This window comes from Eucalyptus grandis, chromosome 8 (assembly GCF_016545825.1).
Source record: "Eucalyptus grandis isolate ANBG69807.140 chromosome 8, ASM1654582v1, whole genome shotgun sequence".
Classification (NCBI taxonomy): domain Eukaryota; kingdom Viridiplantae; phylum Streptophyta; class Magnoliopsida; order Myrtales; family Myrtaceae; genus Eucalyptus; species Eucalyptus grandis.
In genome coordinates this window covers 41077883-41222061 of record NC_052619.1, presented here as the reverse complement: position 1 = coordinate 41222061, position 144179 = coordinate 41077883, and the positions used below count along the sequence as shown (strand labels likewise).

At 38.8% G+C, this 144179-nt stretch overlaps 8 protein-coding genes, 1 long non-coding RNA gene and 1 pseudogene across 9 annotated transcripts; 7 read left to right on the top strand and 3 right to left on the bottom strand.

Moving 5' to 3' along the window:
- Window positions 1-19711: 19711 nt before the first annotated feature.
- LOC104417196 lies at window positions 19712-26079 on the top strand. Its single transcript, XM_039299963.1, has 24 exons — window positions 19712-19735; window positions 19830-20047; window positions 20616-20721; window positions 20849-20950; window positions 21157-21216; window positions 21328-21406; window positions 21591-21738; window positions 22013-22136; window positions 22480-22660; window positions 22947-22975; window positions 23055-23203; window positions 23530-23632; window positions 23769-23864; window positions 23963-24018; window positions 24113-24236; window positions 24388-24450; window positions 24588-24647; window positions 24737-24898; window positions 24980-25053; window positions 25144-25237; window positions 25344-25480; window positions 25558-25638; window positions 25724-25829; window positions 25963-26079. Exons 1-24 carry the CDS (start codon window positions 19712-19714, stop codon window positions 26032-26034), a joined length of 2448 nt encoding a protein of 815 aa, XP_039155897.1. The 3' UTR covers window positions 26035-26079.
- An 893-nt stretch (window positions 26080-26972) lies between these two features.
- Window positions 26973-55715, top strand: LOC104417195 (annotated as a pseudogene).
- A 25247-nt stretch (window positions 55716-80962) lies between these two features.
- LOC120286591 lies at window positions 80963-83166 on the top strand. The gene is made up of 2 exons (XR_005545229.1): window positions 80963-81506; window positions 82413-83166. It is a non-coding gene; the product is annotated as an uncharacterized LOC120286591 (long non-coding RNA).
- A 3720-nt stretch (window positions 83167-86886) lies between these two features.
- On the top strand, window positions 86887-103623 carry LOC104414443. The gene is given in 27 exon segments (XM_010025564.3): window positions 86887-87002; window positions 87403-87611; window positions 97187-97404; window positions 97975-98080; window positions 98206-98307; window positions 98511-98570; window positions 98682-98760; window positions 98945-99092; window positions 99369-99492; window positions 99852-100032; window positions 100319-100347; window positions 100455-100551; window positions 100554-100602; window positions 100930-101032; window positions 101169-101264; window positions 101363-101418; window positions 101513-101636; window positions 101788-101829; window positions 101831-101851; window positions 101989-102048; window positions 102138-102299; window positions 102381-102454; window positions 102545-102638; window positions 102744-102880; window positions 102959-103039; window positions 103125-103230; window positions 103365-103623. Coding segments are annotated over 26 exon segments (2595 nt in total). The 5' UTR covers window positions 86887-87002; window positions 87403-87437; the 3' UTR covers window positions 103437-103623.
- Window positions 103624-103846: 223 nt separating this feature from the next.
- LOC104414442 (pentatricopeptide repeat-containing protein At4g11690) lies at window positions 103847-105926 on the top strand. Its single transcript, XM_010025563.3, has one exon. The coding sequence runs from the start codon at window positions 104225-104227 to the stop codon at window positions 105557-105559; it is 1335 nt and encodes a 444-aa protein (XP_010023865.2). The 5' UTR covers window positions 103847-104224; the 3' UTR covers window positions 105560-105926.
- A 6421-nt stretch (window positions 105927-112347) lies between these two features.
- Window positions 112348-114250, top strand: LOC120286603. The gene is made up of 3 exons (XM_039298910.1): window positions 112348-112663; window positions 112754-112845; window positions 112937-114250. The coding sequence occupies exons 1-3, from the start codon at window positions 112586-112588 to the stop codon at window positions 113790-113792; spliced, it is 1026 nt and encodes a 341-aa protein (XP_039154844.1). The 5' UTR covers window positions 112348-112585; the 3' UTR covers window positions 113793-114250.
- A 2009-nt stretch (window positions 114251-116259) lies between these two features.
- On the bottom strand, window positions 116260-120792 carry LOC104414440. Its single transcript, XM_010025560.3, has 2 exons — window positions 119989-120792; window positions 116260-116743 (listed from the first exon to the last, which is right to left on the bottom strand). The coding sequence occupies exons 1-2, from the start codon at window positions 120225-120227 to the stop codon at window positions 116686-116688; spliced, it is 297 nt and encodes a 98-aa protein (XP_010023862.2). The 5' UTR covers window positions 120228-120792; the 3' UTR covers window positions 116260-116685.
- Window positions 120793-123942: 3150 nt separating this feature from the next.
- LOC104417194 lies at window positions 123943-124809 on the bottom strand. The gene has a single exon (XM_010028506.2). The coding sequence runs from the start codon at window positions 124807-124809 to the stop codon at window positions 123943-123945; it is 867 nt and encodes a 288-aa protein (XP_010026808.2).
- Window positions 124810-137114: 12305 nt separating this feature from the next.
- LOC120286889 (protein PROTON GRADIENT REGULATION 5, chloroplastic-like) lies at window positions 137115-138562 on the top strand. Its single transcript, XM_039299482.1, has 2 exons — window positions 137115-137564; window positions 138208-138562. Exons 1-2 carry the CDS (start codon window positions 137280-137282, stop codon window positions 138310-138312), a joined length of 390 nt encoding a protein of 129 aa, XP_039155416.1. The 5' UTR covers window positions 137115-137279; the 3' UTR covers window positions 138313-138562.
- A 1699-nt stretch (window positions 138563-140261) lies between these two features.
- Window positions 140262-143545, bottom strand: LOC120286579 (eukaryotic translation initiation factor-like). Its single transcript, XM_039298864.1, has 5 exons — window positions 143267-143545; window positions 142236-142404; window positions 141941-142066; window positions 140694-140759; window positions 140262-140617 (listed from the first exon to the last, which is right to left on the bottom strand). The coding sequence occupies exons 1-5, from the start codon at window positions 143461-143463 to the stop codon at window positions 140570-140572; spliced, it is 606 nt and encodes a 201-aa protein (XP_039154798.1). The 5' UTR covers window positions 143464-143545; the 3' UTR covers window positions 140262-140569.
- Between the last annotated feature and the right edge of the window lie 634 nt (window positions 143546-144179).

Below are 144179 nucleotides of genomic sequence, written 5' to 3'. Positions count from 1 at the left end.
CCAACTTGAAGTCTGAATCCACAATAGACTTTAACAGATTCCACTCTGTTATTCTTAGATTAGCCATGTCACAAAGCTGAATTTCGACTAAGGGCATCTGGCACCTTATTTGCCATTCCCGGATGGTATCACATCTCACAATCATAATCTTTCAATAACTCCATAAACCTCCTTTGTCTCATGTTCAACTCTTTTTGCGAAAACAAATACTTCAAGCTGTTATGATCTGTATAGATTTCAAACCTCTCTCCAAATAGATAGTGTCTCCATATTTTCAAAGCAAACACTATAGCTGCCAATTCCAAATCATGCGTTGGATAATTCAGTTCATGAGGTTTCAATTGTTTAGATACATAGGCTATGACCTTGCCATGTTGCATCAAAACACATCCCAATTCTTTGTGAGATGCATCACTATATACTGTAAAACCATCAGACCCAGATGGTATAGTCAAGATTGGAGCCGTTGTCAATTTTCTTTTAAGTTCCTGAAAGCTCCTTTCACATTCTCCACTCCATTCAAAATTTACATTCTTTCACGTTAATTTCGTTAAGGGACCTGCCAGTCATGAAAACCCTTCAATAAATCTTCTATAATAACTAGCCAATCCTAAGAAACTTCGTATCTCAGTGGGTGTTGTCGGTCTCGGCCAATTTATTACCATCTCAACTTTCGTTGGGTCCACTGCAATTCCTCCTCCTGACACCATGTGTCCCAAAAATATTATCCGGTCTAGCCAAAATTCACTCTTGCTGAATTTGGCATACAACTTATGATCTCTCAGAGTTTGCAAAACTATGCTCAAGTGTTGCTCGTGCTCTTCAGGTCCTCTAGAATATACCAGGATATCATCAATGAAGACAATCACAAACTGATCCAAATAAGGCTTAAATACCCTATTCATCATATCCATGAATGCGGCTGGTGCATTCGTCAATCCAAAAGTGCATAACTAAGAACTCATAATGTCCATAACGAGTCCTAAATGCAGTCTTAGGAATGTCTTCTTTCTTTATCCTTAACTGATGGTATCCCGATCTCAGGTCAATCTTAGAAAAGACCGAACTTTCTTGTAGTTGGTCAAATAGATCATCAATTCTAGGCAAAGGATATTTATTCTTGATGGTCACTTGATTCAATTGCCTATAGTCCATACATAAACGCATCGATCCATCATTCTTTTTCACAAACAAGACTAGTGCACCCCAAGGAAAAGCACTTGGCCTAATGAATCATTTATCAAGCAACTCTTGTAGTTGCACCTTCAATTCCTTCAGTTCCATTAAGGTCATCCTATATGGGGCTTTTGATATTGGTCTTGTTCTAGGCATTAGTTCAATTTCAAACTCAATTTCTCGTTCCGGTGGTAAACCAAGCAACTCCTCAGGAAATACATATGGAAATTCACTAACTACTCGAATTTCATCAAGCTTAGGTTCTTCCCTAGTAAAATCCTTAGCCATTGCCAGGTACCCTTGACATCCTTCGTCAAGTAATGTACGGGCCTCTATTGCTAAAATAAGTGCTATAGATAAGTTGGTCTGACCTCCGAAAAATTCACAACTAGACTGGTCAAATAAAACAAATTGGATCACTTTCCTATAACAATCCATTTTGGCTCGATACTCACGAAGCCAATCCATTCCTATGATAATATCAAAATAATACATAGCCATTACGACTATGTCTATTTCCATATCCCTTCCTCCTATTGTTATCTTACATTTTGCACACATCATCGTAGATAATACCATATTCTTTAAAGGCGTTGAAACACAAAGAGGCGTCTCAAGAAACGTAACTTCTATTTCACTCAATTGCCTATATCTTTCAGATATAAATGAATGCGTAGCACCCGTATCAAACAATGCATATGCCTTCTTGCCATTTATGAAAATCATACCTGATATACATTTATGGAAGCTTCCGCTTCCTCTTGGGTGACCGCATACATCCTTCCTTGTGCTGGTGGCCTCTGAGGATTCCTTGGTAGGTTTAGTCTAACAGCACTCTGATGTGCCTGGCGCACCGAGCCAACATTCATTTGCGACCTCTCTTATGGGCAGTCTTTCTTAAGGTGACCTACTTGTCCACAACCATAACATCTCAGCCATCCATTGCAAGGTCTTGGGCCATGCCGCCCATCACACCTTCGACAAACATCAAGCTGATAGGGTGCTTTCCCTATATTCAAGCCATCCCTAGCTCTTCCAAAATTTCCAAAATTACTCTTTTTCTTCGTATCCCAAGTCTAACCTTGACCAGGATTGGGTCTCTTACCTCTTCTGATATCACTAAAGCTCAACTGTCTTTTAGACTCTGACCGCTCTCTCACCTGCTCTTACTCAACTAACTGCGCCCTTTCATAAATCTCATGATAATCCCTTATATTCAAAGGCACCAATTGTTTCCTAATATCAGTCCTCAACCCTTTCAGAAATATCTTAACTTTTTCCTCATGATCCTCAATCAATCTAGGAGCATACCTAGACAATTCAGAAAATTTTGCCTCATACTGATCCACTGTCAACTCCCTTTGTTCCAATTGAACAAATTCAGTGATCTTCTTATCCTTAGCATAGTCAGATAAATGCTTCCTATTAAAAGCTCTAACAAACTCATCCCAATTCACATCAGTACCTGGTGGAAAGATCATATCCCTCGAAGCTCTCCACCAAAACATTGCATTTTCCTCCAACTGGTACTCTGCCAAAACTATTTTCTCAACATCACTGCAGTTCAACAACCGGAAAATATGTTCTATCCCATCAATCCAATGTTCCGCCTCCTCAGAACTTCCTATTCCACTGAACTTAGGTGGCTTCAGCTTCAAAAATTGCTCCACCAGTCCTTGAGGGCAATGTTCCACTCCGGGTTGTTGCTACGCTTATCTATCCATCAGATTTCCAATATTGGCTAATGCATGCAGGATATGTTCCATTCGGGGTTCAGCCCTTGTAGCAGAGGCTTCAGCCCTTGATGGATGAGCACTTCCAGCTCGCACCATGACTTTCCTACAGTTTCCAAGCATTTGCCTTAGGAATAATCTGAGACTCACTGTCTCCATTTAAAAGCAACTACTACTACTAGGGATCTACGAGTGAATACCCATCACCCATTATTCAAAGTTAACCAATTTTTTCCATTTAATATCCTATGGTGTGCATTGCCATTATATTCCTAAATTTCCAAATGAGGCTCCTTATCACTCTACCTATAACCATTTGCTCTAATACCAATCTCCTGTGGCACCCCTCGAATGGCCCCGATCCGTTAGGGTCTCCACAGTTACTTATCACTTATCCTACTACATACCACTAATAACTTTTTGATTAAAGTGGAATCATAGTTCAAAGGGGTAGATCAATAAAATTCTTCTCCCACTTTTTTTTTTTGTAAAGGTCCCAGTGCAGCTCATCAACGGAAGCATAAATGAGTCTCACCATCCCTTACTCCAATAACAACAATGCAATTGCACACCAACTATTCACCATATAAAACGATAAAGCCGAATCACTTTTATTTACATTTTCACGATGGACGTCTCAAAAAAGGCCAAAGCTTTTTAACTATGCTCGGCTAACTCAAAGAACATGAATGTAATCCATCAACAAGTGCCGTCTAACAAAAAATTATCGACTTCCAATAGTCATACGTGCCATCACACCCAACTCGGTGCATCGGGTGGCAGTGGCGGCAGCATCCCTAGCATCACTCCACCATGCCGAACATGAACAGAATAAAACTCCTAGATAACCGATCCATCAGCAAGACCCAAATGGTACATCACCAAGACACGGAATCGGACATACACCAGACCAGGTACACTAATATAGGAATGCTCTGTGCACTCCACCTCGACATCAGATGGCAATCCATAATAAGTACCGCACGCAACTAGTAGCAAAGGCATCTTTCTAATATGAAATGTTAATCCCCAAAAGGGGTGAGTACAACCACTCAGCAGTAAAGATCCACCAAACTACACAATGCGTCAAACAGAATAATCAAGGTATCATGAATAAAACACATATCATTCATGCATTCAAGCATACCTCACCTTACAGCCACGCATATATCATCATACAACATGCATAAATCACCATGCACTTGTACTTATATCATATCATCACCGCAAGCAGCCACGTATCATCAACACCATGCATATATCACCACGCAACATGCATATACCACCATGCACTCCATGCTTGCATTCCCATGAGGTTCATCCCATGCCATATGATTCTATTTCTCGATCTTTAACTTTCAATTAGATCACATCATTTTCTTCCTAGGGGCCAATGTTTGAATCCCACAATTTATCGCTCGCATCCAACCTGGCATCGTGAGGAGCCTCCGGCACACACCTCCGGGCATCCGGCACACACACTCCGGGCATCCCGTACCCCAACTGGCATCACGAGGAATCCACCTGGCACACACCTCCAGGGCTTCCGGCACACATACTCCAGGCATCCCAACACTCCGGGCATCCCGCACCCACACTCCGGGCATCCCAACACTCCCGGGGCATTGTCGGCTCACACCTCTGATGGTATCATCGTTATCATAATTTATCTTCACACATGTATCTCAATTTCAACATGGCATTTGATGCAACAGTATCAAAGGTCTCAACCAGCTTTTGATGTCATATAACATGCCATATGTCACCACATATGCAGCATAATCAACCACTCAAGACATTATATCACATGAAGCAATTTCATTTATTTTTTTGAAAATGCAGCAAATTTCCGGATAAAAACAGATTGCACTCCTTTGGTCATAATTCTTAAAAAAATTAGTAAAAAGCCTTAATAAATTCTAAAAATTCAACATGTTATATGCAAGATCTAGAGGAAAATATTCCGTGAAGAGCACCATATCAAAAGAACATCATACAATTCAGTACAGTCCACACATCACAATCCTTATAATTTCGGAATATTGCCATACATAGTTTCATTCACAAATTTGGTAAAAATCCTAAATCAAATATCCAGAAGTAAATATTTCATGCAGAACTTGAAATCAGATTGGTGATAGATTAAAAACTATAATCACTGTAGCTGTCTCTAACCTTCAACTTTCATTCAGAACACGAGATCAAATTTCAACCAGAGAATTTTATAAAATTCACAGAATCACACTAGGTTGGCATTACGATTTCCAGATCTAACTTCTCCAAAGAAAAATAGTTTCACCTATCTATACTTGTTCATTTCTTCTGAAATTTTGATATGTTACTCTCCAAGAAGTCCTTTACAACTTTCATCAAGAAGTCAAAGTCAAATTCCCACTAGAACATCGCATGCAACTCAAGAAATCAACAAAGGTCGGACTGTTTTTCCAGAAACAAAACACTAGGCTAGAACACAACACTTATAGCTTCGAAATTTCACACTTCATCCACATCCAAAATTCACCATTCATCTCACACAAACACAGCAAGAAAAGGTAGATTAACGGACTCTACTTGCCTCTAATCCAAGCACAACACAACAAGCAAAGACGGCGGGGCAAGGCAGGACTCGGCGGCTTGACAGCAGAGACGAACAGCAGCGAACGGGCACCCTCTTCCCCTTCTTCTCTCGCTCGCTTGCTCTCCCTCTCTCGGACGGTCACTCTCTTTCGGACAGTCTCCTTCCCCCTTTCTCTCGTGCGACACCCCCCCCCTTGCTCAATCCGCCCTTTCTTCTTTTCTTTCCCCTTATGATTAGCATGTAATCATCACAAAACATGCAAGGGGACACTTGGATAATCCCCCTTGCCACTTGGTAATTGCTGTGACATCCTGAATTTTCAGAATTTGTTTTCGATTAAATAAATCGGGCCTTTCATCGAAACGCTAATAGTGCTATTCTCTGAGTTGATCACTCACGAGATAAGCTGGACTATCACAGGGGGAAGCAATTAGGGAATCTAAATGCAATTGGACTTGAGAATTCGACCAAGAATCGAATGCTCGCCGTGTTGATCTACAAGGGTCATTACGGCACCGTCGAGATCGATCGATCGAAATCGAGATAGATCGGTCGATTCGGCGAGATATGTGATCAAATTGTGGGTGATTCAACTTGATTAAAAAATTCTCATCAATCGGCACTAAATTGATTTTTCTGTCGTTTTGATACCTGGTGCCCGTAATTGAAACATCGAGATTTTCATGACAACTGAGAGTCGCTAATGTGTTGAAGATGTACTTTGTGACTCGAGATAAATTGATCACGGGTCAATTGCACCAAAAATTCCTAAAAGTTATCCGGTAAACTAGGTCACGCTAAAAGCGCGCCGAATTGAAAATAACCGCGAATTTGAACCCGATTTCGGAAATTGAAAGTTTTGATGTGTCACAAGCTATTTTAGGAACGTCGACTCACTCTCCGAGAAATTTTCAGAGATTTCGAGATTTTTACGGAAAATTGATTCGGACACCGCGGAAAATTAACGGAAATTCGTATGGGCCGAATTTAATGGAGTTTTGACTTCCAAGCCGAGCTATTGGGTGATGGGCACTTGCGGAAATGATATGGCCTTTTATTCTACAACAATGGATATCAAATTTTGGAAATTTGATAAAGAAATTAAAGACCAAAAATGAGTGAAATTCGGAACTAGAAGAGGGCAGTAATTTTGGGCTTCAAAATTTGATTATTGGTGGAATTATTTTATAAGAAAGTAATGAGGGACAATGCATTTAAGTGGATGGATAACCCTTGTGGACTTTCTTTCCCTTGTCTTCTCTTGCAAGCTGGCCGACTCCCCTATCCATTCCCTCTCGCCTTTCTTCGTTGCTTCTCATTCCCTTTTTCATTCGACGAAGCTCAACTTTCATTTTCATTTTCCTTTGCAATTTCGCTTCTTCACCGAGCCAATCGCTGCCCCACATCAGCGGTCAACCTCACCGCTTTAATCCTTTGCAGCAGACCGCACCATCTCCCTCCACGAAGTTGAGGCCATCATCATCCCGTCATTCCCGTTTTCTCTTCATCAACGCCAGCGAAGACCAACTCCCCTGCTCCATCGCCTCTGCCAGCGTCGCCCGAAGCTGCTTCTTCTCTTTGCCGCTTCTCCACCCACACGGCCACGGGGTCTTTTTCTCCAGCAGCTTTCGTCTTCAGCTTCGTGGCACGCGTCTTCACGGTCATCAACCTGCGTTGAAGACCACCAAAGCCGAATTTCCACTACAATCTTCCTCCACGCGACCACGAATTGCAGTTGCCGCGTCCGAGTCTTCGCACAACGTCCCACCGAAGCCACGCGATTTCTCCTTGCAGCTGCCAGCTCGCCCCATCTCCTCGCTCGAAGCTTCGCCAGCGTCACCTTCAGCTTGACGCCAGCAAAGCCAGCAGCCCACTCCCAAGATCGGCCCAGCAAATCCGCGTGTCTTCACGGCCCATCTTCAAGCCGGCAAGTCCCGAAGACCTGCAGCTCCGTTTCTGCTTCGGTTGGCAGCGCCCAGTCCAGTGGATTTCACGGCCCAGCAGTTGGGCCCGTCCAAGAAACCAGAGAAGCCCATTTTGTTCAACCCAGCAAAGCCCAAGTGATTCAAGCTCAGGCCCAATTCCATTGCAAGCTTAAGGCCCACTTGAATTCAAGCCCAACTCAGCCTTTCCAAGCCCGCGTTAGTGAAGCCCGCGAAGCAACTCAAGCCCAGTCCAATTTCAAAAGCAAATCTCAAATGTGGGCTGAGATTTGTTGGAGCTAAGTTTAGGCCCAACTCAAGTTCGTCGACGCCACCAAAATTTCGATTTCGGCCGCCGTCGAGTTGTTGTCGCGATGAGAACCGGTTTATTAACTAGGGTGAGTTTATACTCTAAACTCGCTTAGTAGACTAATGACGTTTAAGGGGTGTTTAGATTTATTTTATTAGGAATTAGGTGGTTAGTTAGATTAAATTAGAAATGTAATTATTTAATTGAGCATGTTAGGTGGTTAGTATGGTTTAGCTAAGGCCTAAATAAATTGTACTATTCATCTAGAAGGGTTCGGGAATTTTTCGAGTCCGTAATGGTATTTAATTTAATAATTTTGGCCAAGGTTAGTATTTTTAGAAATTAAATTGAATTAATCAATTAATTTTCGAAATTAATTATTTATTAATTATTTTTCCGAAATTTAGTAGGGATAGCCGGTGACCAGAATTTTGTGCTGATTGCAATGATGTGGTTAAATTCTGCAATTGAGTGTTAAATTATGCAAATTGAGTGCTTTGATTGGATTTTTGTTATTTAATTCCAAAAATTGTGAAATTCCAATATTTATTCGAAAATCCCGGGTGTTGGGTTTTAACACCGAAAATGGATTTTAAGTACTATATCAAATAGTGGGGTTTGAAAAAGATAGGCATCAGTCTTCTGGTTCAAATTGACTGTGTACCCACACACGACTATTTTCGGGATGTTTTTAATACGAAGAAAATAGGCCAGGATCGCTATTTTAATGGAAGCATTTGAGTGCAATGCACAGTGTCTTGGGCCGAGATTGAGTGGTCGTGTGTTGGTTAAGAGAAACCATTCCGGGCTATTAAGTCGGATGTTACCCATTCATTGGGACTCGGGTCGCAGTAGATTCTGGACCTACGCCCCTTTGGGGAAGCCGTCTAATTGAGAGACATCGCAGTGCTCATGGTGGGAGACGAAGCCTGGCTATGCCAGAAGGCACCGAACTTGTGAGTAGGTTGTATTCGGGTTGCAGTAGATTCTGGACCTACGCCTCTTCGGGGAAGTCGTCTCTGAGAGAGACGTAACCGTGCTCAATGGGATGAGACGATGCCTGGGAATGCCAGAAGACCGCCAATAGAGTTGGTCGTACCCTTGAGGGGTGTAATTAACAATTGGAACGCATGATGGTTAAGTCTGATGTGTCGGATTATGGGACAAAATTGTGTAACATGGTATGGGACGTGTCATAACGATTTGGCCCTATAACTGACCCCGTAATTTATTGAGTTGAGTGATGCGTTTCAATTCTTTGGATGTATCGATTCTATACATAATGTATATGAACCGTGTCGACTGTAGGGTGGAACCGAGGCGAGGTAAGTCCTCTATGCTAATTATATGATTGCGTGGTTAGGACTCTTGGGCGTATTTCCCTCCTAATTGGGGTTTAGAGCTTAGACTCGAGATTTTATCTCACCCCGTTGTGGGACAATATTTTCGGGGTCGTCGAGTGGAGGACCAGGGAGCCAAGATGAAGTGATGAGAAGTGTAGGTCGGCTAGGGCCGTCTCTTTTTGGGAGGCTAGTCTTTTGTAGTCTTTTGGTCATAGACCTTGTGCGACATTATGTGAATATAAAAGTCTGTCTTTTTTGTGAATTCATATCCTACTTTTCTATCCCGAGATGATTATTGTCGGGGATTTATTTTCGCTTCCGCATGTGCTTAAAAATAATCAATGGGTCGGCGACTCGTCCCGAGAAGTCGCAAAATTTTATCGACCGGAGAGGGATGGGCATGCGCTCAGGGTTCGGGGCATGACAATTTCCATGCAAGAGGATGGGCCTCTCATGGGCCACCCCTCCTTCCGTCGACAGCCCAATGGGCTTCATGGGCCGGGCCTTAGCCGGTCAAAGGGGGGGATTGTGGGTGGGTTTTGGGCTGGTTTGGCCTAAGAATTTTGGCCTACTCTCCTTTAAAAGATCTAACCTAAATTTCCCACTTGTAAAAATGCTTAATTGCATTTTAGTTGGCCATAAAATTTTTGTAACACAAATTAATAAAATCCAACTTATAAAACGCACGGCCAAGAATAATTTTTCCCCATCAGATAATTGTCCGATAGATTGCTTGACCTTAATTTATTACAATTCTTCGGTCTAGTGGCCACAACATACTTCAATGACACAACCATTCACTTCTCCATAGGTCGTAATGCCTCTAGGAATTGCTATGAAATTTTGGGATGCCAAAGCGACAGCAGCCGAAATCCGAATTTTCGGCAGTGTCGGCGGACTTGGACCGGGCCTAAGCTTGGCCCAACAAATCTCAGTCCAAGCTGAGATTTGTTCTAGATTTGGGCTAGGCTTGCTTCTTGGGCTTCAGGTGGACTTCAAAACCGTAGGCTTTATGGACTGAACTGGGCTTGCTAAATTCTTGGGCTGAACTCGCTAAGCTTCAAAGGCTGGCTTGTGGGCTTCGCTAGGCTTGATGTTTCACTGGTCTTCACGGGCTGAACAAGAAAGCCCAAAGGAGCTGCTGGGCTTAACTGAAACTTATATGGGCTGAGCTGATTCCAACCAACTATGGGTTGGGCTTGAGGTAAGAAAATTCAAGTGGACCGGTCTTGCAGGCGAAGGAGAGAGGCAACGCGGCTGCCTTGGTTTGCTATTGGGAACAAAAACCAATGGAATCGTGGACTGCTGCAGGTGTGTGAGGCAGCGGAGAAGCGGATGAGGAAGCAGCTGGATGAAGACTTCGCTCGGTGGGGATTTCTTCGGTCAATCTTCGGTGGTCTTCAGTTGGGGAAATCTTGACCGAAGGAATGAAGATGCGTGGGAAGAAGACATGGACGGCAGCTTCCTTGAGGCTTCGTTGATTTCAGTTAAATAAAACAAGCGAGGGCGATCAACAAACGAAACTTCGGTGAGGTGAGAGTTGACCAAAGAAGACAAGATTTAGTGGAGATGGCAGAAGGGATTTGGGCAAATGAAAGAAAGGTGAAAGAGAACAACCTATAAGCAGAGAGAGAGAGATTCGGTTGAGGGGGGCTTTGACGGATGAAATCCTCAATGATAGACAAGACACAATCAACACCATTAGAATTATTCTCAGTGACAGCTGCAACATCATCTGTATACTCAATTTTAATTCCTTCACCCTTTTTATTTTTCAGCTTAAAACAGTCTCTTCTACGATGCCACTCCTATTACAATTCCAATAGACAACTCCACTAATCCTAGACTGACTACATCTATCCATGTTCTTGCTAACACAAGTACTAGTTCTTTCTTTACAATCACCTACTAAAGTAGCAAGTACAGTCACACTCCTTGTTCTGAGAAATATTTACCATCCGAAAAGAGGAAAAAACAGAGTCTTTGTCTAAAGAAATGCGTTGAGAAATGACAGATGTATAGAACCTTTCAACGAGATAGTACTTTTTCAACTCTCTCATAATGGAATCTATTCCAAACATATATGCCATGGTTCCTTGCCTCAATAGGGTACAAATATCTAAATTGGATATTTTTAGATACTTTTTTCAAACTTATTGCCGATACTAAGTAGCATTCAAAAATTTGTATCCATTTTTCATGATATTATGCATGGATTGGATATATTATGGCAAATTCTTCAGAAAAAATTATGTCTTCCACAATTGAATTTGATAAGTGAGATTTCGAGTAAGTGTTGACATAATCTTCTTCTATCTGAAGAAATGATTCATCGAAATAACGAGTCACCATTGATATCGACCCATTTGAGATCTCCAAATGTTCGGGAGTTCCTCTATTCAATCCTTTTCCTTCTTCTTGTTGCTACATATATCATTCGTACACATCTTCTCTTTGTTCCTGAGCCTATAGTGAGTTATAGACAAAGTTCGAAAAGGTCAAATCTTGGATGATTCCATCATACATGATGGAGTTGTGAAAACTTTTGGATAGGTTCACCAGATTCTTTCCTATGAATATCTTCACTCATAATCAAATTGTGAACCTCATCAAATGTCAAGCTTCTCGACCTAGAGGAATTACTAACGATAGTAGTATTTCAACTATTAGGTAAAGATGATAATAGAATTAATGCACGTACCTCATCTTCAAAGTTAATCTCAATCGAACTCAATTGATTAATGACCTCATTGAATTTGTTGATATGCTCAGCAATCAACGTACCTTTTCCAATTTTTAAGTAAAATAGATGTTGCATCAAATAGACCCTATTGATTGCATAGTGTTTTTCGTACATTTCATCAATCCCGCAATGGCTTTCTCCTTCATGATGTTAAATGCGATGTTACGAGCCAACGTCAACCAAATAACACTTATCGCTTGTTTATCTAGCAATTCCCACTCAGCATCTTTCATGGAGTCTAGTTTCTTTCCAGATAAAGGTAAGTGCAAAATTCTCAGGTACATACAATCCTCATTTTGCATTTTCTAGAAAGCAAAATCTTTTCCATCAAATCGGTCAATTCTCACATTTCCTTCTTCCATCATTATCGATTTGCTTTAAGTCAGTTGAACCTGGTTCTGATACCACTTATTGTGAATATATACAAGTGAATCAGATAAAATTAGTCGGAAGGAATGAAAGGGAATCGGACACTAGATTTATGTGGTTCAGTCCGAATATTGGTACTTATGTCCACGGGGAGAGTATCACATAATTCCACTATAGAAACTAAGCAATATACCGGATATTACAATCACTCGAGTACCCAAACACTCATTCAGTATTTCCCAGCCCCAATTATATCCAATGACTCACACAGTGTTTACCCCCTTTACACAAATTCTACGCACAAAAATTTATATGGCTAAATTACTTAGGTGTAATTGCAACGAGAAAATCTCCCACAAGAAGAACTCTCTCTTCTCTCGGCCACTGAATGGAACTTGGTGCACTTCTTGTCTTCAAATGTCCTCTCCTTTTATAGAATAAACAAGACAAAAAAATGGACTCGATAAATGGCAAGAGCGGCGCTCGCATGACAAATCTCTACAGCAGCAACGGCGCCCTCCATTTTTCATGGAATGCCTGCATCTAATGAGGGGAGCAAAACTATATCCGTCCTTGCACAGGGCCCTTCCTTCCTCTCCCTTCAATTATTTATTTCCCTTTGGTCTACCATCGTCACTTTTCGAAGATGAAAACAAAATTCTTTGCCCAGAATTTTGGACTTCACTGGGTAAAGTAAGATCAAGAATCGCTCTTGCTCTTTCTCTCTCTAAAATTGGCTACAATTGACAGGTGTGGCCAACCAGTAGTAAGAGCAAGGGCCCCTCTTCATTTATTGAGAAGCTAGTGAAAGTCTTTCTTTTGAAACTGAAGAGTTTGCGCATGTTTACTTCAATAATTGTACTGTCTCTTTTCCTCCTTTTTCTTTGGCTTCATGAGAGTCAAAGACGCTACATATTGCAAGTGGGGATAAGGATTTATTTTTTATTTTTTGTTCCAAGAGCCGTTCCAAGAGCAATTTAAAAATTGGAATAATATATTACTTTTACTTCAAGGGTTTCCATACCATTTATTTCCATTTTAAAAGGAAACATATGATTGAAGCAATTATTTAAAAGTTCAATAAAACAAACTCTAATCGTAGATTTAGTACGAGAATAGATCTTCCGTGGGATTGTAATATGGAACTATTTTTTGGCTTTATAAGAAGAAACATAGGAATGAAAGAAAAGAGCTTCCGCAGGAGAGCTGGGGGTGGTCCGCCCCTGCAACGTCAGCCAAAAAAAGAACAAAATTAGAGGCTCTGAAAATGATTGGTCTCATTTTAGTTCTTGGATTTTTTTTTTCAATTATTTAATTTTGAAAAGAATTGCAAATCATGACGATGTCTAAAACAAGAAACTTTTTGTTTCAAGTAACTTGTGCACGTACGTATTGTCCTAAGCATCGGTAGTTATTTTGTTGATTAGATTAGCCAATCTATTTACGCGAGAATCTTGCTTATTGAAATATCAAATTATATTAAGTTTTCTTATTTATGTACGCTTGTGTTATGAGGATAATCTCAGTAAGTTGAATTTGTGCATTTGCATGATTATTATCAATTCAAGAAAGATTGGCACGTTTAACTAGGGACAATAAGGTGATCTAAGAGTTTTAGATAGTTCGTTATCAATATACATATGTTCAAATCATTATTTGAACATGTCCTGCTTGTTTGAATATATATGTATATAGTGTTTTTATTGAACCCGACTTTCTAACTACTTTAGAAATTTAATTGTCAAATGTAATTCGATGATTAAAAAACTAAGACATAAATTCATTTTTCATGGCATATATATTCCCCATCTTTTTTCTCCAATCTTAAAAATGAGATGGGCTAATTTCATGAGTATACTCTCCATTTGCAGTGTATTGGAAAAGTTTTTCCAAAAATCGAAGCACCATAAAATAGACATTAATGATTTTTGTGAGAGGTATGCTGCTGTCCATCACTCCCCATATCATTTATTTCCATTTTAATGCTGGCATAGTGGTAAGAAGAAACATATGATTGATGATCTTCCTTCTTTTGTTCAGTTATCTCTAGAACAACGCAAATTTCAATATCCGCAAACATACGATTCCAAAAGATCTTAATAGATGATGAATTTGTTGACTGAAAGAACTTTCTCTTGTCCTTTCTGATTGGGTCTCATTTTAGTTCTTGGAGTTTTTTTAATTCAAATATTTAATATTGAAAGAATTGCAAATGATGATGATGTTTAAAAAGAAAGGATTTTTCTGTTTCAAGTAACTTGTGTACGTACGTGTCGTTCTAAGCATCAGTAATTATTTTGTTGACTACACTAGCCAATCTATTTACCCGAGGATCTCGCTTATTGAATATCAAATTATATTAAGTTTTACTATTTAGGTATATTTATGTTATGAGGATAATCTCGATCAGTGTATTTGTGCGTTTGCATGATTATTATCAATTCAAGAGAGATAGGCATGTTTAACGAGGGACAATGAAGTGATTTAAGAGTTTCAGATACTTCGTTGTCAATATGAAAATGTTTAAATGATTATTTGAACAAGTCTTGCTTGTTTGAATAGGTTTAAGAGCAACACTATATATTATAGATAATGTTGTTCTTAAACCCGACTTTCTAACTACTTTAGAAAATTAATCATCAAATGTAATTCAATGATTAAAAAACTAAGACGTACATAGATTATTTGTGGCATATATATTCCGCATCCTTTTTCTAAATCTTAAATACAAGACGGTTTGATTTTGTAAGTATACTTTCCATTTGCTGTGCATTGGACATTTTTTTTCTAAAGACTAGAGCACCATAAGATAGATATTAATGGTTTTCATGAGAGGTATACTGCTGTCTGTTAGTCTCCATACCATTTATTTCCATTTTAATACTAGCATAGTGGTGAGAAGAAATAATGAGAAGAAACATATTATTGATGGTCTTCCTTCTTTTGTTCAGTTATCTCTAGAACCATGCAAATTTCAATATCCACAAACATGTAATTCAGAAAGGCATCCAGAATCTTAATAGGTGTTGAATTTGTTCACTGAGAGAACTCCCTCTTGTCCTCTCTAGTTGAACGGTCAAGTTCACATGGAGAAAGACGAGAAACACCAGTGGAAGGAATCTTCTATGGTTGCAAATTGATTTAAGTGGAGGTTAACGTCCTTTCCATATGTAAATTATACTACCACTTCCAAGCTACACATTTGAATATTGATACAAGTCACAGCAATTTAAAAGTTGGAAAAATATATTACTTTTACTTGAAGGGAGAAAAGCTATTGGCTTTAGAAGTTCGATCAAACAAGCTCTAATCGTAGATTTAGTATGAGAAAATGTGGAATTGATTGTGATATGGAACTATTTTTTGGTTTTATAAGAAGAACATAGGATTGAAAAGACCAATCTAACACAAATGGGAGCTCTAGTCTCAACTAGTTTCACCCACCAGAGGTCATTCAATAAACTTAGGTTGGATTCACGAGAAACCTGCATGAAAACCCACTAATTTATTTGGGTAGATATCGGTAATAATTTCTCACTACTTGCACTTTGGACCTAGGGCGTAGGAGTAGACCTCGATCGCGGCCTTGGTAGTTCCCTAGGTTTGCCAGTCCGGCAAGGTTTAGAACATAATATTTCGGTTTCTTGTCTAGTTGGATTTGCTTTATTCTTTAGTGAGATTTCTTTATGTTTATAGTTAAACTATAAAGAAAGGAGTTACATGACTAAAGCAACGGTGCATGGCCATACTTAATCGGCCAGTCAGTTCCAACTTGGAATAAAAATAAATAGATCTGGCCTTAGTCGGGCTTCATAATAATGGCCCGTCCAGTTCTTTTCCAATCCATGAGTTTAGGGCTGAGCCAGAAAATGTGTTGGCGCAGAGAGTCCGATTTTTATCGTTGAGGAAACAAGCAATCTAAGAGTGTTGCACAAGTAGAACCTTAGGGAGTTGAAAATTTGTTTCTTTCTACTTACAGTGATTGGTACTATTGTATGCATAGATTGAATTTGTTTAGGACCCGTTTGGTAATACTTTGATTATGCTCTTTTGCTCTTAGGAACAAAAAAAGAACATAAATCTATTTAATAATTTTTTTGTTCCCTAGAATAAAAATCCAATTTTTTTGTTTTCGAAAATAGATTTGGAACAGAATTAAGAAACGGAAAAAGTTGCTTCTTGCTCCTGGAAATAATTTTTAGAATCAAGTCTATTTTTTTTCTTCTTTCCTCTTCTTCTCTTTCCTTTTCTTCTTCTTCCTTTTGGCCAGTTGTTGACCTCAACCATGGTTGGCAACTGCCTAGACTAGGGTTGGCGGCCTTGCCAAAGTGTCGTCAAGCTTAGCTATCGGCGAGGCTTGGCCTCGTTAGGCCACCGCAAGGCTTGGCCTTGCCTAGATCTAGTGAGACCAAGCCTCATTGTGGCCAGGTGAGCCTCCACGTGAGCTCGTCGGACCTCAACCTGGCTTGGCGAGGCTTCGGTGAGCTTGCCTAGCCGGTCATCGGCCACCATTGTGGCTAGCGACTGGCCACAAAGAAGGAGGAAGGAGAAGGGAAAAGGAAAAAGAGAAAATTAAGAAAAATATAATAAAAGTATTAAAAATTAAAAGAAACAAAAAATTTAAGAATCCTACCAAATGAATTTCTATCTCGGGAATAAAAATTTTGGATAGTAATCAAATACTTTCAAAAATTGAAAATCATTCCCGAGAACATAATTTAAAAAAAAAAAATCATTTCTAAGCAAAAATTATTCCCAAGAACAAAATGGTTATTAAACATGCCTTTATTATCATGTAAAATAATATCAATGATGAATACATTGTTCATCGGTTTTTACCCCCATGAGATTGCACATCATCCAAAAATTTGTTGGCCATTGAAATGTCTTTGAGTAGTTATAACCATTGAATCTTGTTTGGAAGTATAAATTGAATAAAAATACCACTAATGCAGCTTCATACGTCATCGATAACAAGAGTTGAAGCCATTGATATGTTATTTTGTCACTTTGAGATCATGGTTCTAAGCATTAAAAACTAGGGTTAATATTATGAAAAATCTCAAACTGGTATACTTGTAATAAATTTACCCCAAATTAATTTTTTGACTACCAAAAATCTCAAATTAGTACATTTATGACAAATTTATCCAAAATGATCACAAAAACCCTTAAATTGATACACTTGTGATAAATTTACCCCAAATTAATTTTTTGACCATAAAAAATCCCAAATTGGTATATTTGTGACAAATATACGTTCCTTTAAATTAGATTAATACCATAAAAAAAATCACAAACTAGTATAATTGTGACAAACGGAAACTAAAATCTCAAATAAATATACCAGTCAACTGTCACATATCAACCAATTCAGCAATTTGACAATAAAATTTAATGGAAACTAATAGAGAGTAATTTGTCAAAGTCGTAGTAGTTTATGGTAAATTTGTCAAATGTATACCAATTTGGGATTTTTGGTGGTCAAAAAATTAGTTTGTAATAAATTTGTCACAAGTATGCCAGTTTTGAGTTTTATGTGGTATTAACCCTGGAAGTTATTTGTTAATTAGACTAACCAACCTATTTACATGAGGATTTTGCTTAATAAAAAAAATCAAATTATATTAAGTTTACCTATTTAGGTATGCTTATATTGCGAGTATAGTCTCGAAGAGTGAATCTTTGCATCTATGTGATTATTTTCAATTGAAGGGAGATTGGCACGTTTAATTAGGAACAATGAGGTGATTCACGAGTTTTGATACTTCATTGTCAACATGAAAATGTTTAAAGGATTCATTCAAACATGATACTCATTCTTGCAAGCGCACGCATTTTATATATTGGCGCTCTTTCCATCCCCATTTTAGCCAAGGCACTCTCTCTCTCTCTCTCTCTCTCTCTCTCTCTCATTTATTGTTTTTTTTTTTTTATCAAGTTAATCCACAAAATTGATTTTATACTTATCATCTCTCTCATTAGTTTGACAATATATGTGGTCCAGTACAACCAATAAAATATCATTTTACCGTGCATCTTTTTATCACCTTGCTTAGAGAATGTTGTCAATTTTAATTTATGGTCTCATATTTTCAATCATAAGATATATTCATTTGTGATCGTTTATGAACAAATAATTACTTGCCTTCTTTTTCTCATATATTATGAGGGAAATTATATTTCGAAGTCAAAAATTAAATCATTCAATTATCTAGCCAATATTGATAAAAAAAAATGGAAATGAGAAGTTGACCAAAGTATGAAATTTTTTTAATTTTTCATAAGCATGATCAAATGTCAAACATATTTATATTTAGATCATATCTAAATATTAGCAAAAAATAAGCACACAAAGGAGGAAAAAAGAAGAAGAATAAGAAAGAGACTTCTTGCTATTCTACTCCTACTATGAAGAAAGTAATTAATATTGATTGTAGATTTAATCTTATATCAAGTGGATCAAAACTTTAAAATATGTTTAAAACTTTCCTTTGAAAAAATCTGATTAGAGTCTAAAGGTGCAAATAACTCCCACAATGTCAAAATCCGTTAGATAATTAGATTGAATTTTAATTTTCAACTTTGAAATTAAGTTCCCTTCAAACTATTTGATAAAAAAATAGGCAATTAATTATATTTTCATAAGCTGTTATATCTAGAAATTTCTAACCTTCTGTGTAACTTTTTTGATTAAAAATATGAGATCATATATTAAATTTAACAACCTCCTCCTCTAACCAAAGTGATAAGAGGATGCATGATATTGTTTGGTTTAATTTGACATTTACATTGTAAAAATAATAATATAAGAGAGATGATAGAAATAAATGCAGTTTTGTGAGTTAACCTGATAAAAGAGGAAATAACAAATTGAAGAGAGAGAGGAGGTATTTTGGTAAGTTAATTGGAAAAAGAGAGTATCTTAGCCAAAATAGGAGTAGAATTATCACCACCCTTTCTTTCTCTGTCGATAGTTATACTATAGAGAAAGGTGTTACATGATTAAAGCAACGTGCATCACCATACTCAAACTGAATATCGACATAAAGATAGAAAGGTTCAATCAACTTGTAATTGAGAATAAAATAAATAGATCTGATCTTGGTCGGGCTGCATAATGATGGCCTACCTAGTTCTTTTCCCACCTGGAGTTTGGCACTGGCCCGAAAAATGTGTTGGCCTAGACAATTCGATTTCAATCGCTGAGGAAACAAGCAACCTAAGTGTGTTGCATGAGGGAGTTGAAAATTTCTTTCTTTCTACTTACAGTGATCGGTACTATTTTATGCACGGATAGAATTTGTTTATTATCATGTATAATATCAATGATGAATATGCTATTGATCGACTTTTTACCCTCAAGACGTGGCACATTGCCGGAAAAGTTGCCAGTCATTGAAATGTCTATGAGTAGTTTTAACCATCGAATCTTGTATAAGAGTATAAATTGATTTAATACACCACAAATGTGCGGCGAACGTCATCAGTAACAAGAGTTGAAGCTATTAATCTTTTATTCAGTCACTTTGAGATCATGGTTCTTTGGCATCTCATAAAAGTGATTATCTTCAAAAAGAATGTAATTTTCTTTATAAAGAATTGCTAGTCTTGAGCAACTTCTAGTGCTAACGCAAATTAAGGGTCTCCTGCAGGTTACATACCCTAATATGATGGAGTTGTTTGAGAGTCTTGGAGTGGAAATGGAGATATCGGATATGTCATTCTCGGTCAGCTTAGACGAAGGCCGAGGCTGTGAATGGGGAAGCATAAATGGTCTTTTGAGTTTGTTTGCCCAAAAGACAAATGTGTTGAATCCTTACTTCTGGCAAATGCTTAGAGAAATCATCAAATTTAAGGAGGATGTCCTTAGGTAAATCAAGTCTTTTTAGTGCTCAATACTGGAAGGTCATTGTATTTCTATCTCTAGTTCTCTGTATAGATTGTAGCTCAGAACAATGATAGTGATCATAATCATTTTTGCCAAAGATTTCCGGCTAATCTTTTTTGCAATCTCGCCAATGAGCTTCCCACTATAGGTAGGAATTATCATTAATGAAGTCTTATTTCGAGCTGACTTCATCACGGTTGATATCATTAAAGAGAGTAATTTCTTGAAGCCTAAGTTTTCGGCAATATGCTACACTTTTGACATGAGATTTTAAACTGTTTGAACAATGATAACGTCATTTTTTGAAAAAGAAACTCCAGGACATTTTATGCATTTTATAGCAGGTAAGATGATCAAATATCATATTTTGTCTCAAAATGTTGATATTCATTTTGAAGGTAGCATTATCCTACATGACATTGCAAGGTGACAGGTTGGGCCTAGTGCATTATAAAGTATAAGCCAATCTTCAAGCTCTCGCATTATTTTTGTATAAACGACCGAACAATCATAGGCATTCACTCTGTTTGATGCCTGTTTATTTTTGCAGTTACCTAGAAGGACTTGAGAGCAATCCGGACATCAATCGCAGTGAAACTTTGGGACAGTTTATCAAGTCACGGGGTTACTCTGAATTATTTCAAAAGGCTTACCTTGTGAGATTGTTGAATCACTGTACTCTGTGATAGCCTTGATCTTTTGTTCATATAACAAAATCTGTCCTTCGCTTGTTTGGAGGATGTAGATCTATGGCAATTACCAATTAATTTTATATTCCTATAGATCCCAATTTGCGGTTCAATCTGGTCTTGCCCTTCGGAAGGAGTCATGAGCTTTTCAGCCTTCTCAATTTTGTCCTTTTGCCGCAATCATCATCTGCTTCAGGTAGTTCATGTGGCTCTAGAAAGTTACTGATTGATTGGAAATGATAAAATTGTGTTTCGCCATTTCAGTTGTCCTACCAATGAATTCTCTGCTGCTTAATTTGGTGACATTTCATATCAACGAGTCAATCGCCAAATCTTTCCTTCCACCTCTATCAGTCAGTCCTCATAATACTCTTTGTTTAACTTTACTTGCTTTCTTTGCAGGTTGTTGGCCGCCCTCAGTGGCTTACAGTCCGAAGACGCTCTCATTCTTATGTCAATAAGGTGATGATGATTAGGACATTCAATAGTTCGAAATGGAAAACTCGACATGCTTGGTCGTAATTTTCTCTCTGGAAACCCTACAAATTGAACTGTAAATATTTGTGAATTCAGGTCAGAGATGTGCTCGAGAGTAAAGGGTGTGAAATAAGACCAAGTTGTGAAGTGCGATCCATCTCCACTAGTGATGAGGGTAAGTACTTGCGGTTTAGGTCTCGTCTTTTTCGGCATTGTTTTGTCACATGACATGGAACTAGAGCAAACAATATGGACATGATAAACAAACTGTCACAGTAGGTATACTCACGAATCATCAGGAAAATCTACCTTTTTCTATCCTTAAAGTCCGCAATAGGTAACAGAAAGAGATTGAACAGGATGCATTGTCTTAACTGGAGATGGTTCTGAAGAAGTATATGACAAGTGTATCGTGGCCGTCCATGCACCGGATGCTCTGAGAATGTTGGGGGACCAAGCAACTTATGATGAGACAAGAGTACTTGGTGCATTCAAATATGCCTACAGGTATAATTGGTTAGCCTGTAGCTCGCACATTCTTGGATAATGTCACGACTAGTGTCTGCAAACTTACTACTGGACAACCAATTGTCTACAAAGGCTCAGTTGGTCGATGTAGTATGGAACAATATGTTCACGGTGATGTCGTTGTCCATTACATTTGCTTTAAGCCTTCTGCTTGGGGGAAGTAAATTTAAAATTTCAAGAATGGCAATCTTTTTTTTTGCTTTCTATATCTACTGTGGAATGCAAAACCATTGATATATTTTTCTATTGGCAGTGAGATTTATCTTCATCATGACAAAACTTTCATGCCCAAAAACTCAGCAGCGTGGAGCGCGTGGAATTTTCTGGGAAGTGCTGAAAATAAAGTATGCTTGACATACTGGCTTAATGTGCTTCAGGTGTGGCGAATGCGTTTTGCTCATTTTATGTCTAATTCAGCTGTGCCCTTCATGATGCGTTATGCTGCAATGCATGCTACATGCTACAACGCATGCTACATATTGCCTTTAATAAAAGAAGTGAAACTGGCAGTTGTCATGGAGTACATAACCAAATTTATCAGGTAGGTCGATATGCATATAAGTTGTTACCGACTACTAAAATTTTAGCAGCATGGTGAGGTGCATTCCACAAAATGTTGACCATTTCCAGTGTTTGAGCCTCTAGAACTCCCTTTCTGTTCTGACCAGTTTCAGCGTGACCAATGCTCTTTTAATTAATTGGGTCCATATATATTTGCAGAACCTGGATCAGAAGGATTTTCCGTATCTTGTGACTCTCAATCCATCACATGAACCGGAACACACATTGCTTAAGTGGTGCACTGGCCACCCAATTCCATCTGTTGCTGCATCGAAAGCTTTGCTTCAGCTACATGAGATCCAGGGAAAAAGAGGAATTTGGTTCTGCGGAGCATACCAGGGTGAGCCTGTTAAAGTTTCTATGCACCAGCGATTGTTATACCTCAGCTTTTTAGCAATGCTGAGAGTATTATATTCCTACGCATGTAATAAAGAATATTCTTACAAGGTTCTTGCGTCTTTCTTGAGGTTAAATTTGAAGAGGAGGGTCCTCACTTAAGCCAAATTGATGAGATGGTCTTTGCTAATAAGGTTGCTGTAATTTGAATCTATCGGTATGGACTCAGGTCGCCAAGGGACCGTAGTTGTATGTTTCATGACTAACTTGAGTACTTATTCTTTTTTCAGGATATGGATTCCATGAGGATGGATTGAAGGTATAGACTCTCTCTCTCTCTCTCTCTCTCTCTGAGCAAGTTGCATATGCTAATTTTAACTTGAGGGAGTTCTTTGCAGGCAGGCATGTCTGCTGCACATGGAGTGATGGGACAAAGTCATTTTCTTCTTGATAACCCTCGACATATGGTTCCTTCACTCAAGGAAATTGGGGCACGCTTTTTTGTTACTGGATTTCTCAGACGTTATATTTCTACAGGCTTGGTAACGTGAGTATATTAGTACTTATCATGATAACTATTGGCTTGTAGAGTACATAGTTCCTTGTGTTTTCTCTGTAGATCTTCAGAAGTGTTTAAGTGTCCTTGCTTTGATAGAGCGTCATAGTCAACATCTTCTCATCTGTAGATCCTCAGAAGTGTTAAGTGTCATTGTGGTCCACTCCCGCATTTTCATTAATATCTTAGAACAGAATTTGCGAATCTACTTGTAAATAAAAATGATATTCAGAAATGCAGAATGTTCTTAGTGACTTACCGCTTAGAGGAACATTTTGAGAATCAGGTAGCAATAATTATGCTTTCGGGATTGGCAGTTTATTAGAGGAAGGAGGCACGATGTTTACCTTTGAGGGAACCACAAAAAGATGTCCTCTAACAGTTACTTTGAGGATCCATAGTCCAGAGTTTTACTGGAAGGTATTGTCTCAACTTACATGCGACTTCAGCCCACTCTGGATTAGACTATTTAGGACTCTTGTACAAACAAGGTCTAGTTTATGTTTTTTCGCGCTGAGACCTTTTGTGTCCTAATAAGGAATTTTTGGTTTTTCAGGTCATGACTCAAGCCGATCTAGGCCTGGCAGATGCATACATAAATGGTGATTTTTCTTGTGTAGACAAAAATAAAGGTCTTCTAAATCTTTTTCAGGTTATTTTCTTCATCAAACAGACTTCGTTTTATAAATGCTGTATCCTTCTATACATACCAAATGCTTAATCGCTTGTCAACATTATGGCAAGTGACAGATTCTCATAGCGAACAGAGATTCCGATGTTGCCATCTCGAAATTGAGTAAGAGAAGGTACTCAATACTTGACTAGTTGGAACTAAATGTTTTTGACTTTTTATGTTATTATTAAATATACTAAACTAGTGTATGCAACTTTTTGATTAAGGGGTTGGTGGGCACCGATGTTATTAACAGCTGGTATTGCTTCGGCTAAGTACTTCTTCAAGCATGTTTCGAGGCAAAACACTTTAACTCAAGCTCGCAGGAACATCTCCCAACATTATGATCTGGTAAAAACTTTATTCCAAATCTTTTTCTCAAGAGAACAGAATGAACCAGAACACATTGTCAGTGTCTCAACATTGATGGGTATCAAAAGCAAAAATGTGCTTGTACATGCGGTATTCTGTAATGCTGTTTTCCATTTCGTCGTGTTTGCAGAGTAATGAACTTTTTTCACTGTTCTTGGATGAGACTATGACATACTCCTGCGCCGTATTCGAGGTCAGTAGCCACAACCCTGTTTTGAAATTTTGCTGCTAAATACGTGATATAGAAGCAAGAGTAAATACAAATCCACCTATGAAAGTCCAGCGGCTCAAAATAATGACGCATTGTTGTGCTGTCGAAAAATTCGATAGATGGCTGGTGAAGACCTAAAGGCAGCACAGATGAGAAAAATCTCTCTTTTGATTAAAAAGGTTTGTTTTACTTACTGTTAGTTTGGGGCTGCTAGACGGGTTAACCTTCGACTGTTCAGTGACTAATGCTTTGCCTAGAAAAATTGTAGGCAAAAATTGAAAAGACGCATGAAGTTCTTGAAATCGGCTGCGGTTGGGGAAACTTGGCCATTGAAGTTGTTAGGCAAACCGGATGCAAATACACAGGCATCACTCTGTCGAAAGAGCAATTGAAGTACGCCAAATCAAGAGTGAAAGAAGCAGGGCTTCAGGTACCCAGTCTACCAGCATTTTGTACTTGACAACTTAATTCATAAGTCCGAGAAATAATGTATGTAATTTTTTCATTGCAGGACAGCATCAAATTAATTCTTTGTGATTATCGCCAATTGCCAAGTGCCTACAAATATGACAGGATCATTTCCTGGTGAGTTTCTCGCCATTTTGTCTATATTTGTAATCTGGCTAAACAGACCAAAACGATGCTTAAAAGACTCTTAATGGAATGAATTCACAGTGAGATGATAGAAGCAGTCGGCCACGAATACATGGAGGAGTTCTTCGGCTGTTGTGAATCGGTGCTAGCCAAAGACGGACTTTTCGTTCTACAGGCATGTGACATACAATGGTTTTACGGCTTGAATTATTGTTTCAAAAGTAAAAGACGTGCTTATTTTTTCACACTATTCTGTTAAATGGTGCATGGAATTTCACTAGTTCATTTCCATACCCGATGAGCGGTACGAGAAATACAGGCGAAGTTCAGACTTCATAAAAGAATATATCTTTCCTGGGGGCTGCCTGCCTTCCTTAAGCAGGGTAACATCAGCTATGGCCTCTGCGTCCCGACTTAGGTACAACTGCATAACATCAAGTGCACAAATTCTGTCTTCTTCACTTCATCCATTCACTGAAAGATCTTCCACCACAGTGTGGAGCATGTGGACAACATAGGAATCCATTATTACCAAACACTTCGATGTTGGAGGAAGAACTTCATGGAGAAACAAAGGTGACAAGCGATATGATGCTGCGATGACTTTGGTATAATTTCTCGTGGTTTTGTGGTCATTCGTGACCCCTTTCTCCTTTTGTAGGAAAATATTAGCTCTGGGATTCAATGAAAAGTTCATAACGACATGGGAGTACTACTTCGACTATTGTGCAGCTGGTTTTAAGTCTCACACGCTCGGAAATTATCAGGTAATTCCTTCTTTTAGGTAGTACTACTTTCACTCTCATTAAGTTGAAAATAACGCAAGTGCAAATTACAATGCACTTTTTCTTTTGGTGCTTCTTCTAAAAAGTATAATTTTTTATGAACTCCAAAATGCAGATTGTATTCTTACGTCCAGGCAATGATGCTGCTTTCACCGATCTATATGCGAGTTCCCCGACGTTGAATTGATCTTTAAGTTGCTATTTGATTAAGCAGGACCCATTTAAGCCAGCTCACAACTGATTCCCCTAGGGCCATTCAGCCCTTGGTTCCTGAAATTTTTCTTGCTTCTCTCAATGTGCAAACTTCTTTGGTTGTGAACACCATGTTCAAACATGCAAAATCAATCGGGTTAGAGAACAATTTTCTTTTCGCAGTCCAGAATAATGTTCAAATTGGTGCAGTTATTGATTCGGACAAGGAATTAGCCAAAATCCTTCTCTTGCGAATAAGTTATAAACCAACTGCATTTGAAGGTGTAAATAAACTATTCTCCAGCTGCTTTCGAATCAGGTTGCACAAGCATGAGATCATGGGAGTTGAGAGACATAGACTAATTCAGACAGTTTTGATTGTAAACATGATGTTTGCATCGGATGAACAAGACGAAATTACCTGCCGGCCGAGATATATTTTCCTCGATCTGATAGATGACGTTCTTAACATGGGTTGGTAACTTCATTTCAATAGCACGAGTTCAACTTTTCATGGATCAAGCAGTTGTCACCGCGCTAATGAAAGATCCCCAAACTCTTAGTCAGAGGCAACTTGAATGACAATTGGCAAATGAGCCTGCCGACAGGGAGAGCAGAGACCCGCCCAGCTCTCCCTGTCGCCCAACAGTGGTGGAAACCCCGCCACTCCACGCCTTCTCATTGATCACATCTCCCAACCCAACGAGAACTTAGTTCAATTCAATCCCTCTTGCCCTTTTGCAATCTCCATCAACGGAGCGAGCCCATGATTTTTTTACCCAAATAGCGAAAAATGGCCTCGTTTCCTACCCGAGCGCCTTCAGCACTCTGCTGAGTTCTCTCGTTCGATCGGGCTCGTTCGACGAGGCATGGCGTCTGTTCATTGATTCCAGGGCCAAAGTCGGAATCGTCGACGAGCGGAGCCTCGGGATCATGGTGAAGGGCTCTTGCGAAGCCGGTCGCTTGGACCGGGGTTTCAAGATTTGCGCTCAGTTGAAGGAGATGAACTGGTCTCCAGTGGCTTACGTGTACACGGCCTTGATCGACGGCTATTGTAAACACGGCGACGTCGAAAGGGCGGGAGAATTGTTCTCCGAGATGAGCGAGTTGGGTTTAGTCTCGAATTGTACCGAAAGATGAAGCTCAGCGGGGTTGTTCCGAGCGTACATACTTGCAATCTCATGATCAACGTGCTTTGCAAGGGAGGTGATGTGAACAGAGCCTTCGAACTGTTCGATGAAATGCGCGAGCGAGGGATCTCGTATAGTATTGTTACATTCAGCACTCTCATTCGGGGGCTGTGTCGTGACTCGAGGGTTTGGGAAGCCAAGAGTTTAGTGGACTCGATGAAAAGGAGCGGTATAAATCCAGACGTGATTACATATAACACTCATACACGGATTTTGTAGTTGTGGGAAGTTGGATAAAGCTTTCGGCTTATTTGTTCAACTGAAGTCAAATGGTCACTCCCCATCCTTGGTGACATACGACACTTTAATTGCAGGATCTGCTAGAGCCAAGAACATGCCTGCAGTGACAGATTTGGTGAAGGAGATGGAGGAGACTCAGGAGAGAGGCATCGCTCCTTCGAAAGTGACCTATACTATTCTAATAGATGCCTTTGTGCGATCAGACGACATGGAGAAAGCATCCGACATCTATGCATCCATCCAGAAGGCTGGATTTATTCCTGATGCGCACACATATGGTGTCTTAGTACACAGGTTGTGCATGAATGGTAATATGAAGGAAGCGTCGAAGTTTGCTCAAGTCTATGCGTGATGGATGCATAGAGCCCAATGATGTGATATACAACACAAAGATCCACAGATACTGCAGGTAGGGCAGCTCGTATAGGGCCCAGATTTTGCTCACAGAAATGGGCAAGAAAGGAATGGTTCCTCCTTGTTTGGTTCAACATTCTAAAGGGACTTTGAATTTTCAAAGCTTGTTGAGAAAAATATTAGATATTTGGTTCAATATTTTGAGATCTCATTGGCCAAATGCTAGCATTTGGAAGGCTGAAAGCTCAAAAGAGGTAAGAATCTGTTTTGAGCTTTCATGAAATGTTAAGTAGGGGTTTAATAATTTTTTTTTCTTTCTAATATTACCCTTGTTGATAATCGCGTTTTCCTCTTTTACCCTAGAAAATACTGTTCATCGTCTTCTCCCTTCAACTTGTTACTCCACCGGTGAAGCTTAGCTAGCGGAGCTCAGCCGCGGGCTCCACCAGCCAGATCTGGCCCCAGCCTCCGGGAAGCCTCACCTGAGGTTGCACGACCTCAAGCATTGCCGGGTCGCGTGACCAAGGCGACCTTTGTCTCGGTCAAGGCATTGCCCGAGGTCGTGCGTGACCTCGGGCGAGATGCCTCCCCACAACATCTAGCACCACCACCACCAGCTGCCTCCCCATTGCCACCAGCACCACCACCAGCAACAGAGCAAGCCGCCTCCCCATGATTTTGTCCTCCTCGATGCATCTGCATCTACAACCCAGGGCATCACCTGAGATCGTGCAACCTCAAGCAAGCCGCCTCCCCACCACCACCGCTGCCGCCACCAGCCGCCTCCCCACCACCAGCAACACCACCAACAGCAGCTGCTCAAGCTGCCTCCCCCACACTTTCACCCTTTCCGATACTCTGCATCTCCTCTTCTTTCTTTCTTTCTTTCTTTTTTTATTTTTTATTTTTTATTTTTTATTTTTTTAATTTTATCTCAAAGTTGCTTTACAAAATATACACAAAAATGAGTATCCAAACACTCTTGCATTCATTGAATGCCCGCTCGTTCAAAGATATTTGGGGAAATGTAAAAGTGTTTTCTCAAAGTTGAACCAAACGGACCGAAGTAAGGTTTGAAACCGTCCCTTTCTCTATATGACGTGATTTCGAAGGCAAAGAGTGGCAGAGCGGCAAACCTGAGCAATGTACGTTATGGAGTTCTTTTGCAGAAAGCCAATTTCTAATCAAATGGCATTGTCCAAAGAGTTGCTTAGCTGTAATTCACCAGTGCCAACCGGCAGGTATCGACCTCTGCATCTGTAAGATTTTACCTTGCATCTTGATGAGTTTTCACCTAATCTTGTGTCTACCAGCACATGGGTTGGGTATCAAGTTGTGCATAATTTTGGTAATGCTCAGGTTTTGCAGCTTTGGATATTGTGGATTTTTAGATTTGAATATGACATTTTTGTCATGATTTTACTTCCTATAACTAAAGATTGCTGTTACAGAACCAACATGAAAAATCATCCTTTGTTGTTGAGAAGCAAAGCAAGTATTATTCATTATGTGACAAGAAAACGACATCGAACAATGGCCCAAAGGTCAGAGAGAACAAACAAAGACGAAGCCATAACTATTTTTTTTTTTTTTTCAGAGAGAGAGAGAGGGAGAGGGAGGGCGAGGGCGAGGGCGAGGGCGAGGGAGAGAGGGGGAGGGGGAGAGGGAGAGAGATGACAATGGACTTAAGATTCGAATAGTGGAAGACCAATTTCCAAGTAAAAAATGAAAGAGTAAGGGCTCATTTAGTTCAATGCGGAATTGGATTCTTCAGAGAATGTTATTCTCAATACTTTCATGCTTGGAGAGAAATCACAATGTGGAATTGGATTCCACGAGACAGGATTCCTCAAAAATGCGGAATTGAATTACCTAGTATTGATATTCCAATTCCACATGTCTAATTGTGAAATCTATCAAAAAGCCCAATTCTATCAGTCGCCATTCCCATTCACCGATTGCTGCCACGGACCACCACTCGCCAATCATTGCCACCGCAGGTCACCTTTCCCCAATGGCTACTGTCGATCACAGATGAGAAGCGTTGTTTACTTGAAATGGGCATCCGACTATAATTTTATGAACATGAATAACAAGGAATCTCATTAATGAACTCATAAGCAAACGGTAGAATTTGCTCAGATTACATCTTTGGAATGTAGTCGAACCATGTTTACATAATCACAGACGGTAATAATTGTTTATAATTGGATAAAGTGATAGTTCAAAACTACTGAATGTAATTTAGTGACTGATGGAATCGGATGGCCATTGCACCACTTAAGCATTGTGTGTTCCGGTTCATGTTGACCATTTCCAGTGTTTGAGCCTCGAGAACTCCCTCTCCGTTCTGACCAGTTTCAGCATGACTGATGCTCTTTTTATTAATCGGGTCCATATTTATTTGCAGAACCAGGATCAGAAGGATTTTCCGTTTCTCGGTACTATTGTATGCATGGACAGAATTTGTTTATTATCATGTATAATATCAATAATGAAATATGCTATTGATCATTTTTTTACCCTCAAGACATGGCACATCACCGAAAAAGTTGCAGGCCATTGAAACATCTATGAATAGGTTTAACCATCAAATCTTGTATGGGAGTATAAATTGATTTAATATACCACAAATGTGCGGCATACAGCATGGGTGATGAGAGTTATAGCCATTGATCTGTTATTCTGTTGCTTTGAGATCATGGTTCTTTGGCATCCCAGAAAAGTGATTTTAATCATAAAGAAAGTAATTTTCTTCAAAAAGAATCGCTAGTCTTGAGCAACTTCTAATGCTGACGCGAATCACTGGTTGCCTGCAGGTTATGTACCCTAATATGATGGAGTTGTTTGAGAGTCTTGGAGTGGAAATTGAGATATCTGACTTGTCATTTTTGTCAGCTTAGATGAAGTCTGAGGCTGTGAATGGGGAAGCAGAAATGGTATTTAGAGGTTGTTTGCCCAGAAGACAAATGTGTTGAATCCTTGCTTCCAGTAAATGCTCAGAGGAATCATCAAATTTGAGGAGGATGTCCTCAGGTAAATCAAGTCTTCTGCTCGCAGCTCACAATAATGATATTGATCATAATCATTTATGCCAAAGATTTCCTGCTAATCTGTTTTGCAATCTTGCTAATGAGAAGTAGAAAATATCATTAATGTAAGTGTTGTTGCCAGCTAAATGGATCATGGATGATATCAATGTAGAGAGTGATTTCTTGAAGCCTAATGCACTTCAGATTCCAAACTCCTTGAACAATGGTCAAAATTCACTTTTCAAAAGGGAACTCAGGACATTCTATGCATTTAATAGCAGGATAAGATGATTAGATATCAAATGTTGTCTCGAAAAATGGTCAAAATTCATTCTGACAGTAGCATATCCTACATGACTTTGAGGTGTTCAAGCTGGGCCTACTGCATTGAAATGTATAAGCCAATCTTCAAGTTCTTGCATCCTTTTCATATGCACGACCGGACAATCAATGGCATTCACTCTGTTTGATGACTGTTTATCTTTGCAGTTACCTAGAAGGACTCAAGAGCAATCCCAACATCAACTGCAGCGAAACTTTGGGACAGATTATCAAGTCACGGGGTTACTCTGAATTATTTCAAAAGGCTTATATTGTGAGATTGTTGAATCACTGTACTCTGTCATATCCTCGATCTTTTACTCATATAACAAAATCTGTCCTTAGCTTGTTTGTAGAATGTAGATCTATGGCAATTACCAATTAATTATATTTTCATGTAGATCCCAATTTGTGGTTCAATCTGGCCCTTCGGAAGGAGTCATGAGCTTTTTATCCTTCTCGGTTCAGTCCTTTTGCTGCAATTATCATCTGCTTCAGGTAGATTATGTGGCTCTAGAAGAGTTAGTGATTAATTGTAAACGACACAAACTGTGATTTGCAATTTCAGATGTCCTACCAACCAATTCTCTGCTGTTTAATTTGGTAGCATTTTTTATCAATAAGTCAATCAACTAATCTTTTCTTCCATCTCTATCAGTCTCTCGTCATAATACTCTGTCCATTTTCACATGGTTTCTTTGCTGGTTTTTGGCCGCCCTCAGTGGCTTACTGTCCAGAGATGCTCACGTTCCTATGTCAATAAGGTGATGATAGTTTGGATTCAGTGGTTCGAGATGGAAAACTGGATGTTCATGCTCATAATTTTTTCTCTGGAAGTCCTACAAAAGATTTGATGAGTTGAACTGTAAATATTTGTGGATTCGAGATGAGCTTGAGAGTGGAGTGTGAGATAAGAACAAGCTGTGAAGTGCAATCCGTCTCAACTAGTGATGAGGGTAAGTACTTGCTTTTAAGTCTTGCCCTTTTCTGCATTGTTTCGGTCATGTGACATGGAACTAGAGCAAACGATATGGGTGTAAGTAGGTATATTTAAGAATCATCATGGCAATCTATAGTTTTGGTCTTTTTAGTCCACAATTTATCAGTAATGGGAGATTGAACAGGATGCGTTGTCCTAACTGGAGATGATTTTGAAGAAGTATATGATAAGTGTAATGTAGCTGTCCATGCACCAGATGCTCTGATATTATTGGGAGACCAAGCAACTTAGACGGAAATGAGAGTACTTGGTGCGTTCCAATACGCCTACAGCTATAATTGTTTAATTTGTAGTTTCATGTAAGTTTTCATGACTAGTATTTTTGTGAACATACTAATGGAGAAATATCCAATTGTCTCCAAGGGCACAGTTAGTTGATGTAGAATGGAACAATGGTGTCCACAGTGATATTGTTGTCAATTGCATCTGCTTTAAGCCTTCTGCTTGGGAAATTTTCCAGTGAAATTTCGAGAATAGCAGGCTTCTTTTTGCTTTCTATATTTACTACAGAATGCAAACCATTGGTACATTTTTCTATTGGCAGCGAGATTTATCTTCATAATGACAGAACTTTCATGCCCAAGAACCCAGCAGCATGGAGTGCGTGCAATTTTACGGGGAGTAATGAAAATAAAGTGTGCTTGACGTACTGGCCCGATGTGCTTCAGGCATGGCAACTGTGTTTTGCTGATTTTATTTCTGATTCAACTGTTCCCTTCAGGATCTGTTGCATTACCAACCCGTGCTACATATCACCTTAAAATAAAAGAAGTGAAGCTTGCAGTTGTCATGGAGTGCATAAACATCAGTAATAGTATTAGGTCAGTATGCATATAAGTTGTGAATGCCTACTAAAATTTTAGCAACGTTGCATCTTCGTGAGGTGCATTCCGCTGACAATTTCCATGGGTTGACTGCTTCTAGAACTACCTTTCTGTTGGCACTGGTTTCAGCAGGACCAATGCTCTTTTCCTTAATTGGGCCGGTAAAAGTTTGCAGAACCTTGATCAGAAGGATTTGCCGTTTCTCGTGACTCTCAATCCTTCTTGAGAACCGCAACACACATTGCTTAAGTGGTGTACAGGCCATCCAATTCCATCTGTTGCTGCATCGAAAGCTTCACAAGAGCTAAGATCAGATCCAAGGAAAAAGAGGAATTTGGTTCTGCGGAGCTTACCAGGGTGAGACTTTGTAATTTCTATATTATCGCTAGTGACTGTTTTTATAGCAACGCTGAGAGTATTATTAAATTCTGTGCATGTAAAAAAGAATACTCCTACAAGGTTCTTGTGATATTCTTGAGGTTAAATTTTGAATGAGGAGGGTCCTAAGTTATGCCTAATTGATGCGTTGATTTTGTAAGGTCATTGCTCATAAAATTGCTGTGATTTGAATCTTTTGGTAGACAGAATTTTTTTAAATTCTTGGACTCAGGTCAACAAGGGAACATAGTTTTATATTTCATTACCAACTTGAGCTCTCATTCTTCTTTCAGGATATGGCTTCCATGAGGATGGATTGAAGGTATAGTCTCTCTCTCTCTCTCTCTCTCTCTCTCTCTCTCTCTCTAGGCAAGTTGTATAAGTGAAGGGACTTCTTTGCAGGCTGGCATGGCTGCTCACATGGAGTGATCGGACAGAATCATTTTGTTCTTGAGAATCTGGTTCCTTCACTCAAGGAAATGGGGGCACGCCTTTTTGTTACTAGATTTCTTGGATGTCATATTTCCACACGATCATTAACGTGAGTATACTACTACTTATCATTTTAGCTATTGGCTGGTAGTGTACATATCTTCTTTTTGTCTTATGTAGATCCTCAGAACTGTTAATCATCATTGCTCTGAATCAACCTCTGAGTCAACATCTTCTCATCTTTAATGTCATATCCATTGCTACTTTGTTGTGGTCCACTTTGCATTTTAGTTAGTGTCTCAGAAACAGAATTTGTGAATTTACTTGTCAATAAGAGTGATACTCAAAAATGCAAGATGTTCTTATTGACTCACGGTTTAGGGGAATATATAGAGAATTATGTAGCAATAATTGTGCTTTCCTGAGCGACAGATTATTAGAGGCAGGAGGCACAATGTTTACCTTCGAGGGAACCACGAAAAGATGTCTTCTAGCAGTTACTTTGAGGATCCACATTCCACAGTTTTATTGGAAGGTATCGTTCTATCTATACACGCAACTTCAGCCCACACCAGATCAGACTATTCAGGACCCTCTTACGGATGAAGTGCAGTTTTTGCTCATTCCTGCTGAGACGTCTTCAAAGAGAAATTTTGGTTTTACAGGTCATGACTCGGTGATCTAGGCCTATCAGATGATTTCATAGGTGATTTTTCTTTTGTAGATAAAGATAGTGGCCTTCTAATCTTTTTCAGGTTGTTTTCTTCATCAAATGGACTTCATTTTTGCTGTATCCTTTTGAGCTTATCAAATGCTTAATCACTTGTCAACAATATGGAAAATTGCAGATTCTCATAGCCAACAGAGATTCTGATACTACCGTATTGAAATTAAGAAAAGGTATTCAATACATTACTAATTGGAATGCATGCAGCACCCAGGAAAGATATATTCTTTTATGAAGTTTGAACTCTGCCTGTATTCGTTGTACCGCTCATTGGGTATGGAAGTGAGCTAGTGAAATTTACTTCACCATTTAATAGAACAGTGAGAAAAAATTAACACATTTTTACTTTTGAAACAAAAATTCAAGCCACAAAACATTGTATGTCACATGCCTGTAGAACAAGAAGTCCGTCTTTGGCTAGTACCAATTCACAACAGCCGAAGAACTCCTCCATGTATTCGTGGCCAACTGCTTCTATCACCTTGCTGTGAATTCATTCCATTAAGAGGGTCTCTTAAGCATCATTTTGGTCTGTTTAGCCAGGTTAAGAATAGACAAGAAGGCCAGAAACTCACCAGGAAATGATCCTGTCATATTTGTAGGTACTCAGCAATTGGTGATATTCGCACCGAAGGAATTTGATGCTGTCCTGCAATGAAAGATTTACATTCATTGTCTCTCGGACTTATGAATTAAGCTGTCAAGTTCAAAATGCTGGTTGATTGGGTCCCTGAAGCCCTGTTTCTTTCACTCTTGACTTGGCATACTTCAGTTGCTCTTTCGACAGAGTAATGCCTGTGTATTTGCATCCGGTTTGCTTGACAACTTCAATGGCCAAGCTTCCCCCACCGCAGCCGATTTCAAGAACTTCATGCGTCTTTTCAATTCTCGCCTACGTTTTTTTAAGGCAAAGCATTTGTCACAGAACACTCAAAGGTTAACCCGTCAAGCAGGCCGAAACTAACAGCAAGTAAAACAAACCTTTTTAATCAAAAGAGAGATTTAATAATATCATACAAAGTCAAAAACATTTTGTTCCAACTAGTAAAGTATTGAGTACCTTTTCTTACTTAACTTTTTACGATGGCTATATCGTAATCTCTGTTCGCTATGAGAATCTTTGACTTGTCATAATGTTGGCAAGCGATTAAGCATTTGGTATGTTTAGAAAGATACAGCATTTATAAAATGAAATCTGTTTGATGAAGAAAATAACCTAAAAAGGATTTACAAGACCTTTATTTTTGTCTACAGAAGAAAAAAATCACCATTTATTTATGCATCTGCCAGGCCTTGATCGGCCTGAGTCATGACCTACACGAAAAAGCAAAAACTGGGCCTTATTTGTGCAAGAGTCCTGAATAGTTTGATCCAGAGTGGGCTGAAGTTGCGTAAGTTAAAACAATACCTTCCAGTTAAACTATGGATTATTGATCTTCAAAGTAACTGTTAGAGGACATCTTTTCATGGTTCCCTCAAAGGTAAACATCGTGCCTCCTTCCTCTCATAAATTGCCTATCCTGAAAGCATAATTATTGCTACCCGATTCTCAAAATGTTCCTCTAAGCGGTAAGTCATTAAGGACATTATGCATTTTCGAATATCATTCTTATTGACAAGTAAATTCCTAAATTCTGTTCTGAGATATTAATGAAACTGCGGGAGTGGACCACAATGACACTTGACACTCTTGAGGATCTCCAGATGAGAAGATGCTGACTATGACACTATATCACAGCTATGCTATTTAAACACTCCTAAGGATCTATAGAGAAAGACCCAGGAACTATGTACTCTACAAGCCAATAGTCATCATGGTAAGTAGTAATATACTCACGTTTTTCAAGAATAAAACAACTTTGTCCAATCACTCCATGTGACATGATTGCACTTTCTATTCCATCCTTTGGTCATTTTTGTGCTAACATGGCTCCTAAAGACTCTTCGTGAATGGTGAGATACGAGATCAAAGGCACGCCTTGGATAGGCGGTACCAATACAGAAAATTGAAAAAGATATTGCTTAAGCTCTTCGAAGGATTTCTGACATTCATCATTCCAATTGACCTTGGTGTTCTTCTTCAACAACTTAAAAAACAGCTTAGTGGTTTCTAACAATTAGGAGATGAATCTCGCAACATAATTTAATTTTCCCAATAGACTTCGGACTTCCTTAGCAGTAGAATGAGGTTTTAGCTCGCATATACCCTTTACCTTAAGGGGATCTATCTTAATACCCTTGTTACTAACCATAAATCCAAGAAGCTCCCCAAACTTTGCCATAAATATGCAGTTTGTGGGGTTATGCCTCAGCTTGAATTTTCTCAAGATTTCAACATGATCTTCACTTTGTCTTGACTTTGCAATCATATCATCGACATAGACTTCAATCTCCTTATGCATCATGTCATTGAATAGTGCCACCATGGCTCTTTGATATGTTGCCCTTGCGTTATTCAAGCCAAATGACATAACTTTGTAGCAAAATGTTCCCCATGGAGTGATGAAAGACGTTTTAGTCTTGTCTTTCTCTTTCATCCGAATTTGGTTATAACTGGAAAATCCATCCATGAAGCAAAATAGTTTCAAGCCACCGATACTGCCAACTAAGACATTGATGTGTGGCAAAGGAAAATCATTCTTGAAGCTTAATTGCTTGACTTTTTTTATGCTTGGAAGGATAAAATCCTTTAAATCAATAAGTTCTTGTATGAATTTCTCAAAATCGATTTGGAATTTAGACTTTTCTTAAGGAAATAAGTGAGAAATAATCGTCCGTTCACAAGTTATGAAAGGTCAATTTTGGTCTACTAATTAGGCCTCAAAACGGCAATTCAGATTTTGACCTGGCAATTCACGAAATTGAATGCACAAGCAAATTTAAAATAGTCCCTAAACAAAGTGTCAAAGAAGGAACTACGCCTAATTATGACAAAAATAAAAATAATTTTATTTTTTGTCGATTCAAAACCTAAAACCGAAAAATTCGAAAAATAAGGTTCTTAATCGAATTTTGTGAAATTTTCGACATAAGAGTCAAATTGATATTAAAAGAAATGCTTTTGTGCATTTTTTAAATTTTTTTAGTCAAAGGTTTGACAACAAATAAACCATTTAGTTGACTTTTCTTATAGGGTTGATTTTTTTAATCATATCTTTGAATTTTTGGGAAATTAATTTGACAAATGTGAAATTAAGGCTAAATGGCATCTTTTTGGGTAAAAAACCAAATTTTGACGCGAGATTGAATTTTGGTCAAAAGGTTAACTAAAAATCAATCCAAAAGTCAACCGTTCAACTTTTCAGGTTTTCTTGAAAATAAACTAGAAATTGCTTAAAATGATAATGCAAAAGATAGAAATGAAATGAGGCACTTTTTTAGCCAAAAACAAGCTCTGTCGCAATCAGAAACCCAAATATTGATTTTCCTAACCTTTTTCGACTCGTCAACTAAAAATCAGGTATCGATGGCGTACATGTCTTCTTTTTGTCTTATGTAGATCCTCAGAACTCTTAACCATCATTGCTCTGAATCAACCTCTGAGTCAACATTTTCTCATCTTTAACGTCATATCCATTGCTACTTTGTTTGTTTGTTTTTTTTTTTTTTTTTTTTTTTTTTTTGGTAAGGTAAGAGAGCCATTGCTACTTTGTTGTGGTCCACTTACTACATTTTAGTTAGTATCTCATAAACAGAATTTGTGAGTTTACTTGTCAATAAGAGTGATACTCGAAAATGCAAAATGTTCTTATTGACTCACGGTTTAGGGGCACATATTGAGAATTAGGTAGTGATAATTGTGCTTTCTTGAGCGATAGTTTATTAGAGCAAGGAGGCATGATGTTTACATTTGAGGGAACCACAAAAAGATGTCCTCTAACAGTAACTATGAGGATCCACAGTCCACAGTTTTACTGGAAGTTATTGTTCTATCTGTACATGCAACTTCGGCCCACACCGGACCAGACTATTCTGGACCCTCTTACAAAAGAAGTGCAGTTTTTGCTTTTTCCTGCTGAGACCCTTTTGTGCCTTAATAGAGAATTTTTGGTTTTTCAGGTCATGACTCAGGCTGATCTAGGCCTGGCAGATGCTTACATAAACGCTGATTTTTCTTTTATAGATAAAGATAGAGGTCTTCTAAATCTTTTTTATGTTGTTTGCTTCATCAAATGGACTTCATTTTTCAATGATGTATCCTTTTTTTTTTTTTTTTTTTTGGTAAAAATTCAATGCTGTATCCTTTTGAGCTTACCAATTGGTTAATTACTTGCCAACAATATGAAAAGTTACAGATTCTCAGAGCCAGCAAAGATTCTAATTCTACCGTCTCGAAATTAAGGAAAGGTACTCAATACATTACTAATTTGAACAAAATGTTTTTGACTTTACACGATCTTATTAAAGATACTAAACCGATGGATGCCCTTTTTTGATTAGGGGTTGTGGACACCAATGTTATTAACAGCTGGTATTGCTTCGGCTAAGTACTTCTTCAAGCATGTATCAAGGAAGCTCGCAGCAACATCTCCTGGCATTATGATCAGGTAGATACTTTATTCCTAATATTTTCTCCTAGCATTTCATCAAGAGAACAAAACGAACCAGAATACATTGTTAGTTTCTCCACATTGATGTCTATCAAAAGCAGGATTGTGCTTATGCATGTGATATTGTTAGATTTCAAGACGGTAGAAGACAACTTACCTGATTCCGATGCGCAAGCAATAATTAACCCCGGAACGAATGTTGAATTGCGGATGAATCATGAACAACACTGCCTCACGTTGGTCTAAGTGCAATCACAAGGAAAGCACCCGATTTCCACGGTGTAAATGCCGATTGTTCTTGTAAAGTAGAAATGGAACGCCTTGATGGAAAGGGGAGAGAAAAGAAGAGAACTTTCTGAACGTACGTTGTTCCAACCAATCCAATAGTTGTCTTCAGGGGTCTTTTATATGACCCCATCACACCCCTTCATCGTAGCATATCAAGGCGAAATGGTGCGTGCCAATTGCACCCCATCATGGACGTATTAGCTAAAGTACAACATCTCCCACTCGGACATGATGGGCTTGATAGCACTCTTTTAAGAATATAGGGCGTTCAACATTCATCAACTTTACAAAACAATTCATATTGGCAAGTAAGCCGTGCAACCAGTGAGTACACCTACACTTGGGAGCTCAAATTATGCACCTGTTAGGGATGACATAATAGCTACAATCCTAAAAAGAAATAACCAATCGATGTCTCACAGTGCCCCAGACATATTTTGTTACATCAGTCCAAGTATACCTATCCCTTAAAGGCTATACTTAATTATTCTCAAAACACCATATATTTACAATTATATCCGCAACCATATAAGGCGATATAATTGGTCGACCAGTAAATACATGTGATAGATGTAAAACAACAATAGTCTTCCTTCGCACTCATGTCTCTCTCCATTTCAGAACAACTGCTTTCCTAGACACGTCCCATAAAGCCATATATATTCATGACTGCCGATAACATGCTAAAGTAGCAACATTGATCTTTCACTTCGAGAACATAGTCAGAAGTAACATAGGGCACAAAATGAGGTAAATTATAAATTACCTCAAGGGCTCACACGATGAGTAAATATGGATTATTTCACTCACCTTCCCTTATTGGTCGTATAATGCACATGTAGTATGAATTACATGCTATAGTTGATTTCTCCTTCTTTAAGAGCGTATGTCATTTATTAAATATATCCACTATATGGATCTTAGCCTAAACATAGTCACGTGCTCCTTACATACTCATGTTTAGCCCGAGTGCTATATCAGCTCGTTTTCTATAGCGCTCAATTAAGTACTCGCATCCGGCATCTTACAGGCATACGTGATTGTGGGACTATCATGTTCAGTCTTACTATAAACAAATCACAGACCTCATCTTGACTCCAATCAAGGCGACATATTTTATGTACTAGACTTGCTCTTCAGCATTTATTCGTACATAACGTCTCATCTTAATGTGCTAACTACAGCATTTGAGGCGATTGCTCGTGTGAGTGAGCCAATCATTACCTACTGACATACTTTCCAATAATATATGTGTGTATGTGCTAATCTCATAATAGATTTGTACTTATTGATAAAACATCAAGTCACTAATGAACAAACAAGTACAATACATATGTCCACATATACATAAACCAATGATCCTCTACAATAACACATATCACATTCTACGTAATCCTAGTGACATCCTGTGGGTCAAGAATATGTCTCTAGGAATAGTCTTCGTAAATGGATCAGCAACCATTCTATTGGTTGAAATGTATTGTAGGATAACCTCTTTTTGCACTATTATATCTCTTATGAAGTTGTTCTTTATATCAATGTGCTTTGTCCTTCCATGATACTTGAGATCCTTCACATAGGCAATGGCTGCTTGACTATCGCAATAAACTATCACCAGTCTTGAAACCTCAGTAATAGTGGCTAAATTTTCCAAGAAACGTTTTAGCCATACTGCTTCTTGCATTGCGACAGAACATGCAATAAATTCTGCCTCCATCGTAGATAAGGTCGTGCATGTTTGTTTCTTGCTAGTCCAAGAAATTGCACCTCCATTGAGCAAGAACGCATATCCAGAAGTCGATTTAAGCTCATCCAGGTCTCCACCTCAATCGGCATCTGAATAACCCAACAGGCGTAAATCATTCCCTTGGTAACAAAGTCGATAGTCCATGGTGCCCTTCAAGTACCTCAGGATCCTCTTCACTGCTTTCCAGTGTTCTTGACCAGAATTTGATTGATATTGGCTCACCAATCCCACGGCATAACATATGTCGGGTCTAATACACATCATAGCATACATCAAACTTCCAACCGCATTAGCGTAAGAAACAGTTTCCATCACTTTAATTTCTTCTGGAGTCTTAGGATACATCTTAGTACTTAGGCCTTCACCTTGCATGACAGGGGTATTAATGGGATTATAATGCTGCATATTGAAACATTCAAGAATCTTCATTATATAAGACTCTTGTGATAAAGTAAGGAGTTTCCTTGATCGATCTCTTTTGATCTTAACTCCTACTATATAAACAGCTTCTCCCATGTCCTTCATTTCAAAATTGAGGACAACCATTCTTTTATGGTGATAACCAAAATCTTATCTTTTCCAGCCAATAGAATATCGTCCACATAAAGTGATAAAATCACAAATTTACCTTCGGACCGCTTGACATATACACAGTGATCTTCTTCAATCATCGTGAAACCAAAAGTGGTTATGGCTCGATGAAAACGAAGATATCACTGTCTAGATGATTGCTTAAGACCATATATTGAGTGATGAAGATTGTAAACTTTATGCTCTTGACCTTTAGCTATGAAACTTATTGGTTGTTTCATATAGATTTCCTCATCTAATTCTCTATTGACAAATACCGTCTTTACATCCATTTGATGTAATTCAAGGTCCAAATGTGCAACGATGGCTAGAATAAGGCATATTGAGGCAAATCTTACAACTGGTGAAAAGGTTTCCTCATAGTCTATACCCTCTTGTTGAGTATAACTTTTCGCAACAAGGCGAGCCTTATACTTTTCAATGGATCCATCCGCCCTTCGCTTAATCTTGAAGACCCATTTATTTCCAATGGCATTACAATTAGGTGGTAGATCAACTAAGTCCCAGACATGATTTGCCCTCATTGACTCTATTTCATCTTCCAAAGTTTTTCTCAATTCTTCCTTATCAGAGGATGAGAGAGCCTCTTGAACAGTCTTAGGCTCGGCATCATCTTTTTGAGCAATCATAAATGCTTTCCCTTCAATCTCAAAACAACGACGGGGAATACTTTTATGATTACTTTTATGTAATTGAATTTCTCTTGAATTCAATTCATCAGGCGATGCAACACTTCCACTAGGTCTTGCATGTTGAGGTAAATTTTCATTTCCCTCTACAACATCAGTGGGTGTGTTATTAGGATCTTCCATCTCATATAATTGGAAGTCCTTATCAATCTCACCTCTACTAGGAAAATCGTTCTCCAAGAACGTGACATCTCGTGACTCCATTTCGGTCACACTTCCATCAGCTTGTTCACCTATGAATACGTACCCTTCGGAGTGTTCAGAATATCTTATAAAGATACATTTTTTCCCTCTAGGATCTAATTTGCCATATTTATGGGAAGAATCATGAATATAAGCTGCACATCCTCATGGACGTAGATTACTCAAGTCCGGTTTCCTACCAGTCCATAATTCATAAGGGGTGGAAGTGACCGATTTTGAGGGCACTCGGTTAAATATATAGACAGCAGTCAATAACGCATCTCCCCAACATGAGATAGGTAAATTTGCTTGCGCCATCATAGACCTAACCATTTCCAATAGGGTTCTATTCCTTCTCTCAGCCACCCCATTTTGTTGTGGAATACCAGAAATAGTCAATTGTCGTACAATTCCCTTTTCATCACAAAGAGCTTTGAATTGCTTAGATAGATACTCACATCTGCGATCGGTTCTCAATGCCTTTATTGTTTTGTTCAATTAATTTTCTACCATCGCTATATATCATCTAAAGCAGTCTAATGCTTCTGACTTATGGGAGATCAGAAAGACATAACCGAAACACGTGAAGTCACTATGAAAGTCATGAAATATGAGGCTCTATGCCTCGCCCTCACATTCAAAGGACCACAAATATCAGAATGTATGAGTTGCAATAGAAATTCGGCTCTCTTAGGTGCCTGATCAGTCTTCTTCCATTTATTGTTGAATTGAGAATTCATTTTGCGCTTGAAGCCCGAAGCTTTGTGTGAATTCGATTCAGCAACATAAGCATGAGTAGAGGATCTCGCAGCCTCTAGGCGCTCATCCTCTAATTCCAAATGACGCGCTATATCATCAAAAGTGATAATATTCTCATTATGCGTCATATTGATTTTCATATGCTCCCAATTGTCAGGAAGAGACCTTATAACAGCCTGAACTTGTTGTTCATCAGTAAAGGGAGTGACCTCCTGACTTCAACTCACGAATCATGTTTGACATCTCTCGAAGATGCTACCTCATCGTTACATTTGGGCACTTTCGGAATGTGTTAAACTTGATGGTGAGTCTCCTCAGCTTAGTGGTAGATGTACCCCCAAACTTATCTTTCAAGGCAACCCACATAGCTTGAGTTTTATCATAACTTTCAAACTCACACATGAGATCATCTTGCATACAGCTTAGCAACGTGATGCGAGCAATGCTATTTGTCTTTTTCCGAGCTTGATAAGCTTCTAGATCTCTCCTATGTTGAGCTGAAGTTCCATGCTCAGGTTCATCCATGGTATGGTTGAGGGTTTCCAAAACCTCTTGCTCCTCAAGGATGTACTGAACCTTTCGGTGCCAAATATCATAATTGTCACCGTTCAGCTTCTCACCCTTATTGAGGTCAGCCACAATAGTCTTGGATGCCGAAGCCATAATCAATTGTTAATAACACATTGACATAATAAACGCAGAATCAATACTAGCACACTTTACAGAGTAACACACATATTTAATTTGCAGCAAAGACAAACTAAATTAATGATAATTCAACAAAAGACACAGAAGCAAAAGTTCATTATGTTCCCAATCAACTTCTATGTACAATTATTCTATTATTATTAATTAGTTTAATTTTCGCAAATTTTAAGTTCTAGGCGAGAACTCCTTCGAATTCTACCAACCTACGAACTCCCACTAGGAAAAATAATTACATGACCTCATGTAATTTCTATATTTTTCCATTAACACAAAAAACATAACATGATGTGAACCAACATACAATAAACAATCATGCCACATCATGCTAAAACTATAATCAGAATGCAATTCAACATGTAATGGAAAAACAAGGATTTCTTATCATTGTTTGAATTTTCAAGGAACTAGAAAATTGCAAGTATATTAAACTATATACATGGTATCATCGAACCAAGCTCTACACAGTATATATGACATCATTTTCATACAAGCTATATACTGTATTTCATAAAACATAATAAAATACCAGCCACAAATGAATAAACTATGCATTAAACCCCCAAAAATACGTGTACTTAGGGTTTCCTACACATTTTCATAGATTTATAAAATTCAAAAGTATAAAATAATTATACCACAGTGTAGAGCACATTCATACGAATCAAACGCCACCAACCACGCTCCAATCCGACCTCACACGCGCTCACGCGCCGCACACGCGCCAGCGAGCCAAATAGCTCCTGGCCGGTCCGACCGATTCGACCCCTTGACCGGTCAACGGTCAGGTCAGATCCAGGTCGGGTCACGAGTCAGGTCGGGTCACCGGCCAGTGACTAGCTAGCCAATTGCCGCCGGCGGTGACGTCATCGATGACGTCATCCCAACGGTTACCAATCGTTAGGTTACGTCATCACGTGCTGGTTCACCGACCGACGCGTGATGCGCACCTGCCGGTTCGCTAATCGGCGCGTGTTGTGCACGTGCTGGCATTCCCAGTGCTTCAGGCGCATGGCGCCCACACGCAGAGGCTTCTGGCCGAGTGTGTGGGTGCGTCCAGCATCCTCTGGCAGCGTTCAACCCATCGTCAAACTCGTCTCGACGAGTACCTTCACCATGTATATTTAAAAAAATTATTTTGGCCGAAAAATTATTCCGAAAAATGGCCAAAACTGTACGGACGTACGCGACCCCGAACCCGCTCTTCGCTTTGGTTCTATTTCGAGGATTCAGATTGCAATTCCGAGCGATAAACATCCAAAACAAAATGGAATTCAATCTCTTGATCTCAATATCATGTGGTAAATGAGAAAATTTGATGAAAACAAGGCAGAAATCACGACCGGGCTCTGATACCAATGTTAGATTTCAAGACGGCGGAAGACGACTTACCTGATTCCGATGCGCAAACAATAATTAACCCCGGAACGAACGTTGAATTGCGGATGAATCACGAACAACACTGCCTCACGTTGGCCTGAGTGCAATCATGAGGAAAGCACCCGATTTCCACGGCGTAAATTCCGATTGTTCTTGTAAAGTAGAAATGGAACACCTTGATGGAAAGGGGAGAGAAAAGAAGAGAACTTTCTGAACATACGTTGTTCCAACCAGTCCAACAGTTGTCTTCAGGGGTCTTTTATATGAACCCATCACACCCCTTCATCGTAGCATATGAAGGCGAAATGGTGCGTGCCAATTGCACCCCATCATGGACATACTAGCTAAAGTACAACATATATGATGTAATTCTAGGATTTCTATTTCGTCATGTTGGCAGAGTAATGAACCTTCTTCGCTGTTCTTGGATGAGACTATGACGTACTCATGTGCGGTATTCAAGGTCAGCAACCACAAATGTGTTTTCATATTTCTGCTGCCGAAAATTGGCTTTAAAAGCCAGAGTGAATAAAAAATCCGTATCTGAATGAAGTCTAGTCGCTCAAAACAATGATGCGTACTTGTCCTGTTGAAATATTTAATAGATGGCAGGTGAAGACCTAAAGGCAGCGCAGATGAGAAAGATCTGTCTTTTGATCAAAAAAGTACGTTTGATTTGCTATTAGTTGCGGGCAATTTGACGGTTAACCTTTGACTGTTTTGTGGCAAATGCTCTTGCCTTATCAAAATGTAGGCGAGAATTGACAAGATGCATGAAAGTTCTTTAAATCGACTGTGATTGGCGAAGCTTTGCCATTGAAGTTGTCAGGCAAACTAGATGCAAATACACGGGCATTACTTTGTCAAAAGAACAACTGAAGTATGTTGAATCAAGAGTGAAGAATGAAAGAAGCAGGCCTTCAGGTATCCAATCTGCTTGCATTTGGTGCTTGAAAAATTACTTTATTCAGTCCAAGAGATAATGTATTTCCTTTTGATGTAGGACCGCATCAACTTTCTTCTTTGTGATTATTACCAATTACCAAGTACCTACAAATATGACAAGATCATTTCCTGGTGAGATTGTCTTTTCATAATATAGTTAAACAGACGAAAAAAATGCTTAAAAGACTCACTGTTGATGGAATGGATTCCCATCGAGATGATAGAAGCAGTCGGCCACGAATAAATGGAAGAGTTCTTCAGCTGTATCAAATTGGTGCTAGCTATCGCGACCCAATCTTGCCGCCGCCAATCCTCCATCACGAGGAGAAAACGGGAGAAAATGTCGGATTTATGAGTACTTGATCACGAGAGTTTCCTCACGACTTGTATTACAAAAAACGTCATCACCTCGCCTTTCTGGTCAAACCTCTCATGAACTCCCTCCACGAGATTACGAGTTCTTCCAAACTTGTACCTCGCATGACAGCAGAGTGTCACAACCCGTACCCACACGGGCAACACACCTCGGGCAGGGAGGTCATGTGTGAATATTGGATTTAATGATATCTTTATCATGGTAGCTCTCTCGATAATATACTTTGCCTATAAAAATGGCATCACTTCATCATTTGGGCTACTGCCACATCGAGTATGCTAAATTATGGTGAGTTTCATTGAAACTCGTACTCCACTCAACAGGTTCATTTATACAGTCTAGTTGTTTAGGACAATCTAAAAATAAGACATGAGTTGCCACTAACCTTGTTTCGAGGGTCGGTTAGAATAACCCATTCGAAGGTCGGAAGTGTTCCCTCGATTCTTACGCAACTAAGGGTCCGTTCATTTCGCGGAAAATGGGCCATCTTCAGAAAATATTTTCCCAAAAGTCATTTTTCTGGAAAATGACAATATTTTCTAGTGTTCGGCTAAAACCTAAAAATGTTTCGGAAAATATTTTCTTTATTTTCTGGTGTTCGGTAAGGAAAATATTTTCTAAGACTTCACCACTTAGGCATGCATCACTTACTAATGTATAAATCCATCAAATATGAATTTGCCTTTAAATTCAAGCAAACTTACTTTATATATTTGTTCCCTCATTGTCGCCAAACGCTAATCTACTCTAAAAAATGTTCGTATGGATTTTAAAAAGAAGCAAAAGAGAAAAGAAGCAAAGCATGTACAGCCCTCATGAGAATCTTCCAGTCGAGTGGCTTGTTCTCCCCTACGTCTTTTGTGTTCTAATAAACAAAAAAAAAAAAAAAAACAAAGCATTTAGAGCTCTTTACTTGAGCAATGTACAACTGCAGGGTAGAATAAATAAAGAAAAGGATAAGCAAGAATGCAGAGCATGAGCTTGAGATCGACGAGCTCGAGGTAGGCTTGGCAACGGCCAACAACTAGCCAAGAAAGAAGAAGATGGGAAACAAAGAAAAGAAAAAGAAAAAAAAAGAAAAAGAAAAAAAGAAAAGATATAGAAAAGAAAAAGGAAATTAAAAATAATTCTAATTAAAAAAGAATAAGAAAATTGAAAAATAATTCGAACAAAAAAAAGGAAAGAAGAAAAAGAAAGGAGAGGAGGAAGTGAGAATTTGTACAGTTGTGAGATAAAAGAGATCAAGTGAAGAAAATGTTTTCCACTTTTCAAAAGTAAAAAACATTTTTCCTTATTTAGAAGACTTTTTCCTTTCATGGAAAACATTTTCCCCAAGGAATTCATTTTCTGTAAAACAAACGCCAGAAAATCCAGAAAATATTTTCCCATAAATTATTTTCCATGAAACGAACAGGGCCTAAATATCTAGATTCGGATACTTGGATTACGCTAATATTTTTATTAGCATCATTTAGGTACCTAAACAGTATGTTGTGTTTTCCTAATGTATCCACACGTTTCTTCTTACATTTTTGAAATCGTTAGTCCTAAACTAAGTGATCATGCTAATCTATTTTTAAAGAAAACAAAAATGAAACACCCAATTGCATTGAAACTTACGAAATAGTAAGCAAACAATCAAGGAAAACTGTAAATTTATCATGCAATTTTATAAAATATAAAAGAGAAACACAATTATTTAAAAAAAAAAAAAAAGAGGAAGAGAGAACCCGCAACTCATCAAGCTTTATATAACAAAAAGAACCTGAGACATATGCCGGGAAAATGAATATTACATTATAACAGTCGGAATGAATATCGATGTCCACTGTTTTCATGCTTTCTCTATCTTCGAGGTCCTAATCTAAACCTAATCTAGAAATCTATAACTAGGTACATACAATGGAAAGAAACAAGCATACACATCAAAACAATAAAAAAATACAACATCATGTCAAGATCAATCATTTAAAGAAAGTTCAATGCAAAAATCGGATTTTAGGGCCTCAGAGTCGGCCTGTATCTTTTATGCGTGGATCCCACTAAGACATCTATCCAATCCATTTTTGTGCCTTATAACCATTATCAACCATTTATGTTCTCGCATGGCTAATAACATTTATAAGTCTCTTAACCAGGCGATCTATGTGAGGCTAAGGTTTTCCCTCGATTTCATGCATTGACATCACCATTCATTTAAAAGTCACACGCATTGCAGAAATTAAACATGTATGCAGGTCTTTTGGACCTTATTTCCCAACTAATCAAGCAAAAAAGTAAATCATCGGCGTGTCACTTATTACCAAGGGCATGCGCCAATCACAAACACATGCACTTCTAAATGTATGATGTGATTGTATGCATAGAGGGTACATGTAATGTTTCAAAGACATCTTTTGAAATAATATACAAAAAGTTTTGAGACAAAGTGATGTCTCGGCTATGAAAGACATTCAATTGCTAAGGCTAACTCAAGGCTTGCATAAATGCACTTACACGCGTTGCAAGCATTTTGAATACAAGTCAAACCATAACTTTCATGATATTAAATCAGGATTTAAAAAGTTTAAAAATATTTAAGATTAACGAATATCTAGGCCATGGAACACATTCAATTGCCAAGGCTAACCCGGAGCTCGCATAAATGCATTTACAAGCATCATAGATATTTTGAATATGATCAAAACCACGATTTTTCCTTAAGCCAAGTAGAGTTTTGGAAAAGAACTTTTTAACAAATTATTTTTGGGAAACATCATATGTATTAAATCATTTTTAAATTTGATTTCAAAAGATGATTCGTCGAAAATCATTTGACAATGAATATCGAGGTATTTAGAGAAACTTTTTGAAGATGGAATGACATAGGTTCATGTACAAACTAACCTAGGAAGTTTATCTAAACAATCACAATCATTTCATATCAGGAAATTTCAGAACGAGAATGTAAAGACAACAAAGTTGGGCAATACCTAATGACAATTTGGTGATGACCAAATTCTCTAACATGCACAACATGATAACAAACAACTTTCATGAAGAAAGTTCTCCTAATGGAGCTACACATGATTTTACAGAAATCAAACAACAAGCAATAGTATGCCAGAAAATTGTCAAAGCAATAGGATACTCAGCCAATATCACAATGATTTGTCCTATCAAAACAAGTCTAAAAATCACCAAATTTATACACAACATAGCCAACATGACGACAAATAAGTTTCATTAAGAGATCAAGTACATAATCCTAATAGAAAAAATTGAACAAAAATATCAAAGGTCTGTTCAAACGGGGTTAAAACAAAGATTCGAATTTGATCTCATGTCTAGATTCTGATCTAGTTTTGAAAAAATGGAAAGTAGTCCAAATAATGAGTGATTTATATGAAATCAGTGAAATTGGAAACCTCTAAGTGTGCCTTTTAACTTCCTAAAAGAGCTCAAGTTCATTCTAGGTCAAATTGGTACCTTAAGATCAAGATCTCTAAAGATGCACATGTCGGTAACTAAAAACCAAAATACAAACCCACATTAATAAATCTCAAAACCATTCAAGTAATGCACAAATGGCATGCAACAAACAATTGGGGTGATCATCAAATCCTAAGTCGGCATGAGAGGATGTCATACAATTCGATGACAATACAAGATGACTAAAGATTCATGATAAAATGCTTTAGACTATGTACTGTTGTAGTACATTTTAACTTTAACCCATGCAATTGACTCACTTGCCAATGTCAAGACTTCGCAAAGCATGTATCAATTGAACATATGTATTTCAACTTTCATGAAATATTTGAGACTAAACAAGCCCATTTGTGGACTCAATTTTACCAAAGCTGAATTTGCATCAATACATGGCAGACTGTCTTATGTTTAAATCTAAATGATTTTGACCTAGTTAAACAAATCTAAAAATTCCAAAAAAAATAAAAATAAAGAACATGGTTCACACTAATACGAGAAACTTTCATGAAGGAAAGTTCTCCTAGAAATCAACACAAAGATCAGTACAAAAATGACAAAATCGGAGATCAGTATGAAAAAGACTAACCTAGGCTTGGATCTGAGTAGATTTAACCTAGTTAAACACATCCAAAAATCACGAAAAAATTATAGAAAATGCACAAGATTATTTGGAACAAAACTTGTGTAGGAAAAAATGTCTAGAAATCATCACAAAAGGCTACACGAAAATAACAAAATCTCATTTCGGAATAAGAACATAATCAAAAATCCACTTAAACTACTGCAGAATCACTCATCTTTGTAGGTGTTTTTTGAGGGCCAAACAACACTCGATTGGGGTGTGCAATCTATTGTTTCGAAGCTTGAGACGGGTATTATCTAAGCCAAAGAAGACTTGAGTTGAAACAAGGTCATTTCGGACCTCATTTTGGCTAAAACAGTAAATCAATCATATGGCTACGAAATTGCAGATTCAGCCTAAATCAACCATAATCATTCAAGTTCATCATCCAAAAACACTTAATTGCAGCAAATTATCATCTAAATCCATCATCTAGCATCTAATCATCATGTATTTACTTGAAATTGAACCCTAGCCCCGACCGGTTAATTTGGCCTTGCTTCACGGGGTTCGAGACTGAGATCATTACATGTTTTTGTCGAAACTTCAATCAAATCTCCACAAACCGCCAAGAACTAGATCTGGACAGCAAGGAAGAGCTTCAAAAGGTGGCTGAACTGCCTGCAGCAAGGGAAAACAGAACCGGTCTAGAACTGGATCGGTTTGAACGCCGGCAAAAGAGATCAAGTTGCCAAAGAAGATCCGATGATCGATCTACCTAGTTCTTGTCACGATCATGCCTAGGACAACTTGTGGATTCGATCCGAAGTGATTAGCACCTCTTGGAAGCTTCGACCGCTGTTGATATACGTAAAAAATCAAAACTAGTCCAAGAGATGGATCTATCTTCACGTCGGCAAAGAAGATCAAGTTTGAAAAGGCATATTGAGGAATTGCTAGAGGTAAAATCAACTCCTAGCATCTTAAGTAGGATGAGTAGATCGTTGGTGAGGATGAATCGTCACCGATGGAGGCTAAATTGGTAGTGATCCGATCGCTGGAAAGAGGTCCAGTCGGACTAAGCTAGAGAGAGGAAGAGAGATCTAGTTTTGGTGCCAAAATAGAGAGAGGAGAGAAAGAGAGAGAGAGAGAGACTGAGGAGAAAGGAATATTCGTGCAAAATGAAGCCCCCAAAATGGAGGGCCAATTTGACTTATATACTCCCAAGTTAAGCAATTTCGATCGTCGGTTTGATCCAACGGTCGAAATTTCAATCTAACGGTCAAAAATCGATTTTGAAAGCTCTATTATGATCTCGAGGTATTAGGTAATTGATCTAGTAGGTTTGATTTGTAAAAACCCGAGCCAAAATCGAGAATTGCGTCTAAATGTCCGATTATAAGTTAATTTACAATTGATAAATTCGAGAATCAATCGGTAAATTTTTTAACAATTGAAGGTACAGAAGTGAAATTACATTGAGAGGATTCTAGAATCGATTATGGAGGTCAAGAATCGATTGGCAAGGAGTTGAACCAACCAGCCCTGCCGGCAGCCAGTTAGACCAATTTGGTCCGGTTCAGACAGTTTTTTACAGGTTCTTGATCAGTTTGGTCCGATTTTGGCCATTTTGCCCACTTGGGACCCCTGTGGGTCCAAAATTTATGCAGGACTAAATTGAAAAGGAATTTAATTCTTTTTAAGAAGAAATCGGCCAATTAAGATACAATTAAATTAATCAAACCTTATGAATGTGATCCACGAGTCTTTTATTAATCTAATTGAATGATTATCATGAAATGTAACGAGTCAAAACCATGAGTACTTTGAATTGGCCTTAAAGGGCGAAAATGGTTAAATTTGCAATTCAATAGGCAAAATTGCAAATTAATTAAAATTGAATTCAATTAGTGTCACAATTGCCCTATCTAATGAACTACCCATGTATAAGATCACTTATCGCATTCAAATTGACCTTGAACTGAAGTGCTCAAGCTTATGTCAAAAATAGATCTAGGCCTAATATTCAAATTGAACTTACATTTATGAAATTAAACTATAGCCATGAATGGATTAATTCGAATTTTGATGATTGAAGCTTAATTGCTTGATTTTCTTATGCTTGGGAGGATAAAACTTTTCAAATTGATAAGTTCTAGTGTGAATTTATCAAAATCAATTTCGAATTTGGACTTATCTTAAGAAAATTAGTGAGAAACAATCGTCCGTTTGCAAATTATGAATGATTGATTTTGGTCTCCTAATTACGACTCAAAACGGCAATTCACATTTTGACTCAGTAAATTGCAAAATTGAGGGCACAAACTGATTTCAAATAGTCCCTAAACCAAATGTCAAAGAAGTAACTACGTCTAATTATGACTATGATAAAAATAATTTTATTTTTGGTTGATTTAGAACCTAAAATTGAAAAATTCAGAAATCAAGGTTCTTAATCAAATTTTATGAAATTTTCAACGCGAAAGTCAAATTGACATTAAAAATAAAAAATGTTTTTGTGCATTTTTTTTTTTTTTTCATTTTTTGGTCAATGGTTTAATAAAAAAATCAACCATTTAGTTGACATTTCCTAAAAGATTGATTTTTTGATCAATTCTTTGAATTTTTGAAAAATTATTTTGACAAAAGTGCAATTAAGGCTAAATGGCGTCTTTTAAGGTCAAAAAATCAATTTTTAACCCGATGTTGACTTTTAGTCAAAGGATTAACCAAAAAGTCAACCCCTAGGTCAATCGTTTGACTTTTTGGATTTTTTCTTGAAAATGAACCATATATTGCTTAAAAACAACAATGCAAAAGAATGAAATGAAAAACGACACTTTTTGGCCAAGAAATTGGAGTTCCATCGCGATCATAAACCTAAATCTCGATTTTTACCTTTTAATGACGCGTCGACTAAAAATCAAGTATCAACACTAGCAAAATGACTTCTTGTTCTATAGGCATGTGACATACACCAGTTTTGGGGCTCTAACTATTGTTTCAAAAGTAAAAGATGTGCCTTTATTTTTTTCATTAGTGTGTTAAATGGTGTGTTAAATTCCACTAGTTCATATCAATACTCGATGAGCAGTACGACGAATACAAGTGAAGTTCAAACTTCATAAAAGAATATATCTTCCTGGCCGCTGCCTGCCCTCGTTAAGCAGGATAACATCAGCTATGGCGTCTGTGTCCCGATTTTGGTGCAATTGTGTAACTTTAAGCACATAAGTTTCTTTGTTCTTCTTCACTTCATTTATTCACCAAAAGACCTTCCACCACAGCGTGGAACATATGGACCACATATCCATTACTACCGAACGCTTCGGTGTTGGAGGAATAACTTCATGTAGAAAAAGAGGTGACTCGTGACACAATGCTGCAACACTTTGTTACAATATCTCCCAGTTTATTAGTCATTCATGACAGTTTTCTCCTTTTGCAGGAAAATACTGGCTCTGGGATTCAATGAAAAGTTCATAAGGACATGGGAATACTGCTTCGACTATTGCACAGCTGGTTTTAAGTCGCACATGCTTGGAAATTATCAGGTAATGCCTCATTATTTTAAGTAGTACTACTTTCTTTCCCCTTGATAGGAGAAGTTTTCTTTCGCTCTGGTCAAGTTGAATGTAAAATAATACACTAGTGCAGATTACAAATGCATTTTTTTTTTATTCTGGTGCTTCCTTTTCAAAGTGTAATTTTCGATGAACTTTGGATGCAGATTGTGTTCTCGCGTCCTGGCAATTATGTGAGTTTCCCACCGTCGAATTGATCTTTTCATTGCAAAGTGACTAAGCACGGCCCACTTAAGCTAGCTCACAATTGATTCCCTCAGGGCTATTCAGCCCTTGGTTCCTGGGAAATTTTTCTTGCTTCTTCCAGTGATTCAACATTCTTTGGTTTGTAATCACCACATTCACATGTGCACGTTTATTCGTTGAGAGAACAGTTCTCTTTTGGTAGTCCAGAATGATATTCAAATTGGCGGGGTCATTGATCAAAGAAGGAATTGGCCAAACTTCTTCTGCAACTAGTAGCAAATTACCTGCACTTGAAGGTGCAAAAGTATGCTATTCTTTAACCGCCTTTGAAGTTGGTTGCGCAAGCATGAGATGCGAGTTGAGAGCGAGAGATTACTTTAGACAGTTTTGTCTGCATCAAAAGAACGAGACAAGATTGTATCCTGTGACAGTAATTTCGTCGATCTGATCATAACATTCTTAACGTTGGCTGGTAACTGAGTTTTGATAGCATAAACTAACTTTTGATAGATCATGGAGTTGTCTCGAACTAATTAAAAGATGGCCAAAGTCTTATTCAGAGGCAACTTATGGGATCTTGCAATCCGTAGAACTTGAAATTGAACGACAATTGACAATTGAACTTGCCAACATGATAAATAAAGGGGAAAGACAGTGAGAGAAGGAACCTGCCAAGCTCTCACTGTCGCTTAAGAAATGATAGAAATCCGTCACTTGATGCCTTATCTTTGATCACATCTCCCAACCCTACAAGAACTTAGATCAATTCAATCCCAATCCAGGTGAATCAATCCTTCTTGCCCTTTTACAATCTCCATAGGAGTGAATCCATGAGTTTTTTACCTAAATGGCGAAAAATGGACTCATCTCCAGTTGGAGCACCTTCAACAATCTGCAGAGTTCTCTCTTTCGGTCATGCTCGTTCAACGAGGCATGGCATTTGTTCAGTGATCCCAGAGCCAAAGTCGGAATTGTCAACAAGTGGAGTCCCGGGATCATGGTGAAATGCTGCTGCGAAGCCTGTCACTTGGACCGGGGTCTCAAGATATTCACTTGGTTGAAGGAGATGAACTGGTCCCCGGTGGCTTTATACATGGTCCTGAATGATGGCTGTTGCAGACATGGCAATATTGAAAGGGCTGAAATTGTTCTCGAAAACTGAGGTGTGTAAATTATGGAGCCCTTTTGGGAAAACCAATTTCTATAGACTAATCAAATGGCAAAGTCCAAAGTGGTGCTTCCGGCAGGAATTGACCAATGCCAACGGGTATCGACCTCTGCATCTGCTAGATTTTAACTTGCATCGTGGTGAGTTTTTCACCTAATAATGTGTTTTCCAGCGCATGGGCTGTCCTGTTATTGACCCAGACAGAAAATTCATCCTTTGTTGTTGAGAAGTGAGGCACCTATATCTATGCCTTAAGTGACAAATTGGCAACCGTGCAAAGAACCATGAGAAAATGAAAATGGATAAAGAGACTTGTGGGATTAACGTGAGGAGTAGGGATGGCTATTCTTTTGGAAATGCAGATGAACATAAAGTGCATGGATACTGGTTATAAAGTGATCTTTACCTAGTGACCCAACTCTCAAGCCGCTGCAACTTTCTCGGTTTTTTAATGTTTCGAACATCATGATGAATCATTTGTCTTCGAATCAAGCAATGTTCACGGATTTGAGTGATAAAATAGTTTCATGTGCAAACTTACACAACTTGGAGGAGCGCCTTTAAAAGCTAATCAAAATGGTGGAGTCAATTAGCCAAAAAGTCCTAAATTTATCGTACAATGACCCATTTAGTCTTAAACTTTTCAATTGTGTTAATTTAATCCTAAGTATTTTAACAACTTGCTGATTTAGTTCTAAAGAAAATATACAAAGACGAAGCCATAACTAAAGGCTTGTATTGCAGCATATTTTTTTTTTAGAGAGAGAGAGAGAGAGAGAGAGAGAGAGAGAGATTAAGGCAAAAAAAAAAAAAAAGTTAGGGTTCATTTGGTTCAATGCGGAATTGGTTTCCTCCAGGAAAGAGATTGTAACTCCTATATTTTTTATACGTGGAGAGAAATCAAAACGTATAAATGAATTCCACATGACTCAGGATTTTTTTGAGAAGTGAAAAATTGGATTACCAGTAATAGCTAGTATTGATATCTCAATTCCACATTTCTAACACCACAAAACCATCAATAGCACAACTCTATCACAATGGTCGCCAATGTAGCTGATTGCCTTTCCTTGGTGGCCCTTGCTTATCGCCAATGAGAAGTGTTTGATTACTTAGTCTCTTTGAAAATCTTTATCATGACCAATGAGGAACCTCATAATGTTCATATGCAAATTGTTGAATTTGCTCGTATTCCAACCTTTGCATCTAGTCAAACCACGTGAGAAATCTAGTCTTACCATGGTCACGTTGTTGGATGTATGCTCTAAAGTTACCAAGTAAGAGCTACATGTTAGGGATTTCAATTGTATTGTCAATCTTATTATTTAATTAATGACAAAGAAATATTCATTTATTTATCCAATTATATATATATATATATATATGTATGAATAATTTCATAAGATCAGTTGTGACCGGACCTATTCTTGGACGGTAAAAATATGTGTGACGGGCTCACAATTAGATTGAATATCTAAACCATTCCCGATTGATGGATCATTGAGTGGATATAAATGATCCTATTAAGACCAATGTGTTCTTAGCTTCATCATTAAGTATTGTATGAGTAAGACAATAACGAGTTACAAGTCATTGGATATTATGATGCACGAGTTAGAATACAGATACTTGTAGCAGATAAGTTCAATGAATGTGACACATATAGAATGATAAGTTCAATGAATGTGACACATATAGAATGATTAGTGATATGGAAGCTTTTAGCATGGTCAATGTCTAATCATTCATACTCTAGTCTTGTGTAAAATAATCTTTAGGCCTCAAGCATGGTGTTGACTTGTATGTTGAACAGCTATGGTTCGCGAGTATGCGTAGCGCTAGCTCATTGATCCATCTTTCTACTTGATAGTCATAGTTCGTTCGTATATAAATTTACACATGTGCACAATACGAAATATGTCTCCTTGTTACGATTTCCTATGCAATCTATTGGCGATATTGGCGAGATTTGCTCTCCTATTCAAGGAAAGGACATATTGTGGGCAAATCTCTGCATTGATAGTTTTCCTATTTTTGAGTTTGCTATTTTTGAAATTTCCCTTTTTTGTTGCGGTGAACCCTATATACAAATTGCAAAAGAATGTTATGACAAAAATAATAATAATAAGAGAGTCGAGAGTTTTGTCCGAGGGCGTAGGTACATTGCTGAACCTCGTAATCCTTGTGTTCTTTTCTGATTGCCTTACTAAAATTCAACATGGTACCAGAGCAAGTTTGATTCAACCTGTGATTTTTTTTTTTTCGGTTTGTTTTATGCACATCTGATTGTCTCGATCTGCTTATGTTCGAGACTGTTCCTGTTCTACAACAATCTGCATTCTTCGGTTAGTGCTTGTTCCTCTCGTTGTTGCTGTCATATCATTGTTATTACTAGCAAAGCGTCATGGATGGGTCAAAGAAGTCAGGAGATGCATCCAACACAACAAAGGTGCATGAGACAAACAATCAGCGGTTGACTTCATTGTTGCTAAACGAAAGAAATTACCTTCCCTGGTCACGGGCTGTAACTGTTGCTCTTGGGGGTAGATCGAAGCTTGGTCACATCAATGGGAAGATTAGAGCCCCTCTCGTGATGGATCCCAAATTTGATTAATGGCAAGCGAATGACCACAGTGTGATGTCTTGGATATTCAATTCCATGGAACCAGAGATCTACGAGATATTTGCATATTCAGAGTCAGCCAAGGCGTTGTGGGATTCGATAAACGAGATGTATGGTCAAGCCAGGAATGCATCTCGGATCTTTGAACTGCAACAAGGACTTGCTTCTTCTAAGCAAGGCGCAACACAATCTTTCACTGAACACTTGGGAAAAATGAAGAAGCAATGGGATGAGCTTCGTCAGTATAGACCTGTGACCCAGAATGTGATGGATTATGTCAATCAAGAAGAGCAAGATAAAATCTTTCAATTGTTAGCAAGTATCAAGCCTGAATTTGAGGACACCAAACGTCAAATTCTTATGAGTCGTATATTGCCCACTTTCAATGAAGTTTATGCCATAATCCAAAGTGAGGAAACAAGGAGACGCGTCATGCCTTCAGCCCAATTACATCGGGAGAGCTTGGTGAACAATCGGCCCACGTGCTATCAACACGAAGCAAGGAGACTCCACTGCTCGGTTTGCCAAAGGAAAATTTAAGAAACCAGCACAGTTCCATTGTGACCATTGCAATCACAATGGCCATTCCAAAGAGAGGTGTTGGGTTCTTCATCCGCATTTGCGTCTTTCCAAAGACAGGGTTCGGAAGCTAAGGTGGCAATCCAAGAAAATCCAAACGATTTTCAATCCAAGTTGGAGGCTTTGTCTCAACAAGTTCAGCAATTACTTCATATACATGGCAATGAAACGAACGCTTCTAGCACCGAAACCGGAAATTTGGCTATAACGTCTAGTAATGTCCATGCTTAGTCAGCTTTATCCAAAACTCAGTTTATTGTTGACTCTAGTGCTACAGACCACATGTGTAGTTCTCCAAACTTGCTATCCAATAATACTTCAGGTGTGTCATATCCACCTATTACTATTGCTAATGGTGGGCAGGTTCCAACTAGTGGTGTTGGACAAATTAATTTCTTTTCAAATAATTCTGAAGCATTGTTGGTACCTGAATTATCCTCAAATTTAATGTCAGTTAGCAAATATACTAATAAGGGGAATTGCAATGTTATTTTTACTCCTCAAAAGGTGTTTTTTCAAGATCGAATCACCAGGAGGATGATTGGTGAAGGGCGGTTGCAGAATGGGCTGTATATGGTGGACCTCAACAACGAAGCGTTGATGGCACAAAGGAAGACTGTTGACACTTCCCGGTTGTGGCATTGGCGTCTGGGTCATCCCTCTGATTGGGTGTTACATGCTATTGATATGACTTTAAGTTATGATTCCAATTGTTGTGATCCTTGTCATTATGCTAAGCAGCATAGGTTACCTTTTTCACATAGTACACATAAATTAGAACAGTTTTTTGATTTAGTTCACTCGGATGTTTGGGAAACTTCTCCTATTGACTCTAAGGAGGGGTTCAAGTATTTTGTTACATTTATTGATGATAAATCTCGAGCTACATGGCTTTATCTGCTTAAATCCAAGAGTGAAGTTATGACTGTGTTTCAAGATTTTTGCAATATGGTGAAAAATCAATTTAACACTATGGTGAAGATTATTCGTACAGACAATGGAACTAAATATACCAATCGGGCTTTTCAAGTGTTCCTGCGTAGCTTGGGAGTCATTCATCAGACCTCCTGCATTGGAACTTCGCAGCAGAATGGAGTTGCTGAAAGAAAAAATAGGCATCTGCTTGAGGTTACCCGAGCATTGTTATTCTCAGGAAATTTACCCAAGGCATATTGGGCTGACGCAGTCCTTACTAGCTGCTACTTAATCAATTGTTTGCCTAGTAAAGTGTTGGGGTATAAAGTTCCAATTGAAAGTCTATATGGCCGAAAATTTGGTATCTCGCACCTAAGGATTTTTGGATGTGTGTGTTATGTGCATTCTCAATCTAGTGACAAGCTGGATCCACGGGCTCGAAAGTGTGTGTTTGTGGGATACTCAAATGTCAAGAAGGGATACAAATGCTATGAACCAAGTATTAGACGTGTTTATATTTCTCGTGATGTTGTCTTCGATGAGGCTTACATGTTTTTTGCTAGGAATCAAATTCAGGGGGAGCAAAATGACTATTCTGAATTTTTGCTTCCTATCCTACCTATCAGGGATTCAATGTTGGATCAAGAGGAAATTCCAACAACGGCTGTTCAAGGGAGTCAGCTTGTCCCTAATGTCGATGCCGTTCCTAATATAGCTGCCATTACAACAGATGGGGCTAATTTGGAAGTAGAGGTTGAAAATGCAACAGAGGTAGATCCAGCAGATATGGTACCTAATATCTCAGCCTCAACCCGCAGGTCATCACGCATTCCAAGGCCTTCAACACGGCTCCGTGATTTTGTAACATATCATACGACTCAACATCCTATTCAAGATTTTATTGGGTATGATAGAATTTCCCATAATTATTTAAGTTTCTTATCTACAATTGAAAATCAACAGGAACCCAATACCTTCTTGGAAGCATGTAAAAGTAGTGTGTGGGTGAATGCCATGAAAGATGAACTTCAAGCATTGGACCGTAACCATACTTGGGAATTTGTTAAATTGCCAAACGGGAAAAAGACAGTTGGATGTCGGTGGATTTACAAGATCAAATACAATAGTGATGGTTCGGTTGAGAGGTACAAAGCTCAACTCGTTGCAAAAGGGTATACTCAAACATATGGGATAGACTACAAGGACACATTTGCTCCTGTAGTGAAAATGAACATTGTTCATGTCATTCTATCTGTGGCAGTTAACTATAGCTGGCCATTGTTTCAGATGGATGTGAAGAATGCTTTCCTCCAAGGAGACTTAGAAGAAGAGGTTTATATGGATCTTCCTCCAGGACATCCCTTAGAGAATAATAAGGGAAAAGGTTCAAGATAAGACAATAGAGACACCATATATTCGTAGTGGGGATCAACTTGCTGATGTCTTCACCAAAGCTTTACCCAAGGGAGTATTTCAGGATATGGTGAACAAGTTGACCTCTGACGATGTCTTCGCTCCAACTTGAGGGGGAGTATTGGCGATATTGGCGAGATTTGCTCTCCTATTCAAGGAAAGGACATATTGTGGGCAAATCTCCGCATTGATAGTTTTCCTATTTTTGAGTTTCCTTTTTTTGAAATTTCCCTTTTTTGTTGCGGTGAACCCTATGTACAAATTGCAAAAGAATGTTATGACAAAAAAAAATAAGAGAGTTGAGAGTTTTGTCCGAGGACGTAGGCACATTGCTGAACCTCGTAATCCTTGTGTTCTTTTTTGATTGCCTTACTAAAATTCAACACAATGTAATTATGAAACTGCATTAAAATCCTTAGCCAAGGTTGTAACCAAGAATGAACAATTCATGTCTCGTATAAAATGCTTGTTAATTAGGTTTGTGCATAAGATCTAATTGGTGACTTGACAAATATTCCTTGGTCATTGTTCAATCAAGACATAGTAAGACAGAGGGATTTAATTACGTTGTAGCCAAAACTAACAAGTTCATTATGCTATGTTCTTATAGTATTCATACTATCTGGCTAGTTATGACATATTGCTAGATGTCAATCACGGCTTGTAGGACCTAGAGATTGATCGGGACAATCAATTCTCTTGAAGTACTAATGTGTTAATGCAAGTCTTACTACTAGTTCAGTGATAAACCTAAAGATGTCACACATCATAGCCAATTCAAGACAACGTTGAGCGAGAGATGATATTGCAATATGTTTGCAATCACAGCACTCGAATTGAATCAAGCTAAAGTTAAATTAAATGAGATTTAATTTAATTTTTATTTTAGTCATGAGCGCGCGCATATGATGCACACGCACGCCCAAAGTGAACACGTATTAATGTGCCCAAAATGCACACATGAAGATCATGCCCTTTTTATATTTTAATTGTATAATTTACATTAAAAAAAAGGAGTTAATTAATTAATTAATTAAAAGTGCACTTGGTTAGCAAATTGCCGTTCGTGTGCATTTTAATTCTAATTGAAACTTAAAAATAGATTAATTGCATGGTCAACAACAGTTACTGACCATGCAAACAGTCAACAAACGTTGCTGACCACTCTGTGCCTTGTGCACAACTGCACATCATGTGCTGCGATCAGCAATGCTGATCGCACAGAAAATAGGGGCGATTAGCAACAGTTGCTGATGAACAATAATAGAAGAAAAAGAAGACAATGTCTGCATGAGAGAAAAGGTTTTCTCTCTCGTTGGTGCCGTGATTAAAAAATCAAGAGTGCAGCGAATAATTTCCACAAGGTTTCTAGCACAATTTTAGTGGTGATTATCCCAAGATTTTTATTCCATTCAACATGCAATTGGCAATGTGTCTGAACTAGAGGTCTGATGTTTATGAGGCTCGAACTAAACAACATCTTAATGAAGTCGTTTAAAGCACGCTATGAGAGATAGTTGTTTAACCCCCTTGGTTCTTATGATTTTTATTAAAATGCACGAACAATGCCTTTGGAGATACTTGTATAGTAAAATTTTATCTATACTTCCATTATGTTAATATTGAGATTCTCCATGAAGCTATATTTCTAGACGTTATCAATATAAAGTTCTTTGATATCTTAAGAGAATTGCATTTTGATCATGGCAACAAAATTTAGATAGATTTTCATAAGATAAAGGCATGTATAGTGAGAATGATCATCCACAAAAATCACAAAATAACGAGATTTTCTCATAATGGAAGTAGAGATGGGCCTTAATTGTTAGAATGAATTAAATCACATAAAGCAATCAAAATGTTTAACATGGCAAGCATAATGTTTTCCCACTTACATGGCAAGCAATCAAAATGTTTGTTTTCAATAGAATATAAATTACCAGTAAAAATCAAAGGACTTAATCTAACCAAAAAAAAAAAAAAAGAGCATGACCCAAACAAAAATGCCAGTATTAGCACAATTAACAAGAGCGTTCAAAAGCTTTAAAGAGATAAGCTCAAATAAGTGTCTCACTTCATAGCATGTTCCAATTATTGGCTTATTCGTGGATTTTGCACATCACAACCATTAGAAGAGATGTGAATGTCAAGACCAAGTTCACAAAATTATCCCACAAATATCTAGTTTAAGGAGAGTATGAACAATGAAAGTGTTATATAATAACAATGTGGACATGGAAATTTTCTACTATGACTAATTATCATCTATGAGTTATAAGTTGTATAAATATTAGATGCTTATGAAGGTAATGACTTTTAATTAAACAAAGTGGAGTTTGAAGTCATGTGATTGCAACAAGAAGACTCAAAGAACCATGAATCAAAAGTACATCGAGTCATAGACTAAGCAGAAGTGCTAGGACATAGAGATGGAACTGCCAAATTCTTAAAAAATAGAACATCGATCCTCTGAAAATAGAGTAATAGATGAGCTATTAGGGGAATCCTCAATTGTGGCAACTAAGGATGAGCATCAGTCTAGAGTCAACCTTGGACCAACCCTAGACTAGCCTAACCTTAATGGTCCTAGTCCAATTCCTAGAGAGATCGGATCAGTTCTTGGTCCTAGGATCCTATCCTCGATACTGAGAGTTTAGGATTAGTTCAACCCGAACCAATCCTGATTATATATATATTATATATTTTAGATATATTATATATTATATATTATATATTATATCTATTATAAAGAGCAAACTCTAACTTAAATGGTGTTGAACGGCATTAAAGGGCATCAAATGGTGTACTCCTTCTTTAGTACTCTTGTTCTCCTTTCTTTTTTGTCCTCTTGTTTCTTCTTTATGCTCTTCGACCTCACCCTGCTCGTTGCATGATGTCACCATGCTTAGTACTCTCCATTCAATGCTCGCGCCGCTCGTCACTCCCTGTTGCCCTACTAGCCATTTGATGCTTGACACTTGCCCTGATCGTCGCTCACCTCTCTTCACTAGCTTCATTCATCGCCGAGTGAATCATAAGGAAACAAATCCCTAATTAGAAACCCTTTTCACTTGTGAGCACTGCTTGCCATTCACTGCTCGCCTTATGGCTTGCCTCTGTTCGCTCGCCTCACGGCTCACCCTTCTCTCCTGGCTCATCCCTGTTGATGGATATGTAATTTGAAATAATAAATTTGTTTATCGATTGCTCTTAGGTTGACCCTAGAACTAGACTAAACCCATAGGGTTGGTGTGACATCCTAAATTTCCAATTCTATTTTCAATTGAATGAATCGGCTTTTCATCGACGCACCTATAGTTCTATTCTCTAAGATGATCACTCACGAGATAACTAATCTATCTGGTGAAGCCGTTAAGGGATTTTAACGCAATAGATTTGAGAATTCGACCAGAAATCGACTGCTCGACCGTGCTAGTCTGCAAGGGTCATTACGGCACAATTAAAAATCGATTAGAGACTGGAGATAGGTCAACTCGACTGAGCCATGTGATTTAGTGTGGTTGATTCCACCTAATTGCAAAATTCTCATCGATCGGCACTAGACTGATTTTTCTGTCATTTTGGTACCTTGTGTCCGTAATTGAAACCTCGAGATTTTCACGACAACCGAGAGTTGCCAATGTATCGAAGATGTACGTTGTGGCTTGAAAATGATCAACCACGGGTCATATGCACTAAAAATTCCTAAAAGCTACCCGGTAGATTAGGTCACGCAAAAATCGCACTAGATTGAAATTAACCGCGAATTTGAACCCGATTTGAGAAATTAAAAGCTCTGTCATGTCATGATTCATTTTAGAACCATCGTCTCATCCTCTGAAGATTTTTCTACAAACCGAGATTTTCGGCAAATTTTCAAAGTAAGGGTATTTTGGACTGGAAAAATCAGAGGACCGTTTTTTGTCACGTTTTTGGGATTCGAGGCGAACAAATTGGCAAGGAAAAATGTTGAGTGGGATGATGGCACCTTGGTTGAATTTATAGACGCCAAATTGAATCCAATTGGAAGAAAATTGAAGAGGAATTGAAGTGGATTTGAGGGAATTGGTCCAAAATTCGTAGGTCAAGGAGTGTGCACATTTGAACCATCAAATGAAGCTTCTAGGGGAAGATTGAGGGATGCAAATTGGTTGAGGATAGGGCTAAACAAGTGGGGGCCAAGCAATGATCAAACTAAGAGATATTTAGGCCATTGGGTCCCTCCAAGTCTTCAGCTGTCTTCTTCTTCTTCAGTAGACTTGCTTTCTCCATTTTCAGACCTTTTGAAGCTCTAAAGAACCAGAGAATCTGAGCAGCACCTCCCCCTAGCCCGTCGCACATCGCCGGAGCTCCCTACCGCCACCGCACGCCACTCGCGAACCCAGCTCAGCACTCTGCGCGCCCATGCGCCGTCGTCCTTGTCCTAGCCGTCCCCCGAGCCATTCCTAGTTGCCATCGAGTACCCCAGACCACCATCTAGGTTGCCAAAGCAACCACCGTCGCCCGCAGTAGTCTCCGCCAGCCCGTCTCGCCGTTTCCAGCCCAAGCCGAGCCCATGCCAGCTCTCTCGGCCCAGCAACCAATACCGAAAGCCAGCAAGGGCTTTGAGGCTTCAAGGCTCGTTTTAGGCATCTTCCGATCCTTGTTTGGCGTCGCCACTAGGAGGTTTGTCGCCCGTCTCCGCATCGCTGTTGTCGTGGACTCACCGAATCGCTAAACCATTGAGTTTACTTGCTAAACTCTACTTGGGGAGTAAATGACATTTAAGGGGTAATTAGTTTAGGCTAAGTATAGTTTAGGTGGTTAGTTAGAATGGATTAGTGATTTAATTATTCGTTTGCACATGTTAGGTGGTTAGAACGGATAGATTAGAGACTAGATAAGTTGTGCTATTTATCTAGATAGATTCAGAAATTTTCCTAACCCGTTCGGGTGGTTAATTAAGCATTTCCGGCCAAAGTTTGTATTATTAGTAATTAATTGTATTTATTTAATTATTTATTATTTTCCGGAAATTATACCGAGATAGACGATGATCGGAATTTTATGCCAATTGCAATGGTGTGTTTAGTTTCTTCAATTGAATGCTATTTTGTGTAAATTGAGTGGTGATTGTAATTGTTGGTATTTATCCCTTAGAAAATACCGAGGCGTCGGTTTTTAACGCCAAAAATGTTTTTAGACACTATATTAAATAGTGGGATTTTTGAACGGAAAGATATGGCATTTTGGTTCAAATCGACCGTGTACCCACACACGATTATTTTTATTGGGTATTTTTAACATGATGATATTAGGCCAAGTTCATTATTTTAATTGAGGAATTGGTATGCAAAGCACAAGGTCCTTGGCCGGGATTGATTTATCATGTATCAGCTTGTGTGAGCATAATCGTCAACTTGTGTGAGCAATAATCGTTTATCAGTTTGTGAGAGCAATGATCTAAATATCAGCTTGTGTGAGCAATGATTGTTTATCAACTTATGAGAGCAACAATCTATATATTAGCTTGTGCGAGCTATTATCTATATATCAGCTTGTAAGAGCTATAACCATCTATTTCAGCTTGTGTGAGTAGTGATTGTATCGATTGATTGATAGATGGTATCGATGGTATTGAATCAATTGGACTGATTTGATTGGTTGAGATTATGAATTGTACTGACATACAGGAGGGAACTGAGGCAAGGTAAGTCTTCTAACTTGTATGTATAGTTGCCTCTAGACATATTTTCTTCCTAGTCGAAGTTTAGGGGGTGAACTTACTGAGACATTATCTCACCCCGTCATGGGCTCAACCTTTTCAAGTCCTTAGATGGTGGTTCCTCCGAAACGTTTTGGTAGGCCGATGAGGGTCACCGATCGGAGTTTTGATTATCATACCCTAGGGGGTCAATGGGTCTATGAACTTGTGGTGACCACTGTCTGGGTCGATGAGGGCCTACCTCAAAGGGTATCTCATTGGTTTAGAGCGTGGTTTCGCTACGGTTTCAATGGATTCCATGTGGGTCTCCTCCAGGGTTTTGAAATTCCCGTTGTGGTAGTTGATGCCACTCTAGGCGAGAGTGCAGCCAACTTTCCTAATGGTGCTGTGGAGGACCCGGCACCCCCAGAGCCTATGGAGACTGAAGGATCAGTAAATGGGTCAGGCTAGCTGGTCATAGGATAGCTTTGTTTTGAGGACCGATCTTTTGTAGACTCCTGTTTATAGACTAGTATGTATATAAACCAAGGTGTTTATAAAAGCGTTTTGGTTGTGAATGTGTTTCCTGCTTTTCTATCCTGTGTTGGTTGTTGTCAGGGGTAATTGTTTCGCTTCCGCATGTGCATTAAAAGTAAATGGGTCGGCAACGCGTCCTGGGACATCGCAAAATTTATCGACCACCGAGGGATGGGCACACACTCGAGGATTGGGGCGTGATAGTTGGTCCGATCCTTGATCCCAGACTTAATCGAGTCAATCCTTGGTTCCAAAAATTAAGGATCAACACAGTAAGAGTTGGTCCCTGGATTATGTGTTGCACCAGCCCAACCTGGACTATGATCACCCCCAGTGGTAACATTTGTGGATGGGCATGCTGGTGGACCTTTATATTAGGGTTGGTTGTTTGTCCCTATAGGTGACCATTTAGGTGACAGTATGTACAATATGGTCTATGAGGAAGACAAAGGGGGTGGCAAGCACCATGTCTATAGGAGTGGACAGTATGGTGCAATACGCCTTCAAAGTAGCAAGCCAAGTCTCTTTATTTAACAACTCCAAGGCAACTATTTCAAGAGGAGGTAACAAATTTCGATGTAGAAGTAAATCTCACACAAGTTCAAACTCATCATTAAGTGCCATTAGAAATTGCATAATATGCATACAATCACGATATTTAGCAAACTTGTGAGCATCAGTGGCCACTTGCCATTGTAACTCATATAAGGCGCGTTAATTATAGAGGATAAAAAATTGTTAATAGTGTTGGGATCAACGGATCCCCGAAAAGCGGATTCGACACTAAATCGAACCCCTAAAACGAATGTGGAAGACAAGCCCGGGAAAATCACGTATCACCGATCCTAAAGCACACCACGGATTCGAGCGTATCTTGTTAGCCACAGATTAGACACCGACGCCGATAAGAGGAAGAGAATTTGGTTCTGTTCGATCCGATGACGATAATTCGCTTGGAAGGGGAGAAGTTGCCTTGTGCTTACTGTTTCTTCTATTTGAGAGAGAGAGAGAGAGCGTTGGAAAGAGAGGGAGACGTACGTACGTTAATGCCAAAAGGTACGTTCTCCCTCTCTCTCCTCCCTTATATATGTCCCTCCAAAAAACAATTAATCGTGCCCCTTCATCCATGGGCCCTACTCTTGTGGGCCGGGCTTTTAAGCCCAACATGGGTGGACGGGCCTTAAGCCCATCACTAATAAAAACCATCATCTCCCACTCACACATGGTGGGCTGAACAGAATTCTCTTTACCTCTCTTCAACATTCATACCAGTGAATAATCTGTGCGACCAGCATACTTTGAGAGCTCGTTGCTATACATCTATTAGGAATATATAGCAGCTCATAATGAACGTCACAATCTGAGTAGATTTAGTATGCAGTACCCTAGATCGATCGATCACATTTATATCTATCTTGATCTCTTTTAAACAATGATATATATATATATATATATATATATATATTGTATTCACAATTATAATTATCCCAAAGACAGTCATAATTGGTCGACCAGTGAATACAAATCTACAATGTGATTCTCCAAAATCGATCTTCCTCTTTCCTTCAAACTCTCAATTTCAGTTCAGCTTGCTTTTCTAGAAATGTCCCATTAGATCGAATCAACTCATGACCATTGGCAACATCCTAAGATAGCAAACACTAAATAGAAATCTTGAGAATAAGTAAAAGTCATGAGGGCACTAAAAATGAGGAACTCTTTTCCTCAAGAGTCTCACACGTCATAAAAGTTGAGATCAAACTTTTTGCCACTCTTATTGGTCAGCTCATGCATACGTAGTATGAAATACGTATTACGGTATTAACTCCTTTCCCATGGAGCGTATGTCTACACCTTTTCAATACCGTACATATGATAGTTCAGACATACCGAATGTCTAACTTGAGTTCACGTATCTACTCAATCACAAAATTCATCAGAACTCACATCTGGCATCTTAGACAGATAAAGTAAAATATGTGGGGTATTTTACTTTCGAACATAGTAAGTATTATGTTCTCATCTTAACACTCAGTTAAGGCGACATACGTATTTTAAGCTTGAGCTCGATTATCACCTAGATAATAAGCTTAAAAATAGTCTCATTTCTATTTATCACACAATAAATAGAGGCGATTACCCGTGTGAGTGGGCTAATCTTTTATCTGTCTGACATACTTTCTCAACTTAAAGTAATGCACTGAGCATTAAGATGCATAAAGATCAAACAAAGATTCATAGGCATTAACAATGAAAAAATAAAATTCATAAATGTGAACAACTCAGGGAAATTACAATTCAGTACATCAGACTCTACGCAATCCTAGAGATTTTACATGACCACAAAACACATCTCTAGGTATTGGTTTTGTCATAGGATCTGCTACCATTCTATGCGTAGATATGTACTGTAAGTTCACATCATTTTGTGCAACCATATCTTTGACAAAGTTATACTTGGTATCTATATGTTTGGTCTTGCCATGATATTTTGGATCTTTGGTGTACGCTATAGCTGCTTGGCTATCACAGGTTAACCAATAATGGATTTGCAGCTTTCTCAATAACACCTAAATGATCCAAAAATCTCTTAAGCCAAACTCCTTCTTGTGTACGCTGCTGATAATGCCACGAACTCAGCTTCCATCGTGGATAAGGCTATACACGTTTGCTTCTTACTACTCCATGATATGGCGCCATTGTTCAGTAAGAAAGCAAATCCTGAGGTAGATTTTCTTTCATCTAAATCTCCTCCTCAATCAGCATCTGAATAGCCTTCAAGTCACAGATCCTTTCCTTGGTAATTCAACTTGTAATCAGCAGTTCCCTTCAGATACCTCAGTATTCTCTTAACGGCTTTCCAATGTGCTAGACCTGGATTGGATTGGTATTTACTCACCATTTCAACTGCAAAACATATGTCGGCTCTTGTACACATCATAGCGTACATCAAGCTCCTAACAGCACTAGCATAAGGAACATGTTTCATTTGTTCCTTCTCTTGTGGAGTCCTTGGACACAATCTATGACTCAATCCTTCACCTTTTGCAATAGGAGTGTCTATGGGTTTACAATCTTGCATACGAAATCGTTCAAGAACCTTGTTTATATATGTTTCTTGCGAAAGATATAACGATCTCTTCGAACGATCTCTTGAAATCTTAACTCCAAGAATGTATGCAGCCTCACCCATATCTTTCATCTCAAAGTTGGAAGACAACCTTCTCTTGACAGTATGAACAAACTCCATATTACTTCCGGCAATTAGTATATCATCAACATATAATGATATGATCACAAATTGATCCTTGGATCTTTTGATATATACACAATGATCCTCATCAATCATTGTAAAATCATATGCCATTATGGCATTATGAAAACGTATATACCATTGTCTCGATGACTGCTTAAGGCCATATATCGATCTCATAAGTCGACATACCTTTTCTTCTTGACCTTTTACTATGAAACCAGCAGCTTGTTCCATATATATTTCTTCCTCTAATTCTCCATTGAGGAAAGCAGTCTTTACATCCATCTCGATGTAACTCAAGATCCATACTAGCCACTATTGCCGAATAATGCGAATCGAGGTAAATCTCACTACAGAGAAAACGTATCTTCATAGTCAATTCCTTCATGTTGATTATACCCCTTCGCCACAAGGCGAGCCTTATGCCTTTCTATCGAGCCATCAGCCTTTCGCTTTATTTTGAGAACCCACTTGTTCCCAATAGCTCTGCGTCTTTTTGGAAGATCAACCAGTTCCCAGACTTGGTTTGATTTCATTGACTCCATTTCCTCTTCCATTGCATGAATCCATTTTTCCTTACTATGGAAATTTAGAGCCTCATTAATATTTCTTGGCTCATCCTCATCTTGTGGAGCAACCATAAAAGTTTCCCTTCAATGTCAAAACGTCGACGGGGAATACTTTGGCGACTTGCTCGCCGTATGGGAGATTGTACACTTTGCACATCATTCCCCATTATGCTCCCACTTGGATTAGATAATGATGATGTCGTCTCCTTATGTGGTTGTAATTGAGAATGAGTTGAATTCAATTCATCATTTCTCATATTACTCCCACTTGGACGAACTCCACTAATATCATTATCTTGATCCAAGGTTTCAAATAGGGAGTGATCTTCCCCTATTTCACCCTTCTTAGGAAATTCATCCTCTAAGAATGTCACATCCCGTGATTCAAATTCAGTTATACTCCCACTTTCCTGCTCACCTATGAACACATACCCTTTCGAGTGTTCCGAGTATCTTATGAAAATACTCTTCTTTCCTCACGGGACCCTAATTTCCCAAACTTGCGAGAGGACTCATGTGTATAGGCAGCACAACCCCATGGCTTAAGAAAACTTAAGTCCGGTTTTCTACCTGTCCATAACTCATATGGAGTGGAAGTAACTGATTTAGAAGGCACACGGTTAAGTATATAGGCAGTGATTAACAACGCATCACTCCAAAAGGTAATAGGTAAGTTAGCATGTGCCATCATGGACCTAACCATTTCCAGTAGGGTTCTGTTTCTTCTCTCTGCAACATCATTTTGTTGAGGAGTATATGGAATAGATAACTGTCTTTCTATTCCTTTTTCATCACATAATTTTCTGAACTCATCAGATAAATATTCTCGACATCGATCAGATCTCAATGCTTTTATTTTCTTGTCTAATTGATTCTCTACCAGGTTCATAAACCTTTTGAAACAACTTATTGCTTCAGATTTATGAGAAATCAAATAGACATATCCGAATTGAGTATAATCATCTATAAAAGTGATGAAATAAACAACCCCATGCCTTCCTCTCACATTCATTGGACCATAGACATCAGAATGGATTAAATGCAGAGGAAATTAAGCTCTTTTACCTTTTCCAAATGGTTTCCTTGTCGTTTTCCCTTCTAAGCAATGCATACATATGGGCAAATCGACTTTTTCAATGTTGCCCAACAAGCCCTCTTTGGCTAGTCTATTCATACGCTGTTGGCCAATGTGACCAAGTCTAGCATGCCATACATTCACATCATTATCATATGTATTAGGAGACGTGAGAAGGGAATAACAAACATTTGCATTAACATAATCAATATCTAATACAATGAAACCATTCAGAAAATAACCACAACCATAGTAATTTGTATTCAAAAACAAATCCACACCTCTATTATAGAAGTTCATATTAAAATCTAATTTAACCAACACTAAAACAGACACTAAATTCCGACGAATCTCCAAAGCATACAACACATCATGTAGGAACAAAGTGCGTCCACCACGCATATTCAGTTGGCATGTGCCAATTCCTTTCACTTTAGCTCTGGAGTTGTTTCCCACATAGATCCACTTAGTTCTAGTTGGTACTCGTCGAAATTCCATGAAGGATCCTCTATCCTTCGCTACATGGTCTGTTGCTCCTGAATCCACGGTCCACAAAGGATTAGACTCAGTTAAGAACACAGAACTCGACACAAAAGCAAAGTTCTGAAAAGTATAAGGGGTGCATACCTTCTTTGGCTCACGACAGTCGCGAGCATAGTGACCCTTCTTGTCACAGTTGTAGCATTTCACCCTTGCAAGCTTTTTCATGCGATGACGCTTTCCTCTTTCATGTTGGTTAAACTTGGGTTTCTTCCCTGAAGGACCTGCTTCCTTGCCTTTCCCTTTATCAAGCCAGTTATGACGTTTGCGCTTGGAGCTCGAAGCTCCATGTGAGCTAGAACTAACATGATAGAGTTCGGCATCCGGCTTAGCCGCCAAAAAGTGGTCCTCTTACAGCTCAAGATGGCGCACTGCATCCTCAAAAGTTTTGATATTTTCATTATGGGTAGGTGCACCTTCATATGCTCCCAACTCTGAGGCAATGAACGAATCACTGCTTGCACTTGCTGCTCATTCGTGAGGACATGGCCAGCATCTTTCAGCTCATTTATCATGTTTGACATCTTTCTAAGATGTTGCTTCATGGTCTCGACCATGAGGCTTCTTGTAAGAGTCAAACCTAATAGTGAGTTTGTCTCAGTCTCGGGGTCACCGAAGTATGACCAAATCTAGCTGCAAATGCCTCCCACATTTCTTTGGCATTGTCAAAACGCCTAAACTCTCGCATGACGTCATTTTCCATGCTGCTCAGCAACGTGATGCGAGCAAGAGAGTTCTTTCTTTTCCATGCAACAAAAGCTTCCTTATCTCTCTTGTGCTGTGCAGTGTTTCCTTCTTCAGGTTCTACCATGGTCAAGTTAAGAGCTTCAAGTGCCTCTTGCTCTTCCAAAGACATATTGGATTTTCATGTGCCATATCTCATAGTTGTCACCATTGAGCTTTTTACCTTTGTTCAGCTCGGCAACTATGCTTTTTGTGGCTGAAGCCATTGATCTGAACACATCAGACATATATGCACGAATTAGTTAATGTCTATCATTTATGCATCCCTTTTGCACAGACCCATCATATTAATAAACAATTTCAAGTAAGGTTTCAGAATCAAAAGGTCACTAAGTTTCCAATCATCCTCCAAAATCCTAACTTAAAACTATCATTAATATAATTGTCTTATGCAAAATAAATTCTATGAAGTTACAAAAACTTCTATAACTACCCACAGCTAACTACCCATAGCAACTAGCAATAACAGAAAGCAACAGATAATTGACATCTAATAAAACAATTATGCTTTCACATAATACAACTAACATATAGGTTGCTACTTCAATAACAATCAGGTAGTTAAACATTACATAAGATGTCCACAAAGCACACTTAACAAAAAACAGCCAATACATCTAACACCAAGCCAGCACACGAACTGGGAAAGATCCTCTTTTGTTCAATTTCTTGATCTTTTCCCTTGTAACAATGCAGTAATATTCATTTACAAAATCCATCACAATTTTCTTATATGAAGTAGCTCCGTTGACATCCCATATGCGATTCAACACTTCTTGCCATTCAGGTGGAAGAGTGCTCATGAAAAATCGCACCATCTCTGACTGTGGCATAGGACGACCATTCCATATGACCTTTTGAATTTTTTTATTGACCTCAAGGACATGATCAATTAAGTCACCACTCTTCCATCGATGATCAGTCAGCTCAGCTATCAACTTAGAAAGCCTTTCCTTTTGTTCATCGATAATTGCGCGAATAGGTGTGCGCAACCTGAGGGGAGGCATTTTTCCTACAACAAATGCAGAACCGTCCCTGCAACAAGTGCAGAACAAATAAGGGATCACAAATAATCCACATAGACTTAATTGAAAAAGAAACACATTCTTTTCCTCTCTTTTTTTTTTTTGTCAACGTTCAATGGTCAACGGTCGTCGGTCAACGGTCAACCGTCGTCGGTCAACGGTCAGGTCGTCGGTCGTCGGACCGGTCGGACCGGTCGGACCGGTCGGACCGGTCGGGCCGGTCGGACCGGTCGGGCCGGTCGGGCGGGTCGGACGAACCAACCGCATGTGCCGCACGCGTGCGCTGGCTGATGTCACGCAGACGCCGTCGGCCGGCCGTGCCGCTCGTGCCGGGCGCCCGTGGGTCGGGTCGGGTCGGGTCGCCGGCCGGTGACCGCCCGGCCAACCGTCGTCGGCGCTGACGTCATCCCAGCGATTACCGACCATTGGGTGACGTCATGCTGACGTCAGCACGCGTCGATCCGCCGACCGGCGCGTGCCGGTTCGCCGCCGGAGTCGCACACGTGCCAGTTCGCCGACCGGCGCGTGGCGCCCACGCGCAGCTGCTTCGGCCGCGCGTGTGGGCGCATGTGGCATCTCCCGCGGCGCACGACATGTCGCCAGACTCGTCTCAACGAGCCCTTTCACTCTAAACTTTCAGAAATCGATTTCGACTTACAGAAACTCGAAAAAACAGACGAACAGTGCTCGGGTGTCGGGATTTCTCGCCCCGATCCGTGTTGGCCGTATTTCTTTGCGAAAAATCAATCAAAAAACATGAAAAAGGGTTAGGAAAACATGAACTAGGACTCGATACCAATGTTGGGATCAACGGATCCCGAAAAGCGGATTCGACACTAAATCGAACCCCTAAAACGAATGCGGAAGACAAGCCCGGAAAATCACGTATCACCGATCCTAAAGCACATCACGGATTCGAGCGTGCCTTGTTGGCCACAGATTAGACACCGACGCCGATAAGAGGAAGAGAATTTGGTCATGTTCGATCCGATGACGATGCCGCTTGGAAGGGAAGAAAAAGTTGCCTTATGCTTACTTGTTTCTTCTATTTGAGAGAGAGAGCGTTGGAAAGAGAGGAGACATACGTACATTAATGCCAAAAGGTGCGTTCTCCCTCTCTCTCCTCCCTTATATATGTCCCTCCAAAAAACAATTAATCGTGCCCCTTCATCCATGGGCCCTACTCTTGTGGGCCGGGCTTTTAGGCCCAACATGGGCAGATGGGCCTTAAGCCCATCACTAATAAAAACCATCAAATAGACTGACCAGTCCCCTGATGCATGTGATGCATATTCATTAACAACCAATCTTAATGGGCAAAATTAGAGGTAGATTATCAGCCGGCAAGCAAATCCTATGCTTTCTTTGCTGTATTGAGGCAACCAAATTGAAATCTAATAAATTGAATCGAAGTGTTTTGAAACCATGTTAAGACATGATGATTCTTGCTATCCTACTCCTCCAAACGTGTCATAAATTTTTCTCTAGTTTCTTTAACAATCTTACTAGGTGCACGAATTATAGCAATGGCTTAACACCAAAGTCTGTGTCCTCTCAGAAAATGTGGCACATCTTGAACCCATAAAATATAATTTCATCCATTTCAAAACTATTTAACTGGGTATTGGGACGTCCGTTTTATCTATTCAAAGCACTTAGGAACCAATCAATTAACTTATAGCAAACGGTCAACATTCAACATTCAACTATGATGTGGCCGAGTGACGTGACAACTCATGCGGCTTTGATGACGTCAACAGTGACGTAAGCATTGACATTAACAATCAAGGCTACAGCTTTGGTTATGTCGTCGATGTGTGAGTGCGCGTGTAGGGTCAGTTGTTGGCGGGGCTCGGCTAGGTGAACTTGGCGAGAGACTGTAAACCTGGTGGTGGAGTTTATTTCAAAATAACGAGCTAAAAGCATCGAAATGCTCTATTCGGCTGGTGTGGTGGATTTCGGAGTGGCGGAGAAATAGGAACAGCGCAGCCTATGCGGCCGGTGTGATGACGACTAGAGAAACACGACCTGTATGTCTATGTGACATACATTGTTATAAAACAAATTCGATGAGCACTTCATCATATAATATTGGCATTGATATCAAGACAAGAATAAAGTAAAAAAAGAGAATTTTGGAATATTCTCTATCTATCTTCAGGAGTACATTAGTCTATCTATAAGTTTTGCAAGAAAATTATCTAAGCAACATAATATTACAATATTAATTGCAATCGATCAAGGCACTATCCTGAATATCCTAAATATTTCTAACAATAACTCATCCCGACTATATCTAGATATCACTCAAGACACCACCTCAACTTCTTCCTTGAGGTTAGTCAAGTTTCTCTTAGGAAAATTACTTAAATTACCGATTCATTATGATAACGACTTAATGATTTTTTTTTAGATAGCAAAAACCAATCTAGCACGAAGGCCCGAAAGAAAGTCCGGTTCAACTTGATGTCTGGATAAATGCTCATTCCTCGGAGAGTGATGATGATGCAAGAGCAAACGCTTATAAATGCTCATGAAATTCATATTACTTTTTTGAAGTATTGGCATGCTAACCAAATATAGAAATATCACCACCGCCTGCGGTGGCCCAGTTGGATAAGGCTCTCCAATGAAACTAACGAAAGTCGAGGGGGTCGAATTCCGCTGGCCGCACGGGATCTTAAGCGCGATGTCGGGGTGGTGGGTTCTCCGCTAGCGTTGCTCCAGGGTTTACCCGCTGGCTACCAGTTGTACGGGGTTCCCTGGGTATCAAAAAAAAAAAACCAAATATAGAAATATCACAACATGTGTAAAATTATTTTACGAGCTACGAAGGTACATCTAAATAAATACACAAGGGTCATGAAAAAAGAGATATGACAATTAGGGCCAGCAAATGGGTGTGTCGAGTCGAAAATAGTTCAAGTTAAATTGACCTATTTATATGCAGTATAACTTTAGTTACCAGACTTGACCCGACATGTACCCAATCCATATATACTAAAATACTTCCATATTTAATTTAACATATGAAAATCCATATCCATCTAGTCAACTCACTTTAAGTTCTTCATGTGTGTACGTTACTTGGATAAAATCACTATTTCTACCATAATATTTAAAAGGGCTTTCAACATTATGTAAAATTTTCAATTTTTGTATTGATTCATAATGAAGAATAAAAGAAAGTTAGTACTTGGTAGTTAATATATCAAATCACAACAACATATAACATGGAGGAATTGACATTTTAATTAAATGGAACTAAGATATAGAAAAAAATGAATTATGCTGACCACGGAATGCAATGACATGAACTAAGATTAGAATATCACGTAAAAATAACAATTCCAACTGCAACCAAGGAAAAATATACTCCAATAACTATCTAATAATTAACACAAGAAACTTATAACATTAATAAAAATAAAAATAAAAATAAGGGGGAAATAGAAGCCGTATTGATGTTTTTATTAAGGGTAAAATTAGGCACATCTTGCGGGCCCATCAAGATTTTTTTAAACTTGGAACAGTCTAAAAAATCCATTATTTTCTCATTGAAGGTAAAGAGAGTCATAAAAGTGGGATGGGTTTGGGTAAACTTTGAATCTATATAAGATTCACATTGGATTTTACCATTCTAAACCCACGTATATAACAAATCGGTTCATCATATAAGTGTTAAGAAATTGATTTATGACTTATTTTAACAGGTCTAATCACAGTACATTATTATTCCTTAAAATTTCCATATTTAGAGGTTCTAAAAATGTTCTCATAACTTCTTCAGAGATTTTGAAAGTGAAAAATTGGAAGAATATTTTGCTTTTCATTTTCTCCTTCCTTTTTGTCATGTCATAAAGTTCATGTCTAACGACACCACTTAACACATACAATAGCACAAAGAAAGAAGGGAAAAATTGGAAGAACATTTTGCTTTTCATTCATCAGTGAAGCCCTCCTTGACTGATCTTCATTCTAATCATTTTTTTTTATTGAAAGGGGAGAAGAAGATTGGTGGGCCATCTGTGAGAAGAAGTATATCCCAAGTGCCAAAACTTGACACGTATGAATACATAAGTGCCGAAACTTCCAACAAGTACACTTAAGTGTCAAAATTGGAGAAGAGAAGAACACTTAAGTGTCAACGGCGAGAATTTCCGACCAAATAGTTAACATGGTTTTTTCCGATGAGAATAAAGGAAATTTATCCACATGGTGCTAGCATGGCTAGATAAGCCCAAAATGATGTCGTTTTGGTCAAAATTTGATTTTTAATATAAAAATTAATAATTAAATCAAAAAACTAAATTACAAAAAAGGAGCAAATCAGCGAGAGCCTCCACAGCCCTCTCCACCACCGTCACATCATCAAAATGGGCCAACAATTTCAGCGATGGGGTGAGGGTCATGGCCCTCCCTACATTAGGTAGGGGTCACTGGCCCTCACCCAAATAGGGCCAAAGGTTGCCGCTGGCTCGGGCACGTTGCTAGTCACTTGTTAAGGCCCGACAACCCAAGCTAACCCTCACCCAACCATCATCAGCCCTTTTCAGTGATGATAAGGCGACAGCCACAAGGACTGTGGAAGCCTCGCTGATTTGCTCCTTTTAATTAAAAAAAAAACTATTTTTTAAAATTTAATTTAATTAATATTTATATTGAAAATTATATTTGAGGACAAACCAACATCGTTTTGGGATAAGGATTGCTGAGTGGATATTCCAGCAAGCCATATAGACTTGTTTATTAATAAAATCACACCAAGTTTAATTTCGGTAAGTCTTGCCGAAGTTGACACTTAAGTGTCTAATTTTCAAAAAAAAAAAAAAAAAAAGTAGCTTTAAAGTGTATATTTTGGAAGTTTTAACATTTATATGTCCACCCATGCCACATTTTGGCAATTTGGGGTGTTTGGACCTCGCCATTTGTGACTATAGTTCAAAATCAAATGATGCAACATCGAATCTACAAAATTGGATTTGGATTGGCTAATTGAAAACAACAATCCATCATATGTCATGGATAGAGCATAATTATTTTTGAATATTTTGGGGAACTAGTCAAAAAATATATTTTTTGGGATAAATTTGGAGAATTTTTAGGAATTAATCTTTCGATTTTTTACTTTTGTTTGGCGCCGCTCGGAGGGGGGTGTTGGGGGAGGGCGCTTACAATAGAAGTTAGGCTGATGGGGAATGCATTGTGTGGTATCTATGTGACAGTCTGATTTTCCATTCTGTTTTCAATGGAATAAATCAGACTGTTCATCGATGTGTCTATAGTGCTTATCTCTACAGTTCGATCACTCATGATATAACTAGACTAGTTGGGGAAGTCAATAAGGGATTTTAATGCAACAGGCTTGAGAATTCGATCAGGAATCGACTACTCGACCATGTTAGTCTGCAAAGGTCATTGCGACACAGTCAAAAATCTATAGAAGACCGGAAATAGGTCGATTCGATTGAGATATATAATTAGGTATGGGTGATTCCACCAAATTACAAAATTCTCGTCGATCGGTACTAAATCGATTTTTCTGTCGTTTTGGTACTCTGTATCCGTAATTGAAATCTCGAGATTTTTCACGACAACCGAAAGTCGCCAATGAGTCGAAGATGTACATAGTGGCTCGAAAATAATCGACCACGAGTCCATTGCACCGAAAATTCCTAAAAAGAACTTTCATGTGTCACAATTAATCCTTGGATATTGTTGCATCTTTTCAAAATTTATTGATGATGGGAATTGTTTGTGAAAAATGTAAGAGCGGCAAATTAAAAGAATAACGGAAAAGCTATATTTTAAATAGGTTTTTGGGCCTTTAAGGTGGAACATTTAGAGAATGAATTATAAGGACTTAAATGGGGAATTGTCCTTATTAACCAAGATGGTGAAAATGATAAAATGGAAATGGAAAAGTTATGGGAATTAGCTGCAAATTCGGATGCCTGCACATTACGAGAGATTCCACCACCATTTGCATCTCATTTGGGCAAGATAAGGATGCGTAAAGTGTGTGGGCCACTTGAAAGTGATGTGGTTTAAAATTTCCATGGAAAAAGTACCTCAAGACTTGGAAATTTGAGAGAGAGAGGGGCCCTCCATGAACTGTTTTTCTTTTCCTCTCACCCCCCATCCGTGCATCTTCTTTCCCTAGACACCGTGCGACACTCCTTTCTTTTTCTTTCCTTTCTTTTCTTTCCTTTCCCTTTTCACAGCCACAAAAAGCCTTGTCTTCTTCTTCTTTACACTAGGATATTCGGCCTCCCTATTTCCCCTTAGACGACAAACCAACAACAAGAAAACAGAGGAAGGCGTGGTCTTGACGTTACAAATTTTCTAGACCCATAGAAGCTTCGACCCAACTACCTCCATGCTTCGTTTTTCTTGGTTGTGGCCTTTATTTGAGGACGAACCATTGTCACCAACAAGCTCTGAGTCCTCCAAAATTGCATAACTCCTGCTTTTGTACCAAAACTGAACAGCTCCTTCCACAATTGTCCCCGCCAACCAACAACCCATCCTTCTACGGTTTCAGCTCACCATCCTCACCGGAGGCAGCCCCCAATTCGCTGTTGCTGCTGTCTCGCTGTTAGGACTCCTCCCTCGCCGGTGCAACCCCCCGTTCGAGCAAAACACTCGCCGCCTCGCCTCCAAGAAACCCCGCTGTTCCTGCTCGGTCCGACTCAGCTGAGGAATCGGCTTCTCAGCAGTAGGCCGAGAGCCTCGCCGACCTGAGAAGAGCCATCTTGAGGTATCCCAGCACCTCTTGGAGTGGAGACCTCATCACCGGCACAAGAAATGCGTGGTTTTAGCGTTGGTGAGTTGTTTTCCTAAAACTAGAATAGGGGCTATGTACCTCTATTGAGGAGTTGAAATTAGCTAAGAAAGGTTTAGATGAGATTAAATATAGTTTAGTGTTAGTTTAGAAAGGTTATATTAGCCATAGAATGGCTTAGTTTTCGTTTACATAACAAGATCAACACTGTAGAAGACAATTTGGCTAAGAACAGAAACTGTGCTCCATAATTGATTGCTAGACGTGTGCAGTTTGTTATTTTTGTAGACAGAGATGTGTTGCGATTTTGAAGTGAATTTATTCTAAGGAAATGTTTTAGACACCTTTAATTATAACATATAATTTTCTCAGGATTTTTAGGAATTAAAAAGAATACGATTTTAGCTCCGTTAGCTATAAATAGAAAGTCGGACTGCACTGTAAATCCTGACCTGTAAGGATTTTACGGGTCTTTGCGGATCCTTAGGGTTCGAATTTTCATATGGTTTCTTCACAAAAGTTATTCATTATATCTTCTAATTTAACATACTCAAATTTCAAATTAAACGGACCTATTTCGGACCCCGATTTAAGCTGATTTCGGAAAACAGACTCGCTGGAAAAGGAACCGGTTTTGGTGCTGGGTTGAGGGAATTACTAGGCCGAATCCAGAGGGATCTGGGCCTCAGTGTCTTTATGAAAATTATTTTTTTACATGTTCTTTGTCACATGTCCAAGTTTGAGAATTTTTCGAATTCATCTAAGTTGATTTCTGGTGCTAAATTCTGAAGTGCGCAAATAGGTAGTTTTACCGGTTAAAATAGCTAGTAACGTGTGATTGGTTTTGATGACATATTTGTTGGAAATTTGCTTATTTGGTGATATGGCTGATATACACAACTAATTGTTGGATGATGAAATGGAACAAAATTACATATGCTACTTGAGAATCCGTCACAAGCCTTTGGGGCCGGACGATGCTCCTTCGGGAATGCCCCAAGTCAACGGATGCCGGTCGTAGTGGATGCCGGACCGATACTCCTAATCGGAATGCCGTCTGAGTATAGACATTGCCATGCTCGACGATGCAAGACGATGCCCGGTTATGCCAGAAGACTGTTATTTATTGCATTAACTATGGCCCGTATGCTTACATTGATATTTATGTCTTTGCATATACTCATGTTAAGGTATTCATATGATGTGTGAACTCGATACTGTTATGTATGATTTGATTGACACTAACATACAGGAAAATGTTGATATTTTAAAAGTTGAGAAACGTGACTAGGTTGCATGTAGAGTGTACCCTTCTCCTACTCGGGATTTAGGGGATTAACTCGCTGAGATGTAATCTCACCCCGTTGTGGGCTAAAATATTTCAAGTCCTTAGATGGAGGATTTTCAAGAGGAGTACGGGGAGTCGAAGGAAGTGAAAGTTAGGTCTTAGTTTAGTTTCTGTCAGGAGTCGATGGGTCTTCCATCTAGTTTGGACACTGGGTGACAACTTACGCTTTTGTTATCGATAAGTCTGACGGGATCGCCTAGGACCCTGTTCCCATGGACGAGGAGTTCGGAGCATAGATAGCCTAGAAGCTCTCCTTTTTGAAACAGATCCTTGTCATGCTAGACTTTTATGTGTGTAAACACTCTTGTAAAAATATGTATGTTTAGTGTAAATATAATCCTATATTTGCTATCCTATCTCTGTGTTGTTTGGAGGTTATTATTACGTTTCCGTTTATGAAATAAAATGATTGGGTCAGCAACCATTCCTGGGAGGTTGCAAACTTTCATCGACCATGGCGGGATGTGCATGCGCTCGAGGTTCGGGTCGTTACAATCTAGCAAGATTTTGATCACATGAAAAAGGGGAAACGTTGAAATCTCCCAAAATGAGTATACGAAGGTTGAGATTTCCATTATATGCAAAGGTACTTGGGTTCAAGATTTGCTCTAACACCTATTATGTCTAACAAAGAGATATACAAGGAATTTAGATAGGAGGGACTGACCATAGACTACTACAATTAATTTGGACCAACGGTATTAGCAAGCATAATTTTATCAGCTGGCTCGTTTGTGGAGTTATGCTACTGATAAAAATAGCCATATCACGGTGGTTGTCTTCAATAGATATTAAGTATAACTTTTGTATGACCGATATAAAAGACAGAAAATCACTTATTCTTTTATTGCACTTGGACAAGTAGTGCATGGTGTAATGTTTTGGCACAAAATGGAATTTGGCGTTTTGCAAGAATTTGGAACTTAGAACTTCAAATGGATGATTGAGGCCACCAAGGGCATCACTAAGGATAAAAACTTGGAGGCAAGACTCCTCAAGTTGTTTTTCTTAGCTACTATCTATTGCTGGATGGAACAATCGAAAACGGTTTCAAAACAAGTTAATTGAGCCTCGTTCTCTGTTGGCTAGGATGCGAAAGGTTGTAAGAGGTAGGGTGTCATCCTACCAATAATGTAGGGCTTCCTGAGCAAATGTTTGATTAGCTACTATATGAAAGTTTCCTTCCTCTATATTCTCCCATAATTAGTCTCTTTGAAAGTTAGGGGATTCCTCTAAGCTTTTATACCTAATATGATTAATGATATTCATATATTTACAACCAAAAAAAAAAAAGGTTGAGATTTCCAACAACAAAAATGTTTTTAATTAGTACAGAAAACTAAAAGATGCAAAGGGCAAATGAATGCTCACAAGTGCTTATGAGATATGCATTACTTTTCAGAGTTTCTTTTTGCTTTTCCTATGATTGAGGGGCACTGCTACGGCAGGTCGAATGTACGGTACAATTGCAAACAGGTAGCGCAAAGAGAGAAATAACAATCTGAATTTCAATCAAGTTATTAAAACATTTCTTGAGTTTGTGCCAGTAATAGAAGCCTCCAAATAAATTTCCAGTTTAAGTTTTTTTTCATAGTTTTAGTATATTCCCTAAAAAATAATTGTCTATTTTGCATACAAATATGATGCATATAAGAGATGGATTATACACTAGAGAGAAAAGATGAGAGTTAGGGTTCTTCTCCATGAGTTTACTGGGCGAGTTCTTCTTTTCTGGTAGATAGCATTTGTTTTGGGCATAATCTAGGCTGAGAAACATTGGATCAATTTGAACGAGTGTAAACTCTATATAGCGAATTTATTGGTGAGACACTCATCTGATGGAATAGGTACCAACATTCAGATGAAATCACGGTGTCCTTTTCTTCGTCCATTTCACTAGTAATTTTTCTGTTCTATAATTATACTTGAATTGCAACTCTATTTGCTTTCGGCATTATCTAGACAATACAATCACATCTATTTATTTGTTTTGAATAATTTGGCAACTCGTTCTATCATAGTTATCATTGATAGATTATAAATGGACACGCATATCTCTTTACATCAACGTCTACTACCTTCTCCGATTCAAATTATAGCTTGTAGCAAGTTCCAAATTGTGGAATCAGGAATGCACTTGGCTAACAAAAGCCAAACAAATGTTGTACATTTGTCTTGATTTTTTTATTAACTCTTACGGTTCCCATCCTTTCTATACTTTTGCAACTCCACGCTATGAATTGAAATTGTTAATTTTATGATGATATTACTAAAGATTAATGCATATGAATTCAGTAAATGAGCCTTTTGAAAGAGTCGTATAACATATATCACGTAAAAGAAATTTCTTAAATGTTTATCAATGCATGTTTAAAGGATTGTAATCTATGACTATTCATTCTGTTGTTAGTCGTCAAAATATGATAGAAAAAGGTCATTTATCAAAAGTCGCATTTATATGGATAGTGTATGCTCTATTTTTTTTCTAAAATTGAAATATGGTCACATTTTGCATATGTTGTAAATATAGACAAGCGAATCGGATAAAATTAGTCAGGAAGAAGGAAAGGGAATTGGACATCGGATTTAGTGGTTCGATAAAAACCAAGCAATACACTAGAGATTACAATCACTCAAGCACCCAAACACTCACTCAGTATTTCCCAGCCCTCTATTACACCCAATAACTCAAACAGTGTTTAGCCTTTCACAATTCCTAGTGAATTCTCACTCGAGGAATTATACTAACTCTACTCGCAAGAATTTATCTGGCTAAATCACTTATGTATAATTACAATGAGAAAAACTCTCATGAGAAGAACTCCCTCTTCTCTTGAACACCGAATGGAACTTGGCGCACTTCTTGTCTTCAAATGCGCTCTTCTTTTATAGAAGAAACAAGACAGAAAAATGGACTCAATAAATGGCAACAATGGCGCTTGCAAAACAAATCTCAGTAGCAACGACGGCGCCCTCCATTTTTCATGGCATGCATGGATGTGCATGCATTAATGAGGGGAGGAAGACTATAGCCGTTCTTACATAGGGCCCTTCCTCTCTTCAATTATTTATTGAATTAATATTCTGAAAAACCCCAAACTGGTATACCTGTAACAAATTTATTTAAAACTAATTTTTTAACCATGAAACCCTAAACTATTACACCCATGACAAAATTACCCCAACTGATTATAAAAACTTTAAACCGGTACACTTGTGATAAATTTACCACAAATTAATTTATTTGACCGCCAAAAATCCCAAACTAATATATTTGTGATAAATTTGTCAAATGTGTACTAGTTTAAAGTTTTTTGTGGTCAAAAAATTAGTTTTTGGTAAATTTATTAGAGGTATATTAATTTGGGATTTTTAGAATATTAACCCTTATTTATTTTCCTTTGGTCCACCATCGCAACTTTTCCAAGATGAAAAAAAAATTCTTTGCCAAGAATTTTGCACTTCACTTTCGGCTACAAGGTGTGGCCAACAAGAAAGGGCCCCTCTTCATTTATTGAGAAGCTAGTGAAAGTCTTTCTTTTGAAACTGAAGAGCGTGCGCATATTTACTTCAATAATTTTAGCTTCATGAGGGTCAAACACGCAAATTCTTTCTGCTGCTTTCCTTGTCTCCATTCTTCCTTCTCCCTTTTGCCTGCAGAGCATTTAATGTAGAGAGTCCGGCCAGCGTACAAAAAGGCGGATGATCACAACAGTCCAACTTGGACTTTTTATTGAGACAAACTCGCACGCTTTAATTTTTTATATTTATTCAATAATCTCATACTCAAAATATATTTTAACAGTTTATGTAGAGTTGTGCATGAGAACAAAATATTATGAGGGCACACCTCTTCATCTAAGAGATCTACTAAGTCAAATAGTTCAAAAAATTTCTGGTGCACTGATAATTTCTATGTTATAGCACACTTGTTCGCATATTTTACATCGGTGTCAGGTTGAATTGGGTAAGGTAAGATCAAGAATCTCTCTCTCTCTCTCTCTCTCTCTCTCTCTCTCTATAAAATTGTTCATCTTCCTATCTTTGCAATTGACAGATTGTGTATAAGAGAGAGAGAGAGAGAGAGAGTATAAGAATGAGAGCTGCCATTGGGGAGTGATAGAACCAGTAGTAGGAGATATTTGAGGGAATGCAAGCACCAGCCTATTCTCTTGCAACACCCTTTTAAGGTAACGTTTTCGTCTTCTTCTAATCTCTCTCTCTCTCTCTCTCTCTCTCTCTTACTCTTTCTCTCTCTCTGGGGACAATGTTTTCTGGGAACGTGCCTAGAATGTAGAGAATTCTGGCGCATTCTTCTTCTCTACTGGAAGTTCTTGAATTCATGTCCCCAGAAAGAAAGAAAATCTACTGGAAGTTCTTGCATAATTCTCCTCTTCGCGCCCTCCCTATGCATTGCGTATTCCTTTCCAAAAAATCATCCATCTTCTTGTTTTGCCTCACGTTCCACTTCCATGCGTTTTCACGAGTGCCCCTAATCACTGCAGAAAATTTTTCAACTTAACCCCAGACGAGAGGTTGCATTGGCATTCATTAAATTGTCTCTTTTCCTCCTTTTTCTTTGGAATCAAGATTAGGGTATCTATTGAGAAAAGATTCGGAAGAAGATGAAAGTTGGAGTGATTGGGGGTGGCATGAGCGGGCTCGTGGCAGCCTACGAGGCAGCGAGGGGAGGAGCGAAGGTGGTAGTGTATGAGAAGGAGGATTACTTGGGCGGCCATGCCAAGACCGTCTCAGTCAACGGTGTCGACCTGGACCTTGGCTTCATGGTCTTCAATCGTGTGAGTCTGCAACTCTCCGTTTCCGTTGATCTCTTTTACATTTTGTCCACCATTATCTCCACTGCATTTTCCTCCTTTTTTTTTTTTTTTTTTTTTGAGTCCTCTCTGCTCAGAGCAAAACATAGATCTAGTTGTACATGTCAGGAGCCAAACATCTGGTGACAGATAGAGTGACTTCTTCGTTATTATTCAAATCGCCCTTGCTCGTCCTCTTTTCCCTATAGTGAGAGATAGAGCAACTTTCTAAGTTGGGGTTTCAGGAGATGCGCAGGCAAGTAAAAAAGGTAACTTTCTAAACGTGCCATGGGCGGGTTTAGAAAGTCACAGTGCCTTTCTGGATGTGCATACGTTTAATTTCAATCTTCTTCTTTTTTTTTCGTGGCATATATATTCCGCATCATTTTTCTCTAATCTTAAATACAAGTTGGGCTGATTTTGCAAGTATACTCTCTGTTTGCCATATATCGGAAAACTTTTCTAAAGACCGGAGCGCCATAAGACAAACATTGACGGTTTTCATGAGACATATGCTGCTGTCCGACAGTTTCCTTACCATTTATTTCCATTTTAATGCTAGCGTAGTGGTAAGAAGAAACATATGATTGGTGGTCTTCCTTTTTTTTTTTTTGGCTCAATTATCTTTAGAACAATGCAAATTCCAATATCCACAAACATACGATTCCAAAAGGCATCTGGAATCTTAATAGATGATGAATTTGTTCACTGAAAGAACCCTCTCTTGTCGTCTCTAGTCGAAAGGTCGAGTTCACGTCGAGAAAGATAACAAATGGCATGGTGGAAGGAATCTTCTATGGTTGCAAATTGATTTAAGAAGAGATTAACATCCTTTCTATATGTAAATTATACTGTCACTTCCCAACTACCACATTTGAATATTGATAGAAGTCACAAGACATTACATATGCCAACTGAGGATAAGGGTTTTCTTTTGGTCCAAGAGCCGTTCCGAAAGCAATTTAAAAATTGGAATAGAGGGGATTGTAATATGGAACTATTTTTTTGGTTTTATAAGAAGAAACATAGTGAAAGAAAAGGGCTTCCGCAGGAGAGCTGGGGGTGGTCCACCCCTGCAACGTCAGCCAAAAAAAAAAAATAGAGGCTCTGAAAATGATTGGGTCGCATTTTAGTTCTTGGATTTTTTTATTCAAGTATTTAATTTTGAAAAGAATTGCAAATGATGATGATGTCTAAAACAAGAACATTTTTGTTTCAAGTGACTTGTGCACGTACGTGTTGTCCTAAGTATCAGTAGTTATTTTGTTGATTAGACTAGCCAATCTATTATGCGAAAATCTCGCTTATTGAAATATCAAATTATATTAAGTTTTCCTATTTATGTATGCTTGTGTTATGAGAATAATCTCAGTAAGTGAATTTGTGCATTTGCATGATTATTATCAATTCAAGGGAGATTGGCACGTTTAACTAGGGACAATGAGGTGATCTAAGAGTTTCAAATACTTCGTTGTCAGTATGCAAATGTTCAAATGATTATTTGAACATGCTGTGCTCGTTTGAATATATATAGTGTGTTGTTCATGAACCCGACTTTCTAGCTACTTCAGAAATTTAATTGTAAAATGTAATTCAATATATAAAAAACTAAGACGTATATTCATTATTCGTGGCATATATATTCCCCATCTTTTTTCTCCAATCTTAAATACCAGATGAGCTAATTTTGTGAGTATACTCTCCATTTGCCGTGTATTGGAAAAAAATTTCCAAGGACCGAGGCACCATAAGATAGATATTAATGGTTTTCGTGAGAGTTATGCTGCTATCCATTAGTCTCCATACCATGTATTTCCATTTTAATGCTAGCATAGTGGTAAGAAGAAACATATGATTGATGGTCTTCCTTCTCTTGTTCAGTTATCTCTAGAACAGCACAAATTTAAATATTCGCAAACATACAATTCCAAAAGGCATCTGGAATTTTAATAGGTGATGAATTTGTTCACTGAAAGAACTTTCTCTTGTCCTCTCTGGTCGAATGGTCGAGTTCGCGTCAAGAAAGTTGACAAACGGCATGATCGAAGGAATCTTCCGTGGTTGCAAACTGATTTAAGAAGAAGTCAACGTCCATTTTATATGTAAATCATACTATCATTTTCACACTACCACATTTGAATATTCATACAAGTGACAAGACGTTACATATGTCAACTAAGGAAAAGGGTTTTTTTTTTTTTTGGTCCGAGAGCCGTTTCAAGAGCAATTTAAAAATTGGAATAATACATTACTTCTACTTGAAGGGGGGGCGGGGGGGGGGGGCGCGGGGGTTGGTTTGGCACCCCTGCAACGTCAGCCAAAAAAAAAAAAAAAAAAACTAGAGGCTCTGAAAAATGATTGGGTCTCATTTTAGTTCTTCGAGTTTTTTAATTCAAATATTTAATTTTGAAAACACTTGCAAATGATGATGATATTTATAAAAAAAAAAAAGGAACTTTTTGTTTCAAGTAACATGTGTACGTACGTGCCATTCTAAGCATCAGTAATTATTTTGTTGATTACACTAGCCAATCTATTTACACGAGGATCTCGTTTGTGGAAACATCAAATTATATTAAGTTTTCCTATTTAGGTATACTTATGCTATGAGGATAATCTCGATCAGTGTATTTGTGCATTTTGTGCATTTGCATGATTATTATCAATTCAAGGGAGATAGGCACGTTTAACTAGGGATGATGAGGTGATTTAAGAGTTCCAGATACTTCGTTGTTAGTATGAAAATGTTCAAATGATTATTTGAACATGTGTTGCTCATATATAGTGTTGTTCTTGAACCCGACTTTCTAACTACCTTAGAAAATTAATCGTCAAATGTTATCCAATGATTAAAAAACTAAGACGTAAATAGATTATTTGTGGCATATATATATTCCTCATCTTTTTTCTTAAATCTTAAATACAAGATGGGTTGATTTCGTACGTATACTCTCCATTTGCTGTGTATTGGAAAACTTTTTCTAAAGACCGGAGCACCATAAGGTAGATATTAATGATTTTCGTGAGAGACATAATGCTGTCTGTAGTCTCCATACCATTTATTTCCATTTTAATACTAGTGTAGTGGTGAGAAGAAACATATGATTGATGGTCTTCCTTCTTTTGTTCAGTTATCTCTAGAACCATGCAAATTTCTATATCAGCAAAAATGTAATTCCGAAAGGCATCCGGAATCTTAATAAGTGATGAATTTGTTCATTGAAAGAACTCCCTCTTGTCCTCTCTCGTCGAACGGTCAAGTTCACATGGAGAAAGATGAGCAAGACCACATTGGAAGGAATCTTCTATGGTTGTGAATTGATTTTAGAAGAGGTTAATGTCCTTTCTATATGTAAATCATACTATCACTTCCAAGCTACAAATTTGAATATTGATACAAGTCACAAGACGTTACTTATGCCAACTAAGGATGTGGGTTTTCTTTTGGTTCAAGAGCCATTCCAAGAGCAATTTAAAAATTGAAACAATATATTACTTTTACTTTAAAAAAAAAAAAAAAAAACCTATTGGCTTTAGAAGTTCAATCAAACAAACTCTAATCGTAGATTTAGTACGAGAATAGAGTGGAATTGATTGTGATATGGAACTATTTTTTGGTCATATAAGAAGAAACATAGGATTGAAAGACCAATCTAACACGAATGAGAACTCTAGGCTCAACTAGTTCCACCCACCAGCGATCATTCAATAAACTTAGGTTGGAGTCACGAGAAACCTGCATGAAAACCCACTATTTTTTTTTTTAGGTAGATATCGGTAATAATTTCTCACCACTTGCACTTTGGACCTAGAGCGTAGGAGTGGACCTCGATCGCGGCCTTGGTAGTTCCCTAGGCTTGCCAATCCGGCACGGTTTAGAACAGGAAGAAAGCAGTTTCTTGTCTAGTTAGATTTGTTTTATTCTTTAGTGAGATTTCTTTATGTTTATAGTTATACTATAAAGAAAGGAGTTACATGACTAAAGCAACGTGCATGACCATACTTAATCGGCCCATCATTTTCCAACTTAGAATAAAAATAAATAGATCTGGCCTTAGTTGGTTGGGCTTCATAACAATTGCCCGTCCAGTTCTTTTCCAACCCATGAGTTTGGGGCTGAGCTGGAAAATGTCTTGGCGCAAAGAGTCCGAATTTTCTCATTGAGGAAACAAGCAATCTAAACGTGTTGCGCAAGTAGAAACTTAAGGAGTTGAAAATTTCTTTCTTTCTACTTACAATGATCAATACTATTGTATCCATAGATTGAATTTGTTTATGACTTTGTTGGTAACACTCTAATTCTATTTTTTTGTTCCTAGGAACAAAAAGAGAACAGAACCCCCATTAATAAATTTTTTGTTCCCGAGAACAAAAATCCATTTTTTTACTCTTGAGAATAGATTTGAAACAAAATCAAAAAATGGAAAAAGGTTGCTTCTTGCTTCCGAAAACAATTCCTAAAATCAAATATAATTTTTTTTTCTCTTTCCTTTTTTTTCTCTTTCCTTTGCTTCTTCTCCCTTTTGGTTGGTCGCCAACCTTGACCATGGTTGGCAACCAACCAAACAAGGCCCGGCAACGTTGAGCCATGGCGAGGCTCGTCAAGGTTGCCGACCTGATGACATTGAGCCATGGCAAGGCTCATCGGCCCAAGCTCAGCCACTGACGAGGCTCAGCCTCGTTAGGCCATTGTGAGGCTTAGCCTTGCCTAGGGCGAGGCCAAGCCTCATTGTGACTAGGCAAGCCTCCACGCAAGCTCGTCACACCTTGTCTTGGCCTAGCAAGGCTCTAGTGAGTTCGCTAGACCTTGCCCAACTAGTGACCGGCCATTATCTTGCCTAGCGACCGACCACAAAGAAGGAGGAGGAAAAAAAGAAAAGGAAAATTAAAAATAAGAAAAATATAATAAAAGTATTAAAAATTAAAAGAAACAAAAAAAATTAAGAATCCCACCAAATACATTTATATCCCGAGAATATAAATTTTGAACAATTATCAAACGCTTTCAAAATTTAAAAATTGTTCTTGAGAACAGAATAAAAAAGAAAAATCATTTTTAGAAAAAAATTATTTATAGGAACATAATGATTATTAAACGCGCCCTTATTGTCATGTCTAATAATATCAATGATGAATATGTTGTTCATCAGTTTTTAACCCCAGGACATTGCACATCACCCAAAAATTCATTGGCCACTTAAATGTCTTTGAGTAGCTATAACCTAAGTAGCATCACACGCGACATGTGACACGACACGCCGACACGCCGACACATCATTTCTCAAAAAACAGAGAATTCAGACACATTGTATATTAAATATATATATTTATATATACATAATAAATTATCATTTTTATAATTATTTCAATCAAATTAATTTTATTCAAATTCACAAATAAATAAATAATAAAAATGCCTTGAATGAATTTACACTAAAAGCATTAATTTACCATTTATTAATATCATTCATTGTTTCAATTTGACAAATTCAACTATATTCCAATAATTCATAAAATTTGGTAAAAAAACAAGCAATCGACGTTCCGGACTCACATATTAGATATGTTGGAAGAGAGGAAAAAAAAACTTGAGTGAATTGTGTATCATGAAAAGTGGGATTCAAAAGAAAAGAGAATACTAGGTCTTTCTTCTTTCTCGATTTATTATTTTTATTATTGTGTTTTATTTTTTCAAATATATACATTTTGACATCTCATTTATTAAAAATTTTTAAAATTGACATCGATATCATAATCACGTATCAAAACTCGTATATTGGAATTTCGACTCAAGTGTCGGAGAGTGTCGGAAAAGTTGACCAGGTGTCGAATTTTCCAACACCCATTGACCAAGTGTCGAAGAATGTCCAAGAGTGTCGAAGAGTGTCAGACACAACACGAAAGCTCTTAGAGAGTGTCGGTACTTCATAGGCTATAACCATTGAATCTTGTCTGGAAGTATAAATTGAATAAAAATACCACTAATAAGCTTCGCACATCATTGGTAACGAGAGTTGAAGCCATTGATATGTTATTTTGTCACTTTGAGATCATGGTTCTAACCTATGTAGCACGGACATGGCGACATGGACACGCGATATGACACGACACGACACGCGACACGTCATTTTTCAAAAAGTAGAGAATTTCGACACGTTCCGACACGTTAAATATTAAATAATTTATTTCTTTTTAATTAATTTAATTTAAATTCACAAATAAATAAATAAATAAGTAAAGAGTTTACAATGAATTTATACTAATAATATTAATAAATCTTACACTTTTTTTTTATTTCATTATCCCAAATTTATATTTATTTTTCGAAATCCCCCTCCCCCAAATTTACTTTTATTTTTTAATCTCATTTATTTATTTTTCTGATTAAAAAAATTCCCCACTCTCTTCTTTTCCTTATCCATTTCCCCCACTTCCAAATTTATTTTCCTTTCCCTCCCCAGTCCCCACCACCGTCCATTCCCCCACCCAAATTTATTTATTTTTCCTTTCCCTCCCACGATCGTCCATTTCCCCCATTTGTCCATCACTTTCCCTCCCCCAAAATAGATATCCATAGACTCCCATTTTTTTTAATTACTTTTGAGTTTCTCAGAAACCCTAGCTCCTTTACTCCTCCTCCTCGCCGCTCGCGACCCTTCCTCTTCTCCTCCTCCCTCCTTGCCGCCGCCGCACGACCTCCTTCCTCGCTGGTCGCCGCTCCGCCGCACGCATGACCCCCTTCCTCGCCGCTCGCCGCTTGCCGCTCCTCGCCGCTCGCCACTCGCCGCTCCTCGCCGCACGCACAACCCCCTTCCTCGCCGCTTGCCGCTCGCCGCTCCTCTCCGCACGCACGACCCCTTCCTCGTCGCTCGCCGCCGTACGAACGCCTTCCTCTCCTCTTCCTCTCACCTTTGGTCCTTTCTCCCTCACAGGGCCGGCCTCGCCTCGCCCTAAGCTCGGCCGTCTCTCGCCGTCGCTCGTGGTCTGCTCCCTCCTGGACACGCGTGTCGAAACGTGTCGGGAAAAGGTTGACCACGTGTCGAAAAATCGGACACGCGTTGACCGCATGTCCAAGCGTGTCGAGGTGTCCGACACGCTCCGACACGTGTCGGACACGATACGCGAGCACGGACAGCGTGTCCGTGCTTCATAGGTTCTAACTAGTAGAAGTCAGGAATAATACTACGAAAAACCCCAAAATGATATACCTATGACAAATTTATCCCAATTTAATTTTTTGACCACCAAAAACCCTAAACCAGTACGCCTATAACAAATTTACCCCAAATGATCACAAGAAAACCCTTAACTGGTACACTTGTGATAAATTTACCCCAAACTAATTTTTTTACCACCAAAAACTCCCAAAATTGGTAAATTTGTAATAAATATACCCTCTATTAAATTAGATTAATATCATAAAAAAATTATATTGTGATAAACAAAGAGTAAAATCTCAAATTATTATACCAGTTAATTATCACGTGTCAGTCAACTTAGTAATTTGATAGCAAAATTGAACAAGAACTAATAGAGAGTAAATTTGTCAAAAGTATACCAGTTTAGAGTAATTTGTCAAAGGTGTCTTGGTTTGGGATTTTTGTGGTCAAAAAATAAGTTTGGAGTAAATTTGTCATAAGTATACCAGTTTTGGTTTTTTGTGGTATTAATCCTAGAAGTTATTTGTTAATTAGACTAGCAAACCTATTTACATGAGGATCTTGCTTAATAAAAAGTCAAATTATATTACCACTCACCTGGGTGGCGTTGCTGGCGGCGAGCTTCTCCCCCTAACGCAAGGGGAGGAGTTCGATTCCCGAGCGTCGCAGGGTGACTTACCCGGTGGCACGTGTGTGGTGGCTAGCACGTGTTGCCCCCAGGGTTTACCCCCCGTTACCCCAGGCCTTTCAGGCTGTCCGTGTTGGTACGGTGCACAGGTTCCCTGAGTCACCCAAAAAAAAAAAAAGTCAAATTATATTAAGTTTACCTATTTAGGTATCCTTATATTACGAGGATAGTCACAAATAGAGCCAATATTGATTAAAAAAATGGAAATGAAAAAATTCACCAAAATATGAAAAAGAGTTAATTTTTCACAAGCATGATCAAATGTCGAACATATTTATATTTAGATCATATCTAAATATTAGCAAAACATAAGCACATAAAGAAGGAAAAAAAAAAAAAGAAGAAGAAAGAAACTTCTTGCTATTCTACTCCTACTATGAAGAAAGTAATTAATATCAATTGTAGATTTAATCTTATATCAAGTGGATCAAAACTTTAAAATATGTTTAAAACTTTCCTTTGAAAAAATTTGATCGAGTCTAAAGGTGCAAATAAATTTTCTACCTCATATTTAAAATATGCATAATATAATGATGTTTAACTTTAAAAACCTATGAACTTATTCCCGAAAAACACCCACAGTGTCAAAATCCATTAGATAATAAGATTGAATTTTAAATTTCAACTTTAAAATTAAGTTCCCTTCAAACTATTTGATAAAAAAAAAATGGGCAATTAATTATATTTTCATAAGCCATTATATCTAGAAACTTCTAACCTTCTATGTAACTTTTCTGATTAGAAATATGAGATCATATATCAAATTTAACAACCTCCTCCTCTAGGCAAGGTGATAATAGGATGCATGAAATTGTTTGGTTTAATTTGACATTTATATTGTAAAAATAATAATATAAGAGAGATGATAAAAATAAAAGCAGTTTTGTGGGTTAACCTGATAAAGAAGGAAATAACAAATTGAAGAGAGAGAGGAGGTATTTTGGTCAATTAATTGGGAAAAAAAGAGTATCTTAGCCAAAATAGGAGTAGAAATAGCACCACCTTTCTTACTCTGTTGATAGTTATACTATAGAGAAAGGTGTTACATGATTAAAGCAACATGCATCACCGTACTCAAACTGAATATAGACATAAAGATAGAAAGGTTCGATCAATTTGTAATTAAGAATAAAAATACATAGATCTGATCTTGGTCGGGCTGCATTACGATGGCCTGTCTAGTTCTTTTCCCGCCCAGAGTTTGGCACTTGGCCGAAAAATGTGTTGGCCTGGACAATCCGATTTCGATCGCTGAGGAAACAAGCAACCTCAGTGTGTTGCGTATGTAGACACTTAGGGAGTTGAAAACTTCTTTCTTTCTACTTACAGTGATAAGTACTATTTTATGCATGGATAGAATTTGTTTATTATCATGTATACTATCAATGATGAATATGCTATTGATCGGCTTTTTACCCTCAAGACATGGCACATCGCCGAAAAAGTTGCCAGCCATAGAAATGTCTGTGAGTACGTTTAACCATCGAATCTTGTATAAGCGTATAAATTGATTTAATATGCCACAAATGCGCAGCGAATGTCATCAGTAACAAGAGTTGAAGCTATTGATATTTTATTCTATCACTTTGAGATCATGGTTCTTTGGCATCTCATAAAAGTGATTTTCTTCAAAAAGAATATAATTTTCTTTATAAAGAATCATTAGTCTTGAGCAACTTCTAATGCTAATGCGAATTAAGGGTCTTCTGCAGGTTACATACCCTAATATGATGGAGTTGTTTGAGAGTCTTGGAGTGGAAATGGAGATATCGGATATGTCAATCTCAGTCAGCTTAGACGAAGGCCAAGGCTATGAATGGGGAAGTAGAAATGGTCTTTTGAGTTTGTTTGCCCAAAAGACAAATTTGTTGAATCCTTACTTCTGGCAAATGCTCAGGGAAGTCATCAAATTTAAGGAGGATGTCCTTAGGTAAATCAAGTCTTTTTAGTGCTCAATATTGGAAGGTTATTGTATTTCTGTCTCTAGTTCCTTGAACTAATTGCAGCTCAGAACAATGATAGTGATCAGAATCATTTATGCCAAAGATTTCCCGCTAATCTTTTTTTGCAATCTTGCCAATGAACTTTCCAGTATTAGTAGGAATTATCATTAATGAAGTGTCATTTCCAGCTGACTTTGATCACGGTTGATATCAGTGAAGAGAGTGATTTCTTGAAGCCTAAGTTTTCGGCAATATGCTACACTGTTGACATGAGATTTTAAACTGTCTGAGCAATGATAATGTCATTTTTCGAAAGGAAACTCTGGGACATTTTTTGCATTTTATAGCAGGTAATATGATCAAATATCAAATTTTGTCTCGAAATGTTGAATATTCATTTTGAAGGTAGCATTGTCCTACGTGACATTGCAAGGTGACAAGTTGGGCCTAGTGCATTATAAAGTATAAGCCAATCTTCAAGTTCTCGCATCCTTTTTGTATGCACGACCTGACAATCATCGTCATTCACTCTGTTTGATGCCTGTTTATTTTTGCAGTTACCTAGAAGGACTTGAGAGCAATCCGGATATCGATCGCAGTGAAACTTTGGGACAGTTTATCAAGTCACGGGGTTACTCTGAATTATTTCAAAAGGCTTACCTTGTGAGATTGTTGAATCACTGCACTCTGTCATAGCCTTGATCTTTTGTTCATAACAAAATCTGTCCTTTGCTTGTTTGGAGAATGTAGATCTATGGCACTTACCAATTAATTTTATATTCCTATAGATCCCAATTTGTGGTTCAATCTGGTCTTGCCCTTCGGAAGGAGTCATGAGCTTTTCAGCCTTCTCAGTTCTGTCCTTTTGCCGCAATCATCATCTGCTTCAGGTAGTTCATGTGGCTCTAGGTTACTGATTGATTGGAAATGATAAAACTGTGTTTCGCCATTTCAGCTGTCCTACCAATAAATTCTCTGCTGCTTAAGTTGGTGGCATTTCATATCAATGAGTCAATCGCCAAATCTTTCCTTCCACCTCTATCGATCAGTCCTCATAACACTCTTTGTTTAACTTTACTTGCTTTCTTTGCAGGTTTTTGGCCGCCCTCAGTGGCTTACTCTCCGAAGACGCTCACATTCTTATGTCAATAAGGTAATGATGATTAGGACATTCAATAGTTCAAAATGGAAAACTCGATATGCTTGGTCGTAATTTTCTCTCTGGAAACCCTACAAATTGAACTGTAAATATTTTTGAATTCAGGTCAGAGATGTGCTCGAGAGTAAAGGGTGCGAAATAAGATCAAGTTGTGAAGTGCGATTTATCTCCACTAGTGATGAGGGTAAGTACTTGCGATTTAAGTCTCATCTTTTTTGGCATTGTTTTGTCACATGACATGAAACTAGAGCGAACAATATGGACATGACAAACAAATTGTCACAGTAGGTATATTCACGAATCATCAGGTAAATCTACTTTTTTTTATCCATATAGTCCGCAATTGGTAACAGAAATTGATTGAACAGGATGCATTGTCTTAACTGGAGATGGTTCTGAAGAAGTATATGACAAGTGTATCGTAGCCGTCCATGCACCGGATGCTCTGAGAATGTTGGGGGACCAAGCAACTTATGATGAGACAAGAGTACTTGGTGCATTCAAATATGCCTACAGGTATAATTGGTTGGCCTGTAGCTTGCACTTTCTCGGATAATGTTTTGACAACTAGTGTCTGCAAACCTACTGCTGGACAACCAATTGTCTACAAAGGCAAAGTTGGTCGATGCAGTATGGAACAAAATGTTCACGGTGATGTCGTTGTCCATTACATTTGCTTTAAGCCTTCTGCTCGGGGGAAGTAAAATTAAAATTTCAAGAATGGCAATCTTCTTTTTGCTTTCTATATCTGCTGCGGAAAGCAAAACCATTGATATATCTTTCTATTGGCAGTGATATTTATCTTCATCATGACAAAACTTTCATGCCCAAAAACTCAGCAGCGTGGAGTGCGTGGAATGTTTTGGGATGTGCTGAAAATAAAGTCTGCTTGACATACTGGCTCAATGTGCTTCAGGTGTGGCAAATGCGTTTCGCTCATTTTATGTCTAGTTCAGCTGTGCCCTTCAGGATGCGTTATTCTGCAATGCATGCTACATGAATGCATGCTACATGCTATAACTCATGCTGCATATTGCCTTAAATGAAAAAAAGTGAAACTGACAGTTGTCATGGAGTACATAAACCAATTTATCGGGTAGGTCGATATGCATATAAGTTGTTAACGACTGCTAAAATTTTAGCAGCATGGCGAGGTGCATTCCACAACATGTTGACCATTTCCAGTGTTTGAGCCTCTAGAACTCCCTTTCTGTTCTGACCAGTTTCAGCGTGACCGATACTCTTTTAATTAATTTGGTCCGTATATATTTGCAGAACCTGGATCAGAAGGATTTTCCGTTTCTCGTGACTCTCAATCCTTCACATGAACCGGAACACACATTGCTTAAGTGGTGCACTGGCAGTCCAATTCCATCTGTTGCTGCATCGAAAGCTTTGCTTCAGCTACATGAGATCCAAGGAAAAAGAGGAATTTGGTTCTGCGGAGCATACCAGGGTGAGCCTGTTAAAGTTTCTATGCACCAGTGATTGTTATACCTCAGCTTTTTAGCAATGCTGAGAGTAGTATATTCCTACGCATGTAATAAAGAATATTCTTACGAGGTTCTTGCTATCTTTCTTGAAACTTAATTTGAAGAGGAAGGTCCTCACTTGGGCCAAATTGATGAGATGGTCTTTGCTAATAAGGTTGCTGTCATTCAAATCTATTGGTATGGACTCAGGTCTCCAGGGACCATAGTTGTATGTTTTATGACTAACTTGAGCACTTATTCTTCTTTCAGGATATGGATTCCATGAGGATGGATTGAAGGTATAGACTCTCTCTCTCTCTCTCTCTCTCTCTCTCTCTCTCTCTCTCTCTCTCTCTCTGTGAGTAAGTTGCATATGCTAATTTTAACTTAGGGGACTTCTTTGCAGGGAGGCATGGCTGCTGCACATGGAGTGATAGGACAAAGTCATTTTCTTCTTGATAACCCTCAACATATGGTTCCTTCACTCAAGGAAATTGGGGCACGCTTTTTGTTACTGGATTTCTCAGACGTTATATTTCTACAGGCTTGATAACGTGAGTATATTAGTACTTATCATGATAACTATTGGCTTGTAGAGTACATAGTTCCTTGTCTTTTCTCTGCAGATCTTCAGAAGTGTTTTAAGTGTCGTTGCTTTGATACAGCGTCATAGTCAACATCTTCTCATCTGTAGATCCTCAGAAGTGTTAAGTGTCATTGTGGTCCACTCCCGCATTTTCATTAATATCTTAGAACAGAATTTGCGAATTTACTTGTCAACAAAATGATATTCGGAAATGCAGAATGTTCTTAATGACTTACTGCTTAGAGGAACATTTTTGAGAATCAGGTAGCAATAATTATGCTTTCGGGATTGGCAGTTTATTAGAGGAAGGAGGCACGATGTTTACCTTTGAGGGAACCACAAAAAGATGTCCTCTAACAGTTACTTTGAGGATCCATAGTCCAGAGTTTTACTGGAAGGTATTGTCTCAACTTACACGCGACTTCGGCCCACTTTGGATTAGACTATTTAGGACTCTTGTACAAACAAGGCCTAGTTTATGCTTTTTCGTGCTGAGACCTTTTGTGTCCTAATAAAGAATTTTTGGCTTTTCAGGTCATGACTCAAGCCGATCTAGGCCTGGCAGATGCATACATAAATGGTGATTTTTCTTGTGTAGACAAAAATAAAGGTCTTCTAAATCTTTTTCAGGTTATTTTCTTCATCAAACAGACTTCGTTTTATAAATGCCGTATCCTTCTATACATACCAAATGCTTAATCACTTGTCAACATTATGGCAAGTCACAGATTCTCATAGCGAACAGAGATTCCGATATTACCATGTCGAAATTGAGTAAGAGAAGGTACTCAATACTTTACTAGTTGGAACTAGATGTTTTTGACTTTTTATGTTATTATTAAATATACTAAACTAGTGTATGCAACTATTTGATTAAGGGGTTGGTGGACACCGATGTTATCAACAGCTGGTATTGCTTCGGCTAAGTACTTCTTCAAGCATATTTTGAGGCAAAACACTTTAACTCAAGCTCGCAGGAACATCTCCCAACATTATGATCTGGTAAAAACTTTATTCCAAATCTTTTTCTCAAGAGAATAGAATGAACCAGAATACATTGTCAGTCTCTCAACATTGATGTGTATCAAAAGCAAAAATGTGCTTGAACGTACGGTATTCTGTAACTCTGATTTCCATTTTGTCGTGTTTGCAGAGTAATGAACTTTTTTCACTGTTCTTGGATGAGACCATGACATAACTCCTGCGCGGTATTCGAGGTCAGTAGCCACAACCCCGTTATGAAATTTTGCTGCTGAATACGTGATATAGAAGCAAGAGTAAATACAAATCCACATATGAAAGTCCAGTGCCTCAAAATAATGATGCATTGTTGTGCTGTCAAAAAATTCGATAGATGGCTGGTGAAGACCTAAAGGCAGCACAGATGAGAAAAATCTCTCTTTTGATTAAAAAGGTATGTTTTACTTGCTGTTAGTTTGGGGATGCTTGACAGGTTAACCTTCGACTGTTCAGTGACTAACGCTTTCCCTAGAAAAATTGTAGGCGAGAATTGAAAAGACACATGAAGTTCTTGAAATCGGCTGCGGTTGGGGAAGCTTGGCCATTGAAGTTGTTAGGCAAACCGGATGCAAATACACTGGCATCACTTTGTCGAAAGAGCAATTGAAGTATGCCAAATCAAGAGTGAAAGAAGCAGGGCTTCAGGTACCCAATCTACCAGCATTTTGTACTTGACAACTTAATTCAAAAGTCCGAGAGATAATGTATGTAATTTTTTCATTGCAGGACAGCATCAAATTCATTCTTTGTGATTATCGCCAATTGCCAAGTGCCTACAAATATGACAGGATCATTTCCTGGTGAGTTTCTCGCCATTTTGTCTATTTGTAATCTGGTTAAACAGACCAAAAAGATGCTTAAAAGACTCTCTTAATGGAATGAATTCACAGCGAGATGATAGAAGCAGTCGGCCACGAATACATGGAGGAGTTCTTCAGCTGTTGCGAATCGGTGCTAGCCAAAGACGGACTTCTTGTTCTACAGGCATGTGACATACAATGGATTTACGGCTTGAATTATTGTTTCAAAAGTAAAAGACGTGCTTATTTTTCACACTTTTCTGTTAAATGGCACGTCAAATTTCACTAGTTCACTTCCATACCCGATGAACGGTACGAGGAATACAGGCAAAGTTCAGACTTCATAAAAGAATATATCTTTCCCGGGTGCTGCGTGCCTTCCTTAAGCAGGATAACATCAGCTATGGCCTCTGCGTCTCGACTCAGGTACAATTGCATAACATCAAGTCCACAAATTTCTGTCTTCTTCACTTCATCTATTCACTGAAAGATCTTCCACCACAGTGTGGAGCATGTGGACAACATAGGAATCCATTTTTACCAAACACTTCGATGTTGGAGGAAGAACTTCATGGAGAAACAAAGGTGACAAGCTATATGATGCTGCAATGACTTTGGTATAATTTCTCCTGGTTTTGTGGTCATTCGTGACCCCTTTCTCCTTTTGTAGGAAAATATTAGCTCTGGGATTCAATGAAAAGTTCATAAGGACATGGGAGTACTACTTTGACTATTGTGCAGCTGGTTTTAAGTCTCACACGCTCGGAAATTATCAGGTAATTCCTTCGTTTACATAGCACTACTTCCACTCTCGTCAAGTTGAAAATAACGCAGGTGCAGATTACAATACACTTTTTCTTTTGGTGCCTCTTCTACAAAGTGTAATTTTTTTATGAACTCCGAAATGCAGATTGTGTTTTCACGTCCAGGCAATGAAGCTGCTTTCACCGATCTGTATGCGAGTTCCCCGACGTCAAATTGACATTTAAGTTGCGATGTGACTAAGCACGACCCATTTAAGCCAGTTCACATCTAATTCCCTCAGGGCCACTCAGCCCTTGGTTTCTGAAATTTTTCTTGCTTCTCTCAGTATGCAAACTTCTTTGGTTGTGAACACCATGTTCAAACATGCAAAATAAATCGGGTTAGAGAACAATTATTTTTTTACAGTCCAGAATGATGTTCAAATTGGTGCAGTTATTGATTCAGACAAAGAATTAGCCAAAATCCTTCTCCTGCGAGTAAGTTATAAATCGACTGCTTTCCAATTAGTTTGCACAAACATGAGACCATGCGAGTTGAGAGAGAGAGAGAGAGAGAGAGAGACTAATTCAGACAGTTTTGATTGCAAACGTGATGTCTGCATCGGATGAACGAGATGAGATTGCCTGCCGGCCGGGACAGTATTTTCCTCGATCTGATTGATGACATTCTTAACATGGGTTGGTAACTTCATTTCAATAGCACGAGTTCAACTGTTCATGGATCAAGTAGTTGTCACCGCGCTAATGAAAGATGCCCAAACTCTTAGTCAGAGGCAACTTGAATGACAATTGGCAAATGAGCCTGCCAACATGTATAAAGGGGAAAGACAGGGAGAGAAGAGACCCGCCCAGCTCTCCCTGTTGCCCAACAATGGTGGAAACCCCGCCACTCCACGCCTTCTCATTGATCACATCTCCCAACCCAACGAGAACTTAGTTTAATTCAATCCTTCTTGCCCTTTTGCAATCTCCATCAACGGAGCGAGCCCATGATTTTTTGACCCAAATGGCGAAAAATGGCCTCGTTCCCTACCCGAGCGCCTTCAACACTCTGCTGAGTTCTCTCGTTCGGTCGGGCTCGTTCGACGAGGCATGGCGTCTGTTCAGTGATTCCAGGGCCAAAGTCGGTGTCGTCGACGAGCGGAGCCTCGGGATCATTGTGAAGGGCTGCTGCGAAGCCGGTCGCTTGGACCGGGGTTTCAAGATTTTCGCTCAGTTGAAGGAGATGAACTGGTCTCCAGTGGCTTACGTGTACACGGCCTTGATCGACGGCTATTGCAAACACGGCGACGTCGAAAGGGGGGGAGAATTGTTCTCCGAGATGAGCGAGTTGGGTTTAGTCGCCAAACGCAACACCTACAGAGTTTTGATTGATGGGTATTTGAGAAAAGGCATGAAGGAAGATGGTCTGGAGCTGTACCGAAAGATGAAGCTGAGCGGGGTTGTTCCGAGTGTACATACTTGCAATCTCATGATCAATGTGCTTTGCAAGGGAGGTGATGTGAACGGAGCCTTCGAACTGTTTGATGAAATGGGCGAGCGAGGGATCGCGTATAGTGTTGTCACATTCAACACTCTCATTCAGGGGCTGTGTCGTGACTCGAGGGTTTGGGAAGCCGAGAGGTTGGTGGACTTGATGAAAAGGAGTGGTATTAATCCAGACGTGATCACCTATAACACGCTCATACACGGATTTTGTAATTGTGGGAAGTCGGATAAAGCTTTCACCTTATTTGATCAACTGAAGTCAAATGGTCATTCCCCATCCTTGGTGACATACAACACTTTAATTGCAGGATCTGCTAGAGCCAAGAATTTGCCTGCAGTGACTGATTTGGTGAAGGAGATGGAGGAGAGAGGCATTGCTCCTTCGAAAGTGACCTATACTATTCTAATAGATGCCTTTGCACGATCAGACGACATGGAGAAAGCATCTGACATCTATGCATCCATGCAGAAGGCTGGATTCATTCCTGATTTGCACACCTATGGTGTCTTAGTACACGGGTTGTGCATTACTGGTAATATGAAGGAAGCATCAAAGTTGTTCAAGTTGATTCGTAATGGATGCGTAGAGCCCAATGATGTGATATACAACACAATGATCCATGGATACTGCATGGAGGGCAGCTCGTATAGGGCCCTGAGTCTGCTTACAGAAATGGGCAAGAAAGGAATGGTTCCTAACTTCGGCAGCTACAGTCGTACTATTGAGGTTCTTTGCAAGGATCAGAAGTGGGAAGAGGCAGAGGATTTACTGAATGCCATGGTGAAGCTAGGTTTGAAACCGTCTGTTTCTCTTCATAATGTGATTGCAAAGGCAAAGAGTGGCACAAGTTAGGGTGGCAAAACTCATCTATGTACATTATGGAGCTCTTTTGTGGAAGAAAGCCAATTTCTATACATCAACCAAACGGCATTAGTTCATAGAGTCACTTGGCGGTAATTGACCAGTGCCAATGGGCAAGTATCGACCCTTGCATCTGTAAGATGTAACTTGCATCTTGGCGTGTTTTCACCTAATCATATGTCTACCATCACATTGGTTGGGTATCAAGTTGTGCATAATTTTGTTAATGCTTAGGCTTTGCAGTTTTAAGATTTGAATATCGACTGTTTTGTCGTGATTTTACTTCCTATAACTACTGTGTTGATCTTTGATTGCTGTTATTGACCCAACACAAAAGGTCATCCTTTGTTGTTGAGAAGTGAGGCACATATATCTCTTCATTATGTGACGAGAAAACAGCATCGAACAATGACCCAACACTCAAGCTGCAGCATCATTCTTGATATTTGAATGTGTTTTTTACTGGGATGATGAATCGTTTGTTTCAAAGTCCGTTCATAGATTTGTGGGATGAAAATATTCCATGTGCAGAACTTCTAATTCCTGGAGGAGCTACCTTTTGAAAACCGATCAAAATGGCGACCCCAATGGTGTCTGTCACATTCAGTGACGTCGCAGGTGCCCAACGCTACGAGAGCAAAGAGGACTGGAAGCGAATCGTTCATAATTTGAAAATAGGAGAGAACAAAGGACAAGGAGGACAGACAAAGAACAGAGCCATCACTGAAGGAATTGCAGCATCTTTTGAGAGAGAGAGAGAGAGATGGCAATGGACTTAAAGATTTGTAAAATGGAAGGCCCATTTCCAAGTTTAAAATGAAAGAGGAAGGGAAGTAGGAACTGATTCTTCAGAGAATGGAATTCTAATTCCTATATTTTTAATGTTTGGAGAGAAATCAAAATGTGGAATTGGATTCCACATGAAATTAAGATTCCTAAAAATGTGGAATTGGATTACCTAACAATAGTTAGTATTGATATGCCAATTCCACATGTCTAACACCATGAAGTTATCAGAAAACTCGACTCTATCACAATCACCATCCCCATTCCCTAATCGTTGCCACCGACCACCACTTACCAATCAACACAGCCATCGATTGCCTTTCCCTGGTTGCTACTGTCGATTGCAAATGAAGAGTGTTGTTTATTTGAAATGGGAATCTCTTTGAAGATTCTTTATGATGAACAACGAGGAATCTCATTAATGTTCATGAGCAAACAATAGAATTTGCTCGGATTCCATCCTTGGAATCTAGTCAAACCATGTTCACATAATCACAAATGGTAATGATAATAGTTAAAAATTACTAATTGTAATTTAGCATAATAAAACGATTAATATCAATCAAACACATATTTAATGTTAATTTTATTATTTGTTAACTAAAAATTTACATTTTGAAGAAAAAATATATTGTAATATAGGTTTAAAATAGATAATTACTCATATTTAACTAAATTTGACAATAATTAATATTCTTTAAACCCCAAACAGGTACACTCACAACAAATTTACATATAACAAGTTTTTGACTACCAAATACCCAAAACTAGTATATCCATGACAATATTTATCTTCTATTAAATTTTATTATCAAATTTGTGAATTGGATTATACATCGGTTTAGGATTTTAGCTTTCATTTATCACATGATTTTTCATGTTATTAATCAAATTTAACGAAAACTAATAGAATTTATTACAAATGTACTAATTTGGGGGTTTTTGTGGTAAAAAAATAGTTTGGATTAAATTTGTTACATGTTTACCAATTTGGGTATTTTGTAGTCAAAAATTAGTTTTTGATAAATTTTTCGCAGATGTACCAATTTAGGTTTATAGTATAAAATTAAAATAAACAGTTGACTATATTTTCTTACTTCAATTATACTAATTAATAAGCATATAATCTTATTGAATAGTTTTTTTTGGTCTAAAAATAGGAAAGGAATTGTAATTCCCCCATTTACGTGAAGCGATGGAATGCCCCATTCAATTCTGAGAGTGCAACATGGAATGCTCGTTACATCGAACCAAACACAATAGTAGTGCGATTATCAATATATAGTAATTGTTGCTACAATGAAAAATTAATACCACAAAAAAAAAAAATATCTACAAATTTACCTTTAAAAATTGCCCAAAATTGATACATTTGTGATAAATTAACCTAAACTAATTTTTTGAACCACCTAAGACACCAAAATAGTATGCTTGTGACAAACTTGCCCTCCGTCAATTTCCTTTAATTAAATTAATACTACGAAAAACCACAATCAGTACACGTGTGACAAGCGGAAGATAAAACACGAAACTAGTACATCAGTCAATAAGCATATATTATCCAACTTAATAATTTGAAAGTAAAATTTAACAAAAACTAATCGATGGTAAATTTTTTATAGATATACCGGTTTGGGGTTTTAAATTAGTTTGGAACAGATTTATTACAATTGTACCAAGTTGTTGGCCCTTCGGTCTTATTGGCGGTTCGGGACTTCTTTGCAACTGGTCATCTTCTTAAGGAGATTAATGCAACCATCCTGACCTTAGTCCCGAAGATCCCCAATGCTTCGTCTGTCAACGACTTCCGACCCATTGCTTGCTGCTACAATCTACAAATGCATTACCAAGATTATGGCTAACAGGTTAGCCGCTGTGCTGCCTTCGATCATCAGTTTACCTCAGAATGCTTTTGTTAAAGGTAGACGCATTAGTGATAACATTATGCTAGCCCAAGAATTGTTCGTAGATTTTCATCACAAACCTTGCCGGCCAAAATGCATCATTAAGGTTGACTTCTGCAAAGCTTTTGATTCGGTAGACTGGAATTTTATTGAGTTAACCTTATTGGCCTTTGGGTTTCCTCCTCTCTTTGTCCACCGAATGATGACTTGCATTCGGTCCCCCAAATATTCTATCTCCCTTAATGGTGAGCTCCATGGCTTCTTTCCAAGCGGGCGAGGAATTCGACAAGGTGACCCCATGTCCCCCTATTTATTCACCCTTGTTATGGAAGTTTTTACTGGAATTCTCAACACCCAAACTGCCAAGCTGGGTTTTGATTTCTTCTGGAGATGTAAAGCAACCAGGCTCTCTCACCTCTTCTTTGCAGATGATGTTCTATTATTCTCGGAAGCTAATATGACATCTTTGCGGCTTCTTTTGGATGGAATTCATTCCTTTGCTAGCTGGTCTGGGCTCAATCCTAACCTCAACAAAAGTGAAATCTTTCTTTCGGGTGGCCCTGATTCCCTAAGGAATGCTCTGGTGCGTACCTCTGGATTTCAGCTGGGCTCTCTCCCTTTTAGGTACCTCGGTGTACCTATTATTTCTTCAAGATTGGGCAAAGAGGCTTGTGTTTCCCTAGTGAATACTATTACTTCTCGACTTCAATCTTGGACAAATCGGTTTCTTTCTTTAGCGGGCAGATTGCGGCTAATCAAATCTGTCCTTCATTCTATTCGGGTTTATTGGTCTAGTGTATTTATCCTTCCCGCCTCGCTCACCAACCGAATTGAACAAATTTTCCGGCAATTTCTTTGGAAAGGCCCGAGCTTAGGGTCTGGGGGCGCCAAGGTGGCATGGGTGGATGTCTGTTTACCTAAGGAGGAAGGCGGTTTGGGTATTAGATCCCTTCGGGTGAGCAATATTGCTGTCATGCTCAAGCACCTATGGCTCCTTTTCACCGATAAGGAGTCGCTTTTGGTCTAAATGGATTCATTCCATCTTCTTAAATCGCAAAAATTTCTGGATTGTCCCAAGACCTACCTATTGCTCTTGGGCTTGGAAGAAGTTGCTTGGCCTTCGTGACTTGATCCAACATCATTTTAAATGGCGTGTTGGTAATGGGCTATCTGTCTCTTTTTGGTTTGATCACTGGCACCCTCGTGGTCCGCTCTACAAGCTGTTCTCTGACCGTGAAATCTACTCCTCTGGTATATCAAGACTTGCTACGGTAGCTACTGTTTTAACTGCCTTTCCCCTGTCTTCTGTTGTTGCCAGCTCTATAACTAATTGGGACGATCCCCTTCCAAACCTCAATGAGGCCAGTGACCGTCTTCTATGGCTTGGTCATTCCTCAGGAGTGTTTTCTACTGCCTCAGCTTGGTGCCTTCTAAGGCTGAAGGGTGTTGCAATCCCATGGTCGAGGTTTATATGGAGCCCCTCCTTACCTCCTCGATATCAAACCCATCTTTGGTTAATCTCCCGCAATCGACTGCCAACCCAGGTATTGTTATTAGCTCACGAGAGAATCCCTAATGTTACTTATGCCTTCTGCTCTTCTATACTAGACTCGATAGATCACCTTTTCTTTGGATGTTCTATCACTAATCTCCTTGCATCCTTTTGGGCGGCTAAGTGTAACTTACCTTGGAGGAATCTTGCTTGGAATGACAATCTTTTATGGGTTATTGAACACCTTTCCGATGCATCCTTCCACCAATCCTTGGCTCGCTTTGCCTTTGGTGCCTTATGTTATCTCATTTGGAAAGTAAGAAATAACATTATCTTCCGCAATGAAAGATTATACATCCCGGCTCTCAAGGACCTCCTTCGTAAAAGCTGTCAATGACAGGCTCTTTCTTTTCCCAAGGTCCCGGGACAACCCCGCAATAGAAGACTACAACTTAGTTGGGGCATCCCTCCCTCCATCTTTGATTGATTTGGCTCTCGCTCTTGCTGGTTGATACTTCGATAGATCTCTCCCGATCCTGTTGCGGGTTGGGTTCCCATCTTGCTGTCTCTCCTGTTCTTCTTCTCCTCTTTGCATCTTTTCCTTGTGCGGGCCACAGTGTTGTGTGCTCTTTGCCCTTGGCCGCTGTTTTGGCCTTCTTTTGCTGCTGCTTTTATCTGCAATGTATCTCTCTTGCAGCTCTTTCCCCCTTGGCCCTAGCCCCCTTCCACTCGTTTGGATATTCTGTCCTTCTGAGTGTGAGCTAGTGCCGGGCCCCCTCCCTTTGCTGTACTTCTGTATAGCTTTTTGTGCTATTGTCTATATACCTATTACCTTTTACCAAAAAAAAAATATCAATCAAACACATATTTAATGTTAATTATATTATTTTTTAACTAAATAATTTACGTTTTAACGAAAAAAATATATTGTAATATAGGTTTAAAATAGATAATTGCTCATATTTAACTAAATTTGACAATAATTAATATTCTTTAAACCTCAAACTAATACGCTCACGACAAATTTACATATAACAAGTTTTTTGACTGCCAAATACCCAAAACTAGTATGTCCATGACAATATTATCTTCCACTAATTTCCGTTAATATTATCAAATTGTTAAATTAGATGACACATCGGTTTGGGATTTTAGCCTTAATTTATCACACACGCGCGCGCGCGCACACACACACACACACACACACACACACACACACATATATATATATATATATGTATATATCAATTTGTAATTTTTCATACTATTAATCAAATTTAATGAAAACTAATAGAAAGTAAATTTATCATAAATATACTAATTTGGGGAATTTAGTGGTCAAAAAAATAGTTTGGATTAAATTTGTCACATGTTTACCAATTTGGATATTTTGTAGTCAAAAAATTAATTTTAGATAAATTTTTCACAAATGTACCAATTTAGGTTTATAGTATTGACTGTATTTTCTTACTTCAATTATACTAATAATAAGTATCAATAATTGATATTTTCCATATAATCTTATCGAATAGTTTTTTTTTTGTCTAAAAAAGGAAAGGAATTGTAATTCCCTCATTTACGTGAAGCGATGGAATGCCCCATTCAATTTTGAGAGTGCAACATGGAATGCTTGTTACGTCGAACCAAACACAATAGTGGTGTGCTTATCAATATATAGTAATTGTTGCTACAATGAAAAGTTAATACCACAAAAAAATCTCTACAAATTTACCTTTAAAAATTACCAAAAATTGATACATTTGTGATAAATTAACCTAAACTAATTTGTTTAACCACCTAAGACGCCAAAATAGTATGTTCGTCAATTTCCTTGAATTAAATTAATATTATGAAAAACCACAATCATTACACGTGTGACAAGTGGAGGATAAAACACCAAACTAGTACATTGGTTAATAATCATATGTTATTCAACTCAACAATTTAAAGGTAAAATTTAATGTAAACTAATAGATAGTAAATTTATCACATATATAGTAATTTTGGATTTTAAATTGGTTTGGAACAAATTTATCATAGTTATATAAGTTTTTGATTTTTCGTAATATCAACCATATAATAAAAATATATGCAATCTTGACCAAAGGAAGTACCTGCGAAATACAGTTACTGCCAAATGCAACATAACAATTGACCGTTTGTGTTGTTATTTGACAAATCAAATGTCGGTCACATTCATTTTTCATTAAACGGGCTAAATAATCAAAATTACTAAGGGAACGAGTTATCCCTGATGCTGTAAAGAATGTCACATATGTTATGTCATATCAAATTTGAATCACTTTTTCAGATATCCCATGTTGTCTAGTTGTGCATAAAGTCTAAATATAATGCATCCGGAAGTAAGGATTTTTTTTTTTTTTGTCCTAGGAAAATATATATTCATTTTGGAAGGAAGAAAAAGTTCCATGGGCGAAAAGAGAGGATGTAACCAGTAGCAAAAAGCAAGCCGCCAAGCTGTCAGACAGACAAAAGCTGGATTTGTCTCGTCTCCTTCATTAAATAAAAAAAGCCTCGAGCGCCCACCACACCACCTCTCTCTCTCTTCTCCTTCATTATGAGACTCCAACGTTCCCTTTTTCAAACGCCTTGGAGCCACCCCCCAAGATTTCAAACCCTCTCTCTCTCTCTCTCTCATCATCAAATGCCCGTCACGCACCGCAGAACGCCACGCAGTCTCTCTCGGTCTCTCTGTCTGCCTCTGTTCCTTGATGGGCTCTCTTCATTTGAGGCGAACTTCTCCTCTTCCATGAAGATCTTCAAGCCTTGAGGAAGACACTCCCTCCCTTTGTGAGACTGAGCTTCTGCCGTTTGATGGGGTGCTTTCTTGCGTGTTTCGGGCTCTCCAAGAAGCGGAGGCGCAGAAGAAAGCCGATCCATCCTGGAGACCAAGTACATAAGACCCTTTTTTCTTTAAGTCCAGAGCTTCCCATTTTGACCTTCCTCTGTTTCGTGATCGATGTGTTTTTGGGTTGTTCGCAGGTTGGCCATGGGAAGTATGAGCCTCTCGATAACTCGTCCCAACTAGATCTGGAAATCGGCCAGGACTCCAGCACCTCGACTTCTTCCTTGAGGTTAGTCGAATCTCTCTAGCAAAGGTTGCTTGAATTACTGATTCGTTAGGACGGTGCTTATGGTTTTGCATATGCTTTTGGTTTTACATAGCAAGAAACAATCTAGTGCGAAGACACGAAAGAAAGTCCGGTTCAACTTGAATGTCCAGACCTATGAGCCTATCCCGAATGCGGATCCTTATTTCTCGGATAGCGATAAAGAGGGAGATAAGAGAAGACCCGATGATGAAACATCCCGGCTAGATCCGTCCCCGACGCTACTCGACGAGGGTTCAATCGCTTCGGCAGGTGCTCGCAATTCAGAGAACTATAGGTATCAGAACTGCAGGGACTGCTCTGATGAGGAAGATGAATTGCTCGACGACGACAGCGATTTCGAACTCGAAGATGAGGATGATGATATAGGCAGTGACGAGGATATTGACTTCTACGGCAATATGCAGGATTCTGGAATGAGCCAGAAGCAAATTCCCCTGCAATTCAATTCCCCAGTGTCTTCGAGTATGAAAGAGCAAGTATCTCTGTGGCGGTCAGATTTGGACAAAACTGAAACCCCAATATCATCCCATCATTCCATGAGTGTCCTAGAAACGAAAACTCTGAACACAAGTGAAAATGCTCGATGTAGGACTCAGTACGTTGATTCTGTACTAAACCCAGTCGAAAATCTTGTGCAGTGGAAAAGAATCAAGGCGAATGCGATGCAGGTTAAGCACCAGCTCAAGGAGAATGTAGCATTGGAGAAACAATCTAGCACGCCATTTTCACCGAATGCTAGCTTTAGTCCCTCAGCTTCCTCTTTGGGATCCAATCCAGTTGCTTCTAAATCTAAACCTCTTGGCACGGTGAACACGAGCCTTTCAAACTGGTTGGTCTCGTCCAATGCTGTCCCGTCCAAGAATGCACCTGTTAGTAAGAGCAGCGCCATCTTATTCAAGACCGTTTGATCGAAGCAAAAGCATGTTTCATCAAGCTGACTTCATTCATCAACAGATGGGATCGAGATGAACTTCATGGGAATCTAAGGAATAACAAGGAAACAGCTGATGAAACACCGGTCTTCTGTAATAAAGCAATTGCACATGGCAATACAATTTGACAACATTGTGTTTAGGATTTTCATCCATCATCCTGGATAAAGACAGTAACCTTCAGTCACATACATGCCATCATCCGATATTTTGTGTGTTTTGAGTCATATTCTTTGCCTCTTAAAAGGCAACGATTGTTTATCTGCTCTCTGCTTCTTGTTTGTGAGAGAGAATTGGTCTTTTTTTCGCCTTAGGGTATTTGGGGGGGTGCTTGACTACTTCTGGTTGTTGTTATTTTGTTGGTGATGATCATATCTTGTTTGATTGTCTTGAACTGCCAAGAGGGTTGACTATGAATTTCAACATGAAACCAATATTCTCAGCATCATAGTTCATCTGTTTACATCTGAACTGAAGATTCGAAATGAATATAGAACCCAGTTCGGACAACAAAATTTCTGCAAAATCACACACATTTGAGATCCATGTTTTATTCTCCTAATATCTCTGTTAATAGAATGAAAGGACGACTGTCGTACTTCAGAATCATCGCCATTGTTCCACGTCAAGCATCTCAAACAAAGTATTGAGTTCTGATCATTCCTCACTCAAGGCCTATTCTAATTACCAAACTCAAAAACATTCTCTCGAGATGAACCCAAAAGCGAGGATTTTATGCTTCACTCATTCCTGAGGTGCTCCGGAAAAAAGGACTTCGGCAGATACAAATTTGAGATTAGTCCATGACACTCGAATGTAAGCCAGAAACCCAAAAGAACAATGACCACGGTTGGTAGCTCTTTGGATTATACAGTGCTTGATATTTGTTCAAATGAAGGTATCCGTTTCAAGAGGCTCTATATGCTTTCAACTAGCATAGGACTCTTGCACGGATGTGTACTTGGGGCCATCAGGACCGTTCATTTTAGAAGAAAAGAAGGAGAACCGTACGATTAGACAAACACAATATAACTGGGAACACGGTGTCCCTACCTTGAAAATAAATTTCAACAGAAGTAATTTTCAAGAAAACTTAGTAGCAACTAATTTCAGAATATTCGCTTTTCGTCTTAAGAAGTTGCTCAACATTTACTAACTCTACTCGAGCATTGGGTTTAAACTTTTATAATGGACTATAAAAAAAAAAAAAAAAAAATTACTCTCCAACTCCGAAATCGACATTTCACCTTGAAAAGTTGCTAATGATTGACCGAATTAGTACTACTTGCTTTTGTTATAGAAGAAGCTATTAAACAATTTGAAAACCTACTATTCTATTTTATACCACCAAGGTGGTTGCCCTAATAATTAAAGGTTACTTGTCTTCTACAATATCATAAATTCGATTCACATCATGAGCGAATATCTAAATGACTCATGCTACATTGCTTAGCAGTGGCATGCCTTGTATGGTGAGACTTCCTAGTTGCTAATTACTTCATGAGGTTATGGAAACATGCTCACCAACTTTAAACTCTCGGATCGCAAGTGGTTTATTACTGTTGCAAAGGTTCAAATCAAATTTGCAAAATAGATATAAGACCCTTACATTGACGTCCATAATGGGCCCGTAGCACCGATTGCCCCCTCTTCGCCCTTTTACTTATAAAAAGAAGTTGACAACTTAATTTTCTGTGTGGAAAAAGTACTGACCACGTTTAACAAATACTAACTATAATGTGATAATTATAAAGTTACTCATGACTTTGGGAAGTTGACAAATTTTTAATTACTCACAACACAGAAATTATATTCATATAAGAATATATATATGTGTGTGTATACACGCGCGTGCCCGCGCACTTACTAAGATACCACCTATTAATTGATGGAATCTTATGCCTGCTAAGAATTCTTGATTTGGATATAATATGTTCAAATCACATCATCTTCCGCCTAAAGTAATCTTCCACCTAAAGTAATCTCAAGGATCACGAGGATCACGTTTATCACCGAGGAGCCGCCTTCCCATGAATGTTAAATGGGCTAATTCTTTTTCCCTATTTTGTTTAGATGAGCGGTCTTATCCAGCATACTTTTTGAGAGTTTGGTGATCATTATAAAGGGTTGTTAATTTTCTTTTAAATGTAAATGAATTCTAATATGTTTAGTAAATTTTAAAACAGAAAATCATTTAACATTAATATGGGTTCGTAAGGTTTTACTTCCTAGAAACATTCGTGAGTGATTAGTAAATCTCACATGTTGATTCTGGATTCTTTGCAGAATTAACATTTCCAGCCTGAAGAACTATAATGCTAACAAAGAGTATGTTGAAGTACACCATGCTTCCATAACTTTGATGAATTACACCACACAGCAAAACAGATCAAGAGAGAGAGAGAGAGAGAGAGAGAGAGAGAGAGACAGCCACACACACATGTATATGTATATATATGTATTTATGTATTAAGCAAAAAATAATGGGTGGCGACATGGTCATAAACTCAGTATTGCGTCTTTCTTACCATTGAGAATCCTCCTGCATGGTAATCTCAGCGTTCAATTAGACTCATACTCGAGCGAATGCGGTATGAATTCACTTGTAATGTATTTTATACATAGTATTTTGCATCCTAGGCTATCAAGATGAACCCAACACCTTATTTCCTCATGTGAGGAAAAGCACTACTCTTCCTCTTTTTTCGTAGCCGTAGTCACCAGAAGACTCATGATGTCGCAGAAAACAATCTTGGTGGAGGCAATATTCATTGCTTGCCATTCCCGAACCACACAATCATCCTTGACAATAAGTGATGGTGTTGACATGGCCAATCCGTCATGTGTGGTGAGCAAGAGTAATACGCTTCTACATTATGGTACATACGCAAGAATCATTATCGTCATCGTCACTGTCGCTTGGCTCACTGCAGGACCAACAAGGCAATGCTTATCACAAGGCATCAAAATCAGGGAAAAAGCAATAAAAGTCAAGTAACATCTGGAGAAAGATGAAGTACCCAAAAAAAAAAAAAAAAAAAAAGAACTAGGGAGTTCACTCAACTGAAAAAAGACCACAAAGATTGTTTAGATGAGATTATTTATACAGCATACTCGTTCTTCATCATTTCTTTTTCTGCAATGGGTGAGAGTTCCAAGCATCCACAGATCTGATTTTATCAAGCAGGGAACAATGAATCTACAACCACCACCATCGCTTTCGTTTGGCTATTATTAATGCCAACAGCTTCCTTCTTGAGTACCCCTAATCTATTTTCTGCTTAATTGGCATAAAGGTGCCTATGCATCATATGTGGACAGAACTCAGATGTATACTCGAACTCAAAGGCAAGGAAGCATATTCAAAAGCAAAGAGATTGAAGGGAGGAATCTGGTGATCTGTTCGCCAAGTTTGCTTCAGGTTATATGCAGTTGAAAGGATGCACTCATCCTCAGACAGATTAGTTTATTTAAGAAAACGATGACCGATTAGAGATGGAACATGTATCACCACTTTTCTGCAGGCAGGAAGAAAATTAGGAAATAAGAAGAGTACAGCAACTTGTGCAGACATTTTTAATGACAATGGATTCCTAATAGACACCCAACCCACCATACACTACTATTGCAGCAACTTTTTCACAGACAAATCAAACTGTGTTGACTTCTTCTTAGGAGAAGATGAGTCTCTGGCCATCAAATTCCATGTCTCTTATTAACTAAATGCAGAAGCCAAATTAAGCTGGGACATCCAGAAAAATGACAATTGTCTTTTTTCTTCACTACATTTGGCTCATCATTAGTTGGTTTTTGATTTTCAAGGGATATTTATGGGCCTATGGTTAATATGAAGACCTACTACTCTCTTGTTAGTAACATAAGGATAGGCTTTCCTAAATTTTTCATATCCATTGTCTATATTTCCTTGCCTTTACCCTTTTCTATCTGATATATATACATGTATATCACATTTGAACTTCACTAATGCTTTTCAATTTAGTCATATGAAGAGTGCAAGGACAATCCACATGTTTCACATATAACTTGCTGCCAGCAACAATTTCGTTACAGCTTTACAAGATTAGTATTACATGCACGAATTCAGAAAGATCATTAAACCTGTGAGGGTCACACCTTCCAATAAATTAAACATGAAAAGAAAGCAAATTGACATCGCAGAACATATATAGCAGTCCAGAACAAGAGCTGACCAGTGGACCAGTGAGAAGGCACATCCTTTCAAAATTAAAGCAACAGATCTGTTTGATCATGAGCATCAAAGCAACCATATGCAATGTGAAGGATCAGATAAAACCATTCATCATTTGGCACTTGTAGAATCACTATCTTCCCTCCCCTTACTTAAAAAGTCATCACATTCCCCATTCCATTATGTCATGCTTTCATTCAAGTGTAGGCACTCAATTTTGTTTGTGGCCATACTTAAGGAGATATTGATTATGGTCCAAAAGGGTTCACGCATTGCTTAATGTCTGCTTCATTTTTATGAGAGCTAGGTCAATCTCATCATCATCTACTCTCGGCCATAGATTTCAACAAAAAAAATTCTCCACTATGTCTTTGCAGGTTTGAATATTAAATCTTCCCAGGTACATGGAGAATCCTTATATATTCGAAGTGATGACGCAAATCAACCCTCGACCAACATAACTAGAAGCCTCTAAATACCTCCTAGGTTGGCATTAAAATAACAGACCTTACTGTCAACATTCATTTAACAAGGACAAAAAGACTGATAAGGAGGTCTTAACAAGATAAATTATGCAATTTAAGGCCTTCTTTCTCCTCAAACATCGTAATCTGCGAATTCTCTGGTGCAGTTTTCAATAATCAAGAAAGCTCAATGTTTTAACAGTAAGAATCCAAATCTAATGAAAATTGTAAGGGAAAAGTAGAGACTGCTAGAAAGCATGTCTAGCATCGACCTTTCCACTGTAGACCATGAAAAAGAGTTCCATTGATCTATTTCAGTGGAAAAAGCTAAAAACCTTCTTACAAGCAACTGGCCATTGTCACAGAGCAACTGGCCATTGTCACAGAAGACGGCCCAATCATATGGTCACAATGTCTAAAAGAGAGTCAAGCTTCGGCCAATCCTTGACTAGCCCTAGATATATTGGCTTCTCAATTTTATTGGATTTCAAATCTATTGTTTAATAGATAAGCTGACAAGTTCCAGACATGGGAAAGCATAAACTGCAAATGTATTACGAAACTATTAAACAGGTGAAGAGAGAAACAAATTATGTAGCGCAATAATGGAAAAATCTTGACCGACCTTGCTTCAGTTAAGCATCACTAAAGCTCTAGTTGCTCAAACAAGTTAGTTTATTAATTATAACAATTTAGATTACACCACCTTACCAAGATTTCCCCTCTAAGTGGAGGCGACCACATGGATCCTCTTAACCCATTGAGCTTTTGGTTATACTGTGTTCACCAGTAATATTAAGTATAGACAAACAAACAACAGTTAGGTACTTCCCGTTCTCAATTACTAATATGAAACCATTGCAAGCATGAAGTCAAATTGTAGTTATGACAGCAAATATTAACTTGCCATGGCATACTGAACTAATGGTATTACAACTATTCATTTCCAACCTTTGGCAAACTGAAATATCAAAGGGAAAACGATATTAAGAGGAACTTTTCTCCTTCACCAATGGAGACTGCCATCAAAGGTCAAAATCCTCTTTCTTTCACACTTTTAGACTGTACTCAGAACCAAGCACCAGCACCGGAATTAGAATATCACATCACATAACTTCTGTTTATAGTTGCAAGAAAACCTCAAAAGTCACTTTACTAAGCTTTCTTAGCTACATCATCCCTAGTAAGGCCGGATACAAGACCAGTACTAACCAGTCAGCACCCTGCACACTTATTGTAAGATCATAACAACTATTTTCTCTGTTTTCTCACCTAAGAAGATAATAAGAACCATAAATCCTGCCCTTAATAGCCACCCACCACAATTTGAAGAACCACAATTACAACAATAGTGTCTAAGCTTTAATAAGATTGAGGCAGTTCATCCTAGAAAACGCAACATTAACCCTCCAGAATAAAACTTATAATCACAAACATGACAGCTTACAGACTTTTAAGAGCACATTCAAACATTTAACATACTACTAATGTGTCATACCTCGGTTGAAACTCCAACACCTCGGTGAGACTGTTGCCGTTGCTGTCATTCCACTGCACCTTCCTCCTAGTCTTCTCGGAGCTTCTAATCATGCCACCACGTCTCGGCGGCAACAACGACTTCACCTCACTGTCCTCTTCTACATCGCCATGACCCTCATCCTTTCCAGAGTCTACATCACTCACAGGCTTCACAGGCTTCTCATGGTAGCCATTTACATCCTTAGCGATCTCACCCATCAACAGTTACACCGCTACTTACAACAGGACCACCAAAATTTCTTCTGATGCCGAGTCAAAACCCACTTTAAAAAACCTTAAGCAAAGACAAGATGTGCCAGGTCTTCGGGCTGAAAGGAAAACCCATTTGCCCAAATTGCTTAAGAATCACGCGATCACAAAGAACCGACACCCCCAATCCAAAACATGGCGATCATTTTGGAGGGAGGCGTTAAAAACTATAAACCCAAAGCACGCAAAGACGAAAGTCAACGCCCGCTTCTTGACCCGACCCCTTGAGCTAATCGCCGAAGAAAAAAACCGAAATGGGCAACGACCCAACAATCCCCAGGCGCCGGAAACGACGACAGAAACGGAAAGCCCCCAAATTTGCAACTTCAGATCGAGTTGATCTAAGAAACGAATGCTAATCTCGAACTTGGGATATGAAAGATTGCCCTCCGACACGGACGAAAACAGCTAAAACCCAAGAACCCAGAAAGGAACAAATGCAAGATCGTTATGGAGCCTCGAGTTGGAAGCGGTATGCTCTGCATTCGATCGAAATGAAGGGGAAACGAGGGGACGAATATGCGCCTTTATGATGACGAAAAGGAAGCTGGGGGAAATGGGAAATGAAATAAAATATGGAGTTCGGGTTGGTGGAGGACACGTGAACATAAATTGGTCTTCGGTCTTCGTGGCCTGCGGGGCCCCGTCTCAAGCTAACTTTCTCCCATGGTGTTCGCGCTGGTGACGTTAGTTAATATCGTTAAAGTAGAGACCGCGGAGAGACTTGGAAGATCTAGCATGGCGTGAATTCTCTCATAAGGTGCATCTATTAGGCCCGTCAATCGGTTCGGTCGGGTTGAAAATAATCGGCCCAAATTCACTCATTTGCATGAAATCGAACTTATCTTTTTATCATAAATTATTGTCCCATCAGTTATCGAAATTTGTGGTATGCATGCACATTGATCTTAACTATTAGGATCTTTGAATTCGATAGATTCCAAGTGAGACCCGCCAACATATGTTAGGAATGTTAGGATGTCGTCGAGGGTCCAAACAAATTGTTGCACAGTCCTTACTTTTTCTCATACTCATCTATCCGGACAGCTAGCCGATCATAGTACATCGTACTGTTGTTTGAAAGACAGGGCTACTTGAGTAGAGCTTCAATTTTAACGTGTGGAAATTGCTTCGTTAGAGATTGCAGACATTATCAGAGCAAAAATATCTTGAAGATGCTGGAAGGCAGAGAAAATTGCAAATGTGTAAATAAGCGAGTTACGTACGGATAAAGGTCGACTAAAGGGAAACTCAATTCTTGCAGCAGCAGCCAGTGACCATAAAATCAAGAGATAATCATTGAAACGCTAGTCTCAAATTGGGCTATTGACAGAATCATCTGATAGACTGGAGTCCATACTTTCGAAAAACAAAGCTCGGCATAATCAAAATCAAAAGTTCCGATCAGTTGTTTCTAACAACTACTCTTCTTTCATATGACCGTCTGACACTCAAAAAATTGTGGTATAAAAAGCCGCTTAGGTAGAGAGGGTGATAACGACACTTCACCCTAAAAAGAAAACACCAGAAACAACCTCAGAAAAAGAGTATGATGAAAAAGACAGCAAACCTGGATTGATTGTTAACTTCATTCAACTCTAAAAAATAAATATTTAGAAATCAATTTATAACCACATCTAGCTGACTATTTCATAAGTCAAAAGCGTGGAAAAGTCAAGCTAATTGACCCATGAATCCTCTCAAGGCCCCTAATCTACAGCAATGAAGAATGGTTATGTTCGGCAAATGAATGCAAGAAGAACCATACTACTTCACGTGTCTTATTTTCTGAATAATGATGAGCAAGAACCAGGAAGGTAGGTCTAGCCAACTGAGAGCTTGGAAGGAGCAAGCGACTGCTCTCCTTGTAAAGTAAATTTGGCAATGTAACAGTAAGACACTCCAGAGGTGGGCAGCGAAATGATGATGGATAATCCACCATACTCACCACGAGAGAACCTGGTCACTCCCTAATGAAAATGTAGAAGTCTAGCAATGTAGAATGAATTCAAAAGGGAAAGCTAGCAGCCTAGCAATTTGTGGCATAAGCACAACTGACTGAGACCACCTCCATCGCCATCAGTCCAATAGGTAGCAAACACACCTCGCTAAAGTTGTCCAACCATTATAATGACATAAATTGGCTTGACTCCTTTCACTGGAAATATTTAGTAATCTAAAACTTCTGGTAAACAGAAAAATCACAGAGGTCACATAAGCAGTTGAGAGGAACCTACCTGTAATTCTACCATTATGTTCATCAACCTTTTCTCCAGCTCAAATTGGCATGTTGGCTGACTCAATCTATAATGACAAGGCGCTTTCTCTGAACCAGCATGTGTTGAGAGAGGTTTGGCCAAAAACCCATAGTAAGAATGTGTCCTTGATGCAGATCAAACAAATTGCCTTCTTTGACAGTTGGGTGATTGAGTGGAGATGGATTTGTATCTCAAAACTCTAAGATCATGAAATAGAAAAAATCTTTACCAAGAAAATCAATACAATCATTTACAGAATCCAAGTTCATGGGTTCAGCCTGACAGTCTACAATTGAAATCCCATATCTCCTTCTGCTGCAGATTATACCTTAATCACACCAAAATAGTAATCCACAAAATTCGGTACATCTAATTAAACATTCACAACAATTCTGCATGAAACTATACCTTTGTCCTCCAGGATCTTCTGAAAAAAAAAATCAATACAATATGTATGTCCTAAATAGCCTTTCATAAAAAGAGTTGCCGTTAGGCCTTTCCCCTTCAACTGGTTTTTCGAAACATCAGATTATCAGAGAATCTTAATTGCTCTCCTGATGAATCACCATTCCTGTTTCTAGGAAGGTTGGCATTAATCAGCCATTAGACTTATTGTCATCAACCCTTTAAACAAATGTGTCATGTGCAATGAGAAAAAAATGTTCCATTTAAATCTTAAGCATCTCATCAACTCTCATTTAAGATTTATCAATGCTTCAGTTGAGTCAACCCACTGTGGCCATGAAACTTCTACCACAGAGTTCATAATGAAGTTTGGGAAACAATTTCTAGAACTTTCCACGAGACACAATAAAACCCAATTTTAGTAGATCTTTAATAGCTTTTAAAGAACTAGATTGCTCCCAAATGTAACACTAGCAACTGTACGTGGTGGTGATGCATAATTGATGATGCCACAAATGCAGTGCTGAAGACACCAGAAATGTACTAATCAAACCAAAGGGCTTACTCCGGTTGTCTAACTGATTGATTCTTCATATTCTTACTCGTTTTTGGAACCATTTTTCTGCCTAGTTGCAGGGCACACGATTGACGTGTGAACCAACTAGCAGAACTTTTAATGTAGGGTATATACATGAGTGAAGGACAAACATTACATATTAACCACAAGATCCATATGCGTAATGGTCCCATGGAGCAAGTGGTAGCCACGAATTGTGATTCCCTATTTCCTCTATAAGGTGCAATCAGTCAGACTTGAACAAACGAGTCTTCATTTGTTGGCAACAAGTCACTTAAGCAAAATTTCTAGTAACTCTATTCATAGCAAAACAAATTAATGATTTAATAGAATCAGTTGCTCCTTGCCGACCATGAACAGGCAAGAGTAGCCTACCTAAATGAAGAGAAGAATTACAAAATGAAGGAGCAACTATCAGTGACCTTCATTCCAGCTCAAATTCAGGTCCCGGCCGCATCAACATGCTCTCCGATTCAAGCTGAGCCAGCAATGGCCCACTCGCATCGCCGAATCTCAAATTCCGATTACAGGACAACAACCCAAACAGCCCGAAGCCGACAACGACGACCCCAATGGCATGCACGATAAACAACAGATTCATCAGCGCAACGCCCCGCAGACTATCCTCCTCAAGAGCACATTTCACATCAAGATCCCACTGTCCCGTCGAAACCCTCAACTTGTGACACCCCTTTAAGGCAAACATATCAGTACCCAAATTCAGCCCAGCTTGCAAAGCCCAAGTCCCCTTGAGCACCAGACCAGACGACAACAAGTACTCTGCAAAGAACGCGGATGGCCTCACCCCCAAGTACAAGCAAGAACCGGCACAAACCAGACTCAATTTCCCCAACAGCTCATACACGGGCTCGCCCAGACCGCCAACCCCCTTCCCGATCACCGAATACTCCACCAAGAACGCGACACCCGCGACGACAAACACGTACCCTTCGCCCACCGCGGCGCCGTCGACGTACTCCTTCAGGATCACGAGGACGAGGAGGGCCCAGAAGAGGAAGACGGCGGCGGACTGCTGGAAGAAGGCGAAGCGGTAGGTGGGGTGGCCGGAGAAGGTGAGGAAGAGGAAGAGCTCCGAGAAGGAGGCGATGGGGAGGGCGAGGAGGAGGGCGTAGAGGTCGAGGTTCTTCCACCTGGGATCCGCGAAGTACCAGGGCTTGGATCTGTAGGAGGAGGGGCTCTTGAGGTAGAGGGAGTAGGAGCAGAGGAGGCGCCGGAGGCCGACGGGGAAGAGGAAGAGGAAGGCGGAGAAGTGGGTGGCGAGGGACGCCATTTTGCACTCGATCGTAACCCGGCGGTCGTCGGCGGCGGCTGCGGCGGCGGCGGTTCTGGCTCTTGATGCGGGGCGGTGGGAACGGTGATGGCGTCAGTTGGAATTTTTCTTTGGGAGTGGTTTGGGTTTGGGGGTGCAGGTGTGCAGTCTGCACGACGTCTGGCTCCGTTGCGTTCGTCTCCTGGGAAGAGAAGGTTCTCTGATTTTTTGTTGTTATGGCCAAAAGACAAAAATAATATATGAATACACCCAAAAATAAAAATTAATACCTTGAAAGACCATAATTTAATACACATGTGACAGATTTAGCTCAAATTATTTTTATGACTACCAAAAACTCCAAACTAGTATAATTTTAACAAATTTACTCCAAACTAATACACTTGTGACAAATTTACCCTATATTAGTTTTCGTTAAATTTCATTGTCAAATTATTAAGTTCAATAACACGTGACAATTAACTGGTATATCAATTTGAGATTTTACAATCCATTTATCACAATTTAAAATTTTTATGATTTTTTTTTGTGGTATTAATTCAATTTAGTGGAGGATATATTTGTCACAAATTAACCGGTTTGGGTTTTTATGGTCAACTAAATTAGTTTGAGGTAAATTTGTCATAAATGTACCGGTTTATAGTTTTTTATGATCAGTCGGGTAAATTTATCACAGGTATACTAGTTTTGGGATTTTAATGGTAAAAAAAATAATTTTTGGTAAATTTATCACGAGTGTACTAATTTAGAGTTTTTTAGGATATTAACCAAAAAAAAAAATCAGACAAAACATCTCCTCAAGCAAAACAATAAAAAAGATAATGACACAAACAGCCGGTGAACAAAAAATAATATGCGAAATGACGTTATTTTACCCCAAAATTATTAATTGAATTTGATTAAAAAGGAAGGGGCAGCATTTGAGGGCCTCTATATACGGACTACGTTCAAGATAAGAAATATGCAAAAGAGAGAAAATGTGAAATTTTTATATATTTTGGTGTATTCTGATGGGAGAGTACATAAGGTATATTAATCAAGGATATGCACAATTACAAAGAGATTGGAGAATAGGTATGGAAAATTAAAGGAAATATATTAAATATCTCTAGAACCTATCGCAATTATCTCTAATATCCTCTCAAATGCAAGGTGAAATTGAAAAAGTCAACTTGCCTGTTGATAAAAGATCCTAAAAACACCTGGTGTATTACTGAAGCGGTTCGATGTGCTGAAGAGAGATTAGGCAAAATGTTGACTTGGCTGCTTAAACGGATATTATATGTTGCTATGACCACTGCACAGGCTCCGTGACAAGGGGCTATCTTCCCTGCAGGAGGCGAAGGCTATCGTAACATAGGAGGCTATCATGACTGATTTTTCGACTCTGCGATATCAAAGCAAGTTGATATGCTTATTGGACTAGACGAACTATGTTAAGGATCGACGTAGAGAGATATGGATGTTAGTAATTATTGAAAAAGAGAAGGACATAAGATAAGAGATGCGCAACAAGTGCGCACATGATGCAATGTGCACCCTATGTAACTCAAAAGATATAATACCAAGATAAGTGAAGCTCTAATACCAAGATAAGAAATATGTGAAAGAGAGAAAATGTGAAATTCTTATATATTTTTATGCATTTTGTTTTAAAAAATACATCGCCTATTTATAAATTTTATTAGGTAACTATTTAACTAACACATCAATCAAGAATATATGCGACCAAAAGAATATATGGAGAATCTTCTTTATATGTGTGTACCATCACAAGGAAGATAAAAATCAAAGAAAATATTTAAAATATTTCTAGGGAAAATCATATATATCTATTAAAGTTCATTTTCTTATAGGAAAACAGGCAGGGCTAGAATGTGTGTTGGATGACATCAAATTTAAGTCCTTCGACCAAACACCGCCCCCCCTCCCCCTCCTTGCCCCCAGAGCACTCTCAACAAATTCCCTACCTTTTTCTACCATGAACATCCCAAATCTCTTGATCCATTGTGGTTTTCGGGAGCACATGGCTATCACGGTTTGATCAAACGAAAGAGACCATGAGTGAAGGAGAGTATAGTGCTATAGCAACCAGTTCGTGGATTTGGTCTGCCATCACAGGCTCGTCCAAGTATGACTAGGAGCAAAATTGAGTTGAGCTACTTGCGAATAGCTTTGGCTTGGATCGATGGTTGCTCAACATTGAGTCGTTTGATTTCGAGTTGACCTCAAGCTTGGCATTGAAACGGCTCATCTTGATTATAGAATGAGTGTTGCCGTGCAAAGCACAGCATAGAGATTATAAGAAATTCCATGTGAAATAACTAATGAGATATTGACAAGTTAATATAATTAGTTGTGCCCTAATTCACTTGTTTGAACTTTTGAGTAAAAATGAAGATATAACCCGATATATTAATGAGTTTGGATATGAACCCTCGATAATGATGAGTAGTGGCCATCTGAACAAACATAACCATAAATTGGTGATCACTTTTGATGGGCTTATAAGCTTACTTTGGTCCAAAGTGGCTTACCGATGATTAGGAAGAAGGAGAGAAACTTGCTTCCGGAGTGGATTTAATGTTCCGTTGAATAATGGAGAACTTGCATCGTTCTTACTTACCTCAATTGCGGAGAGTAAACTCCACGCAACGCAAAGTCCATCCCCTACTTCTGAATTGGATTTGTCGGTGGTTGTGACTTTTCTCCTAGAAAAACATTTACGACCTCCAATTGCTCTATGGAGTCCCTTGCCACCATGTGAGCTTATATTCAACAATCAAAGTTCAAGATCCTCCAATAGGAGGGTAGATGATGGGTAAATAGTGTTATGGCATTTTTCTTCATTGACCCGGTCCACAAATATCTCAAACATAACCCCACATCTTTGTTGGTAGAGTCAAACGACTTTATTGATCTTTCGTTAAATTGTCAAAAGAAGTACTGGGAATTTGATAAGAGAAGGATAAAAAAGCTTCAGAAATGAGCAAGTGAGTTGACTCAGCAGGATCGGTGAAACATGTCTCTCTTATCAAAGCCGTTAAATTTATCTGTTCATTGAAAGAAAAAGGAGAAATGACCTATATGAACACTAAAGACTGGTCTAGGAACTTAGTTTATTTAATGTGTGACATTATGTTATTGGGCATTGAAAGTATTGTTTGCTCTTTTTTAAAATGGAGAAAATTATCAAAAAAATTCCTAAATTTATTACATTTGTGCCAATTTGATTTTTAATATTTTAATTGTATCAATTGAGTCCTAAATTTTTTGATAATTTGCTAATGTAGTTCATCGGAAAAAATATCCAAAAAATCATAAATCTATTGTACGGCGATTAATTCAGCCCTAAATATTTTAATTGTGTCAATCTAATATTAGACCTTGAGGGTTCAAGTATCATCAATTTCTCATATAAGAATCTAAATTGAATAAGGGCTAAGAATAGACCTTATTTCAAATAACAACCTGAAATTGTTGTGTCAATTTTAAACAATGGCTTGTCCTTATAAGCTAATTAGGGCATTTTCATTCTTTACATTTTTTTCTTTCCTTTTTTGTTTATTTTTCCTTTTTCTATTTTTCCATAAAGATGACAAAATTAAAAAAAAAAAGGAAAAAAGACCGAAACTTATAAAATATATATATAACCCCAAGCAGGAAGGCTGGCCCAGCCCTCTTGCTTGTATATTTTTATTTTTTCTTTTTTACTTTTTTATGTTTTAGCTTTTTTTTCTTTTTAATTTTCTTAAACAAAAAACAAAAAGGAAAATGACGGAAAAATGAAAAAAAAAAAATTCCCTTAACCAACTAGTGAGGTTAGACCCTTTTTTGAGACTGACATGATCACTAGATAAGGACTAGCTATCCCCATCGACCCCTACGTGAGGGCTACAAAGCCCCCACCAACTGTGGGTGAAGGTTACAGCCCTTGTTGAATCTGGAGAGGGCTTGTCAGAAAAAGAAGATGAAGATGTTCACAGAAGGCGGAAGAAGAACAAAGAAGCAATTGTCTTCTTTTTCATTGATGTCATTTTTGAACATGTCTCATGTATTTAATTACAAAGAAGAAAAATAATAAAGGAAATTGAATATTTGCCTATCTTTTCCTATCCTAAAATATATTTGATTTCCTATCAATACAGATTACAAAATCATATCTTCCAACACTCCCCCTCAAGCTGGTGGTCTGTATATGTCCAAGACGCCTAGCTTGTTTAGAAGATATGTATGTTGTCTTTGACAAAGAGGTTTTGTAAATATATCAACGGGCTGTTCCGAAGTCCTGATTCATCTTGTCTCGACAATTCCTTCTTGAATCTTTTCTCGAGTAAAATGACAATTGACTTCTATATGATTCGTCCTCTCATGCAATACAGGATTTGCTGCAAGCTTGAGTGCTGAATCATTATCACAGAAGAGTAAAGTTGGTCCTTTAACAGGAGCTCCGAGATCCAGAAGTAAACCCCTTTAACCAGACTATTTCACAAACAGTCTTGGCCATAGATCGGTATTCAGCTTCAGCCAATGATAAAGATACAATAAATTGTTTCTTTGTCTTCCATGAAAGTTGTGATTCCCCAAATTTGATGCAGAAACCAGTAATAGACCTCCTGCTCATAGGGCATGTGGCATAATCTACATCTCAATAGGCCGTCATTTCCATGTTGCACTTTCGAGAAAGAAGTATTCCCAAACCTGGACAGGTCTTCAAGTATCTCACAATCTTCAAGGCTGCGTTCATGTGAGACTGCTTTGGACTATGCATAAACTGACTAAGAGTCTATACTGCATAGCAAATATCTGGCCTAGTCATGGTGAGATATATCAATTTTCCTATGAGTCTCTGATATCTTGAGGGATCTTGTAACAACAGATCATCAGAAGAGGAGGATACGCCAGTGTCATAGCCGACAGAAGTCAGTTTAGTATTTTGCTCGATAGGAATGACTGATGGTCTACAACCTGATAATCCTGCTTCTGATATTATCTCCATCATGAATTTCTGTTGACTTAATGAGATGCCCTGATCTGAGCGAGCTATCTCAATTCCAAGACAATATTTAGGTGACCCTAAGTCTTTAATATGAAAAGTCGAATGCAGATACTCTTTAAGTTTCTTTACAACGGAATCATCATTCCCTATGATAAAAATGTCATCAACATAAATCATCAAGTAAATAGATTACATACCTTTTGTCCAGTTGAATAAGGCATAGACATACTTGGATTGATTAAAGCCAGTGGCCAAGAGTGCACTGGTGAACTTAGCGTACCATTGTCTGGAAGCTTGTTTCAATCCATAAAGAGATTTGCGAAGATGACATACCTTTGACTCCCCCTATCTCCGTAATCCTAGTGGAAGCTCCATATATATTTCTTCATCTAGATCACCTGCAAGAAGGCATTATGGACATCTATTTGGTGTAATGGCCAGTCACAAAAAGCAGCAATAGACAGAAAAGTACAAACCATGACATCCTTTGCTACAAGAGAAAAAGTTTCATGATAGTCGAAACCTTCTCGCTAGGTGAAGCCTTTTGCCACCAACTAGGCTTTGTATCTTTCCACAGAACCATCTGCTTTGTATTTTATCTTATATACCCACTTACATCCAATGGATTTGCGATGATCAAGCATTGATACAACATCCCAAGTGTGATTGTCTATCAATGCATGTAATTTAGATTCCATGGCCTTTTGCCAACAAGGATCATCTTTCGCTTCGTCATAACTAGAAGGTTCTCGATCTTCAGAAACACGGCTTATGCAATATAGATGTTCTGGCAACAATCTATCAAATGAGACATAAGATGAGATAGGGTAACAAGTACCTGATGATCTTGAAGAACCGCATATATAATCTTTCGTCCAAGTTGGTGGTCGAGTGATTCGATGAGGACGCCTCTGTGGCACCTGTGGTGTGATGGATAATTCTTCAGTAGTTGTTGTTTCTGAAGTATCCTCCAACTGTGCTAGTTCTTCATGCAGTGATCCTTCTATATGAGGCTACTCAATGGAATCTTCAGCAGTATTCGCAAGGGGTGTTGGAGGCAAGATATCAACTTCTCTTGGGGGAGTAGGAATAATGAATGCTCCTCTAGGTGATGAATCTTCTTCCAACAAGAATTGTCGATTTGTCTTCTCTTCTTCAGATAAAGATGTTAATGAAAAAGGAAAAACATTTTCATGAAACACAACATCCTTGCTGATAAAAAAAATTCCCTGTAGACGGTGCATAAAGCCGATATCCCTTTTGCAAAGTTGGATAGCCTATGAAAATGTAGTGAGTAGCCCATGGCGCCATCTTATCTCTATGGCCCACTGTAGTGACATAGCACAGACACCCAAAGACTCTGAGATGAGTCAGATTCGGCTTTCTCTCATATAATAACTCAAAAGGTGTCTTTCCTTTAAAATGCGTGATGGCATGCAATTGATTAGATATGCTATAGTAATCACACAATCTCCCCAAAAATTTTCAGGGATAGAAGCTTGGAATTTAAGTGCACGTGCCACTTATAAAATATGGCGATGCTTTCTCTCAACAACTCCATTATGCTGGGGTGTATAAGTACAAGAACTCTCATGCAATATCCCATTTACAGTGAACAAGGAAGTGCATTCAGCATTAAAAAATTCTTTTCCATTATCAATATGTATCCTACTGATTGATTTCTGAAATTGAGTCTTAGATAAGGAAATAAATGTCTTTAAATGAGAAAAGACCTGATTTTTGGATTGCATGAGGAAAATCCATGTGGCACGAGAGTAGTCATCCACAATTGTGAGAAAGAACCTAGACCCATCATGATTTAAAGTATGATAGGGCCCCAAAACATCAGCCTGAATAAGAGAAAAGATATCATCTGCTTGAGAAGTGCTATTCTGGAAAGGAGCACGTGTTTGCTTAGCCATGGGACAAATGGGACATTTAGGACAAGAAAATGATGCATTGTGGCCCAATCGTTTATGATTAAGGAAATAAATGCCATTGGTAGTAGCATTACATAGAGATTTATTAAATTCAACAGGAGATAATTTAAAAAGATGCGGAAAATCCAACCAAAAATATAGTCCTTGGTTGACTCTACCCAAGCCTATCAGTTTGCTAGTTGAAAGGGCCTGAAAGAAACATTTATCAAAATGGAAAAGAATGTGACATGAATTTTCTTCATAGGCTCGAGCAACTGGGATTAGATTGAAATGGAAATCGGGTACGTAGAGCACGTTTTTAAGAGTAATAAGAAAACTAAGCTTTACAGTCCTAGTCATTATAACTTTGGTGATATTTCCATTTGGAAGTTGTACTTATATAGAAAAAGATAATTTTGTAATGTCTGAAAGTAAATTTCTATCACAGACTATGTGATCACTAGCACATGAATCAATAATCCATGCATCCTTTGAAATTGAGTTCATCAAATAATAGGATGTACCTGTGAAGTTGCCTCATTTATCGAAGGATCCAATTTTTTTCAAGGTTTCCATCAGCTCGTGATATTGTTCATGGGTAATTGATTTTCCCATTTGCTAACCCGATACTTGAAAAACTGAGGAAAATTTCCCTTTTTCTTTTTCTCCTAGCTTTCCATATAATTTCCAACAATTCTCAATTGTATGGTGCGGGCGCTTACAATAATCACAATACATTTTACATTTTCCTCTTGGCCCATTATTTTTTGTATTTGAAGTGGGCCTAATGGTGCGTTAAAAAAAAAAAAGTGGGCCTCGATGGTAGATTGAAAAGCCCGGGCCGAAATAGGCCCATATGAGCTATCGATTCCTCCAAGAAATGGGCCTCGCGAGCCATCCAGCCCATTAGTGCTAGGCAATTGTGAGCCGTCCGATCCGATTAAGTAGCTGCCTCATGAGCCGTCGGATGGATTTAAAAAAATAGCATGCAAGCCATCGGATGTAGTGGAGAGGATGCCGCGCGAGCTGTCCGATCCTATCGACCCCTAGAATGACCGTGAGCCATCCGATTGATGGTGGGAGTGATCTCCACCGTCCGTGCTTCTCCTTAAAAGGGATCTAGGGTTTTTGTTTTCGAAGAACAACCCTAGATTCGCCTCTCTCCTTCCCGAGCTCCTCTGTGACGAGCGAAAATGGCTCTTGGCTACTAGAGCAATTCTGTCTCCTCCCTTGCCATGGTCCGCCGATCTCTGTTGGCTTTCCTCCTGTATGGCGAGTTGGTAGATACGGCCAAGACTGGGCAAAGGCTCCATGGTGAGTATATGGGATCAGAATGGCAGGTATGCCTCGTTGAGGATGAGGAGGAATCTCGCCGCCTTCTCCCTTTCTCGCATTTACTTGTATTGTTGTTGGATATGATCGGGCCAGTCGAATTTTTCCTCGGCTGCCTCTAACTCATTCCACAGACTCAAAAGCTTGTTGTATATTGACACAATGCTCATGTTCCCCTATTTCAAATATGAAATTTGTTGTGTGAGATAGAAAATTTTAACTTGGTCGAGTTTTCCGTACATCTCCCTTATGTTTTCCCACATCTTCTTCGGATCCTCCGTCGGGGGAAGCCCGGCTGCAACCTCGGGCACGATACAGTTTCCAATCCAGGTTCTCACCAGTTGGCTGCATCTCCTCCAGAGTCGTGCCATTCTCTCGTTGGACGGAATCGAAAACGATCCGTCGATGAAAACTTCTTTGTCTTTCGTTATAAGTGCCCACTGGAATTCGCGCAACCAACTTGAATAATTGTCTGTACCTGTCAATTGCTGACTTATGATCTTCAATTCTGGTCCGTCGTTGTTTGTTGTATACAATGGATCGCCGGGTTCCGACCGGCCACTGGTAGCGAGAATCTGATACGGGAAGAAACCCGGTGCAGGAGTCAGGTAGGGATTTGTTCCCTAACCCAAACCGCCGAAGCCGAATCCGTAATCCGCATTTTGAAACCCTGAATAGGGATTGGTTCCATGACCCGGTACAGTCGATGATGTGTTGGGGATAGACCCAGGATACCATGGATACGGCGTCCATTGGTAGGGGTGACCCGTGAATGCTAGGGTTTGCCCTGTCGCTGGTTGGTGGACCTACTTCGGCCTGCGCATTGCTGTGGTAGCCAGGTGATGATGTATTAGGGATAGACTCAGGATACCATGGATACGACGTCCATTGGTAGGGGTGACCTGTGAATGGTTGCCCTGTAATTGCTTGAGCCTGTTGTTGCCACTACACATGCGGATGTTGGCCCTGGATCTATCTTTGCTATTCTAATGCAGGGACTACAGCAGACAAATCTCGGTCTCCCAAGGCTTGTATCGAAGCTTCTGTTACAGATTGATCGACGAGAGTGGAGGTAAGATCTTGTGGTGTTGACATGTTGAAAAAGAAATTGATTCCTCTGTTAACTCCTTTTTCGCAGATAAGGATCCTTCAAGCAATCAAGGATTTTGATTCCTTTGGCAACACTGTTCTAGGATTCGAAGTTGGTTTATGAGGCAATCGGAGTGGGAGCAAATTAGTTCAGAACCGGAATGGCTTTGATACCCATGTCAGAAAAAGAAGATGAAGATGTTCGCAGAAGGCAGAAGAAGAACGAAGAAGCAATTGTCTTCTTTTTCATTGATGTAATTTCTGTACATGTCTCGTGTATTTAATTACAAAGAAGAAAAATAATAAAGGAAATTGAATATTTGCCTATCTTTTCCTATCCTAAAATATATTTGATTTCCTATCAATACAGATTACAAAATCATATCTTCCAACAGGGCTCACCAACCCTCACTTTGGCCAATGAGGGTGTCACTAGCTCTTGTGGGCCACAATGAGGGCACTACAGCCCTCTCCCACCTCCTTTGTGGTTAGCGAGGACCTAAACAAGGGCCACAACGCTTTTGCCTCACCAGATCTAGCGAGCCCTTGCTATGGTTGGCAAGGGCATCATGAGCCCTCACCCAAGCTATCGCAAGCCAAAATGAAGGCACCGTAGCCCTTGCTCACCTTCGCTATGGCCCATGAGGGCCACAACACGCACCTACCGTGGGTCCTCACCTAGGGCCTATGGGGTCATCAACCTTTGCCCAATGGTCAATGGAGGTTGCTAGTGGCCCTTTGTAAAAATAGGGAAAAAATGAAGAGAAAAAGAATAAGAAAATTTTAAAAAAAAATTCCAATTAGTGCTAGTTGTACTATATAAGACAATTGACATTGACTAAACCACCACATTAGCTATATTCAATTAAATTAGCCGAGGACAAGTAATTGGCAATTTGTTAAAATGTTTATGATTAGTTTTGCAAATCGTTAAAAGGTTTAGGAGTAAATTATCACAATTGAAATGTTTATGATTGAATTGACAAGTTGTATAAAGTTTTAGAGTTAAATTACCACAATTGAAAGTTTAAGGATTGAATTAGTTGCCATACAATAGGTTCAAAACTTTTTGGATAATTTTCCTATAGTCCATCTAGTCAATTTTAGTTAGAAATTACTAACATAGACATTGGTTATTCTACATGACGTGATTGATGTTAACGTTGATAAATTTTTTATATTTTTTAAATGTTTTTTTTCTTTCTTTGTTTTGTTTATAACTTGGGGCTGGCACCACAAGCAAGGGCCTTCGTACCCTCGCAAAGACCCAAGCAAGGGCATTGGGCCGTCACCCAAATCCAAGTGAGGGTCATGACATCCTTGTTAGCCATAGGCATGGGCTCGCAACTTTCACTTGTTGTTGGTGACGGTGTTGCTACTCTTGCCTAAATCCTAGAGAGGGTTGGGGCCCTTGCGTTCCTAACCTCTCTTGGATTTGGGCAAGGGCCTGACACCCTCGCCTGTGGCCAACAAGGGCGTGAAGGCCCTTGCCTATAGCCAAAGAAGGTCAATTAGTAGCCTCGCTAGTCCACAGTTGGGGAAAAATGGAAAAAAAAAAAAGAAATTAAATATAAAAAATTAGAAAATTAAAGAAATTGTCTATGCCAACAATTTGCAATCAAAATTAGCTAAATGGACTGTTTTGACAAATCATGAAAAGGTTTTGACTCAATTGATACAATGAAAAGTTTTGTAACTAATACAATGAAATTAAGATTTTTTTTTTTTTTTGTGTAATTTTCCAGTATAAAATGTCTACTTATAGTTATAGCATACCTAACATTGTTCTCAGAAAAAGAATCACGCGAATCAATTCAAGCAATGAATATTAGAAACTTACTTCTCTCACTAGTTATTCAAATCGAAACCATCTACTTCGAGGTCACGTTTCTCCAACGTAGTAGGAAGGCATTCTGAATTCTCCACCGATGAAAAAGAAGCAAACCCTTGACTTTGTTCCTCGAACTGTCCAAAATACCAGAACCATCAGATGTTCAAAAGACTCCATCTCCTTCTTCATCAGTCGGTCTCTACTCTCTCCGAACGAGTCCTTTTCAGCCACCCACCAGCGAAATTGGGAGTCCACACCCCATGACGATTCACATGTGTTTTGTACAGTTTGAACTTTTGAATCGAGAAGGGAAGATGGAAGTCTCCAACTGGGTTCGTCCCTCCTTCCTTCCCGCTGTCTTTCAACACACATTCCTGGTCAAAAGCCAGCCGAGTCTCCCAATTCATTTGCACCGTCCAATTCGGTCACCGTTTTTCGCATGGCCTTGTTCCGTTCAACGAAAGTGATGCGAGCCCATCCCGAGAAGTTTCTGATCTCGAACGCTCTTGAGCTTCGTAGAACGCTTGTCTAGACCTACCGCATCAAACAAGTAATGATGTAAGGTTTATCATGCTAAACTTTAGTTAGTCGAATATCAAGATTTTATCAAATACAGTAGCCCCGACAACAAGCTTGAAGTGTCCATATATTTCCCATTTTGCGATTGAGAATCCGTAGAAATGAGCTTGCATACTTGTATGCAGATGGAATTCTTCATTGTACTGCCCAATCCGACGCGCTTTGAGCGCCACCGGGGACTAAGTCATCCACAGCTGGTTCATGACTCGCGAAACGAACGATCGAGATTCACCCGGTCCCTGACGAGCCCGACCTGGACACGGGTTTCCCTTGTCACCGAACAGTTGCCAAGGCGTGCGAGGCCGAGTGGGTCCATGCTCCCCTGGAGAGAATGGAGCCATTAGAATTGCAGATTCAGATCCTTCTTTCTTCCTTCCCCAAAAATCAGGGGACCACAGAAAATTAACGCAGACGAGAGACCGTGTACAAGTGACATACGTGGTTCCTGAAACTCCAAGCCACCAGAACGTGTGGCTCCTGATGCTCCCTGACCCCCTAATAAAGAAACGGGAGGTTCTCATCATCACACCGCACCCCAGCCCCAAAAATATCACCTCCTCCCCAAAGCACAACACCAGGCAAAAGACTCAAACCACACACATTCACCCCAACCTTCCACAGAACCAGAAGAAACCCAAGTCGATCCTACTGCTTGAGCTTGAGCTTCAGCTCGAGCTTCTTGGTTGGTTCTTGATCTTTTGTTGTTGCTTCGGTCGTTGACATGGCCGCAACATCGATCTCCGCCGCAAACTTGAAAGGTGGGTTCGGGTCTTCTTTCCACGGGAGCTGGGGGAGCTCGACCATGGGCGAGGACCACCATGCTCTGATGGCAAAATCGGCGGTGAGAGTGAAGGTAGCGAGTAAGCCGGTAAGGTGTCAACCGGTGATGAAGAACGTCAATGAAGGTAAAGGGCTGTTCGCGCCGATCGTGGTGGTGACCAGGAATGTCATCGGGAAGAAGCGGTTCAACCAGCTCCGCGGCAAAGCCATTGCTCTTCACTCGCAGGTACCGGCACGCATTCTCGTCCGGATGACCATTTATAAATCAGTCTTCGTATACCTAACGTTTGTTCATATATTAAATCCGTCGGCTTTTGTGCAAATTGATTTTGTTCTTTTAGTACATAGTTTCAGCAGAATGGCATCTGTCTCAAGTAATGGTATCCATGAATGAATGAATGAATGAATGAATGAATGAATGAAATAGAGAGATAATGGTTTAGAATGGATGGATATTCTAGTTCTTGTATGCATAGGGATAGATGAAATTATAGAGATTCAAAATTATATAGGTCCAATAGATATTAAATATTAAATTTGTGTGACCTTTGCAAGAAGTAGAAGAGAAAATCAATCAATGGTATCCTTGAGATTTAAAGAAAATATTGTTTTTTGACAGATGAGGTTGTGGTTTACAAAAAAAGAGAAACAAAATCAGATGGGTTGGATAATTTGTCTGAAAAATGTGTGGTTAAGCAATTTTCAGACTGTCGACATCCAAAAAATAAAAATTTTGATATTAGGAGGTACCAATTCACTTGCATTTTATAGTTTTTCCGCAATTCGAAAATTTAGGAGTTATACTCCACTTGATTTATCATACACATAACATCAAAACTGATCATAGCATACACTCTGTATATAATCAGGTGATCACAGAATTCTGCAAGTCGATTGGAGCGGATGCAAAGCAAAGACAAGGGCTGATCCGATTAGCCAAGAAGAACGGAGAAAAGCTGGGGTTCCTTGCCTAGGACGAATCGAAGTTTGATCGTCGGTGCATTTGTTTATTTCATGGGACGAGAATGTTTTGGTCCAATTAGCATATAAATATATATATGTCCGGTCTCCCCCACATACAATTTCAACTGGCTTGTTGCTAGGGTTTCCATGTAATGTAGTCATATACTTTTGCCTCACGAGCTTCCTCATAGTTAAATCCAGTTCTTAGTTGTTGTGACCTATCGCTTCTCGATGGCTTAATGAACTCGCTTTCAAAGAAAAGTGCTCGCGATCAATTGAAAATGCTCTTTTAGGGTTTGGAGATCTGGAAATCGAGTGTCAGATCCTCCTCGGACCCCAGAAGCACCCTCATTCCTTGCCTTGTCCTCAAGCTAGAGTTTTGTGATGCCCTAGTTTCCTGCGGCACAGAAAAGCAATGACAAGTCTCAACCTATATTGTCTAATCGAATCAGTAGCTTCATCTTGGTACCTTTCCTATACTTGACTGATTTTCTCATTATATCATTGATCCTAATCGTGCAGGACGCACAGTGATCGATTGCGAATAACAATGAGATGTCAAGTAAGGTTATTGAGACATACATACAGTATAGAAAGACAAGAAACATTTTGCAAAAAGCACCCGTTTGAAATGCAAGATTCGTTCTTATAGCTTATCAATCCTTGCTATTTCAGCTAGCAACCTTGACTTGTTCTTTAACTGTACCGCGATTGAAGATATGTACCATTAATAACAGAGATACTGACCCGCCTCGATGTTATTAAAGTCTAAACTTGATCATGGGGCAGGCTCAGGAAGCTCCCAACGAAATTCGCTGTACCCGGGCAAATGTGCGCAAGCCCGCCCGGTAGAAGATGGTGGGCAGGCCTGGCCTACCCACATTGGCTATATCAAAATAGAAGCCTAAGGCGTGCCTTCAACTTCAATTACGGTTAGCAGCTCTGGATCTCGGACCAAAACGCTACTTGATCCACGCCGGTCGTCGGACGTTAGACCCGAGAACCAAATCGCTTCTCTTGGTAACCAGTTTGGAACTGGACGATCCAGGCCGATTTCCAAGTCGTATCAACCCTATGCTCTCACCTCTACTGAGCATATCGACAGATCTCGGGCTCTCTTGCTCCACTAAAACCTTTAGAAATGAATTTTCCGAAGACTCGCGTTGTAGACATGACATTTATCAGACAAACTCATTGGGTCGTGGATAAATAGATCATTATCTATTTTTGCTGGCCAATAACTAGACAACTAGTAGCCAGTCAGAGACTCGCAGTTTTATCACCTTGCCTAGCTAATAGAATGCTAATCTTTCTTTGCCGCGTCCTGAAAACTGAGGCCAAACACAATCTTTATCAAGAAGCCAATAGACAGGACCAATCACACAGATGCTGAAATCCAAAAGAGTTAAAAAAAAATTGACACAGTTCTAGTTTATTGAGAACAAAATGTTCGCTAATTGCGTTTTTCCCCTTCAGGCTTAATAATCTAGTGAGAGATCTTAAGGATGGAAGAACATGATTTCAAGGCAGACCTTGCTACACAACATCCCGGTCTACTCCCTGCTACTTCATCGATAAACCTTCAGATTTGAACACCACTAGATGCTTTAAATTGTCTCAGTGAAATGCAAACGCACCCCCTTTCACTCACATCTAATATCAGATTATTTTCATTCTAAATCTCATTAAGCTCAACAAGGGGAAGAACAACATTTGGAATCGTAATACAGAGGAATGCGTCACATTTTTGCCAGGAGAGTACCAAAATAAAAAAAACAGAGAAGCGAGATCAAAGCTTCAAGTTTATGTAGCACAGGTTCTTTCAGGTTAAACATCATGCAAGAAATATAATCAAGCAAAGGCATCACAAAAGCAGGAGTTTCCACAAACTCCACAGTATAATGACAAACTTCAATAGATCTGAAAGGTAAGCTGGACAATGCATGATTAAGTGCAGAAGGAGGAAAATGAATTCATATTGCTCATCATGTGTAATCTTCACAACAAAACGCATTTCTAATGTTTTTTTCTTAATAAGCTCAAGCAAAACATTATGGAGAAACAGCTTCAGAAGGTAAAACAAAATTGCAAACCCAGAAGGGGTTAAAACATCTCTAAAGCATATGAAGCCTTTTCTTTTTGTTTTGCGTGCTCCAGAGCATGCCAAGCTTGCTAAACCATCCACGCGATAAATATAACATTGCATTACTCTCATTAAGTCCTGCAGCTGCCACTGAAAGTAACACCAACAGAATTGGCAGCAGACATTCAGGCAGTGTAACGTCCCCTGACCGATTTTTCCCTTCTAGAGTCATCCTGCAATAAACAAGACAGTCAAGAAGGGAAGATACATGATGTACAACAACACCAAACTCGCTATGGTAAGACTTACATGGAAGCTGTAAGTGATCTTGTCAGTGACATCCATGATTTCCTTCCACTTCCTACCAATACCCGTCTACATAAGAGGGGATCAATGCAGTTAGTATTTTATGTTGAGCAATTGAATCATCCAAGGTGGATGACGAATTGGGAATAGGAATGGCTACATGCAAAGATACTTCACAAATCCCCAGAAATTAGGCTTTGGAGTGTGGATCTAACTACTTACCAGCTTCAGGTCCCAGGTTTGGCAATTGAAACAAGATCCAAGTTATAAGTCCATAGGACAAAAAAAGAACTTAAATTGCATTGCCTTGGCATAATCACCGTGAACCATACAACAGTGATGGTGCAGGGGCTTGAGCAGATTTAACTCATAGAAGGACAGCAGGCACACATCGGCTGCTTGTAAAGGACTAGTTTTAAAAATCTACACCTCACCAGCCACATATGTTGCAATGTTGACTTAGATTGAGGAATGCCAGCAAATCAACTCATGTAAGCAAAGACATCACTATGGCTTGACTGCGCTTATCAACAGGACTTGATATTTTGAAAATCTAATGCTCATTGAACTATCATAATCACTGTTAAAGAAAGTTGTCTTGGCAAGAAGCACAAGTGATCATCTGGCTGGACATAGGAGTTCATTTGCCAAGACCCAAATAGAATGACCACTGTCAAGAAGCTTCACATTCCAGCATCTTTTCCCTTTCAAGGTTTTCTTGATAAGAAGGTAGGTGGAATAGTTACAGGAAAGAACTGCAGTGGGACTTTCAAACTGTCTAAACTGATCTTAAGCCTTATAAGACATGAACTAATCAGTGTAGACATCAAGTTCTAATACAGAAATGAGCTTGTAATTTTCATTTTCTTCTTGTATTTTATTTTTTCTTCTAAGGGTGAGAAAGGATAATATTGGCTAAGCCAAGGAGACAGTGACATGAACTAATCCATAGAGCCATGAAGTTCTAATGCAGAAAGAGCTTGTAATTTTCTTTTTCTTCTAAGCATCAGAAAGAAAAATATTGGCAGAGACAAGGAGATGCTGATTGCTTTTGAAAAAACTGACGAGCTACACAATCAATCAGCTACATGATAACATGAACACTTACAAAAATATGTACATATTGACAGGAAGGAAAGATCAATGAGAGATCTTCAACACATAGTTATCATAGCATGGTTAGAGAGAATCACAACAAAACATTTGATCAATCAGCAGGCCTCATAGGTTACTTGAATTTATTTATGCACCTGTAAAGCCTCATTTGAAGCTGTCTTTGTCCACAGAGCAAGTTTGTCCCCTCTTTGGCGCACACTAGCAACCACCCCGCAGATGTCATCTGCCTCGTCGAATTGCTCTCCGATCAAACCCATCATCTACCAAGGTCAACAGATTTACCAGTTTTAGTATAAATATACTATAAAAGACTATTGAACATGTGTAACCCAAATGTGTTGTTCCTTTTCCCCATTCACTGAATTATTCGATAGGTGTGTAGAAGGTAAAGAAAATGAATCAATAGGAAAGTCACTTTAAGCTTCTCACAGTTTCAAGCCACATCGCATCAAGGGTAGCCTTTCTGCTGCTGGTAACAGTCCACTTCCCTCCATTAGCACACTCGGGATCTTCCCATTTGGGTTCAACACCGGCTTTAAATAAGTGAAAATCAGCATTTGCAGGCAACTTGCTTGGCTTAAAGATTTGATCATACAAACTGCAAGAAAATAGTTAACCATTCAATAGGTCAAAGGAACAACGAAAAGCAATACCAAAGCTGCTAAAAGGAATCACACGACAGTATTAGACAATACCAAAGCAACGGTCAGAGAAAAAAGCAATTATATTCAGTTCCGAAGAGAGCAATTTCAACAAATAGAACAAATGAAAAGCCGCTCTTGAGCACATTATTTAAGCTGAGCTCATGCTTGAATAAGTATTATCCTACTCTTGCATGTGGAAAGTACCATTCTTTATCTTTCAACAAATTTCCTCAAGTTGACAATTCAAGTCAGAAGTCGAGCCTGCAGTTTTCCTGTCGTATTGGATATCATAAACCTTAATAATATTGAAAAAATTACGCCAAACCAAGCCCATAGGATTCGGATTTCCTCCAGGTTTCCTTCTCTTTCCCTTCCCTTTCAGTTACACGCTAAGACCATTAGATCATCTCAACCCAGGACTTTTCCTGAACTAATCTTTTGCCCTTTCAGCGGTGCAATCAGCACATGTTCGCAGTCATCAGGAAGCTCGACCGGATCACGAATCGCAAAGGCGCCCAATTACTTACTACATACCAGCAGCAAAACCCACATCACCAGATCCAAAACTACCTCTTCTATTTCACAGGAAATAAAACGAGAAAATCCCAATCAACCACATCATCAGGCTAGACACCCACATCATCGGCAAGGGTACCCAACAAGCAAACCTCGATAAAGCCCTAAGAACAGCACGAACGCACAAACTCATCCGGCAAGCGCCGGCCTATCCAGCAGATCAACGGCGCAGGAGCCCACGGGCACACACGAACAGGGGAGCGAAGAAGGACGGACATCGGGATCGGAATCGAAGCGTACCACCAGAACTCTTCGACGGTGTCGAAAGTGTAGACCTTGCGAAGAGAGGTGCCCCAGGCGGCGCCTTGCTTGGGCTTCGATTGGTTGTCGAACCAGAAGGTCCACTTCCTCTCCAGCTTGTGCGGCTGCTTCGCGGCCGCCGCAGGCGCCGCCTCCGCCGTCGCCGTCGCGGGAGCTCCTTCGATCTCGGTCGCCATGAATCCCTAGCTCGTCTCTCTTGCTCTGCCTGCTGCTCTGCGTTTTCTTTCTATGGAGGTGAGAGAGAGAGAGAGAGAGAGAGAGAGAGAGAGGGTCCCAAAATTTCTCAGCTTTCACAGCGACCTCGTTTAGGTTTTCTTGAGTGAATTTTTAATTGGAAAATATTTTTTTAATGTAACTAATATTAGTTACAAAAATAAATAAATAAATAAATATTAATGATGAAAATTGTTATTTTTTTGGTAAAGATGAAAATTGTTATTAATAAGAGTAAATACCTTGAAAAACCCCAAATTAGTGCATTTGTGATAAATTTACCTTAAATTTATTTTTTTACCACTAAAAATCCCAAACTAGTATAATTTTCATAAATTTACCCCAAACCGGACACTTGTGATAAATTTATCATATGTTAGTTTTTGTTAAATTTTACAATTAAATTATTAAGTTAAATAACAAGTGATAGTTGATTGATATACCAATTTAGAATTTTACGTTCCTTTATCACAATTTACAATTTTTGTAATTTTTTGCGGTATTAATCCAATTTGGCGGAGGATATATTTGTCACAAATATACCAATTTAGGATTTTTTGTGATTGAATAAATTAGTTTTGGGTAAATTTGTCACAAGTATACCGGTTTATGGCTTTTTATATTCAATCGGGGTAAATTTGTCACAATTATACCAATTTGGAGTTTTTCATGGTAAAAA

Bases quoted from the DNA above. Each gene is read 5' to 3' on its own strand.
- LOC104417196 (XM_039299963.1), top strand. From the start codon at position 19,712: ATGGTTCTTTGGCATCTCATAAAA. The intron at 24,648-24,736 runs GTTTGTTTTACT...GAAAAATTGTAG, and splicing joins TCTCTCTTTTGATTAAAAAG to GCAAAAATTGAAAAGACGCA. The intron at 25,639-25,723 runs GTGACAAGCGAT...CTCCTTTTGTAG, and splicing joins AACTTCATGGAGAAACAAAG to GAAAATATTAGCTCTGGGAT.
- LOC104414442 (XM_010025563.3), top strand. From the start codon at position 104,225: ATGGCGAAAAATGGCCTCGTTCCCTACCCGAGCGCCTTCAACACTCTG.
- LOC120286603 (XM_039298910.1), top strand. From the start codon at position 112,586: ATGGGGTGCTTTCTTGCGTGTTTCGGGCTCTCCAAGAAGCGGAGGCGC. The intron at 112,664-112,753 runs GTACATAAGACC...GGTTGTTCGCAG, and splicing joins CGATCCATCCTGGAGACCAA to GTTGGCCATGGGAAGTATGA. The intron at 112,846-112,936 runs GTTAGTCGAATC...GGTTTTACATAG, and splicing joins ACCTCGACTTCTTCCTTGAG to CAAGAAACAATCTAGTGCGA.
- LOC104414440 (XM_010025560.3), bottom strand. From the start codon at position 120,227: ATGGGTGAGATCGCTAAGGATGTAAATGGCTACCATGAGAAGCCTGTG. The intron at 116,744-119,988 runs GTATGACACATT...TTGGTCCTGCAG, and splicing joins GTGTTGGAGTTTCAACCGAG to TGAGCCAAGCGACAGTGACG.
- LOC104417194 (XM_010028506.2), bottom strand. From the start codon at position 124,809: ATGGCGTCCCTCGCCACCCACTTCTCCGCCTTCCTCTTCCTCTTCCCC.
- LOC120286889 (XM_039299482.1), top strand. From the start codon at position 137,280: ATGGCCGCAACATCGATCTCCGCCGCAAACTTGAAAGGTGGGTTCGGG. The intron at 137,565-138,207 runs GTACCGGCACGC...GTATATAATCAG, and splicing joins CCATTGCTCTTCACTCGCAG to GTGATCACAGAATTCTGCAA.
- LOC120286579 (XM_039298864.1), bottom strand. From the start codon at position 143,463: ATGGCGACCGAGATCGAAGGAGCTCCCGCGACGGCGACGGCGGAGGCG. The intron at 142,405-143,266 runs GTACGCTTCGAT...ATTTTCTTGCAG, and splicing joins ACCGTCGAAGAGTTCTGGTG to TTTGTATGATCAAATCTTTA. The intron at 142,067-142,235 runs GTGAGAAGCTTA...TGACCTTGGTAG, and splicing joins ATGCGATGTGGCTTGAAACT to ATGATGGGTTTGATCGGAGA.